Here is a 144,179-nt window from a genome sequence, read left to right as displayed (position 1 = left end):
GTATGGATTACATTCATTTAAAAGCCTTATTAATATTGTGGCAGTCGTATAAATTGTCATTTTTATGTGTAACTGTAACATATAGTTCTAGACATGTTATGTTATGTTATGTTAGGGTTTTTTTGTAAAGCGCACGTACGCCCCTGGGCTTCATGGCGCTGTTGAAGTAGGAACCTAACACAACAACTTACTGAAAATAAGCCTGTCTGAACAGCCAAGTTTTATAAGAACGTCTAAAAGTTAGAAAGTCTGGGCTGAGCCGAAGGGAAAGTGGTAGGGAGTTCCATAGGACAGCAGCTAAGTAATGGAAACAGCTGCCGCCCTGACGCTTTCTCCTGTAAGAGGGAACAACCAGCAAGTCTTTATTGATGGATCTAAGATTGCGAGTGGGCTTGTATTTGGAGACCAACTGATTGATGAACTGAGGCCCTATGTTTTGTAATGTAATGTAATGATTTTAATTCATCGAACATTAAAAAAAATACTGATTACTGATTGCCAGGTTGAAATTCATTGGGCACAACCGATAATTTAAGCATCGCAATTGCAAGCAAAACATTTACTTTAATGATAGGTGTAAAGCCAATTTAAAAAATCTTCAAAGTGTAACCCTGAGACTGTATCAGAGGGAACCAGTTTTATCAATTTTTGACCAGGCTTTTAGCATTATCTTTTCAAGTGCCGAAAACAAGGGAAAGGAATAGGAGTCAGTAGGTTGATACTGGTCAAACAGTTTCTCTTCTCAAACTGGATCTGTGTTCTGAAATTCCAAATGTGTGTTTAATATATTTCCTCATGAGCTCCCTTTCTGCAGCCTCTATGTATACTTTGGGAATATCTTTCATTTTTAGGTTGAGCCTAGCGTTGCAGCTCATGCGCTGCTCGCTTTGCGAGGCATGCAGTATTCAATAGAGCATGGAAACTTTGTGGGAGCTCCGCCCACTCTCCGCCCACTCTCCGCCCACTCTCCGCCCATCTTTTTCATTGGCTTGGGTCCTAAATGCTGCCTTCCAATTGGTTTTACGCTTGTTAGTCTCTCCTTATGACGAGCATGTAGTCATTTGTATCCTTCCATGGCTACCGGCCCCTTTACTTTCAACACTATTTTCTTCCTGTGCCTCCCCCTCCCCTTCCACAGTCCGTAACTTCTGAGCCCCGGCCCTGTCCTCTCAATCGTGCCTTTTTGCCCACATGCAGTCCGGTTACCAATGCTTGTTTTATCTTTGGCAGCGCGGCACGCTTAAACTATAGCGCCTGTGCGCCTTTGTTTTCATCGGAGTACCAGGCAATGTCACTGTAAGCGGAGTGATACTTCTGCGGACATACATTCAGTGTTAGCCGTTGGGTCTGTTGTGCAGACGTTTGTATGCTATGCGACGGCATGCTGTGTGTTGGTCCCACTATTGCAATCCCCCTGGACCCTTGTGAGTGCTGCACACCACTGGAAGAAAAGTGAACGTGTCTGCGGACTCCTGGACATCAGCCGATCCGAGCGTTTGAAAGTGAAAAAGCAGCGCTGTTTCTATGCGAAGCCCCTCTAGAAAAGTCATACTCACGCCCTGTGCTCTTCATTCAGGCTTTGCATTTTAGTTTTGAATTAATGCATTTGCGGCTGAGTGCGTGCCTCTTTGCCATGTTACAACCTCACATGCTTGTCCTGGCTACATTGGATCACTGCATCTCCCGGCGCTTCTAATTACTTTGGTTTTGCTCAACCCAATCGTGAGCAAGTTTTAACACCACACTGTCCGGTTATGATTTGTTTTCTATTATAGAAATGCCATTTGAAAAAATGGCAATACTGTTAAAAGTTATTTTGGTGTTTGCATGGCATCATTTACAGGCTTGCGCGATAAGGCCCAACGGTGGCAGGGTGAGTGTTGGCTCGGTGTTTCAGACCATCCTGAGGGCAGAGGAACCCTATAGATCGAACATAGCACTGGAGCAGACTTTATACATAAAGCTACAGCTGTGCTTGCAGCTTGAGCAAAACTGCACGCGGAAAGTCATAGACATTCAAGCATGTGACGCCCTGTGTCTTGGGTTTCAATATTCCTACCACATTGTATTGTTTTCTAATTGTATTTGTATAATGCTTACTACACCGAACAAGATGTTGAAGCGATTTGAGGCAGGTTGCACCCTACCCTACTACCCCTGGTTAGTGGGCTTAGTCCTGCTCTGAGGATGCTGTTCTGTACATTTAGGGGCAGATTTATGTCGTACTTGCGCCACGTTTACGCCGCCGTTGCGTCACGCAACGGCGCGGAAACGTGGCGCATCCCTGCGACCTATTTACAACATGACGCATCTAGGCAGATGCGTCACGTTGTAAAGCCCTGCGCCACATGAAACCTGCGTCAGGTTTCATGTGGGCGTTCTGTCGCAGGGTGGGCGTTCCCTCGTAGGAAAGCCCCGTAAAACTGACGCAGTGAAATCTACAAGATTTCACTGAGTCAGTTTTACGACGCTGCTGGGTCAAATCCTTACGCCTGCTTGAAGCAGGCGTAAGGAGTGAAGCACCACGTTATGTATGGGTGGCCTCTGTACATTGCAGGAGTTGCGTCGCACTTGCGACGCTACTCCTGCAATGCGCCGCCCGTACACCACAAGATGCGTCACGCATCTGCCCTTCCTTGCACCATGGTGCGCTGCATTGTAAATGCGGCGCATCTGTGGTGCCGCAAGGAGGGATTTGCGTGACGCCTCATTTCTGGCGCATCCCTGCTGATTTGTTGAGATGCGCCAGAACTCATCAATCTGCCCCTCAATGTCCTCCATTTTCTTTGTGGTAGCTTCGGTTGATAGGAGTTCGGTGTGATTATTGGTGAAATGGTTTGATCAGCATATAGCCGAGATGGGGTAGATACTGTTAGGTTGCAAGGAATGGGTACTTCAAGGATAGTTCATGATGAAGAGAGGTATGGCCCATTTGCAGGAATATAGCGGAAAGTACGTCAGACAACAAATGAGCAGAATAGACTTCATTCAAGGACAGTATGGCCTGCACAGGATGGAGGATAAGAAGTCATTTGAAAGGAAGGAGTGAACAATTAGCTGATTTAATTCAAAAGCAGTTCTCATGCAGGATTTTAGGAATATTGTGGGAAGAGACGGTTTCAGAAAGTATGCAATCCGAGGTTATAGAAAGTAGAAAAATAGAATACTCACTTTGTACTTGTAGTTCTTGCTTACGAGAAGCAAGGCTGGCAGTAAAAGAGGCGCAGTTACCACAGCCTTGCTTATCGTAAGCAACAACTACAAGTACAACATGCGTATTCACACACTGCTTTCAGGTTTTCAAAACACATTAATAAAATGCATTGTCATTTACAATGCTAATAGCTCAGTCACGCAAATGCGAGACCTATTGCATTGCAAATGCTTGTTTAGACTCCACTGCATGTTCAACAGCCTTGTCAATACATTTCTGCTTGTCTTCATCACCAGGTGTATCTCTTACAAGAGACCTTTTGGCACTTCTATGTTCAACACTTGCGGGGCGCCATTGTAAACCACAAAAAAACATGCATTAGAAATGCAATAGGTCTTAAATTTTTTTAAAGTTAGAGCTATTGGCGTTGTATATGCCAATGTCTTTTACTGTTGTGTGAACACTACACTGCAATCAAAAACACATAAGTAAACTAAGCACTAGCCATGAAAGTCCACTGAAACAGTAGAGGGAAACTTGCAGGCTGAAAAACCCAAAAAAACACGTCCTGGTTAAAAAGCAGCAGGAAACGAGCAGCCCTGGACGCACCTGTTCCCTGTTTACAAACGGTTAAAAGATTAAACAAAAAATCTTGTTTACCAGCTTTTGTGTTTAATGTAGAAGTAACAAGCTGAATCACAGTGTAAGATTCTTAGGTGAGGGGATGAAGGGAGAGTTGTGGAGTGAGGAGAAATAGTACCTCAAGCACCTCGGGAGCAGCGGACGGGCACTGATTCTGTTTGAATTATCTGTGCTTGGTCCGCGCTCCACGGAGGCAAGCGTAACTGACGTTTGAGCTGCACTGGCCAGTTAGGGGGCAGCAGAGAAGAGTGAAGCAGGAACCAGCAAATGGTAGTCAAGTACGGGATTCAAGTCCTGTGCTGAACACAACAGTGTTGCAAACGAGCGCATGCGCTCGCAGGCTTTAATAGTATAGAAGGCTAATATACATTACTTTGAAAAAAGGGTAGTCCTCAAGGTTATGTTTTAAAAGTAGTGTCCTATTCTGGATTCCCGATACATGTTGATCCAGCGGGCTATAGAAAATATATCATAAACAACGCTACCCAACTTCATAACCTATAAACAAAATTCTAAACTAAATATGGACCCATTTATAAACCTGATATATTTTGGGCCTACTGAATCAGGTGGTCAGAATAAATCTATATACACATTATCTACAAACTATATACATATTTATACATTTGCAGAAAGAATATTGTCATTAGAATGAAACCCAACCATTTAAACGACCACCATAGGCGACGTGATCTAGCTAATAGTAACCTACACTTCTGAATAACCAAGACCAGCTTGTTTGTCAAAAGTAAGATTTTATTTACTAAATTATGGTATATAAGTTGAAAGTTTTATGAATGAAATTTATTAGCAATAATGCAAGCATGATTATAATGAAATATGAGAAAATCACTATTTAAGCAAATGAAACAATTTTTAAAGGAAATATATAAAGTTTAGCATTTCTAAAACCTAATTCCCTAACTGAGCTAAATAGATAGAAATTAAAGTAAAGTTCTTTGAGGATTCTTACGTGCTCCACGCAAAGTCCAGCAGCACATCACCCTCATCGGAAAGTCAGAAAGCAGCAGCCAGCCCATCCCTAAGGGCATGACTTTTTATACCTTTCTACGCTAACTGAACTAAGCAAAGGAAAGTTTTCAGAAATCTTCGACGTCCCATTGGCTGAGAGTGACAAGTGACATGTCACCCAGTTATCAAAAAGTTCCACTAAATCATATTTCATAGAGACCATTGTTCCTTCCACGTGAAGCCAGAAGCTTCCTCATGTTGCAACAAATGTATTAAGTCATTCTCGCAGCGTCCATTGACTTTCATTATACTTCCGCGGATGCCAAGTTAAGGACTGACAAAATGTTCACTTTCGACCTTGGCCATGTCCGACAGAATGATGTCAGCTCATCAGTTTTTGCTTTGTGAATGCAGCTTCAATAAACGTTTTAATTCAGAATGGGCGTCTCGTGACTTTCTGCAGAATTATATGTCAGCTCTTTTTCTGCGGTTCAAATGACTAGGCCCAAAAGCAGGCAACTTATGTTTTCTAGTATAAAACAAACACAAGAAAAGTATTAATGTAAGAAATAAAGTAGATTCTGTATCCACCCCATGGTTTACTAATTAATTAACCCACCCGATTAATCAAAATGTTACCTAGCCATTGCAAACAAATAAAGCAGCGTTTATATTTACCAGTCTCCGTTTTTCCATGAGACCCATATGCACCTAGAATAGTAGAAATGACATCACACAGACAAGGAAAAGCAAAACAAGCACATGCTTCTTTTAAGTTTGCAGCAATTAGTAATGACAAAAAACGAAAACAATAAATTATTTTATTATTTTGCACGAACAAAAAGATGCAACATTTATGCACGTTTATGAGCACACATGTTAGTCCCCCCACGTGTAAAGTTTAATCTAAGTTGTATTAGCACGACATATCACAAATCATTAATAATTTTATTCATGTTATGGAAATGTGACTTTGCGAGTTTAAACAAAATTTTGTTTTCTATCTCGCTCCATCAACTCCCTCATCTGGTGATTAACAAATCACCACACCAGCACTCAAAATTTTGGTAAATTAAATTTTTAAGAAATCGATTCAAATTCATTTGTATCAGTAAACCTAAAAGTCTGTTTCTGCATAATCTTTGCAATTAACATGACGCTCTCTATGTAACTCCTGTAATTCGATCTCCCTTTCTTCTTCTTTTCTGAGTTTATAGATTCTTTTCTTTTCTTTCAACTGTTTCTTTCTTTTATGTAACAAACAACCTAATTTGGTCAAAATAAAAATGAATACTATTATAATCAAAGGTGCCAGAATCTTGCCAAGAATTGAACTTCCGATATTATGAAACCAGTTTTTAATTGCTTGAAACCTTTTTGAAAGTTTCCCTGTAAAATCTTCTTCTTCTAAAGGAATTATCTCTGAATGCATTTGTGTAATATTCTTAATATACATTTCAATATTCTTACTTTCATCAGGTATATATGTACAGCAATGTTGGACATGTAAAATGCCACAGACTCCTCCCTCTTTTGCTAGGAGTATGTCTAAAGCAAGACGATCTTGAATTACCATAGATCTAATTGCAATAACTTCAACATTCACTAATTGAAACCCATCAGCAGTGTCAGTTGATAATCTATCAACTATAGTGGACAATTTTCTGATTCTCCCTGCATTTAGGGTTATACCAACAAAAGGTATTACAGCTTGAAAAATATCTCCCATAACTTCAGTAAAAGTTTCTCTTTTAGCTCTATTTACATAATCATGAATTTTAAACAATCCTTCTGAATCTCTGTCAACATGAAACACTTTAGGAAAAACAATTCCCACATAACAAGTTCCATACCAATGGTCTGGAAGGTTGTAGTAGGCTTTGTCACCACAAACAAAATAAATCCCAGGAAAGATAGGATCTTTTCCACCTTTAAATCCCCAACCTCCCATAATCTGATAAGTATCTTCACAATTACTTGCACCTACAAAATAATTATCAAAAAGTGTATTATCTCTTCTAATGCAAAGTTTTCCACTAACTGGTTTATCTATGTGAATTGCAATATTTTCAAGCATTTTGCCATTTAACTTCTCATCCTCTTTTTGCCAGAAGGCTGACTTAGTCTGCTTGACTAATTCATTTCTCTTATAAATTGCTCTTCTCTCCTCAACCATATTTAAGAATTTCTTTCCTTCAGCACTTAATTTACATGTTAGATTATTCTTGTAAGCATACTCATATGTGAGTTCGTTAGTAACAAGGAAATATTCTCTCATTTGTTTTGCTTTCTTATGCTTATTTAAAGCATTATCAATCTTAACATTAGCAAAAATTTCGTCATAATTTGAATAGTAATATTCTAAACGTCCAGTTTGATAAAATAAACTAGTTAGTACACTACATGTTACAGCATAAGTGAGAGGAAGCATATTATATGTTACTCCCTCAGAAACAGAAGCAGGTAACTTAACACAGACATAGCAGTCTTTTGCATCCATTACCTTTATATATTCACTCAATAGCTTTGTGAATGTATTACTTGAAAAATCACCTATTGATTTATCTTGATGAATGTTAGGCTGATGATCAATAACTTTTGCAGATGCACTATGTTTAGTTTGGCTAACCAGAGCTTTGCTTGTTATGTTAACTTTGTGTAATTCTCTATTCATTTCTAAAGGGATAATCACAGCTAGTACCAACCAGAGCAGAACTAAAATGAGCAGACACACCAGAGTCATCTTACAGCATCTTTTAAAAACAGAACACTTTGAAGTGCTCTCCTTAACATAAGGCATTTTAGGTTAGTTTTAGCCTCAAAAATAAAAATAAATTTTAAAATGTATATACACCCCCCTTTTAAAATATATTTTTCTTTTATAACCCTAAACAAGATTTCTTCGACCTTATGTCATACATAAATTTTCTTCAACTAAACAGTTTTTCTTCGACCTTGTGTCAACTAACAAATTTTCTTCAGCCTTTTGCCAATTTAATAATTCTGTACTTCAATCATTGTCACTAATTTCTTGGATTTCGTTTTCTTCTTCACTACTATCATATATGTCAATAACAGGTGGAATTACTAAGTAAGTCCACTCAGGAGACTTGTATTTCTGGTTTGGTCTTATTATTCTCTTCCCTTTTCTCGATATCACTTCAATTTTTCTTCCAACTCCAACTTCTTTTCCTGGACTCTTTTGACTACTTATTTCCTCTACTTGTTCTATTGGCTTTTTGATCAATCTGACTCTCAATCTTCCACCTGGCCAGTAGTCTGCTTTTCTCACGTACTTCTTCTTTGGTTCAGAATTATTTGATTCTGACTTCCAAGTCCTTTTCTTTCTGTTTTCACTTCCACCTTCCACGTCACTTACTTCAGTTTCGTAGTCTGAAATTTCAATTGACTCAGGAACTTCTCTATTCGGCAATTTCACTCCTTCAGGAACTTCACTTTGTCTTCCATCACTGGTACTCGGTAATTCCTTCTCCTCCTCTTCCTCAATTACCTCTAACTTCCCAGATTTCGGATTTTTGTTCCTTACTTTAGAGTTTGTTCTCTGCCTTTCGATACTCTCCTGGTCTGAAACTTCTTTTGGTTCAGCTTCTTTGTCTTCAATAGAGACAACCGAATCCTCAGTTATCTTTCCTTTTAGCAGATTCTCTTCACCTTCAGAATCTATTTCAATTATTTCTAAGTCTTTTCTCGTCAGATTTCCATTCACTGGCACAGTTTCCAGATGTCGACTTTCTTGTCGATCTTCAGAATCTGGAATTACTTCACCTTCTGTTTCGCCTTCTGCTTCAGAATCAGAATCATCTGTGGTATCACTTTCAACATCAGAACTCTCAGGAGTTGGTACTGGAATAGTATGACTAGGATGAATCCAACGTTTCAACCCTCTGCACTTTACAGCATTAGTAGTGATCAAGATTATCTGCCTAGGTTTCTGCCATCTAGGAGCTAGACAATTCCTTCTCCGATGTACTTTCGTTCTGACCCAATCGCCAGGTCTCAGATCATGAGTCAAAACCTTTTCATTTGATTGAGCTTCAGTTCCCACCTGATTAGACACAGAAGTTACCATATCAGATAACCTTTTACAGTAATCCAAAATTGCACTGTCATTTATGCTCAACAATTTACCTACAGGTACAAAAGCTTGCCTCATAACTCTTCCCATTAAAATTTCATGAGGACTCAAACCTGTCTTTTTATCTGGTGTACTTCTTAATGACATCAAAACAAGTGGAAGAGCATCTGTCCACTTAATACCTGTCTCAAGACACATTTTTCCAATTCTGTTTTTGATTGTTCCATTTATTTGTTCAACTACACCTGATGCCTCTGGTCTGTATGCACAGTGTATTTTCTGCTCAATGCTCAAAGCTTCACAAATTAACTTCATCAGTTTGTTATCAAAATGGCTTCCTCCATCACTCTCAATAGTGACTGGAAAACCGTACCTTGGAATGATTTCTCTGAGCAATAGTTTTGCTACTGTAATTGAATCACAATGTCGTGTAGGGAAAGCCTCTACCCATCTTGAGAATAAGCATACAATTACAAGCACATATTTCAAACAGTTGTGTAAAGGCATTTCAATGAAGTCCATGTGTAACCTGGTAAAGGGACCACCCTCTCGACCAATTATTCCTGTCCCCACCACTGATTTTCTGTTTGGATTCATTTGTTGGCATGACAAACACCTTTGACAAAAAGATTCAGCAATGGTTCTAAATTTGGTATTGAACCATGTTTCTCTAAAAAGTCTGACCATAGAATCTCTTCCTAGATGTGCTGGACCATGATATAATCTGGCCATGTCAGCAATCAAACAATTTGGTAAGACTACTCTGCCATCTTTGTAAACCCACACTCCATCTTCTTCACGTGGTCTACAATCTGATCTTAACCATAGGTCTTTTTCTTCATCATCTGCTTCGTTTTGTAAATCTCTAATCTCATGCCATGTTTCTACAACAGTTGTTAGCATTAATGAATTTGAATCAGTTTCTTTACTCCTCTCCCGATTGTATGAATAATTTTTCCTTGCGCAGTACTTTGCCGTTTCGTCTGCGAAGGCATTTCCCTTGGAAATATAATCAGTTCCTCTAGTGTGCGCTGCACATTTCACAATGGCAATTTCTTTTGGCAATTGTATTGCTTCAATTAATCTTCTAATGAAAACTGCATTTTTAATTGGTGATCCTGTTGATGTCATGTATCCTCTCTGTGACCAGAGTTGTCCATAATCATGCACAACTCCGTACCCATACTGACTATCAGTAATGATGGTAACTCTTATATCCTTTGATATTTCACATGCACGAATTAAAGCAATCAATTCAGCCACTTGTGCTGAACGAACTCCTTCAAGACATGATGCTTCTTCAACATCTACAACTGTACAAACTGAGTATGAAGCTTTCAAGACACCTCCTTCGGATCTTAAGCATGAGCCATCTACAAAGTAGACAAAATCCGATTCAGACAAAGGTCTGTCTTTGATGTCTTTTCTTGGTTTAGTGCAGAATTCCATGACATCTAAACATTCATGTTCTGTCTCAATGTCATCAACAATTTCAGAATCAGGCAGTAATGTAGAAGGATTCAGATTCAAACATCTTGAAATCGAAACATTATCTGCTCCCAGTATGATTTTCTCATACTTTGTCAATCTGCTACTTGTTAAATGTTGAGTCTTACCTCTTGTCAGTAATATTTCAACTGAATGAGGCACAAAAACTTTCACAGGAAATCCCATAATGATTCCTTCACTTTGTTCGAGGCTGATACTTGTAGCTGCAACTGCTTTCAAACAACCTGGTAATGCTTTTGCAATTGGATCAAGAACTGCAGAGAAGTATGCAATAGGTTTCTTTAAATTTCCATGTCTCTGTATTAATACAGATAATGCACATCCTTCTCTTTCACTGCAATACAGTTCAAAATCTTTCTCATAATTTGGCATACCTAGTGCAGGAGCTTGACATAGGCTCTTTTTCAGGTTCTCAAAAGATTCCATCTCAGCATCATTGAGAATAATTGGATCTTTTACATCTGATTTGGTCAGTCTTTGTAGTGGTTTTGCAATTACTGAAAATCCACTTATCCATTGTCGACAGTAACCTACCATTCCCAAGAACATTCTGACCTGTCTTTGTGTTCTTGGCGGTAACATTGCTTGAATCATTTTTATTCTCTCTATTGTTACTTGTCTTTTTCCTTTTGCAATTCTGTGACCAAGATATTTTACTTCTTGTTTGCAAAACTGTAGTTTTGCTGGGGACACTTTATGTCCTTCTTCTGCAAGGCGATTTAACAGAATTATTGTGTCTGTTACACAATTTTCTCTTGTCTTTGCAGCTATTAACAAATCATCAATATACTGCACCAACGTAGACCTACCTGGTAAGTCTAAATCTTCTAATGATCTTTTTAACAATTCATTAAAGATTGAAGGACTTTCTGTATAGCCCTGAAGGATTCTTGTCCATCCAAGGGTCTTACCTTGGAATCTGAAGGCAAAGATTTTATAACTGTCTGGATGTAAGGGAACAGTAAAGAATGCATTGCAAAGGTCAATGACTGTATACCATTCAGCATCATGTGGAATCTGAAATAGAATTACTGCTGGATTTGGAACCACAGGACAACATGGAATGACAATTTGATTAACCTTTCTCAAATCTTGTACGATCCTAAATGTTCCGTTAGACTTTTTAACTCCCATAATTGGTGAATTACAAGAGCTACTCTTCATTTCTTTTAATACACCTTGCTTGATTAATTTTTCAATTATAGGTGTAATACCTTCAATTGTTTCTGTTTTCATTTTATATTGTGGCGTGTTTGGAAATTCTATTCCTTGTTTCAATGCAATTTTTACAGGATCTACGTTTTTCATCAGACCCATCTCATTTCCAGTAAAATCCCATATTTCAGATTTCACTGTTTCCTTTAGCTCTTCAGGTAAATCCTTTTCTTCGAATGCAGGAAACAATTTTGTTTCTTCTGCTTCCATCATCATCATTGTCATCCTGTATAAACCATCTTCCTCCATTGTTTGTAATTCAACTCCATCAGGAGAACAATATATTCTGCAATTCATTTTACATAGGATGTCTCTGCCTAATAGATTTACTGGACTACTATTACAAACCACAAATCTGTGTTTATCTCTGTAGTTTCCAATTTCAACTGGTACTGGATCAGTTAAGTCTGTTTTAATTTGCTGATTACTTACTCCGACAACTTGGATGGTATCCCCAGAGAGAGGTAGGTTTTCAATTTCCACTGATCTAACAGTAGAACGGGTAGCACCAGTGTCCACTAGAAAAGTGATGTCTACATCATTAACTTTCCCGTTTACATAAGGACCAGACTGGTCAACCTCAAGAGTGGCTCCAACAACACACTCTTCCTCCTCTCTCGGGCACCGTCAGCAATAATCATCAGAATCACTGTCTTGACTTTCTGTTAATAAAAATTGTTGTGAAGCATTTTGCATTTGAACCCTTTGCTGCTTTTGCTGTTTTTGTGGTTTTATTACCTGTTCACTTCCCTGAAATCCCACGTTTGGATTATATTTTTGAACTCCCCCACAATTCGGAAAAGGTGGTTGTGGCAATTGGTCTTGACGATTATTCACCTGTTGTTGTTGCTGTTGCTGTAACTGTCGCTGAATATTAAATTCGTTTAACCCCTGTTGCATCTGTAGCTGTTGCTGTAGGTTAACACCATTCTGCATCTGTGGATTCAATAAGGGATTCTTTAAGTTTTTAGGAGGATGAGGACACTCGTCCCTCCAATGTCCAATTTCGCCACAATTAAAACAAGGTAATCTTTGTTTCAGCTCTTCTACTTTTGGACTAAATTTCTTTGGGAAATTATTACCTTTAAACTTTCCTTGTATCTGGTTTGTATTTCCAGTTTGAACAAAATTAGTGTTCTTATTTCCCATGCTGGCAATCTGTTGCTCAGCCACCTTTACCTGAGCCCACATGGCTTTCTCCTTCAGCTTCTTCTGTTTTACTTCTATTTCATCGCTACAATATTTTGCTTTTCTTAGAATATCATCTACAGATAGTGATTGCCATCCGACAATACTAGTTCTGATCATTTCTCCAATTTCAGGTTTTAGTCCATAAACAAATCTATAGATAAAATGACTCATGTCTTTTTCATCTAATTTTTCATAACCACTGTATTGTTTAAAGATTAACAATAGTCTTTCATAAAAAGAATGAACTGATTCTTTTGTTTCCTGTTCTGTTCTTTCTATTTTAACCCAATCAACTTCCTTGGGTGGAATTTTGTTTTTCATCCAAACAATTACTTTCTCATAAAAATCCATTACAAGTGGATTTGGGGCACCTGTTTCTTTAATTCGCTCAGGTTCTGTTTTTGGCCAACTAATAGATATTTTACATTCTGTCCAAAGATCAGATGGAACTACAATGTCAAAAAATCCATCTAAATCAATCCACAGAACTTTTGACACTTTGATAAATCTATCAACTTGCCTGTACCACTCGACTGGTTTTTCCCTCAATTTTGGAAAGTCATTTGTAAATAACAGAATGTCCTGTCTCGACCAAGGGACATGAACATATCCTCCACCTGCAACTTCTCTCATTGGAAATTGTTTTGACAATTTATCCAATCTTTCATCTTCCTTCTTTTTCGTCCATTTTACTCTCCATTTATTCAGTTCTCCTAGCTTTTTGATATAGACAATCAAATCTTTAATGTGAACTATTCTTCCCATTGAGTTCAAACTCTCAATGTCGCTTTCTGAAAAGTCTAATCTGTAATGCTTTGCAAAATTCTTTTGTTTACTCACATCGATTTCAAGTTCTGCAGCTAGATCCTCTAATTGATCATATTTATTTTTCGTTTTCCACTGAATGCTTTTGCAAATGAATAGTAGTTCATCATCCCGATAGTAATTTAAACTATCTGGGCCAATTGTTCCAATTATTAATTCTTCGATATTCGCTTTTAATTTGGCCACATCAAGTTTTGGTGTGGTTACCCTGACTTCAGGACTCCCTATATCTGACATAGCACCCATTGGTGTTTTTGGAGATAAATCCTCATTAAAAGTTAAATCAGGCATTCTTGATTTAGAAGTGTTTAATTCCGTTAAATCTGAATAAAATTTTTCAGCAGCCTTTTGAATTTCTGTATTTAAAGGAATAGTTAATCCATTTTTGTTTGTATTCTTTTGATCAAATACAGGCTGAACAGGACCAATTGTTACTGGAACTGTGACAGCTTCCATGCCTTTTGTCATTCTTTTAATTAATTCTTCTTTAGATCTTAAATATTCATTATAATCAACGTCTTCAACATTTCTTGTCTCTCTTGCATAATCTTTTGGAGGTTCCCTTGCTCTTGGAGTCATTGAAAAATGTCTACCTTCATTTCGAGCATTCTCGAATTCTGGTCTTCTAGGAGTTTCATTGATTTCACAATTATTTGGATAAAGTTTAGGAGCTTCACTAATTGGAGGTGCACTCGGTGAAGTTTCAGTAGAAACCACCGGAGTAGACCATGATCTAGGAGGTCTCAAAGGCTGATTAGGCTGATTCTTTCTAGTAGTTGTATATATTTCTTCCATAACTGCATCCTCAGATTCACTTTCCATAGATTTCCCTGTAGGAGAACCCATTACCATTTCATGAATTAAATACAATCCTTCACTCATGTTTCCCTGTCTCCACATTCGCAATCTATCTTCATGAGTTTCTCTTTTCCAAGATGGATTTTTAGAAGGTCTTTTAATTCCACTAGCTTCTCTTTGTAACTGATACATCTCGTCTTCCCACTCAACTAAAGCTTCAAATTGAGTTGGTCTCGGTTTTGGAACAAGAGCATTCATTTTCTCTCGTAAATTTCTTAAAACTCTTACATTAAATGAACCATCATCAGGCCAAGCTAAAACACCGTCGTTTTTAGTATAGCGTTTCCAACTGTCGAACCATAAGACAGTATGATATCCGTATTCACCTTCCATATACGCTGCAGGTGTTTTATACTTATGAAGTAGTTTACCACCTCGCGTTTCGATTTTCTTGTCAGGTGAAAATAAATTTTTAAATTTCTGAAATAATGTTGTCTTTTTCTCAACATGTTTAAAATGATAACTCATTTTTAAAAGTTAAATTTAATTCTCAAATTCGTTCGTAAAATATTTCCGGGATGTTCCGCAAAACAACCAATCCGTGCGCGAAACACACCAACAAACCAATGACAGTTGAGCTACGTCACTTTTCTGCTCAACCAATAAATTTGGAGATTTTCTGAAGGACCAATCAGCTCACAGGCCGTCAGAGACTTAAGAGCCAATCAGAATATAGCTTGTGACGTAGGTCACCCAATCCCAGCGCGGCTCTGTGACGTACACAGCAGCTGCGGTTTCTCGCTTCTCACTCCTGGCGCTTACCCCTCCTTCACAAAATCTTTTCACAGCGCCATTTTAAGGACACTTTTCAGTGTAAATTAATTCTTAACAATGACTATAAAGACAACATCTGTTCGTTTCACTATTTAGGATAGTTTACATACATTCAAGTATCCACACTTCGGAATAGACGGCGCTATTCACACTAAGGATAATATTCAATTGTCAGTAGAGTAACCTTACCCCACCCTTCTAACACGTATAATTATGAACTCGCTTTGCTCTGAACCCACCGCGAAGTGAAAGTTCTAAGAGTTCCACTTGAACATAAAATACAATTCAAACTCACACTTTTACACGGAAATTCCCTAATTTCAAACACACATGAAATCCGTACAGGACTCTCACCTGTTTATAGATATCATGCACCGTTAGCAAAATAACGACGTTATCCGTACAGGGCTCTCACCTGTTTATAGATATGAAACATGTACCCGTACAGGACTCTAACCTGTTTATAGATAATCATGCACCGACGTTAAATTTACCCTTCACTCAAGCTCGGATATAACTAATACTCTCATCACAGTGAGTTTTATGGAAGGCGCTTTGTCCCTATTCTCATGCTGCTTTGATTTCTTAGAAAACCCTCACTATACAAGATTCAGACCTAGCCCTAAAACTGTGCTGCTCGGCGACAACACTATGGTACACGGCGATACCTCTTGTGATACTCGGCGATATCACTACAAACAGAACAGATGGCTTGCGTGACTAATTTCTCGCCACACAATCTATACCGGTATAGCTTACAGATAGCACGAAAAACGAACTCAACAAGTGTTAAAACATCGGTCCTATTTCCATACCATTACGCAACCCTTAGCAACCAACATATTACCTTGGTTACCCCTTAGCAACCATCAATTTCTGCTACCAGAGAATTGATCCAGCGGGCTATAGAAAATATATCATAAACAACGCTACCCAACTTCATAACCTATAAACAAAATTCTAAACTAAATATGGACCCATTTATAAACCTGATATATTTTGGGCCTACTGAATCAGGTGGTCAGAATAAATCTATATACACATTATCTACAAACTATATACATATTTATACATTTGCAGAAAGAATATTGTCATTAGAATAAAACCCAACCATTTAAACGACCACCATAGGCGACGTGATCTAGCTAATAGTAACCTACACTTCTGAATAACCAAGACCAGCTTGTTTGTCAAAAGTAAGATTTTATTTACTAAATTATGGTATATAAGTTGAAAGTTTTATGAATGAAATTTATTAGCAATAATGCAAGCATGATTATAATGAAATATGAGAAAATCACTATTTAAGCAAATGAAACAATTTTTAAAGGAAATATATAAAGTTTAGCATTTCTAAAACCTAATTCCCTAACTGAGCTAAATAGATAGAAATTAAAGTAAAGTTCTTTGAGGATTCTTACGTGCTCCACGCAAAGTCCAGCAGCACATCACCCTCATCGGAAAGTCAGAAAGCAGCAGCCAGCCCATCCCTAAGGGCATGACTTTTTATACCTTTCTACGCTAACTGAACTAAGCAAAGGAAAGTTTTCAGAAATCTTCGACGTCCCATTGGCTGAGAGTGACAAGTGACATGTCACCCAGTTATCAAAAAGTTCCACTAAATCATATTTCATAGAGACCATTGTTCCTTCCACGTGAAGCCAGAAGCTTCCTCATGTTGCAACAAATGTATTAAGTCATTCTCGCAGCGTCCATTGACTTTCATTATACTTCCGCGGATGCCAAGTTAAGGACTGACAAAATGTTCACTTTCGACCTTGGCCATGTCCGACAGAATGATGTCAGCTCATCAGTTTTTGCTTTGTGAATGCAGCTTCAATAAACGTTTTAATTCAGAATGGGCGTCTCGTGACTTTCTGCAGAATTATATGTCAGCTCTTTTTCTGCGGTTCAAATGACTAGGCCCAAAAGCAGGCAACTTATGTTTTCTAGTATAAAACAAACACAAGAAAAGTATTAATGTAAGAAATAAAGTAGATTCTGTATCCACCCCATGGTTTACTAATTAATTAACCCACCCGATTAATCAAAATGTTACCTAGCCATTGCAAACAAATAAAGCAGCGTTTATATTTACCAGTCTCCGTTTTTCCATGAGACCCATATGCACCTAGAATAGTAGAAATGACATCACACAGACAAGGAAAAGCAAAACAAGCACATGCTTCTTTTAAGTTTGCAGCAATTAGTAATGACAAAAAACGAAAACAATAAATTATTTTATTATTTTGCACGAACAAAAAGATGCAACATTTATGCACGTTTATGAGCACACATGTTAGTCCCCCCACGTGTAAAGTTTAATCTAAGTTGTATTAGCACGACATATCACAAATCATTAATAATTTTATTCATGTTATGGAAATGTGACTTTGCGAGTTTAAACAAAATTTTGTTTTCTATCTCGCTCCATCAATGTCCCTTTGGAAGTACCTGTTTTCATTAGGAATCATTCTTGCAGAACAGTCTTGTAAATTGTACATTTATTACGTATGTGTCTCTTTAAGAAGCACTGTAAGTCTGAATGAATCAGTCCTTACAAAGAGAAGAAGCATGCTTTCTAATTGTACTAAATGCTGAACGTCCTCTTAAAAAGACTGTTCTTTGAGAACAAAATGCACAAAAGAAATGTTGCCCTGGAAAAAGTCAACAAGTTGAACATCAATGTGGGCAGAAATTACAATTTTTGAAGAAACCTGACCAGAACAAACAGTAGCACAGAGGTGACGGGTACATTTTTGTAAAATACGCTGGTGCAGTGCTGTGTGTGACTTGTGTTTGAGCTAGAAACGTTTTGTTACTTGAATAATGCAGCAGATTGTGGATTATGTGGAAGATGGGCAAATTCTAATTTACGTGGAAAATTGCTGCATTTGCGTAACCCCTCTGTACCAGTGGGGGTGGAAACTTTACTGACTGGATGGATCTGACGGCCCATCTGTTTCCAGAGTCTCTTTGGATCTGTTAACTCTGGATGCACAGGAGAAGCCCAGGCCTCCTTGGAAGGTTGCAGCACCTCTGGCAAACCACCTCTAAATAGTGGCATTGCCTAGCGCTGAACATCACCTTGGGATGTGAGGCACAAACATAGACTAGCTAAAGATGGAGCTTGCAGAATGAGGTACCTTCTCGTACGTTCCATGCCCTTTGAAGATAGTTTCCGCTTTCAATCAGAGAAACCCACACTACAGACTGCAATTGTGTCAAAAATGATAAACAAGCTATGTTTGCTGTCTCATCTATACACATTTAGCATAATAATTCTTTTCTATCGCAATGCGTTGCGTCTGTTATACACACAGTTGAGGCCGACTGTCACTTGCGCTGCGGGCTCTCGGCTCAGGGCCTTGGTATCTCTGCAGCCCAGCTGAACCCTGCTGGGAGTACCGACTGCCCTTCCTGTGCCAGAAGTCCTGAGGGGTTTGCTGTTCCTAAAGATTCATTCTGCCAGGGTGTGGAAGCTACCACTGCCTCGTGCACAAGGGACAGATTTTTCCGTTCACCCTCCTATAGGAGGTGCATGCAAGAAGGGCTGTTTGGCACACCTCCGCCGGTTTGAAGGGGAAAGGGAACCCCAGCTAGTATTTGAAGTGGACCCTTCATACTCCCGGGCATCGGTGTAACTGCACCTGTTGCAGCTCTGTCCCCTGCCTTTTTGGTCCCTCGGGGGGCGTTAAGTTTCTAAGCGTGCCTGCCTGGAGTGCCATGTAAGGGGGTGCACATAAACAAAAGCCTTGTGTTTGAGCTGTCCTGCGTCACCAAGAGACATTCGTGTTTCTCCAAAGCACTATGCTTGAGACCCCTGAACGTCAGAAGGTATTACACATGTGGACATACAGATGTGGGACACAGTGCTTACCTGGAAGCTAGTTCTGTGCAGGAGGCCCGGTGCATAGAAACTTGGTTACAAATCCGGACAATAGCAGCAACATCATTGACTCACTCACAATATAAACAATAAACACATAGGACTCCTTAGATGGTATGTTACCAGTTAGATACAAAGCAATGTTCACCAGATCAGCTCTTAGCTGGAAAGCTTGTAGTGAAAGGAGCACGTATGTTCATATGCGGTGGTCATGCAAGCATGCTCAGCTCTTGGAAAGAAGGGCTGTTGCACATCAGAACAATCACCGAGTTCAAGCCATCGCTTTACCCAACATCTCTGCTCTTAAGAAACCAGGTAAGAATAATGAATACCCACTCATCTCCAATGGGACGGCTGACAAACCTACTCTTGGCAGTGACGACCACACTGCACATGCCCGGGGACTTGGCTGCCCCTTGCAAAAGAGACCAGATGAAGTGATGGGCCAGGGATGCCCACACTCTTGAGGACTTCAGGGATGTGGGATGCGCAGCAGGTGTTAATGGTGCATATGTGCCCGAGTCTGACACTGGCAGGGGGTTTCCACTGATCAAGGTCGGTAGCAGACATCCCTATTACATCAGACAGCATCAGATTAGTCCCAAACCCACCCGTCGTTTCCTCTTTCTGAACACTAGAAAATGAACACATGCTGCAACACTTACAACATATTCAATTAAACATTCCAGGACCAACACCGAGAGGCACAGTATTATTTTACTGTGTTTTGACATAAAAGCCTTTTTAGTAATTAACAAGAAGTGTCTGCTTCCTCGAAATGTCAAAAATATATAAAATTACAAGACAAGCATTTGCAATGCAATAGGAATCACATTTACGTGAGACCTATTGCATTGCATCACGGACAACGGGGGGAAGGGGCACTGACAATGAGAGTGCAGAAAGTAGTGCTCCCAGTCTAGATAATACATACCCGTACGGTGTAAAACTCGAAGTAAAAGGGCCAGTAGCCATAGGAGGATCCAAATGATGACATGGCCATAATAAGGAGGGACTAACAAGCCTCATAATCAATTAGTCGGCAGCATTTGCGAAAGACTATGACACAAGCCAATTAAAACATGGGTCGAGAGTGGGCGGATCTTGCACAGAACTTTCACGCCATACTCCATTACTGCATGCCTCGCAAAGCGAGCAACGCGTACGCGATGCCGCTATAGGCTCAACCTAAAAATTGAATATCAATTGTGGTGTATTTGTTCTTTTATTCTACTACCAACCCAAGGTTGCAAGCAACCATGCATATCAGCCTCTATGGGACACAATGGCACCAATGTGAAGGTTTATTATGGAGTATGAAGAAATCTCTTTTCTTGAGACTGCAAATAATTCAGAATCCAGTGGCAAAGATGGTGCCATCTGTCACTGTCATGCTTCTCCTATTCTACATACGTTACATTGACTATCTAGTTAGAATTGTGTGAGCTTCCATACTCTTTGTACAGTACTCCATTCGCTATGCGGGAAAGCTCCTTCTCCACCTTGTGAAGGCTTTCTAAATACACTCTATCCAGACATCTTCCTTCTGCTTCTTCAGTTGGTTCTCTTAACCATACCTTGCAGTGGTAGGAATTGCCCTGATGGTAAGGCATTTTTCATCCACGTCCCTCACATTTAGAAACTCCTACTAGGCAAAATTCAAACTATGACTAATTTGCTGCAGTTTAGGATAGTTCTAAGACATTGTTTTTTTCATATCCTTTTGGTTGTGTTTCTTTCACCATGGTCATAACATCATCCTAGTTGCTGTAGGATAGCACCAACTAACCCTTTGAATGAAAGCACACTCTATAAACACTCTTCTAAATCTAACTCGAAAACTAGAATGGCTTCTGGTGTGGTGGTGTCCATTGGAGGTAGTTAATGTCTTTCCAGGTATTGAAAGTATCTATAATAACTGGATACAATTGTGTTCTTCTCTTTATGCTTACCTGTACTTTGTGGAAATAAAAGATCTCATTATAACAGAGTATATCTGGTTGATATGTGTTTTAGTTCATATTAAACCAGGATAGCAATGCAAAGAAAATGGTAAGATGAGAATATGTGCACCGATGGTATAGCATTTATCCTTTGTAATTGTTGTAGTGTAGTTCCTATATTCCCAATAGGCTCTGCGCTTTGGAATAATATACACTATAGATTTGACATAGGACTGAAGTCAGTATGTCTCTATCGTGTATATTAAACCTAATTGTGTGTGTGCCAGCTAACTCGTAGGTCACTAGAAACTTTCTTGAATAAACAAGAAGGGATTAGTCTCTTACAATTGCATTAACACAACAACTTTGTTTCCTCTAGAACTGGAACAATATCTTCAGAGTCGTGGAAACAATAGATAACTATTTCACTCAGTCAATCGTGCATGCTTCGTTTCTACAGAGTTGCATAGAAATAGTGAGACAGGTGTTTTCAATGAAAGGGTTTATTGAACAGTCTTATTTCTCATGAAAGAATTATGAACTGCTACAATCATTAGACGGAATGCGAAATATAATGCGTACAGCGTAAACAATAATATAACATAATACTGTAATAGCATTGTCTGTTGCTATCACATATATAAAAATGCATACATAAATAACACGGGCTAAAATACTCGACTGGTGCTTCTAAATTACACCTACCCCAGTATACCTAACCGAGGGAAGTAATAGGTGGTGTTTTAGCTATAGTTTAGTTTTGCCTAGAATTGACAAAGGTTTCTCTAGGTTCTAATCAGCTACATACCTTAGAATTAGAGAGGTTGGTATCTCTTTCCCTGGACTCAATCTCCCAACACCCCGCAACGGCACTCAGAAACACTGAGCTGGATTCTCGGCAGGAGGATGACAGCATCTAGGCAGTGCATCAGCTGGAGAGTTAGCTTCCTCCGGGACTTGCTGTGGCGAGCTACATCGTGCAAGTAGGTAGTCGAACTGCACCGAAACACACCGTGCTTTGCCATAGCAAGTGAAGGTATATTTATACCTTAAAGGTGCCAGTATTGACGTAACGTCGGGCATATAAACGTCATGAAAGAACCCCAAAGGAATAGATGTTCATGGAAAATAGAAGAGTTCTTGGAGAAAAATCAATACCCAAGCAAGGGGAAGTCCCTAACGGCTTAAGAGTCTGGTTTTCCAAGAACTCGTTGTGACATAGATGAACGGATGGAAGTAGCCATGCCACTATTCGGGTAGCATGGACTATGCCTAAATAAGGACTGGAAGTCTGTGCCTGTATTAGGGCAATAGGAAATGTACCTATATAAGGGAATGAATTGGGAAACGCATACAGAATCTAAATCGATACACAACACCCACTCCACTTTCTTATGTACGAAATTACTAAATTCTAAACATGTTAAACATATCTAAATCATATCTGTACATGAAGTGCTAGAAGCATGTTTCAAATACATTGTAAATGATGTATGCAAACTAAAGCATTGGTGCTGGACACATTAAAGCAAGTATTCATTCTATGCACATGTTGACATTTTTAAATGCTCACTGAATGAATCATGAAAATATACATTTATGAAATGGCTTGTTAAATACAGAAGAAAAAGTGCCAAAACCAGTTCATGTCAGATTACATAAAACTGTTTGAATGTGGACAAGGTCATTTATTGTCTCCGGAAGTTTTTCAAAGAATTCTTGTTCGCTATTAATAGTTCTACTTTGAGCAGATAACTAGTGACAAAAAATGAAACAATCCAAATTTGGGAAAAAAACTTAATCATAGGAAAAAGAGTTCCAAGTTAGTACCTTGTTTGAAAAAATTAAGGTAAAATTCAAAGTTTCTCAGAACACTGTGTGCCAAAATAAAAAGTCAGTGTTAGGGCTTGGAGAAAACATGAAATCTTCTATGTCTTATGACAAAAAGTCAACCATTGTAGGTGAAAGTTGGATTACCTCGTTTAGAAGATTAACCACACATAGATGTGATGCATCGCCATCAGCATTGGACGCATTAGCAATGTTCGTATTGGATGGTACCTGCGCGCCTGTAGTTTCCTCTCATACCTCAGCAGTAGCGATTTGCGTCTGTGAGATCTCAATGAATGCGGTCATCAGAATTGGTAGCCCCCAGGGACAACACAGAGCATGGGCCGTTACCAGATTCAGCAAAGTATCAACATCCGTTGGCATGACTGATGGGAGTGTCAGACAGGTGTCTAGCATGTATTATTCTCCACATATCAGGCAGTGTAGTTCAGGTATCATGCAATTTTGCCAAATTAGTCTGAATGACAGAAACCATGTGGAATTTAATTCTTGTAGATGAGGTAGTCTCAAAATTTAGGCTATGCGCTCACGACACTTCAGCGCAGGGTAGAGTTGTCTCCATGGAGAACTGGATGTCGCTGGTGATTTGGCTTGCCATATCGCAGCAGTTGGAGCAAAAATAGTATCCCAGCAATGAGTACCAAAAGTAGGGGCAATCCGCCAAACACAGAGTGCACGAAGTTTGGAAATATTCCTAGGACTGCTTGAAAAGGTGCTAACAGTCCAGAAAATATGGTCTTAAATACATTTAAAATACAGCGCATATCAGACATGTTTAAGATACAACATAACATTTCTGAGAAATGTATGGGGCAGTTTGTATTCAAAAGGGCATGTATCGCGGCAGAAGTCGTTGCGACTTGTAGATCATAGGTTTTTTTGGCCAAGGTCAGTGGCACAGTTTTTTGCAAAAGAATAGCTTTCATTCTCCTTAGAGTGTCAATTCATATAGAAGAGATGTTCAGTGAAGGCCAAAGTGGCGACTCCCTGTCTAACTTGTTTTTTAGAAACAATACTTGCATACAGCAAGTGACCCTGGATGACACAGTTACTAGATATGGTATACCTGGCAACATGCCACAGCAGCTGTGATCATTCAAAATGAGGTAACTTCCATTTGAAAGTTGTCCAAAAATGGGATCAATCACTGTAGCTGGTGAACCTTGCAGGTGGCAGGATACATTTTTAGAGGAACCCTCACAGGCCTAGTGTAAATTTAATGCCTTACAAAGGAGAGAACCGCTAGTACGTTTTCACAGTTTGAACCGCTAAGAAACACTTAACGTCCCCCACTCCAACATCTGTGTGTGTATGGTAATTCCCAGGATGTCTTGATGTATTCTTTACCCAACCTTTCATATGTGCCTGCTGGTATGTGTTTTAGGCAATACTGAAAATGAAAAATTGTAACCGGCAGAGTGATTGTTCAATGTATAATCCATTCAGTAGCTGGTTTCTCTGCTATCTTAAATGGCAATCTTTCCAGTTTTTCAATGCTCAGCACTGTATAGTCTGCTCCCCTTTGTGCCAATTTAATATGTTTATCAGTGAGTTTGAATTCTGAAAACAGTGACGTAGTATTTATTAAACGCCAAGGCAAATAACCTGAATGAAGGTTTTGTATCGTCCAGCCTAATAGCATGATAGAACGTAATTGGGACTGACCATGTTGCAACATTACCAAGTCCTGTTCCATGTTCTCTATGGCAGAAGACACTATGCTGTCCAATGAATATAAGTGTTGCTTTACATCCCTAAGTGTAGATCTTTGTAGCTTCCCTACACTGTATGTTGTTACTATTCCAGCATGCTGTCTTGGAACATATCTTGGGTCTGGCCTATTGAATGTGAAACCCTGTGCTTTGTTCAGGACTCTATCTTGACAGTTGCTTGTGTCTGTGGGCCAGATCAACCATTTATTGTATTATTGGATCAAGGCTGAGGAGTGAGGCAGTTTGCTGTAAACCCCGAAGGGGGCGTGGCTTACATGCCGAGCTGAGATGGCGGATCGTCCGTGAGCTCCGCTAAGCCTCGGGACTTTCTCCTTTATATGGACCTCGCATATCTTCCTTGTGCTCCTCCTTTGGACTGATTCTGCTGGGGGAAAACGGACTGCAGCGAGCGGACGTGCTTTTCGCTGGTTTTCTGCTGTTTCCTTTCCGGTATGTCGAGCGGCTGATTCTCCTCAACTACGGACGCGGGCGGCCGACATTTTGTGCCGCCGAGCCCGTGTCCTTTTGCAACCTGCCTCATCACCTCTCAACGTTTGTGAAGTGGAAGCCTCCGTTGGCGCATGAGTGGCGCTGCCGACCCATTTGCAAATAACTGCAAGCATGGCTTAATATGCACTGTTCTCCTTCTATTAATGCTGTACCTCCTCCCAGCCCACGTTTTGGAGGAAAGTATGCAGCTTTATGGTTTATTTCTTTCTTTATTCATTTTTTTTTCCTTTGGGAGTGGGCAGCCGCTCTTATGCCGCTGAGCCTGTGGCCCAAATATTCTGAGTGCCTGCTGCTACTTCTACTTCTGCAAAGGTGATTTTTTTCTCAGCCAGTTAATACCATTACATGGCCTTATGCTTGTATGCTTGCTTCAACTCGCACAATGTGTCAAGCTTTTGTCAACACTCCCATTACCGTGCAGTTGGTCCACTGCCTACTTTTATAATTCTGCGGTACAGTTTTCTCATGTCTGGATGCAGGCGGCCGTGCTTTTTTAGTGTCGCTGAGCCCGTGTATTTACCCAGTTATCCATGACTCCTTTGCCGCATACTAATGGGATATCTCCTCAACCTCCAATTTTTCTCACGCTGCCTACTTCAAGCTCTACTCATGGTATGGCGTCAGCTGTGTCGTTAATGACCTGCTTACTGACCTGATCTGTGTCACTTGTTTTGATTTTTTACTCTCCTGTGTGATACCCGGTCAGCATCTTAGGAGGTTGAATGCAGAACACTTCCTTCATGTGCTTATTTTGTTGCCCATGCTACCTTTGTCTATGCCATAGTTGATGGATCCAAGCTTTTCAGCTACTATTCCTCATTACTTTTGAGGGGGGCGCTTCTACGTCTTCTATCCTGGTTCATCTCCGGAGAGGTTGCTTTTGCCCAATCTTCCATCATATACTGCAGTGGACTTTTTCATTTTTCCTCACATCATGGCGCATGATACAAATACCGCCAAGTCGTCTCACACTGGAACTAAACCTAAACGGCTAAAAAATGACCCCCTCTCCCCCATCAATACCTCGCCAAATCCTGTGCTGGACTCCATTTTAGAGGAAGTAAGGGGACTACAGCCTTTCATGAGTGCGACCAATGAAAAGCTTAAACAAATTGAGGAGAGATGGGTAGTTATGGAAGGCAAGGTGTTGAACTTAGAACAGCATGTTAGTGATATACAGGATGTTTCCTCTCAGGTACCTTTCTTGGAACAAGAAATTCAAAAACTAAAACTTCATACAGAGGACCTTGAAAATCGCAATCATAGGAACAACCTACGCATTTATGGCATTCCAGAAAATATTGAGGGGTCAGACATGGGGTCATTCATAAGTAAATTTCTACATGATCTTTTGGACCTCCAGACTGCTTCACATTCCCTTAACATACAAAGGGCTCACCGCCTGGGTCGTCTTAATTCCAATGCCTCCAAGCCACGTGGTATTATCCTGTTATTCCTGGAATTCACTGAGTTAATGACTGTTCTTAAGACTGCTAGACCTAAACGGCGTCTCCAGTGGTCTGGCCATAATATTTTTATCTCACAATATCTCTCCAGCGCAACCAATGCCCGGCGTAAGGAATTTCTTAACCTCCGTCCTCAGATGCGACAGTTGAACATCCAATATGGCATCCTGCATCCGTGTTTTTGTAAAATTACTCACAATGGTCGCACCCCCTCATTTGATGATCCACAGAAGCTTCACGCTTACCTGTAGAGTGTCTCCTCAGCTACCATGGACACTAATATTTGATATCTCTTTTGTTCTTGCATGATTCTGTTTTCCTCTCTGTGTCAATATGGCTCCTTTTCCACTCTTCTTTGTACTGCCTCTTATCTAGAGATTTTCTTCGTTTTTCCTTTCGTCTTTTTTTCTGTCTTCATTCTCTGCTCTTCTGGTGATGGTTGATGTGCGTGCCCCCTCCGTCGTCTCCTCGCTACTGTATTCTCTGATGGATCTGGCTCCGTCATGGCGCTGTTTTGTATCATCCTTCTTTTTGAGGTCCTACCTTTTCTTTCTTTTCTTTGCCCGACTTTGCTCTTCTGTTGCTCGCTGGGGTCCGCGCTCTCTTTGGCGCCTCCTCGCCCCATATGTTTTGGTTATCTCTTTTCTCTCAGACCTCGCGTTTTTGCCTTGCTCTGTCTTCTAATTCCTTTCCTGTTCCTCTCTTTTTTCTCTTCTCCCTTGCTTCTTTCCTCTTTTCTGTCTTCTTTTTCTCTCATGTGCACTCTCTTTTTTGAGTACTCTTTTCTTTTTCTTCTTTCTCTGTTTTCCTTTCTTTTCTCCTCTCTTCTGTTCTCTCTTTCTATGCCTTGTCTACCTAGTCATTTGTTTCTTCTGTTTCTATAGTCAGGAACGGTCTCTCTTTCTTTTTTTGTTCTGGGTGTTGTTATCCCTTTTGTTTTTAGTTGCATTGTACTTCAGTGTTGTGAGTATGTTGGGAATTTTATCCTCATGTTTAACGATTGTTTGCTGTTTCCCTTCTTTTAGTTACCTCCTTGCAGTGTGTCTACTCCATTTGTCGCCCATCCCACCCTTCCACCATCGTGTGTAACTTTGTATCGTGGAACCTACGAGGTCTCGGTCATCCTGTCAAGCGTGAAAAGGTATTGTCTCACCTGTCTAAACTTAATTCACAGGTTGTTTTTCTCCGGGAAACACACTGTTCTGATGTTTGTATGTATGTATGTATGTTTGGATTTATATAGCGCTTATAACCCAGGGGTCTCTAAGCGCTTTGCCTTGGGAACCCGTCCTGGCTTTTCCCTGTGAGATAGCCCCTACAGGGCATCACCAAGGTGAAAGCCAGGCATCCCGCCGCGGGGGGCCGTAGTGGAGATTAAGCAAGCTTAATGCCCAGAGTTGCAGAGTGTGAACCCATGATTAGGTCAGGCACCGAAGCGAGAATTATCGAGTCCGTGGACATTTGAGCTCGAGACCCTGCCGCGTCGGGAATTGAACCCTGGTCCCGGGTCTGACCTCTGCTTCAGGGTCTGCCTGCTCTAACCAGTGAGCCACACTTCTCCACTATGTTGAATCTTTTAAGTTGAAACGGCAATGGGTGGGACAAGTAGTATTCTCTCCTGCTGTTAGTAAAAAAGGGGGGGTTGCTATTTTATTTCACAAAGCGTTAAATGTTCAAATTATCTCCTCCCAAAATGATGATGAAGGGCGTTGGGCATTGACGAAGATTGTAATCCAAAATAAAACATTGGTTTTACTAAACATTTATGGCCCGGCTTGACCGGATCCTAAATTTTGGAAAGATATTAAAGTCCTCATATTGTCCATTGATTGTCCAGACTTTGTAATTGCGGGTGATTTTAACCAATGGCTCGACCCGTTTTCAGATCGATTATCCTCCAGTAAGTTTCAACCTGACAAATCCCATAAGAGTTTTCAATCTGCCTTTGCCTCTCGTCCTTTATTTGACTCATGGAAAATGTGTAATCCTGACTTACTTGTATATACTTTTTCTAATGTACACCATACCCGCTCCAGAATTGATTACATTAAGGTCAGTAAATCTCTACTTCCCTCTATTCAGAAATCTGTGATTGGTTCTATATTTATATCCGACCATGCTCCTGTTTATACTTCCTTAGACCTCTCCCTCATTTCGTCTAAATTTAGTCGCTGGAAGTTTAATTCATTTTTAATGAATTTTTTTAAATAAATGACCCTTCAGACACCTCTATTCCTAATAATTGGGATGCTTTTAAAGCTGCACTTAGAGCCTTTACTATGTCTTATGTATCTAAGAAAAAGAGGCGTAACAGGAGGAAATATGAGGACCAACTTCTGAAAATTAAAGAGCTGGAGCATTCTTACTTCACTTCCAAATCCCAGTCTGCACTTCAGGATTTAATCCACGCTAAAACGGACCTAAATAAAATTATCACTAACAAAGCCTGTAATACCCTTATTAAAATCAAGTCCAAATTCCATTGTGGTCAAAATAACGCGGGGAAAATGTTGGCAAATTACTTAAAAATTAAGTCAGAACGTAAAAGTATAGGCCCTATCTATAATGATTTGATCAATCAACTGGTTTCATCAGACGAAGACATCGCTGATGTGTTTCATCAATATTACCAATCTCTATATACCAATGATACACACCCTTCTGAGATTAACTTATCTTCCTTTTTTGACAACCTTCCCTCACCCCCTTCCCTTGCTGATGAATTTGCGCTACTTGAGAGGGAGATTACTATCCAGGAAGTTACTCGGGCCATCGTTTCACTTAAGAGATCAAAAGCGCCAGGTCCTGATGGACTGCCGTTTGAATTTTTCTCTGCCTTTCATGCCTTTTTTGCTCCGAAACTTCTGCAATTGTTTAATTCCTTTATTGCAGATGCTAAGGCTTCTGGCTCTTTTCTCGATGCCCTCATCATCATAATACCTAAACCTGATAAAGACCATTCACAGTGCAAAAATGTCCGCCCTATTTCCTTAATTAATTATGACTGCAAAATCTTTGCTAAAATTCTGGCTACACGCCTCGATTCCGTTATTCCCTGTCTAATCAAAACGGACCAGGTTGGGTTTGTTAGGGGTAGACTTGCTGCTGACAATGCCCGTATGTTTTCCAATGTCATTGCTCATAGTAAAAATCTTAAAACCCCAATGGCAGCTTTGTCCTTAGACGCGGAAAAAGTGTTTGTCTGCATTAATAGGCAATTCATGGTCCACACACTCAAATGGTTTGGTTTTGGTCCCTCTTTCATTTCCCTGGTCAAACTTCTATATTCATCTCCCCGGGCCAGCATTTTTGTTAATAATCAATTTTCTAAGTTCTTCTTTCTATCTAGGGGTACCCGGCAAGGCTGTCCTCTTTCCCCTTTATTATTTATTTTATGTCTGGAACCCTTTTTAGAACGTATTCACTCCAATCCCAATATTGTTGGCTTTAAACTACCTTCTATGGAGATTAAATGATCTGCGTATGCGGATTATGTGCTGGTGTATATGGCTGACCCTACTTCTTCCCTCCCACACTTTTTAGATGAAGTACGCTTGTATTCCTCCATATCGGGCTAGAAGCTAAATTTATCCAAAACGGAAGTCTTGCCTCTGAATGCAGCTTGCTATCAGTACATGTTTAGTGACACTGAATTTGCATGGTGTCCCTCCAAACCTTGGGATATGGTTCTCATCATCTTTAGTTGCCACACTTAAATTTACCTTTGATTCCCTTTAAAGAAACTCCAATCTCTCCTTCAAATTTGGTCCCCCTTATTCCTTTCTTGGTGGGGTAGGCTGGACACGATTAAAATGATGATTACTCCCCATGTTCTTTATACTCTCTCTATGCTACCTTTCAAAATCCCTCATTCATATTTTTCCCGCATTAACTTGATATGTACAAACTTTTTGTGGAATGACAAACACCCTCGTATTGCTTTACTCAAACTAACCCGCCCTAAAAATGAGGGTGGCGTTCGCTTCCCCAATTTTAAATCATATCATTCTGCCCTTTTGATTAAGCAGTCCTTTTCCTTAGCTTATGATTATGATTTCATGGATAATCCTGTGCTTAAATGGGTTCTTTTAGAGCGTTCCCTTTTAAAAGGTTTTTCGTTCCAGCATATTGTATTTATGACAAACTGCTCTTTTCTAACTAAATTCCCTATTTTGAAATACTCGCAAACACTGCTGTATAGTGCATTCTCTTGTAACCTCTCTCCTCTCCAAAGCTTTTTATCCTCCGTTGTGTGGTATAACAAATTCCTTAAATACAAAGGCAAATCGTTTTACTTTAAATATTAGAAAGAGAAGGATATTTTGTTTGTACATCAATTCTTTGATGGTAATGCTATTATTCCTTTACATATACTGCAAAATGTGTATCACCTTTCTTCTTTGTCTCTTAATGAACATTCTATTATAACATCTGCCATTCAATCACATTTAGCATCTCTTTCGCTTCCTGACACCTTTCCCATTTCAACACCCACCACTCAACTGTACCCGTTATTTTCAACTCAACAGCCTAAGGCTGCTCTTGTTTATACCATTTTGTTATCAAATGTTACGGAGCGCCTTAAATCAAAAGTAGAGACTGCTTGGGAACATGATCTTGCCATCTCCCTTCCTGTCTCGTTGTGGGATCGTTTATGGTCCAAATTGTTTAAAGAATCAATTTCTGCTCGTATTACCCAATCTTTGTTCTTCATTTATAACAGAGTTGTTATTACTCCTGTTAGTATTAATAAGTTCTCCCCTACTACCGCTCCGTTATGTTGGTCATGCTCTAAAGAGTTAGGTTCTCTTACACATCAGTTATATGAATGCCTCCCAGTTATGTCATTTTGAAACGATGTTTGGAATATTTGCATGCCAATGTTTCGCTGTTCCGCCTCATTATCACTATTGAATGTTTTTCTAGGGTCATTATCAGATGATGTTGATATTGTATCTTCTTCTGCTAGACTATTGGACCTGTTTATTGCTATTGCATTTAAAGTTATTTTGTCGTGTTGGAAGGATAACTCCAAATTATCTGTACATACATGGTGGAATTTCATTTGTGATGAACATAGGATCTCTATTGCTTCCTCCTCTTCTATTCCCCTAAAAATCAAATCTGATCTTCTCTGGCTCCCCTTTACTACGTATCTTTCTTCCACCTCTCCTATATGATTGATCCACTTTTTAATCCCACATTTGTTTTATTCCTACGGCTTCTCACTTTTCCTTTTCTTCCTTCTTTTCTTCTTTCTTCTGCCCTTTTCTTTCTTCTTTTCCCATTCTGTCTTTTCTCTTTCCTCTTTCTCCTTTTCCGTACTTACTTCTCTATTATACAAATGTCTTAGACTCCATGTTCTTTTGTATTTTATGCCATTCTGTATGACATATGTATAATTTTCTCTTTAAAACTTACCAATAAAAATTTCTTAAACAAAAAAAAAGGAGTTGTTCTGAATCTTGGACCACGCCCCCTGTGGTAATGGTGGTGAATCCTGACACACCTGGCGTGAGTGCGAGCTGACAACCGCATTTCTGAACATCGCGGCTCTCGGGGGAAAGGTGCTCCGAAATACTGAATGGTGAATGCGGAGGGACGAGAGGGCGTCTGTCTGTGCGGGCCCGTCTGCAGAGCGGCATCCAACTGTTTCTCATCTTCGTTCGAAAGGAGGAGGAGTGGTTCCGGGGTTGTTTGGGGGCCTAGGCACTGCCGAGGTGGTCCGGGATACCTAAGCTTGGAGTGGAGAACGCTCTGAAGCGTTCGGAGATGGGAGAGAGAGGCGAGGAGGTGAGGAGGGACAGGAGTTGTGGAGAGGCGAAGTGTGTTTTTAAAAATATAAAGCGCAGATAAAGGAAATATAACGTATTGTGCAGCACCTGCAGGACACTTTTTTTTTGGGTGGGCGGAGGAAAGTCTGGTTTGGAGTAGTATTACTACTCGCATACTTTTACTCCTATCCTTATAGTGATATTCTTTGGCAGCTGCGGGCATTGTTGTTCTTCCCTACTTGGACCTTCGGCGGAGCAGTCTTTGAGTCTCCCTGACGCTCTGGTGCACTCCCGGACACTCTGGTGCCTTGTTCTCTTTGCTGGTGGTGGAGCGGGCGGAGACGCACTGGTCACTTGCGAGGCCCCGGACTTCAACTCCCAAGGGGCCTCGCGGCACGCACAGCAGTGACACGGTATCAGGGCGACTGAGGCCCTTAAGACGCGGTATCAGGGCGACTGAGGCCCTTAAGACCCGCCATACACTCCCGCAGCACGGGATGCGCGTGGGCGAAGCCCAGGCCAAGGGTGGGCCCGTCCGCACCCGCCGTAGCCAGGAGAAGGCTGGGCTGGGCCACCCCCCGAACATTGCCAAATCAGTAAGGAGCTACACGCTATTAGTTCTCATTTTTGGTGAATGCTGCCCTGAGACTGACTGAGAAACCTATTTTGGGAGGTGCAAGAGTATCTGTATTTGTTTAATTATGACGCGATCTGGAAGGGGGAAGAGGGTGGGGGTGGGGGGATCTGTAAGTGGGACATTGGACCAATTTATTGTTAGGGCAGCCTCTGTACTTGAATGTGAAATTGCTCTTACAGAGCGCCGCCTTTCTGTAGAACCAATGTACACTAGGCGTTCCTCACCAAGGGCCCGATGTAGGTAAATGTCATTTACCCACTCTAGAATACCGAATTTTACCGATTCGGTATTCTAGATTCGGTAAATGAGATTTAGGAAATAATTCTGTAATTTTTACCGAATCGGTATGATTCGGTAATTACCGAATCGGTATTTACTGATTCGGTAATTGCCATTGATTCCTATGGAATCAATGGCAATTACCAAATCGGTAAATACCGATTGGGTAAAATTACCGAATTGTCAGGGGGGACAGGGTGTCACTTTGACACCCTGTTGCACCCCTGATTCTGGATTGTGTGCCAATTGACACACATACATGCCCTTAGCGCATGTATGTGTGCCACATGGCACAGGTGTACATGCACAGATGTGCATGTACACAGGAATTCGTAATTTACCACCTTATAGTTTTTTGTGGTAAATAACGAATTCTTAAGGGCCTGTGGCACTGTTTTCAGTGCCTCCTACATCTAGATTTATCGATTTGGTAAATTTACAGATTCGGTATTTTACGGAATCGGTAAATTTACCGAATATGTAAATTTACCGAATCTGTACATTTTAGGCCCCCTACATCTCAAAAACCAAATACCGGTCGGTAAAGGCAGAAATCGCCCGTTACCGACCGGTATTTGGTGTCCCACATCGGGCCCTAGGACCCCTAATGTTCGTCCCTTCCCCAAATCAATCAGGGGGGCACTCTGCCAGAAATCGACTTGCAAAGGCGGGAGAAAGCCTAGAAAATGTGGAGGGAAGTGTAGATGAGATATCCGAGTCAAATAGGACCTCCCCCCCTGTTACACCGAGCACCCCAAAGAGTGTGGACACATATAACATTGCTACCTCGTGTTTCCCAATAAGGGCAAAGGGAAAAAACAAAGTAATACTGCCAAGAGGAAACGGGGAGGGGGCGCTCACAAGGGAAGATGTCCAAAAATAATAAAAACTTCAAAGGTACCGCATAATGATATAGATGAAGTGGTGACTATTGAACCTATTGTACCACCGCCAACAGTGTCGTCATTCACTTCCCATTCAACGCTTCCTAAAAACAGGGCGGCTGACCTAACTATTCCCTTGACCCTTTTACCTGAAGGTTTTATCAATCAGATAGGACAACTAGTAAAGGCATTAATTTTAATTCTTTTAGAGAGGACAAGGTTAATTGGTGAAAGGTTAGAGAGATTTGAACAGTCCACTTTAGAAAATTTTGGAGCCCTAAAAACACAGGTTGAGTATACAATGAGAGATAATATGGCCGCAGTTAACAGTAACAATTCCCCTATTGGCTTCTTCAATGAGAGACACCTCCACCCCTGTGGCCCTTAATGATATTAACAAGGAGATTATTGCTCCAACCAATGGTATGGCCAACTCAGTCGCAAGTCAGTGTAGGTCAGGAAAGGAGATTCAGATAAACTCAAAAAGTATAGAAAGCCAACCTAAGACAATTCCATGCACAGATAAAGTGACCACTAGTAAAGTGCATGAAAAATCTTCTTTAAAACGTATTGACTTGCCCTCAGACTCCTTCCCGTATGTAGCTGTGCTTACTGGGATCCCTGAGTTAACAAATGGAAAAACAGAAATCTACCATGAGTTGAAAAATAAAGTTACATTCCAGTTAAACATGAATAGACCCCTCCCATACCATTTTAATCGGGAGGTTCTGTACGTTAGAAGAGTAAGCCGGGTGGGGCATAAACCCACGGATATAACTGGGGATACCATCATTGTTAACTTTAGGGACAGGCGAGTAGTGGGATTCATTACTGACCAATATTTCCCGAGGGATTGGAGAGGCATTAACGCCTCTGATTTGAGTTATTTCTACCGCCCATTCCACGCGGTACCATCAACTTACAATACTCTAGCAATGCAAGGAGCGGGGGACCTGGAAAGGTTTAAAGCCAATTTTTCTGTCCCCACTTAAATATTATTTTTTTTAAAAAGTTTTTATTGGGTATAAAACAGTTATCAGAAAGACAATTGGCATGTGTTAATTGCAAGGTTACAATGAGTAAAACATTATAAAGACATTGAATCTCATCTTCCCCCGTCCCCTGTCCCCACTTTAATCGTTTTGCAGAACTATATGGGATGGAGGGAGTCGACTGACTCAGCGGCCAGGATATAGGGCCACTGGTAATGAGGAATGGTTTCCCTGTTGAAATAGGGAAATGGTTATGGAAAAACATCGCATGAAGCAATTAGGCCCAAAACGATGTGAAATGAAAGATAGGCTGCCAAGCAAATGTGTGGGAGAGGTTACAGATCTAAATAATACCATAATTAATGAGCCCTTGGATTGTGAACGGTTTAATATTAATATGGGTTGTGGGAACATTCAAATGATTCTAACCCTAGAAGAAGGTACCCAAAATTCTGACCTGGATGGTCCACTGCAGGAGAATATAATTGTAAATACCACCCTAGATAAGCCTGAACAAAATACTAAAACTGATCCTAAACGGCAACCAAGACTAGTTGAGGATATAGGCATGGGTTGCAACAAAATAAGTATAAATGCCATACCTAGTATCGTATTAAGGTCCTGGAATATTGCCGGTATTAAAAAAAACCTGAGTGATCCCACCTGGCAGGATTATATGGATAGTGGTGACATTAGTTTGCTTCAAGAAACCTGGGCTGTTGAAAACCATTTTAAAATTGGCTATAGATCGTTTAGTGTATCTGCAACCAACAAAAATAAAGGGAGACCCTTGGGAGGGTTGGTAATCTGGGTAAAGACTACATTGGGAATTAATTTCAAACAAATAGAGTCTAATAGCCCAGACATCTTAGGAGTGAGGTTTAAAGGACCCAATAAAAGAGAAGTCTGCATTTTTAATGTTTACAGCAGACCGATGGCGGCAAATAAAGAATCAGAGGTTATTGAATATCTAGATATTATTATCTCAATGCTTGACCAGAAAACCATGATAATTATTGGAGGGGATTTCAATCGGAAATTTGAACCAATAATAGGTCTGGAAAAAATCTTTGAGTCTGAGAACAATGCTAATAACATCCCAGGAATCGAAACCAGCAAAGCAGTACCATGTACTGTAAGTGCAGCACAGTTATTACGACTCACGGCTGCGCATGGTATGCATGCTTGTAATGGGCGACTCCCCTCAGATAGCCCCAGCCAGCCAACCTTTAGGCGAGGCAGCTGTAATAGTCATTTGGACTATGTAATGGTTTCAATACCACTCTGGCCAATGGTAATAGATCTTGTAGTGGAGAATCGTTTTGAGAGCGACCATTTTCCACTCAATTTGACTGTTACCTCAGCTCTATTTAACCTGTGCCCCTCGGGACATACTCCTCGTGATCATATGAACACCGACCCATTGCTCACTAATAACCGCAGATCAGTAAAATGGCCAACGGTATTGAGGAATGATAGTATCATTAGGAAAATGTATGAGCTATTCAGTAAATTTAATGTCACCCTTGCAAAATATTCCAACACAGGATGTTCCTATCACACGCATCCATGAAAGTATGATATCAGGCCTAGGCGAAATATTAACAAAAGCCGTAAAATCACCAAAACCTGGCCAGCAAAACCAGGCCAAAGGGGAAAAATGGTATGACAAAACATGCCGCGATGCTAAAAAGGAACTAATTGCGGCTGCAAAACGTAATGATGTTCTATCATTGAGGGAAAAGAGGAGACTGTATAAGGCGACAATTGCAAAAGCAAAGAAATGCTGGGATGAGAACATCTGGTCTGAATTATTGGAGACCTGTAAGGGAAAAGACCAGGCATCTAATTGCTAGGGGCACAAGGGATGGAGCTCCTAGCGGAGATATGTTTTTAGATGCCAATGTTTGGGTTTCGCATTTTTCTAGCTTATACTCCAACTTTGAAAATGAGCCTACCATCGATTATGATGAGTTAGGAATAAATACTAGTACGATTTCTCTGACCTTTAGTAGGGCTGAAACTATTGCAGCCATTAAGGCAACTAAGCCCGGGAAGGCACCTGGACCAGATAGGATACCGGGTGATTTATGGAAGCATGAAAACATGCTATGGGCCCCATACATCAATTGCTTTTGTAATGATATCGCCAATAATGCCGCAATTCCTGACACATGGCGGGGTGCCGAAATCGTCACCATTTTTAAAAAGAGGGACCGAATGAATCCAGCCCACTATAGACCTATTAGTTTAATGGATGTCCTTCAAAAGGTATATGCGAGTCAAGTATTGAGTAAACTGAGTACTTGGATGGGTGACTCTCGAATTTTAACCAAGTACCAGGCAGGCTTTAGAGAAAAAATAAGCACTACCGATCAGGTTTTTAGGTTTTTATGTATCATTTGGAAATACATTAAAATAAGGAAGGCCCATCTGTATGTGGCTTTTGTTGGCCTCAGAGCAGCCTTCGACCTTGTCCCCAGGGGCGCCCTGTGGTTGAGAATGCGGGATCAGGGTGTCCCTGGGGAAATTTTGAAACAGATTGTCAGGCTACATGAGGTCAATTATGCAAGGGTAAGATGGGGCCCAAACGGTGAATTGACAGACCGCATTGGCATAGGGAGAGGGATCAAGCAAGGTTGCGTGCTGGCACCGACATTGTTCTCCTTATATGTCAATGATATACCAACCACCCTCTTGGGCTGCGAGCATGATTCTCCCAAGTTGGGTGGTGAAAATGTGCCTGCATTGTTATTTGAAGATGATACTATTTTAATTTCACAGACACCGAGAGGGTTACAAAACTTACTTAATAACTTCCGGTCTTACTGTGATAACAAAGGATTGGAGATTAACTCGTCAAAAACTAAGTATATGGCGGTTAATCCCCATAAAAGTTTTAGAAAGACATTAACTATTAATAATGAATTGATCGAATATGTGCACAGTTTTAACTATTTGGGAATTACTTTAGACACCAAAGTGAATTGGAAATCTCAAATTGAAAAAAGTAAAACGATTTTAATTCAAAATTTAGCCCCAATAGCCAAGAGACACAAGACTAGTTACTCTAGAGTAATCTCCCAAGTGCTAGAGCTATACAAATGCAAAGCCCAATCTGCATCATTGTATGGGGCAGAATTTGGGGTCATGCTGCTAAATGTGCTTTTATGGTACAGGAGAATATCTTCTTTAGGAACATTTTAGCACTCCCAGGGCGGACACCCATGCTCCCACTTGCTATGGATCTGAATGTAGGCCGCACTGATGATCATGCAGTCCTACGCCCGCTGTTATATTGGGTCCATCTGTGGTCAACAGATGAATTAGTAGACTACAGAGAAGCCCTAAAAGAAATTATGAAAATAAAAAATACGACGCGGTTGACATGGTTGAACCATATAGAAGACTGTCTTACGAAAGTTGGGCTTTACCATTATTGGACAGATCCTGAGTGCCTTACTATGAAATGTAAAAAGCTGCTAAAAGAAAGATACTGGGAGTTCCTTCGTATCTCTACCTTGCATAACCCAGAGTTAGGTGTTTTAAGCCATAAGTATCTTAACATGAAATCAGATAGCAGATTTGAAAGCTTCATGGATGAAATCGTACCATCAGTAGCAAAGTCATTGTATCTAAAATGCCGTTATGGCATATTGCAGATTAACGCAAATACTGCGAAATGGGTGCACCGTGAGGCCAATGAGGGTGATGAAGCTCTGGAAAAATGTGATTTATGCACCTTAGGTACAAGGGAGGACGAGACGCATGTTTTATTCATTTGTTCCGCAAATATATATCAAAGGAAAAAATGGATAAAACCTATCTGCTGACTCCTGGGGTTTAGATATCTCAGTAAAGCTGAGAGAGTTTTAAGAAGTGAAACACGATCTATTGTTTTCAGTGTGAGCAGATATCTATTCTCTGTGGGGATAGTACGAAGGAAACGTGATCTCAGACTCTAATGCTATGGGGATGCATTTTCGATTATTCGTTGTAACTTATCAGGTGGAGTAAGGGGTGGGAGTTCAAAAATTTGGTGTCAGTACCGTCTACAATCTGTATAACTAAATTAGTCTTTGCGCTATGATACGGAAGTCATACCATTTATATTAAATATGTTTTAAATTTAAGATACATGAACATATTATCTTTTTTCTTCTTAGAAGAGTTACGAATGTATTTATGATTTTAACACCGCAAATACCTTTGACTGACCTCTAAAATATTCTAATGAATTATGGAAAATCAATGGGCAAAAAATCGGTCCCATCAAGTTTTGTTATTTAAAATGTATTCAAATTATGTGTATATCTTTTATGGTTTGTTTGTAACCGAAAGAAAGAAAGAAAGAAAGTAATCTGGATCTGTTCTTTTGTGATGCAAAATAGTATGCACGTCGACCTCCCCCTCTGAAGTGTTATCACTATCAGGTGTAGGTGTAGGTGTGGACGGATTGTTCATGTCATCTTGGATAACCCAAGGCAAGACACATGCTAGACAGTGTCATTCAAAAACATAATATGCTCAGGGATGATACAGGCTCTAAACATAGCTTCTACACCAGGTACCTGCCAATCTTTTGTGCCCCAGACAGTTTGTGTCTCAATGTTGTCTTGCCAAAAGTCGAAACCTAGTTTAGACAGTTGGGCATAAAGCCTGCAGAATAAATCTGTTTTGTATGGTCAACATACTTTTCATTCCTGTTAAGGTAAAATGATTCAGCATTGGATACATTGAACCCTGAGAAGTATGGAAATGTCATAGCAAATGTTTTTGAGCTATCCGTTGGTGGCGTAGGACAATGTTCCCATTGATACACATTAATACATTTCTAGGATTTCCAGATTGGTGTAAGAAATGATGACCATAATGATTATAAGAATACTTTTGTTCATAGTCTGATGAACCTTCCAAATATTCATGATTTGTGAATACTGCAGACATTTCCAGATCTGACATCATATTATTAACAGTCTCGAAGTCCCAATCATCAGAAAAGGTACTAGATGAAACAAAGCCACTTAATGAAATGTTGAATGAATGTGGAATCTTCAACAGCTCTGAAGGGCCAAAAATGTCATAGTCTGTTTTGTCCAAAGCTATGCCATCAGGTATAGGAACGGCTGTGATGTTCACTGATGACAAGTCTCTTTGTTCACAATGGGATGATTTGTGTGGCTTGATGATTATCTTCCATTTATCAGCATACCCAGAGTTATTACCAGAGTGAACCAAAGTAGAAGAAAATGTATTCCCAACACAATCCATAGCTCAATCCATGGTAAAATCAGATAAGTCTTTTCCAGGTGATGAAAAAGATCAGTTGCTTGTACTTTGAAAGTTCTTTTCGCTGGCGTCGTTTCAGGTTCACTGGGATCCTCAGAAAATGTATTATCAAAGTTAATGAGATAGCCAGAGGCAGTTCTGTCAATTGTTGGGATTGCATCAGGATTTGTTGAAATCGCTGGAACCACTTGATCACTTGTTACTTCAATGTAGACAGGTGCTACTTCGTTGTAGACAGGTGTTTCATGACAAACTGTTATTTGGGTCTCAAGCGGTACAAGTTCCAAAGCTTTGTTGCATAGTCCTTCTATTCACACTGCAGATTCCTCAAAGGTGATGAGTCTCTCAGTTTGAACCTCTTGGATTGTAAGTATAGGTGTGCGTCTACTACATTGGCGGAGTATCGGCCACATAGTGTGGTTTTATCAGGTTGATGGACATGAACCTGTTCTCCTTTTTTACCATCAAGGGGCTGCAGTAATACGGTTCTTGATCCATGGATTGCTAGGACAGGAACTGGTTGTCTGTAAGAAGGCCCAAATTCCTCCTTGTCTGCTATCTTTTCTCTGACTAGATCACCAAGCTCTGGAATCCAAGCAGGCCTTGCTGGGACGGTTGGATTTTCCCAAGTGGTGATTGGCTGCAGGAACACGTTGCTTTGTTTTGTTTTATTTAAGTCCTGTAAAACAGCCAAACGATCACCAGTGATGTCTGACAATCATGGTCCAGTACCAACATTCTTGTCCCAAAAAGGACTTCATATGGAGTGATAACCCTTAGAGAACGTCCTGGCAAGTTATTAAGACCCGTCACCCGAACGTAATACCCTAGCTGTTATAGATTGCTACATGTCCCGTTTTTTTCTCTCCACAACCAAATTTCCCTCATGATGGAATGGATTAGAATACCGCAATGCAACGCCCAAACTGGCCATGACTTCTTTGTAAGCTCAAGAGCTAAATGCAGGACCCTGGTCAGAATGTAGCGTACTGTTGGACTTGGGCCTTGTGGCAGGTTCACCCCTGAACTTTTTGCCTTGAAATTATAGTGATTTCTGGTCTTTGCGCACTTTGACACTGTGGCGCAGTGTAAAGTGCGTGCTCTCCCTGAGTGCGTGTGTGAGATTGGCCTGCCCTCCCATAGGAATGCATGGGGAATGTCTGTGTCCCTGGTAGTTCCTGATGCGTGAGGTGTGCATGGTCAAGTTTGGTATGTGTGAACTCGTGGGAGTGAATGCTGCGCAACGGTATGTGTGGCTTGTATGTGTCTAGTGGGGAAGGGCCACTTCTAGACATGGCTGTACGTGTGCTGTGAGGGTGCTGGCGTGTGATTGGCTGGAGCTGGCTGGGATGCCAGGCTCCAGGAAGTCTGTGTGGGTCTGCCCCGGTGGTGAGTGGGAGATTAGCATGAGTGATGTGTGGGAGGAGTGTACCTGTGTCCTGGATGGGCTGGGTTTTCCCCACACAATGCTGGCTCCGTCCCCCTGTGGTGTGACTGATGACCCTAGCCCTGCCTGTGAATAGAATGGGTGGTTGGGCCATCAACAGTACTCCCAGACCAGCTGCGACTGGTTCTGCCCCCACCCTGCACCTAAAGACAAAGAGAAAGGTGTATAAAAGAGGGGCTGTGACCCCATGAAAATGTTCTTGTTTGCTGCTTGAATCTTGCCAGGGGCGTGCTGCTGCTTGGGCTCAGGGATGGCTTGCCTCTCTGAGCCCTGCCCAGCCCCTGGACTTCTGATGACCACCTCCTGAAGGACTTTGTGGCTTTTTGTGCCTTCATAGCGCTGGGAGCGCTATATTTTCCTTCCTAGCGCTTGGGAGCGCTTTCCATTGACCCCTGGTGCATGAGAGCGGTATTCTGTGTGCCTAGCGCTGGGGGAGCGCTTTATTTGCCTTTTAGCGCTTGGAAGCGCTTGATGTCCTGCTAGCGCTTGGGAGCGCTATTGATCTCAGCCGGTGCCCACCCGGCGTTATTTGCCCCTGTTTATTACTTAAAACGAGCGAGTGCCCACCTCGCTGTTTATTTTAATCTCGAGGGTGCCACCCCTCTGAAATGCCCCTGAGATTCACCGCCGTGGCCCGAGCGCCGCAAAACAGGAAGTGAGGCACTGCAGTGCCTGATGCGGGGCGGGACTTCCGGTTTGCCGGAGGAAGTCCCGCCCGCCGCCGCGCTGTGATTGGCCAGCGCTGCCCCGAAGGAGAGAAGAAAAGTCTACCTGCGGCCCGGGTCTCCCATGAGCTGAGGGGAGCCCCGGGGCCGCCAACCAAGAGCAGCGCGAACCATTGACGGCCCGGTCCCGAGATGGGGGACCGGGGAAACAGGTAGCGGGCCGGGCGCATTGTGAAGGCGGGGCTCTCATGTGCTGAGAGAGCCCCGCAAAGCGCTACCACCGCCAAGAGGGAGACGCCGCGTCTGGAGACCCGGTGAGTGTGTTACCGGGGAGGAGGGGCGTCGGGGCACATTGCCGGTGCCCGCCCTGCCCCCCCCCAGAGCGAGGCTCCTTGTGCTCAGAGGCCCGTGGGGCCTCATCTAATGCCGAGTCCCTCGAGAGGGACTCCGCCCGTTGTTCCGAGCCCGAGAGGCTCTTGGGCCCCTAATTTCCTTCGAGTCCCCCGAGAGGGACTCCACCCACTCCGTCTGTTGTTTCGAGCCCCGAGAGGCTCGTCGCCCAGTTGGCCAGATCGAGTCCCCAGAGGGGGGACTCCAGCAAATGCCCCCACCTTATTCACGAGCCCGGAGAGGCTCCAGCCTGCCATTTGCTTTGAGAGCCCAGAGAGGCTCAGGGCGCCAGTTCTTGCTCCAAGCCCAGGAGAGGCTCCCCCGCCCGGTGAGGCGACCTTCCTTCGTTCTGCGAGCCCGGAGAGGCTCTGAGGGGTGCCATATGTATTCAGAGCCCAGAGGGGCTGCATTGCTTCGTTTTGAGCCCTGAGAGGCTCAGGGGCATAATTGATATTCAGAGCCTAGCGAGGCTCTTGAGAGACAGTCAGTTGGGCAGAGCCTGCGAGGCTCCAGCGTTGGCCCATTATTGATGATTCAGCTGCCCAGCACTTTGTGGGCAGCTGCCACGTTTAGGCCCTGACTTTGGGACACACGGCGTCCTAGCCCTAGAGAGGCCAGTTGTCCTAGGGACAGTCACAGGTGGTGACTAATGTCAGTTTGGCGCAATTGTTCATTTTGTTTACACCTCTGAATGTAATGTGATGCCTCATGTGTTTTCCCTCCTTACACCTCTGAATGAATGTTATGCATTGCATCATGTGTTAGGTGCTTCCACCCCCACAGGTATTGTGATGTGTAGGTGGTTGTTTTCTCCCTAGTACAGGTGGTGCTAGTGAGGTCCTGGTTACCAATAATTACTGGTTGTGTGCTATTTTGTGCAAAAGTATTATTTCTGAAAGTGTTACTTCTGATTCCTGACAGTGGTCCAGGTGGCCCTGTCTTGTACATATCCCCTGTAAATTCTGCCCGTGCCTCTGGCACATTGTAAAGTGTGTTTTATCTAATGTGTTTTGGTGTAATACAAAGGCTATTTTTATATAACCTTGTGTGGAGTTTCCTTTGTGGTGGGCCTTTGGGTGTTGTTGCTGGGGTGCGTGCGCAAATACTTAGCCTACATCGCCTCCAAGTTTAGCCATGCTGCTCGCGCCACGTTACCTAGAGGGTGAGTAGGGGTTATCTTGGCGTGTAACTCCCTTGCCCTGACTTGGGAGTGGTGGTCTCTGACTGACTTTGGCGAAAGCCCTGGCCAGCCGGGGATCCCATTTCCAACATTGGCGGCAAGCGGTGAGGATAAGGATTTGTGTTTGCGTTGTACCTTAGTAGCAGCTGGCTACACCACAAAACTCTGCATTTTAGATAAAAACATTTTGGGGATTATTGTATGGAGTTTGCTAAAAATGTCATTTCTGTGGAAATGTGTTTCTTGTGCACTTTGAGTTAGGTGTCCCTAGCTCGGGAGGGTAGATCATCCCCCTAAGTGCAGTGTGTTTTCTGGATTCACCAGAAGGGTGGGATCCAGTGGTGGCAGCATAAGTGTGTCCAGTGCATGTGTCCCCCGTCCCTGCCCTGGAGTAATGGTACCTGTGTCAAGTGTGGTCAGGTTGAGAAGTCAGGGGTGGTAGAAACTGCCTTACCAGTCTGGGGAGGGGTGTGTGTGGATGAATGGTGTGTGGCACTGGACGTGTTTGTAAGTTCTCTGGATGGGGAGCTTGCTGAATGCTAGTTTGGTTCAGATACCTAAGTCCTGTGTGTTGAACTTTTCCCAAGAACGTCCGCAGATAGTGGAGCCTGCTTTTTGATTTCTGTGGTCTGTTGAGAGACAGAATTTTGGAGTTGGTAATGTTCTGGGAGGAGAGAGGCATAGGGGATGGAGTGATTCCAAAAGGAGTGTCTGAGGTGTCTTCCAGCCCAGCGTGGTGGAAGAGGTTCAGTGTAGCCCAGCTAGGTCTCGGTGTAGGGGCTCACGTCCTGTCTCAAGAGGAGAAGGAGTGGGTGGGACTGCATGTCTCCAGGTGCCCGAAACCCAGTGTCAGGGCCTGGAGTGTTTCTGAAGGGAACATCAGGTCGGGGGCCTAGGCTGTACCAATAGGTCATTTGAGGAGGATCTTCCAGAGTGTCTGGAGAACGTGGAACCTCTGTAACCAGGGTTCCAGTAGTTCTGGTGTCTGGCAGTACCGCTCCAGTTGGGAGGGTGCAGAAGTCCAGATGGAGGGGTGCGAGGGGGATAGGTTCCCCAGTGGAAGAACCAGTGGGTCAGGGGCCAACCAGAAGGGTTGTGTCGCCAGTGAGTGACCATGGTGATGCCACTTCTGTCCTGAGTGTCAGGCAGACTTGTACACGACACATTAGTTGTGTCACCCTCAAGGAAGTCCTGGTGCGCCAGGCATCTGACCAAAGAGGTACGTCCCTTGGTTGGGGAGCCAGTAGCCGGTGTTTCCGGATCTGGACGTAAGGGCAACTGTATGTAGTGTCCTGAAGTTACAAGAGGGAACTCCTGCCTGATGAGAAGGAACCGGGTAAGCTGTATGGGGTATTGACCTGCAGTGGTTGCCTTGCTGCTGAAGGAGGAGAGAAAGTCTTAGATTTTTGTTTCCAACTTGTAGAAGTCCTGGTGCGCCAGGCATCTAACCAAAGGGTAGCGTCCCTAGGTTGGGGAGCCAGGGTCAGGTGTTGCCTGTCCTGGACGGCAGGGCGACTGTAGCCAGTGTCCTGGCCGGTTTGTCTTCTAGGGGTACCCCTGTGAACACAGGTGGGGCTCATCTTAAGTGAAGAGACCCTGTGTTTCCCAGAAGGAGTGGTACAGGCCTAGCAGGGATCTTTAGGGTTCTTGGCTGAGTGTTGTGGTACTACCCTGAGAGCAGGTGGGGCCTACCTTAAGTGGAGGGACCCTGTTCTACAGTGGGAGGGTGCGGAACTCTGGAAGGGGGTCAGATGGAGTCTGACCCCTGTGCATCCGGTGAATTTGAATCCCAGGTGGTAGACCAGTTAAGGGAGCGGTGACCTATCTGTCATGACCAGCCTGGTGTCCTGTAGGCACCGCACTAAGCCGCGTCTGCCTTCGGCCGCGCAGTCTATGCCGCTCGCCGTCCCCGTCTCGACGCGGTCCGCGAGCCGCCGCCTGTGCCGCATCTGGCAACCCGCAAAGTGCAACGCCTTACTACACCGATCTTGTGCTGGTCTGACTGTGGTCACTGCTGCTGAGGAAGTCAGGTCCTAAACTGGTGGGAGAGTTGTGTTCTGGAGGGTGCTTCAGAAATAGAGGTAGGGTGGGGCATTCTTGCCCGTGACCTCTGGTCAGCCTGAGGGTGCGGACCCTGGGTTGAAGGATCAGTGGTAGTTAGGAACTACGCTGAGAAAGGGAGTGGAGAATGGCTATTGTAGGCCAGGGGTTACTACCCCCCACTCTGTGTATTGGCATGGACCAGTGGTATCTGGGTGGCCTAGGGCCTGGTCCTGGCCGTGGACAACTAAGGAGTACCAGTGGGGTAGCCTAGTTGGGCCTGTTTTTTTTAAGTATGTGCTTGTCTTATGGTTCAATGTGGCATAGAACCGGAGGGTGTCCCTGCAGTGCGGGCCCGCGTCCGTGTTCTATCGCCCCAAGCAGGGAAGTCCATCACGGTGGTGATTGGTCTCCCCTGCGTTTTGGCTGGAAGGGGGTTGTGTTGGACTTGGGCCTTGTGGCAGGTTCACCCCTGAACTTTTTGCCTTGAAATTATAGTGATTTCTGGTCTTTGCGCACTTTGACACTGTGGCGCAGTGTAAAGTGCGTGCTCTCCCTGAGTGCGTGTGTGAGATTGGCCTGCCCTCCCATAGGAATGCATGGGGAATGTCTGTGTCCCTGGTAGTTCCTGATGCGTGAGGTGTGCATGGTCAAGTTTGGTATGTGTGAACTCGTGGGAGTGAATGCTGCGCAACGGTATGTGTGGCTTGTATGTGTCTAGTGGGGAAGGGCCACTTCTAGACATGGCTGTACGTGTGCTGTGAGGGTGCTGGCGTGTGATTGGCTGGAGCTGGCTGGGATGCCAGGCTCCAGGAAGTCTGTGTGGGTCTGCCCCGGTGGTGAGTGGGAGATTAGCATGAGTGATGTGTGGGAGGAGTGTACCTGTGTCCTGGATGGGCTGGGTTTTCCCCACACAATGCTGGCTCCGTCCCCCTGTGGTGTGACTGATGACCCTAACCCTGCCTGTGAATAGAATGGGTGGTTGGGCCATCAACAGTACTCCCAGACCAGCTGCGACTGGTTCTGCCCCCACCCTGCACCTAAAGACAAAGAGAAAGGTGTATAAAAGAGGGGCTGTGACCCCATGAAAATGTTCTTGTTTGCTGCTTGAATCTTGCCAGGGGCGTGCTGCTGCTTGGGCTCAGGGATGGCTTGCCTCCCTGAGCCCTGCCCAGCCCCTGGACTTCTGATGACCACCTCCTGAAGGACTTTGTGGCTTTTTGTGCCTTCATAGCGCTGGGAGCGCTATATTTTCCTTCCTAGCGCTTTGGAGCGCTTTCCATTGACCCCTGGTGCATGAGAGCGGTATTCTGTGTGCCTAGCGCTGGGGGAGCGCTTTATTTGCCTTTTAGCGCTTGGAAGCGCTTGATGTCCTGCTAGCGCTTGGGAGCGCTATTGATCTCAGCCGGTGCCCACCCGGCGTTATTTGCCCCTGTTTATTACTTAAAACGAGCGAGTGCCCACCTCGCTGTTTATTTTAATCTCGAGGGTGCCACCCCTCTGAAATGCCCCTGAGATTCACCGCCGTGGCCCGAGCGCCGCAAAACAGGAAGTCAGGCACTGCAGTGCCTGATGCGGGGCGGGACTTCCGGTTTGCCGGAGGAAGTCCCGCCCGCCGCCGCGCTGTGATTGGCCAGCGCTGCCCCGAAGGAGAGAAGAAAAGTCTACCTGCGGCCCGGGTCTCCCATGAGCTGAGGGGAGCCCCGGGGCCGCCAACCAAGAGCAGCGCGAACCATTGACGGCCCGGTCCCGAGATGGGGGACCGGGGAAACAGGTAGCGGGCCGGGCGCATTGTGAAGGCGGGGCTCTCATGTGCTGAGAGAGCCCCGCAAAGCGCTACCACCGCCAAGAGGGAGACGCCGCATCTGGAGACCCGGTGAGTGTGTTACCGGGGAGGAGGGGCGTCGGGGCACATTGCCGGTGCCCGCCCTGCCCCCCCCCAGAGCGAGGCTCCTTGTGCTCAGAGGCCCGTGGGGCCTCATCTAATGCCGAGTCCCCCGAGAGGGACTCCGCCCGTTGTTCCGAGCCCGAGAGGCTCTTGGGCCCCTAATTTCCTTCGAGTCCCCCGAGAGGGACTCCACCCACTCCGTCTGTTGTTTCGAGCCCCGAGAGGCTCGTCGCCCAGTTGGCCAGATCGAGTCCCCAGAGGGGGGACTCCAGCAAATGCCCCCACCTTATTCACGAGCCCGGAGAGGCTCCAGCCTGCCATTTGCTTTGAGAGCCCAGAGAGGCTCAGGGCGCCAGTTCTTGCTCCAAGCCCAGGAGAGGCTCCCCCGCCCGGTGAGGCGACCTTCCTTCGTTCTGCGAGCCCGGAGAGGCTCTGAGGGGTGCCATATGTATTCAGAGCCCAGAGGGGCTGCATTGCTTCGTTTTGAGCCCTGAGAGGCTCAGGGGCATAATTGATATTCAGAGCCTAGCGAGGCTCTTGAGAGACAGTCAGTTGGGCAGAGCCTGCGAGGCTCCAGCGTTGGCCCATTATTGATGATTCAGCTGCCCAGCACTTTGTGGGCAGCTGCCACGTTTAGGCCCTGACTTTGGGACACACGGCGTCCTAGCCCTAGAGAGGCCAGTTGTCCTAGGGACAGTCACAGGTGGTGACTAATGTCAGTTTGGCGCAATTGTTCATTTTGTTTACACCTCTGAATGTAATGTGATGCCTCATGTGTTTTCCCTCCTTACACCTCTGAATGAATGTTATGCATTGCATCATGTGTTAGGTGCTTCCACCCCCACAGGTATTGTGATGTGTAGGTGGTTGTTTTCTCCCTAGTACAGGTGGTGCTAGTGAGGTCCTGGTTACCAATAATTACTGGTTGTGTGCTATTTTGTGCAAAAGTATTATTTCTGAAAGTGTTACTTCTGATTCCTGACAGTGGTCCAGGTGGCCCTGTCTTGTACATATCCCCTGTAAATTCTGCCCGTGCCTCTGGCACATTGTAAAGTGTGTTTTATCTAATGTGTTTTGGTGTAATACAAAGGCTATTTTTATATAACCTTGTGTGGAGTTTCCTTTGTGGTGGGCCTTTGGGTGTTGTTGCTGGGGTGCGTGCGCAAATACTTAGCCTACATCGCCTCCAAGTTTAGCCATGCTGCTCGCGCCACGTTACCTAGAGGGTGAGTAGGGGTTATCTTGGCGTGTAACTCCCTTGCCCTGACTTGGGAGTGGTGGTCTCTGACTGACTTTGGCGAAAGCCCTGGCCAGCCGGGGATCCCATTTCCAACACGTACCAATTGCTTATGTGCCGTTAAAGACTTGCAAATCTTTTATAACAGTTCGAGTGTCAGCTGAGCATTGAGGCCACATCCAAAGGAACCTTGTCTTAATATTTTTGGGACCTCATTTGTCCACAGGGACGTCTGCGTGTAGAAAGTCTAATGCTGTCTAACAATGGCATCTGTACTGGGCTGGCTATAATATAGTCAGGTATCTGGTGGCATTCTGTGCTGCGAACTCTATTGCAGTCTATGCAGTCAATGACAAACATGTGAATGTGAGTATTCATTCCTGGCCACCAGTACATGTCTTTTACAGTTAGTATCGTTTTAGAGATGCCTTGATGTATCAGTCCCTCTCCCAAATGTGCTTTGTATATCAAAGCCACTGTACGTTCCCTGTTTGTAATTACTTTATCCCCCACTCCAGGGATTCGAGCAAAAGGAACGCTGTTTGCATCAATTATATATGAGTATTTGAGTGGAAACTTATTAGGTAACACTGCACCATTGCCTTTGCGTGTTGCATTGACAGCCAGCATTATTTCACTGTCTATTTTTGTTTTTGACGAGTGATTGCAGCTACGGAAGCTATTTGCACAGCGTTTTATGCTTGATTGTGCCACCTTTTGCATCTTTGAAACCGTTTTGAAGCCAATTCTGTAAATATTAATTGTAGGATTGGACACAATAGAAAAAATCTTACACTATGAGTATGGAGAATTTGCGATCCGTATTTTCATGTGCCATTTTGAATGCTTGTAATTCAGCTTGCTGAGCTGTACGATCTCCTAGAGATTGCGTTTTTGTGACCATAGGTCGGAATTTGCCATTGCGCATACGACCTTTAACGATCGCGCATGCAGAACTTTAAGCTTGTTTACCCCCCGTAGCGGGTTGTGCTGATCAGTAAGTATAAATTATACATTTATACTCGTCTAGAGGCAGAATTTCATTAGGCAGAGGACATTCTTGTTCGTATTGTAAAAATGCTTGTGTTTTCAAATAAGGATCAAAAACGTTTTCATCATCAGTTGCTGCAAGAGAATTAACCTATTGTATCCATCTCGGATGTAAAGCTTTAGCATTCGGAATGCTCGCTTTTGCCACTGCCTCTAAGGCAGGTACAGGTGTTACGACCATAATGCCTTTTCCCTGTGCGAGGGCTCTTTCCTTTGCTACAGCAGTTTGAACAACTGTCAGAATTTTTTCTGTAGAAGTGAATTTCATTTCTGCTTGTGTGTACAAATGTGATTAGTATGCAATTAGTACTTTTTCACCTTCGCTAAAAGTCAAGTAGGTGAATCCCCACTGACCCGGAGTTTATTCGGTTCACTAAGTTGCGTACATTTACGCGTGTTTGCAAATGGTTAGTTGCTAAAATGTCTGTTTGGATTGAACACAAACATTATGTGTGTTTTTGTGTCGAATTTACTGTTTTAAAATCAGGTTTGATTAATTCATAGAGAGGTTTTACCCTTTCTGCGTAATTTAGAATGTAAGTTCTTCCGAAATTCAGGAATCCTAGAATTGACTGTAAGTTTTTCAGTGTTTTTGGAGGTTGGAGCAGTGCACACTTTTCTAAAAAGTTGGCTGCCAGGCTTTTACCTTCACTTGATAACTCACACCCTAGGAAAAGGACGTTGAGGTGGGCAATTCTTGATTTCTTAAAATTGAATTTGTACCCTTCAGAGGCGAAGGCCAGTATAATGGTGTTCACCCTGTTCAAGTGCCTATCCAAGTCATTGTCTGTCAGATAGATGTTATCGACATATGACAATGCCTCGTCATCATAAGTTTGTATTAACCCAGGACTATTCCTGAATATTTGAGGGAGACGACAGAAGTGAAGCTGTGTCCCTATTATTGAGAAAGCGGTCAAATACCTACTTTCTGGTGCAATGTTTTGACAAAAAAAAAACAATGGACATATCTAATGTGTTTTTATATTATTTTACGCACATTGTTATTCCTTAAGGCTGTGCTATATGCATTTTGCACTGCAAATATTTTGCAACAAGAGTTGATTTATCTATAATTCAATACTAGACGATATGTATTGTCTGGTTTGGAGACAGGAAACAAAGGATTGTTCATTGATGAGGTGCATGTTTCAATCACCCCTTGGTATTCAAGTTGACATAAGATCTACTTGACTTGTTTTTTTAGCTTCTTGCTTAACTGGTTACTGCCTTTGTTCAGTTGGTTGATTTTTTAATTGGATTTTATGGTGAGGTGAGTCCGCATCCCATCCTACATGATTTTTGTGTAGTGCTGGGGCTTGGGAGACTACCCATTTCCTGGCATAGGTATATTTTAAAAGAATTGGAATATGATTAGGGAAGGCTGGCATAATGATGCCTTTGCCATGTGGGCCCTCCCTGACAAATTCTGGTGGCCAGTCTTGTTCACCAAAAAGAATGTCATAACCTTTCGGAAGTCGCTCCCAAAAAAAGTTCTTTCACTTTTCTTTGTGTGTCTCCCTCCATCCAGAGTGTTATTTCATATAACCTAAGTGGAGAACAAACCCTGGCATCTGCAGTTTCAACTTGAATGTCTTCATTCAACCCACTGTCTCCAAAAGACCCTTCAAGTTCTGGCGCGCTAATGTGACTTCTGCTGAGCTGTCCAACATTGTCTGAGCCCATTCTCCGTTCTTGAGTTGTGTCCTCAAGATTCTCTGTATGTCTGATTTTTAGACCTGCTATCTTCTTTTTGGTAAATTGAGATTTCTTGTTTTTCTGAACATGTTGATCATCTTTGGACTTCACAGGTTCTTCCTTGTTTTCTGACTGTCCTCTTCTTTCAGATTTCAGTGATAAAGTCTGAAAGGTACGAGAGGAACGTGTATCAGTATCTTGATATCTATCAGGTTTTCTCAAATTATCTCTATTCCTGAGGTTTCAGAGGGCTCCTTCTGAGGAGACCTACCTCTAGAATGAGAACGCTTTTCTTTAGAAGTTTGTTTGCTATTTTCCCACTTCTTTTTAGAAGGAGTAGGAGTGTTTTTAAGAAAGATTTTTAACTGTATAATTCTATTAAATTTTGTATGTTACTCGTCCGACATTACTTCAATGTCAGGGTCAGGTGTTTAGCCGGATAGAGCCAACCATGTTGCTCCTGGTCTACCCAGTGGACCAAGCCTGGTAATGTGATTTAAATGTTTTAGGGCGCCGTTAAACCAGAGCTCGTGCTCCTGGTAAGTGAGTGGAATTTCAATATCCTTGAAAGGAATATATTCCTCTGGTGGATCATCATCATGTTTGTAGAAGTGAAACATACGTGTTACTGGATTTGCTCCTGGAAAGACTATCCATGAATATATTACCTCTGTCTGATGATATTCATGTGCCTCTATCACAAAAACTGCCCTACCACCTCTTGATGATAGGCCATGTTTTATAAGTTTTATAGTGATGGCTTTCCTTAAATTTTGAGGAATTATTACAGCATTCGGTTTCTTGGTAACCTGTATAGTTAAAATCTGCATCAGCTGGATCAGCCGCAGCTCCACTGGCCCCGGGATTATCTTTGTCGACCGTTTTGTTGACTGAAAGTTTGCAGAGCAAGTTTCAAGGGAACAAAGATAAGGTGCACAATATTTTGGAACATTGTATGCTTCAATATTGAACAAACCAAAAAGCTATAACATAGAATTTTTCGTCCTACTCAGCTATGGCGGATATTATCCTTTACCCACTCCAGACGTCTATTGGAGTATTACGGGAAAAAGAGGTCTCTGAGAAAAGCACGACTGAGTTACTCCTTTATCTAGCATTAAATGAGTGCCTTACCAAACTGTTGGGCACCACATAGTGTAGTTCCTATATTACCAACAGGCTCTCCGCATTGGAATAATACACTATAGATTTGACATAGGACTTAAGTCAGTATATCTCTATCAAATATATTAAACTTAATTGTGTGTGTTCCAGCTAACTCAGAGGTCACTAGAAACTTTCTTGAATAAACAAGAAGGGATTAGTCTCTGACAACCGCATAAAACAGGAACAATATCTTCAGAGTTGTGGAAACAATAGATAACTATTTCACTCAGTCAGCTTTGTTTCTACAGAGTTGCATAGAAGTGAGATGGACTTTTTCAATTAAACGGTTCATTGAACAGTCTTATTTCTCATGCAAGAGATTTGAACTGCTACAATCGTTAGACAGAATGCTAAATATAATGCGTACAGCGAAAACAGTAAGATAAAATAATACTGTAATAGCATTGTCTGTTGCTATGACATGTATACAAATACGTACATAAATAACACAGTCTACACACCACCCACTGGTTAATGGAATCCCAGCCATTGCCCTGAGATATACCTGGCCCAGTCACATTATGGTGCATGACAGGTTGGTACGCTTAAACCGGTATATGCCAGGTGAGACTAGAAGAGTCGGGGCTATCCAAGGGTAGGTTATTGTTAGGACTGGTGCTTTTGTACCCCTAGAAATAGCTGGGTCCCTTAGATGGAGAAGGGTGGCAGTCAGTAGAGATATTCCCCCTTGGTTGTCTCCTTGGAAATGACCACCTAGAGGTTGGTCTGAGCTCAAAAGAGGTACTGGCCTAATGCCAGTCCTCTCCCGAGCATTCTGAAGGTGCTGAACCTGCAGCTAGTGCAAGTTTGCCCCAGAAGCAGAGAAAAGGAAGGCAGTGTAGAAAAGGTGGGCAACCTTTAGCCAAGTTCCAGTAAGCCAAGGAGCTCCTGCTCCAAAAGGGGGGACTGCCTTGGCGGCACTGGTGTAGCCCTACCTGCCCCACAAGAAGTCATGACAAGTCAGGCATCTGTGAGGCATGAGATGGTGGCTCCTCAGTTAACAGAAGAGAGAGTGGAAGGAGGGTGTTAGCTACAAGATGTAGTAACCCCCCACTCTTGAGCTTGACACAGACAATCTAAACCCAGAGAAGCCTGTAAGTTAGCCCCTTTGCCTGTCAGCAAAGAGCTAAGGGTGTAGCAGTGCGCACTGACACTTGTTAGTAGACACTTCTGGGTGTTAGCCGTTATAGCTGCACTGTCCTTGGCATGATGGTCTGACTGCCTGTCTAAAAAGCTAGGCCCCCTGACCCTGTGGGGGAGTTACTCAAGTTGTAGGTAACCTCTTTGGGTGAGCTAAGAGCTGCCTTAGCTAAGATATGGTTGGCAGAGGTGGACATTTCTGACCCCAAAGGAAAACAGAATGGGAAAAGAAACTAAAGAAGTGTATTTTAATGTGGGTCCTAACACAGTTGAGGTAGGTCTGCTTCCTAAGGAAAGTGACCTGGACAGGAGGATGCAAGGCAGAGTAGGCCCTGCAACAATCCAGCCTGTTCCCTTACCCTTCTTCTCCTGATAGACCCTTCCAGGTTGTGGCTGAAGTCTCCTGGCCTGTTAGCTGGGGGGGGGGACTTATGTAGGAAACCGGGTTTTTGTTGTAGAACCCACCCACATTGACTGAGAATGTGCTGAATTCCTGCTAACCAGGTCCCCAGTACCAGTTTTCTTTCCCCAAGCTGCACCATTGTTCTACAATTGGTACAGCGTTAGCCTCTATATAAGTCCCTAGTAAGTGGTAACCCTGGTACTCAGGGCTGCATCAAGAATTGTTCCACCCTAAGGGGCCCTTCTCCAAGATCATGCAAACTGCTATTGCAGACGGAATATCTTGGTATAGAGAAAACTAAAGAGTAGGCATGGCACAGAGCTCTGTGTACCATTCCAGTACACCTTTGCATGTGGTATAGGTAAATCCCTCCTACAGCAGGCCTTACAGCCCTAGGGTAGTTTGCACTATACCCCATGTCTGGGCATATCTGTGTGAGTGCATATGTCCATGTAGTATCTAAGATTAACCCTCAATATCCACAGTGCACAGGGAAGGCATAATGAGTACATGGGCTGGACACTTGTGATCATGAGTTCCCCAGCTCCATGATGACTCCACTGTACCCACAGATGCTTGGTACCAAACATCTGATCTTAATAAACCTACAATGATGCTAGTGTTGGATTTATTAATAAATGCACCCAGAGGGCACCTTAGAGGTGCCCCTTGAAAACCTACCAACTACTAGTGAGTTTACCGACTGGTCTCGACCAACCAACTACATTAGACAAGTTTCCGACCTCCTCAGATGAGAGCCTTCAATCTCAGAGGCCAGGAGCAAAGCCTGCTCTGGGCGGAGGTGTTTACACCCGCTCCCTGTACCATGTGGAAATCCAAAACAGTAAACTTCAAAGGTCCTTCTGTCTTTGTTATGCGACCCAGGCCTCTCCATATAGTTGAAGTGCCCACCCACCTGTCCGGACCCCACTTTTTGGCAGCAAAGCAGGTGGGAAAATTAGTAAGCTTAGGAGGTGTGCACACATTCAGCCAGCACCACCCCTAAGGGGACTAGATGATGTGCACCCCACTTTTCAGATTCCTCCATATTGTTTTGGGTGGAATTAGCTTTCTAGGATCAGGGTTATTCCCACGTCCCACAGGGAGTGGTCTAAAGGTAGGCAGCCAATTGGCTACCACTTGTCACTCCCCATAAACACCCATAAATTAAATATTTAGGTGGTACCCCTGAATCAAAGAACTCAGATTCGACAGATCAAAAGAAGATGGTTGAAGAAGATTCACTGTCTGGCAGGAGCTCGAGAAGACCTGTGATCTTTTGGCACAAAACCCAGGCTGCTCGCATCTCTCTTTACAATCGCGACAGAGTGACTCGTCCTGCAAACTGGAGAACTACTGAAGCCTTGGGTACCCTGCCACCATTACACCTACAATCTCCCTTGGAGTAGAGGAGCTACTCCCCAGCAGTTCGCAGGCATCGACAAGCAGTGTCCGTTCCACCACCGTTTAGCCCCCCCGGCCCAACCGAAGCCCCAAATGACCAGGCAAGGTACTCTTGCTCTGGAAGGTCAGATCTACCACCCAACCGAGTGTGAAGACATCAGAACCAACTGGAGCCACTCTGCACAAAACACAAACAGTGAGAATCCTGTCCGGATTCCCACTACACCAGGAAAGAGCAACCATCAAGGGACGTCAGCATCCCTGAGACTCCTTCTGGAGTGGCCCAGCTGTCCTGATTTTGCCCCTGCCAGCTGTTGTTCACTAACTGCTAAGATCACCTTTGCGCATCCAGCCCAATCGACCAAACCAATCTTCACCCGAACCACCCGGCCTTGGGACTGACAAACTGGCTGTTCCTCCTTGCTCCAAAAGCCCTTGTGACCTAAGCACCCATTTGGGAGCTCTCAGACTTGTTCCCAAGTCCCCCTATGCAGCCTGTTTTTAGATGGCCCCCCTTGTTTGCAGCACCCAGCTACCAACCTCACCAGCATTCTGCTCCCGGTGGAAACCAGGCAGTTCATGAAGAACTGCTTAAAGTGCTTTCGACCTTGGCCCCCTACAACTCAGAAGGTGAACCCCTGAAACCGACTGTACTTCTCTTTAATGCAAACATGACTTTTCTGTCCATAGGACTGCATTATGCGTAAATGCGCACAAGTTTGAACTGTTTTACCAATTGTGAAAATTGACATGGAAAAGAGTACTTACCTTTGAACGTAGTTCTTTGTTTTAAAACATATGTAAAAAGAAGTGTTATTTTTCTAGATTGGTCTCAGATTTATTCTTCGAGTGTGTGTCTCATTTATTGCCTTTATGAGTATAACAAATGCTTAGCACTACCCGCTGATGAGCATAACTGCTCGCCCACACTACAACAAAAAAGAACATTAGTATTATCTATTTTTGCCTCTGTCAGCCAATTGGGGACTCCCTGGACTCTCTGCACAGTGTACTTCTTTTTAGTACACTATAGAGAGAGCCAGATTCCTACAGGCTGAAATCATCACCATGTATAAAAAAGGTGACAGGACCCTCCCTAGTAACTATAGGCCAATCAGCTTGATTGACAACTTTCAGAAAGCTTTCTACCGTCAAGTGCTTGACCGCTTACAAGACTGCCGACAAATGCTAGACTGCTTACAAGAAGCGTTTCGTTCTAAAATAATCACAATTTACCAGGTCTTTCGCTTAAATGTGATAGTCTAGAAATACCTGGGGCTTTCTTAGGATCATCTTTATGCAATATTTGTTGATCTGAGGGCCGCCTTTGTCCTGGTTCCAAGAAACAAATTGTGGAAAACCCTGGTTCGGATATCCTTATCAGGCTTCATGAAAGAAGATATGCCCAAATAGGATGGAGGGCTGGGAGGAGCTTACTGATGGCATACCAGTCACTCGTGGGCTGTGACAGGGGTGCATTCTTGCCTCAACTCTTTTTTCCCTCTATATATATGATGTGGGTAACTAATTATCATTGTGTACCCATGACTGCCCTAAGTTGGGAGCATTGACTGTTCCCGCATCACTATTAGCAGATGATACCTGTTACTCTTGCATACTCTCCTAGGGTTGCAGAACCTTTTAAACAGCTTTACTGATTACTGCGACTACCATGAATTGGAAGTTAACTCCTATAAAACCAAAAGAATGATTCCAAAAGCACATACATCTTTTAAAGGGGGGTTTTGTACGTGAGGGTCCAAATTCCAATAGGTAGAGCACTTTGACTACCTATGAGTTAGGATAGATAAACCTGCTAAATGGAAAGCACAAATTCTACAATCAGAACTGTCTCTTCTCCGTAATGCTTCTGCAGTTGCTAAACGTTATAAAGCCACCACTCCTAAAAACAGTATCTCCGGCCATTGAGATCTACAAGGCTAAGGTGCAATCTACCCCCATGTATAGAGCAGATATATGGGGGATAGGAAACCCTTGTGGGCTGACGTCTAGAGAGAACAGTTTAATGAAATCTGTTTAGAATGTCAAAAAGGACACTAACCATCCCACTATTTTTTGACACGGGCCTCAAGAGGATTGATGATCTGGCCTGGTTGAAGCCACTACCATTCTGGATAAGGCTATGGTTCACCCAGGAACTGATCTTATACAACACAACATTAGCAGATGTCATTAGCCTAATGAATAGAAGGGGAATTCCGTGGCTCTATTACAATAAACAATTGGGTGCTCTAGGGCTGTTGTCTAAGAGAAATATTGAGCCATCACATACAATTAATTCCACAAAAATGCTAAGGCAGGAGGGCTGGTTGATGATTATTTTCCTTTTAACCCACTCCAAAACTTGAAACATACATGGATGTGTATGTACCTCCCTTACCACACACACTGCTTGTAAAGCTTTGAGTAGGCACATTGAGTGACCTTGGAGATATAGACAGATTAGTTTTAAGCATTAGTGGCCCACAGAAATTGGAAACCCTAAGATAGTTTCGGATCCCCATAATGGCTTGACGAATTGTTCACATGTAATTGATCAGGTAGATAGTTCTGATTATACCTTACCTGAAGTTTGCGAGAAACACAATGGGGAAACGCGTACTTTGTTATTAAAACATCCCGATGTTGATGCTGGTGGGGTAGAGGTAGATATTTCCACTCAAAATGTGCACATCCTAACAGTGGCCTCATGGAACATCGCAGGCATTAGAAAGAGAACTTCAGTTGAGGCTTGACTATCATATGTTAAGATGTTTGACATTATTTGCTTCCAAGAAACTTGAAACAGGCATGAGGTGGTCATTGATGGTTCCTGTTCATCTAATGCTCAGGCAATTCCATCAGCTGCAGGGAGGGCAAAGGGTGGTCTAGCGACCTTAATCTCTGTAAAATATGGGATGATAAAGATCGAGAATATTATGGACACCCCTTGGTTTAAGATTATCTTGATCTCAAACCTAATTGATGTCCCAATTTTACTAATCAATTGGTATTATAACATCTTCGACTATAATTAATGTGGTGTCATTATTAATTTAGAAGAGGAGATAAATAAGGCTGTAGTGAAATGTTTTCCTGTTTGTATAATCTGGTTGGAGGATTTTAATTGTGCCTTATGTCAGTATAGCTCGCATTTGGTCTGTGGGGTGTTAGACTCTGAAAATCAACCACTCCCACATTTTAAACATACTGTGCAGGGTGAAGTTTTAAATTACATCATCGTAACTAATGACTTATGTGTTGCTGATACTCAGGTCTGTACTCCACTTAAACAGTATTCTACATTCCAGGCTGGGGGTAGGGCAAGTACTATAGATTTTATATTGATTTCAAGTTTACCACCTGGTGAATAACTTTGCAGTGGAACCCAACCCCACCAGTGATTATAACCCCCTGGTCGTCAGTTTGCAAATAAAGGTATTAAATTGTAACAGTGATGATCTCCCCTTAAATTATAATTCTAACCAGGTGGAGAGATTAAAATGGAGTAAAACAAATCCTGTTGAATTTGAAGAGAATATCGTACAATCTAATTTTGATAGGGTCATGATATGTCTGTCTGACGTTCCCAGTCCGGAAAAGATCATACAGAGGTTTGAAGATATCTGTAAAGACATGGCTAGAAATTTGACCAGTTCTATGAAGAGAAAAAAAACACAGGATGTAAAGTGGTTTAATGCTGCGTGTTTTCTAAGGCCCAAAAAGACCTCAAAAAAGCTCTGCATATGGTCCCCCGTGCTGGGGATTTAATTAAGAAAGCAAGACAAACTTATAAACTAGTAATTGGGAAGAGAAAAGATGAGTTAAGAAGCCTTGCATGGGATGACCTGGAGACAGCTAGTGCCCTCAGGATTCTAGAGGATTCTGGGAAATTATAAATCGCTCCCTCTTTACAAATGAGGTTAGGAACATGGAATCGTTAATAACTGAAGATGCATGGGTAGTTCATTTTTCAAAAATATTGAATCCTAAAGGTGTATCATTGCAAGATCAAAAAGAAGACATAGCCGTTAATCTCGTAACTGCGAATCAACTGAGTTTGTCCATTACGATTGGTGAGGTTGACGATGCATTGCTGAAGGGATTTTCTGCAAAAGCCCCAGGGCCTTACTGTGTTCCATAAGATACGTTCAAAGGTAATCCCCTAATATGGGCACCGCTGTTGGCAAATGTTTTTAAATCAGGAAGAGTGGGCTGAGTCCCTGATTCATGGACAGAAGCTGTAATGGTCCCAATATACAAGAAGGACAGTAGGAATGATCCCATTTGCTATAGGCCTATCTCCCTAATTGACGCAACATTCAAAGTCTTGGGGAGGGTAATTCTTGCCCGTCTTGAGCTCTGGGTTAATGAATCTGGCCTGATATCCCACTCACAATACAGCTTCAGAATGGGTATGGGTACGAATGATCAATGCCTCAATTTGTCATTAGTCATGGGTAATTACATGAAGGTCAAGAGAGTATCAATCCACTTGGCCTTCATGGACTTATCCATTGCATTTGACACAGTTATTGGGGGAAGCTGTGGTTACTCATGAAAAAGATGGGCTTTGAGGAGGCTCTTATTACCCTTTTACGTAGGATGCATTCATTTACCTCTGTTTATATACGTTATGGACCAGGAGGAAAAAAATCTAGGTCCATCGCATCCACAGAGGGCGTACGACAGGGATGCATTTTGGCCCCCTCTTTATTCCTTTTATATACAAATGGGGTGGAGATAATCCTAATAGAGCAGCACTTAGACTATCCGGCTGTAGGAGGAAACTCGGTTCCTTTGTTATCATACGCGGATGACACCGTACTGCTGGCCCTAACAGCTAACAGTCTTCAAAAAGCCCTGAATGCTTTTACAGATTTTATGACGGATTTAAATCTTAAAGTCAATTTTAATAAGTCTTTTATTATGGTCTGTGGCACTAAAAATACAAAAACAAGAACATTTGTGGTAAACGGTAGAACCATTGAAAAGGTCCTTTCTTTTACATATTTAGGGAATGTTTTTAACAATAAATTGAACTGGGACAATTCGATTGCAACTAGGGCCCAACAGACCAGTAGAAATATAGAGGGCCTGTTTCGCTTTCAAGCAAATTAGGACATTAGCCAGTGGCAGAAGTTCTTACTTTATATAAATCAAAATGCCAGTCACTTACAACTTATGGGGCAGGTGTATGGGGATGTCAAAATATCAGCCCAACTACAAATTTTGGAAAACAAATTCATACAAAGATTGCTGATGGTTCCCATTTGCTTCCTACAAAATGTTGACATTCTGAGCTGGGATTGGATTTTGTTGAAGATAGAGTTAAAATCATACCCCTGATTTTATGGGGGAAAGTGTGGTCATCAGAAGAATTAGCATTTACAAGGGCAATTATAAAGTATTGTTTAAGTTTAGAGAAATTATCATCCATTCCCTGGCTTTGTTATGTCAAAAATGCCTTAAGTGAGATTGGCCTAGGAAATTATTTTGAAAATCCTGATGGCATAACAGCTAACATAAAAACAATGATTAAAAATGCCTATTATAATGAGTTAGTTACATCTAGCCTGGGTGATGAGACCCCATCCCATGGATCACTAACTCTTCAACAATTTTATTTATCCTTTAGCACTCATACACATTCCCGCTTCCTTCTAACGAGGTTTCGTCTCTGCACATTGCACTTTCTTGTGGCATTTCCCAATCAGGTGAGTTGGTGTGAGAGTGACTCCCTGTCCTTGTAACAACTTAGCTGAACAAAGCACAATGCACCTTATGCTGTTTTGCTCTTTATAAAAAGACTAGCAGCCCGCCCCGACCTTGTCCAGGAGCAATCAGGCTTCCCCGACCCCCGCCCGCCCCGACATAGCAGCCCGTCCCGAAATGAGTGTTCAGGGCCCCTGTCCGCCCTGGCCCCCGCCCACCCCCGCCATGAGTGTTCAGGGCCCCCGCCTGCCCCAGCCCTCACCCTCCCCGTCCACCGCCTGCCCCGACCCCCGCCTGCCTCGACTTTGTCCGTGGGTCCCCCGGAGCCTTACCTCAGCCGCCGCTCCTCCCCCGCGCTCCTCAGTTCACCGCTCCGCTGCTCCTCACCGCTCGTCACAGCTCCTCCCTGCCTGTCCGCCGCTCCTCACCGCCTGTCCGCCGCTCCTCACCGCTCCTCCCCGCTTGTCCGCCGCTCCTCACCGCTCCTCCCCGCTTGTCCGCCGCTCCTCCCCACGCCATGTCCGCCGCTTCTCCTCGCGCTCCTGGACACCGCTCCTACCCGCGCTCCATACGTCAGCACGCAGGTCACGGCCGGCGCTTCTTCCAAGGGACTACTTTTTTTTCATAATTTTTTTTAGAGAATGTATCTTTTTTAACTTTATATAGCCTATGTCCAACTGCACACCCTGACGATTACAACGATGTATCGGGAGTGTGGATTGGCGCTGTGGTTCCCGAGTTTACCCGCCTCAAAGGTTCAAAGTTCTTCCTTTATAATAGTAGTATAGATATAAGGGCTTGTTTTATTAGGTCCATCTTGATGGAAATCGCCCCTTGCTCATATCTGGAGGGTTTTAATCATGTATGTTCTTTGCCCAATGCTGTTACATGTTGTGCTGTGTTACATTCTATTAGAACAGTTTTGCGCATCAGGAAAATATATGAATTGTATTAGGGAAATTGGGAAATAGGGCCTCAAGCAATTTTAGGTATTTATTTATTCTTACACTCTTGATATAAAGAAAATGGTAGTTTATAGAAAACCCTGCTATGAAATGTTATATGTTGTTTGGTTATACTTAGTATGTGTAAAATGTAATATGGAATAATTTTTAAGCACTGTTTTATTATTGTAACCATGTACTTTTATGACACTATAGGTACACAGCTTCACCTGGATTTAGGATTCCAGCCTGCCCAAAACACGAAACGGCCCCTTATGCTTTTACAAGATTGAAGATGTTTGTCACTAATTTTTTGTTTTCCAGCCAACAATAGATGCAGGAGGTCTCGGATTAGACCCATCTGCATTACCTGGGGTGTAATTAACTGCAGAGAGGTATATTGCACTCTAAGGACAGGCTGCAGTATTAGCAGTGGTATAGGTTTTGGCGGGACTAAAACTTTAGTACAACAGTCACTTAGCACGTCCTACTTGTTGGCTTTTTCTATGTAATAATTTAATCTGTTAAGTTGATGTAAAGTTATCTTTATGATGCAACATATATGATGCCCTTTTGCATGATTTGATATATGTAGTGCTATTCATCATGACGCACTTGAAATACAGGGTACAGGTTACCTGCCACGTTTGTGACAGAGCATCCCGCCAGTCACAAACTAAATAATGCCCTAGAAGTTTGTCCCATATTCAAATAGTTGGGGTTATCTTTGCATGGTCATTGGTGTTTTCTCCTCATTCATTGACATGTTCTGACATCCAATGACTGGAGTGAGATTTTAAGTTATCCGAAATCAGTTTCCAGAAATGCAAAATTTAACTCAAGTTGAATGTCTTACATTAGACCTACCTAGCATACAGTTGTTTAAATAGCATGGTCCAGGCAGTGGAGCAAGTGTGCCACAGGTACAGTATGAATAACAGTGATCGCATGCATTTGCAGTAGAGGCTGCTACCGGTCAGGGGTGGGGGGTGAAGGGGTTTAAAAGGAAAACAAAAGAAAAAAAAGACTTAACTGTTCCGGCCAGTTATTATGTAAGTGTCTTGTAAAGCGCACTGCTGCCCTGAGGTGTCCTGGCGCTGTAGACCGCTGGGGAACCCGTCCTGGCTATCCCTGTGAGATGGTCCCTACTGGGTATCTCCAAGGTGAAACCAGGCATCCCCGGCGAATGTGGGGGGCCGTTGTAGAGATGAGGCAAGCTAATGCCCAGAGTTGCCGAGTGTGATCCCTGGTTAGAGTAGGCACCGAGGCGAGAATTATCGAGTCCGCTGACCCTGGTCCACGACCCTGCCACGTCAGGAATTGAACCCTGGTCCCGGGCCGTTCTCTGCTTCCGGGTCTGCCGCCTCTAACCAGTGAGCCACACCACTCCACTCTCTCCTGCGTCCTCTTACTTCTTCCAGTCCCCAGTCCCGGCTCCTATCCCGGCTCCCAGGCATCCCTGAGCCAATCACAACTCTGCAATGCAGCATTGTAATTAGTCTGAGCGCCGTGGTTTGGCGCTCAGACAGGGCCTGGGAGGCTCTGCATGTTTCTCACCAGGCTGAGTAATGCATAATGCAGTCTGGTGGGGAAGATGCAAAGTGCGCAGGACTGTTTGGCCTGCCCAAGAGGCAACCCACTCCTCTCCCTGCTCTTGCCAGCCCGGCCTACCTCTGAATCCAATGGGAAAAATAAAAACATAATAAGGATAAGTTATCATTTTATTTTTCCTTTAAGCAGTAGGCGACGGTCCTCCACCTTAGCGTAAGAGCAACGACTGTGCGTATGTTTAGGGCATGCCTAGCCTCCAGAAAATATAGGTCAGAATTAGTGAAACACTTGAGGCAGATGACTGACCTTATAGTGGAGCAAGACCCCTGGGAAGAACCTTGGATAACATTCATTGTTTATATGTTGGGTGTTCCATGTATATGAGATATAAGGGGGGCACAAATCAAACACTTTTATATCAATGAACATATAGGCCAGAAGTATGTCTACTGGATGAACAGGTTTGTGCAAGCGGAGTATATTTTATGATTGGAAAATGAAAATGAAAGAAACATGGTCAATGGTAAATTTGTCATAGTGAACTCATAAAACAACAAGCATTGGCATAGCCGATAGGTCTCACCTTTTGGGCCTTATAAGTGTCTAGCCATGCCACGCTAAGTCCTGGCTTACTCTTGAAACTTGTGAGAAAGTCTGTAATACTGTAAGAGTAAGACCCGTCTGCATGTTTGGTAATCCTGCCCTTAGTGTTTGAATATATGACTGCATGCACACGTGTGTTTGCATGCAGCTCTTTGATGGCACTTCTTAGCTCACTGCGCTAGAATGCTATTGTAAATTTTAACTGCACAGTAACAAAAGGATCTCTGCGACAAAAGCAGTAACCCAAAGAGCTATGCACATAAAATACGCTGCTGTGGTCTGTGTTGAACACATTCTTTGCAGCAGTCATATTAACCTTTAAAATGGTTACAAAACAAAGACATAAAACAATTTTTTTATAAACTGAAGAAAACTAAAAGTGCTAAATAAGCACTTAAAATTCATAAGGGGAAAATACTAGGAAGGAAAACTAGAATTTGTGGCACTGCAGAGAAGTTTCCAATTCAATAGTCCCGTATTTTAACCTCTCGGGCAACATTTATTGACTGCCACCCTGGTGTCACTTTTGAGCCTCCGTAGCTAAGTTGAGTGTGCTCGTTGTTGGGCGTGCCATGTCTCCTCAATTATTTTGTGAGGCGAGAGGTATAGGATAGACACAGGAGTGTGGCAAATGCCTGTCAGAACCTAATTAAGTTTGTCACCTGCAAGTTTGCCAGTGTGTGTAGTTCTGCACCTGCTTAGCTCTTTAAAAAATAATATTTCCAATGGAGATGGCACTTTATTGCCGACAACCTACTAACTAAATAATTCCCATTTGCAATTAGGAGAAGGGAGGCATTGGGAGATAAACTGATTTAGGCAAGATCACACACTGCATCAAGGGGGTGAATCAACTCTGGAAATTGAAGTCATATCCTCAGTTTATTTAGTTAATGTGCTTTTAAAGGGTCTTTGGAGGCTGGAGGATGCATCAGTGACATTTTAAACGCTATAATGAGGCCTTCAAAGTCCTGCGAGGAACTGGAATGAACAGGGGGGAGAGACAATATTTGTTCAGGGCTTCCTTCTCTCCCTGTGTGGAGAGGAGAACGAAGCTTCTGCCTTCCCGGGGGCTGGCCCTTTGAGGCTGTTTGTCGCTTTGGCCCTGTAGGATACAAGGACACTTTGCTGGGAGAGGGGTAGCAAACACATGCATAGCAAGGAAATGTGGCGCTCTTAGGTGTTTGAGGAGCCCTGGGGTTGGCATTTGTGGTTTACCAGAGGATGTGCCAAGATGTTTGGCTCTCCGGCATGGTAAGCATGTAATGCACTTTTTGTATTTAAACTCCACCATAGACATTAACGTGTATTCTATAATTGATAACGTGTTATCTGCCGGACTTCAGGTAGAGACATGGGAGTGAATGCATATTCCACCTGGAGCCGAGCTTCACACTCAGGAGGTCACTAGTCGTTTAGTATGCATTGGTTGCTAAAGGATTTCAAACACAAGCTTCTTGTCTGAGTGCGTGTTAACTGATTTGACCGCTAGGGGGAGCTGAGAAGGTTAATATAAGATTTAATTGAAATACCGTTACCTAGTACACAAATTTCCGTGAAGAAAGCAGGTAATGTAATACCACTTATCCATGAGCAGCGCACAGAGACATCAGATGCCTGGGAAAGAAGGCTGTCCCTATCCGCCACCGCTTACGATAGGTAGTACAGAACGTAATGACACACTGTGGGTGAGTGACAGCCCAAGCTTGGAACTGCACAAGTGTACAGTAACACATGGCATGATGTAACACAATTACTAGAAGAGGGCAACCCAATACTCCCCAAGGAACTGGGTAATGTAAATTAATAGAAGAATTGCGCCTTGAGGTATTATTTTCTCTTATTAAATCTTTTTGTCACAAGTCATATACATGTACAGTAATTGAAAAGAACATCAGAAAATGTGGTATTTTCGTTTATGAACTTTATATCAAATCTGGAATCAATATATTTAATTCAACTGTTATATAAAACAGGCAACACAAAAGACACTACTACATTCAATATATTCTCAGTAGTGTGTTACACCGTTGGTACAATATGTATAAACCATATATATACATAGAATGCTACTGTAACCACAGTCAGCTTAGTCCATCATTTTCTTTTTAACAAATCCTGTTGTTGGTGATTCCTAACCCAAAACGGTGCCTGGGCGTCGACGTTTCGGTCTTTATTGTATAAATCACACCAAGACCATCATCAGGACTATTGTTGCACAAAATATCTACAAAAAATATATACAATATATACAATCAGTAACAATACAACCACATCCAAATGTCCAATATACTTAATCGTCTGCTGACATTAAACCATCACCACACCCAGTGTGACTGATTATATAGCAACCACCACCACACGGCATAATACTCACTGAGAAAATATATTTTCTCCAAATTTTCCAGATCTCACTCTGGCTTCTCCACAAATGTAAGTCAAGTTCAACTATCGTCCTGAAGTAGGTACAGGGACATAAAAAAGCCCATCAGTGTAACTGTAAACCATACCTATTCTGCCCTATGACATCGACATCAGTCCACTGCTTACCTCTATTTAAGTCTCCTGTACCGCTTTCACTTAACGGCTGTGTTTACCGATTTTGGGGTCTTATTCGCATGTGCACACTCCACGGGAATAGTGTTATTCAACCTCACGCGGTTGTTTGCAGACGCAAACTGAAAGTGACGAGGATAGGTCCCGTCGATGGCGGTGCATACGAGTAAGTACAAACGCTGTTTCTGAGGCTTTAGAAGACGTTAAGTGAAAGCGGTACAGGATTTTGATGGCGGACCCCCTTGCTTGTGTCTTCTAGATAATACGTTATGTACATGGAGTTAAACTGTGGACTCGCATTGTTTTTTGATACCCTCTCAGACTTAAATAGAGGTAAGCAGTGGACTGATGTCGATGTCATAGGGCAGAATAGGTATGGTTTACAGTTACACTGATGGGCTTTTTTATGTCCCTGTACCTACTTCAGGACGATAGTTGAACTTGACTTACATTTGTGGAGAAGCCAGAGTGAGATCTGGAAAATTTGGAGAAAATATATTTTCTCAGTGAGTATTATGCCGTGTGGTGGTGGTTGCTATATAATCAGTCACACTGGGTGTGGTGATGGTTTAATGTCAGCAGACGATTAAGTATATTGGACATTTGGATGTGGTTGTATTGTTACTGATTGTATATATTGTATATATTTTTTGTAGATATTTTGTGCAACAATAGTCCTGATGATGGTCTTGGTGTGATTTATACAATAAAGACCGAAACGTCGACGCCCAGGCACCGTTTTGGGTTAGGAATCACCAACAACAGGATTTGTTAAAAAGAAAATGATGGACTAAGCTGACTGTGGTTACAGTAGCATTCTATGTATATATATGGTTTATACATATTGTACCAACAGTGTAACACACTACTGAGAATATATTGAATGTAGTAGTGTCTTTTGTGTTGCCTGTTTTATATAACAGTTGAATTAAATATATTGATTCCAGATTTGATATAAAGTTCATAAACGAAAATACCACGTTTTCTGATGTTCTTTTCAATTACTGTACATGTATATGACTTGTGACAAAAAGATTTAATAAGAGAAAATAATACCTCAAGGCGCAATTCTTCTATTAATGATGTAACACAAGCTCAAAACCAAACACGTCTACTGTGTTAACACACGGTGAAGCTCACAACTGCACAGTGTCCTGCAACACACTGTAGAAAGATTGCACGTCTACAAGAAACCTGAATGGTAAATGTATCTTGCATTTTCTTTTTTAATGTGGCGTCTTTTACGATATATATTTATTGTGATTGGAAGCTTTATTTAGGGAGTGCTACCTTAGTTAATAGGGAGTAGTCTCCCCACATACTACATTAAGTACTGGAACCACTGCTGGGAGATGTAAAAATAAAGTTATGACAGTGACTCAAAATACGAGCGCTCGTTTCTGGCCAAAAACAATTGTTAAAAAGCACGCTGAGAGTAAGATACATGGGCTGAAGCGAAATGTTTAGTTACTTACTGCTAATGTTCATTACTCAGAGTCGTAGACCTCCTAGTCCCAGTCCTTAAAGCATGAGCAGTAGCTCCTCCCACAGAACTTCCAAGCAAAAACTCCCTTAGCCCATCCCTACCCTCCAGGCCACTCCCACATCCTGTGGCTCATTACCCCTGACCTACTGTGGCACATCCTGTACCACCAACCACAAGAAGCTGAACAGGGAGGGATGGATGGGAACCAGGACTGTGATGGGGAGGTCTACGACTCGAAGTAATGAATATTACTGGTAAGTAACCGGGCATTACCACCTCGGCAGACCTCCCTGTTACAGTCCACGAGCAGAAACTAAAGCAAGGATCGGCTTCGCCAAAAAGCAGGAACAGATTTTAACAGCACAAGCAGAAAGTCCCCCACCCTAACAGAAAGCAACACAGAGTCCCCAAAACCAGCAGACCCCACCATACCCACCACCAATGATAATGGGACAGATGGGGATGCAGAGAACTGCAAGGAGCGGCCCCATAGGTTTCAGACAGAGACGCCTCCTGAAAACAAGCCCAGGAGTCCCAGCAGCGACCCAGGCACCTGTACCCCACGAGCCACACACGTTGCCCCCAGCGCCCACCATAGCCACCGACTGAGAGTCGCACAAGGACACCCGAAAGATGAATAGGGCAGAACACATGCAGAACCAGAACTTCCAACAAGACTGGTGGGTCTGAGGGTCAAGACTGATTTGCATATGCTGAGTTCAAACTGTAATGACGAGCCAAAAATAGATGGATTTAGGACAGGATCTCTGTACTGGGGTGAATTTATGACATTGTTATACATTCTGTCCATCAACTGTTGTTTTTGCATTTGTCACCCCTAGTGTGACGGGTAAGCTCAGGCATGAGTCCTGTGCTCTCCATGCCACCGGAATCAAGCTATCTTGGCTGATGAGGGCTGAAAGCCGTAAACCCATCTCAGGATGCATGTTTCCTGTCCAGGGAGGACCTGGCTTGGCAATTCGGGCTGGACTGTTCCCATGGGGCACAGGTTCACAACTGATTTGTATATGGCTGAGTTCAAACTGGAATGGCGAACCAGAAAACAATGGATTTAGGCCCAGATCTCTATACTGGGGTGAATGTATGACAATGTTCTTCTTTCTGTCCATCAACTGTTATTTTTACGTTTGTCACCCCAAGTGGGACAGGTATGCTCAGACGTGAGTCCCGTGCTATCCATGCCACTGGAATCAAGATATCCTGGCTGATGAGGACTGAAAGCCCAAAACCGGTCCTAGGATTCTTGTTTCCAGTCCAGGGAGGACCTGGCTTGGCCGTTCAGGCTGGACTGTTCCCATGGGGCACAGGGTCAAGACTGATTTGCATATGCTGGGTTCAAACTGTAATGAAGAGCCAAAATAGATGGATATAGGCCGGTATCTCTGTACTTGGGTGAATGTATGACATTGTTCTGCATTCCGTCCATCAGCTGTTGTTTTTGCATTTGTCACCCTGAGTGGGACAGGTATGCTCAGACGTGAGTCCCGTGCTATCCATGCCACTGGAATCAAGATATCTTGGCTGATGAGGGCTGAAAGCCCAAAACCGGTCCTCGGATTCTTGTTTCCAGTCCAGGGAGGACCTGGCTTGGCAGTTCGGGCTGGACTGTTCCCATGGGCCACAGGGTCAAGATTGATTTGCATCTGGCTGGGTTCAAACTGGAATGGCGGGCAAAAAAAATGGATTTAGGCCCAGATCTCTTTACTTGGGTGAATGTATGACATTGTTCTGCATTCTGTCCATCTACTGTTGTTTTTGCATTTGTCACCTCGAGTGGGACGGGTATGCTCTGAAGTGAGTCCTGTGCGCTCCACACCACTGGAGTCAAGCTATCCTGGCTGATGAGGGCTGAAAACCCATAACCGGTCCTAGGATACTTGTCTTCAGTCCAGTGAGAACCAGGGTTGGCAGTTCAGGCTGGACTCTTCCCATGGGGCCCAGGGTCAAGACTGATTTGCATATAGCTGGATTCAAACTGGAATGTCATGGTGAGCAAAAAAACGATGGATTTAGGCCCAGATCTCTTCACTTGGGTGAATGTATGACATTGTTCGGCATTCTGTCCATCAACTGTTGTTTTTGCATTTGTCACCCCGAGTGGGACAGGTACGCTCAGACGTGAGTCCCATGCTATCCATGCCACTGGAATCAAGCTATCCTGGCTGATGAGGGCTGAAAGCCCGAAACCGGTCCTAGGATGCTTGTTTCCAGTCCAGGGAGGACCTGATTTGGCAGTTCAGGCTGGACTCTTCCCATGGGTCACCGGGTCAAGACTGATTTGCATATGGCTGGGTTCAAACTGGAATGGCATGGTGAACAAATAAATGATGGATTTAGGCCCAGATCTCTTCACTTGGGTGAATGTATGCCATTGTTCTGCATTCTGTACATCAACTGTTGTTTTTGCATTTGTCACCCCTAGTGGGACGGGTTTGCTCAGATGTGAGTCCTGTGCTCTCCATGCCACTGGAATCAAGCTATCCTGACTGATGTGGGCTGAAAGCCCGAAACTGGTCCTAGCATTCTTGTTTCCAGTCCAGGAAGGACCTGGCTTGGCAGTTCGGGCTGGACTGTTCCCATGGGCCACAGGGTCAAGATTGAATTGCATCTGGCTGGGTTCAAACCGGAATGGCGGGCAAAAAAAACAATGGATTTAGGCCCAGATCTCTTTACTTGGGTGAATGTATGACATTGTTCTGCATTGTGTCCATCAACTGTTGTTTTTGCATTTGTCACCTCGAGTGGGACGGGAATGCTCAGATGTGAGCCAGGTGCTCTCCATGCCAATGGAATCAAACAATCCAGGCCGATGATGGCTGAAAGCCCGAAACCGGTCTTAGGATGCTTGTTTCCAGTGCAGGGAGGACCTGGCATGGCAGTTTGCGCTGGATTGTTCCAAAGTTGCATAGGGTCAAGACTGATTTGCATATGGCTGGGTTCATACTTGAATGGCATGGTGAGCAGATAAACAATGGATTTAGGCCCAGATCTCTGTACTGATGTGAATGTATGACATTGTACTGCATTCTGTCCATCAACTGTTGTTTTTTCTATTTGTCACCCCTAGTGGGACGGGTATGCTCATATGTGAGTCCTGGCTCCGCATGCCACTGGAATCAAGCTATCCTGGTTGATGAGGGCTGAAAGCCCTAAATCGGTCGTAGGATGATTATTTCCAGTCCAGGGAGGACCTGACTTGGCAGTTCGGGTTGGACAGTTTACATGGGGCACAGGGTCAAGACTGTTTTGCATATGGCTGTGTTCAAACTGGAATGGCATGGTGAGCAAACAAAATATGGACTTAGGCCCAAATGTCTGTCCTGGGGTGAATGTATGACATTGTTCGGCATTCTGTCCATCAACTGTTGTTTTTGCATTTGTCACCCCGAGTGGGACGGGTACGCTCAGACGTGAGTCCCATGCTATCCATGCCACTGGAATCAAGCTATCCTGGCTGATGAGGGCTGAAAGCCCGAAACCGGTCCTAGGATGCTTGTTTCCAGTCCAGGGAGGACCTGATTTGGCAGTTCAGGCTGGACTCTTCCCATGGGTCACCGGGTCAAGACTGATTTGCATATGTCTGGGTTCAAACTGGAATGGCATGGTGAACAAATAAATGATGGATTTAGGCCCAGATCTCTTCACTCGGGTGAATGTATGCCATTGTTCTGCATTCTGTACATCAACTGTTGTTTTTGCATTTGTCACCCCTAGTGGGACGGGTATTCTCAGACGTGAGTCCCGTTCCCTCCATGCCACTGGAATCAAGGTATCCTGGCTGATGATTGCTGAAAGCCCAACACCCATCCCAGGAGGTTTGTTTTCAGACCCAGGAGGACCTGGCTTGGCAGTTCGGGCTGGACTCTTCCCATGGGGCACAGGGTCAAGACTGATATGCATATTGCGTGGTTCAAACTGGAATGGCGAGCAAAAAAACAATGGATTTAGGCCCAGATCTCTGTACTGGGATGAATGTATGATATTGTTCTGCATTCTGTCCACCAACTGTTGTTTTAGCATTTGTCACCCTGAGTGGCACAGATATGCTCAGACGTGAGTCCTGTGCTAATCAATGCCACTTTAATCAAGCTATCCTGGCTGATGAGGGCTGAAAGCCCGAAACCGGTCATAGGATGCTTGTTTCCAGTCCAGGGAGGACCTGGCTTGGCAGTTCAGGCTGGACTGTTCCCATGGGGCACAGGGTCAAGACTGATTTGCATATGCTGGGTTCAAACTGTAATGAAGAGCCAAAAATAGATGGATATAGGCCGGTATCTCTGTACTTGGGTGAATGTATGACATTGTTCTGCATTCCGTCCATCAGCTGTTGTTTTTGCATTTGTCACCCTGAGTGGGACGGGTTTGCTCAGACGTGAGTCCCTTGCTCTCCATGCCACTGGAATCAAGCTATCCTGGCTGATGAGGGCTGAAAGCCTAAAAGCGGTCCTAGAATGCTTGTTTCCAGTCCAGGGTGGACCAGGCTTGGAAGTTCGGGCTGGGCCGTTCCCATGGGGCACAGGGTCGAGACTGATTTGCATATGGCTGGGTTCAAACGGGAATGGCATGGTGACCAAAAAAACGATGGATTTAGGCCCAGATCTCTGTACTGGGGTGAATGTATGACATTGCTCTACATTCTGTCCATCAACTGTTGTTTTTGCATTTGTCACCCCGAGTGGGACGGGTAAGCTCAGGCGTGAGTCCTGTGCTCTCCATGCCACCAGCATCAAGCTATCCTGGCTGAAGAGGGCTGAAAGCCTCAAACCCATCCTAGGATGCTTGTTTCCAGTCCAGGGAGGACCTGGCTTCGCAGTTCAGGCTGGGCTGTTCCCCTGGGGCACAGGGTCAAGACTGATTGGCTGGGTTCAAACTGGAATGGCATGGTGAGCAGAAAAACAATGGATTTAGGCCCAGATCTCTGTACTGGGGTGAATGTATGACATTGTTCCAAAATTCTGTCCATCAACTGTTGTTTTTGCATTTGTCACCCCGATGGGGACGGGTATGCTCTGACGTGAGTCCTGTGCTCTCCATGCCACTGGAATGAAGCTATCCTGGCTGATGAGGGCTGAAAGCTTCAAACCGGTCCTAGGATGCATGTTTCCTGTCCAGGGAGGACCTGGCTAGGCAATTCAGACTGGACTATTCCCATGGGGCACAGGTTCAAGACTGATTTGTATATGGCTGAGTTCAAACTGGAATGGCAAGCCAGAAAACGATGGATTTAGGCCCAGATCTCTGTACTGCGGTGAATGTATGACATTTTTCTACATTCTGTCCATCAACTGGTGTTTTTGCATTTGCCACCCCGAGTGGGACTGGTATGCTCAGATGTGAGTCCTGTGGTCTCCATGCCACTGGAATCAAGCTATCCTCACTGATGAGGGCTGAAAGCCCGAAACCAGTCCTAGGATGCTTGTTTGCAGTCTAGGGAGGACCTGACTTGGCAGTTCGGGTTGGGCAGTTTACATGGGGCACAGGGTCAAGACTGATTTGCATATGGCTGTGTTCAAACTGGAATAGCATGGTAAGCAAACAAAAGATGGACTTAGGCCCAGATCTCTGTACTGTTGTGAATATATGACATTGTTCTGCATTCTGTCCATCAACTGTTGTTTTTTCTATTTGTCATCCCTAGTGGGACGGGTATGCTAAGATGTGAGTCCCGGCTCTGCATGCCACTGGAATCAAGCTATCCTGGTTGATGAGGGCTGAAAGCCCTAAATCGGTCCTAGGATGCTTGTTTCCAGTCCAGGGAGGACCTGACTTGGCAGTTCGGGTCGGACAGTTTACATGGGGCACAGGGTCAAGACTGATTTGCATATGGCTGTGTACACACTGGAATGGCGTAGTGAACAAACAAAAGATGGACTTAGTCCCAGATCTCTGTACTAGGGTGAATGTATGACATTGTTCTGCATTCTGTCCATCAACTATTGTTTTTGCATTTGTCACCCCTAGTGGGACGGGTATGCGCAGACGTGAGTCCTGTGGTCTCCATGCCACTGGAATCAAGCTATCCTGGTTGATGAGGGCTGAAAGTCCTAAACCCATCCCATGATGTCTGTTTTCAGACCACGGAGGACCTGGCTTGGCAGTTCGGGCTGGACTTTTCCCATGGGGCACAGGGTCAAGACTGATTTGCATATGGCTGGGTTCAAACTGGAATGGCATGGTGAGCAATCAAAAGATGGACTTAGGCCCAGATCTCTGTTCTGGGGTGAATGTATGATATTGTTCTGCATTCTGTCCACCAACTGTTGTTTTAGCATTTGTCACCCCGAGTGGCACGGGTATGCTCAGACGTGAGTCCCATGCTCTCTATGCCACTGGCATCAGGCTATCCTGGCTGATTAGGGCTGAAAGTCTGAAACCAGTCCTAGGATGCTTGTTTCCAGTCCAGGGAGGACCCTGACTTGGCAGCTCGGGCTGGACTGTTCCCATGGAGGACAGGGTCAAGACTGATTTGCATATAGCTGGGTTCTAACTGGAATGGCATGGTGAGCAAATAAATGATGAATTTAGGCCCAGATCTCTGTACTCGGGTGAATGTATGACATTGTTCTGTATCCTGTCCATCAACTGTTGTTTTTGCATTTGTCACCCCGAGTGGGGCAGGTCTGGTCAGACGTGAGTCCCGTGCTCACCACGACACTGGAATCAAGCTATCCTGGCTGATAAGGGCTGAAAGCCCAACACTGGCCTTAGGATGCTTGTTTCCAGTCCAGGGAGGACCTGGCTTGGCAGTTCGGGCTGGACTTTTCCCATGGGGCACAGGGTCAAGATTGATTTGCATATGGCAGGATTCAAACTAGAATGGCATGATGAGCAAAAAAAAGATGGATTTAGGCCCAGATCTCTGTACTGGGGTGAATGTAGGACATTGTTCTTCATTCTGTCCATCAACTGTTGTTTTTACATTTGTCACCCCGAGTGGAACAGGCATGCTCAGACGTGAGTCCCGTGCTGTCCATGCCACTGGAATCAAGCTATACTGGCTGATGAGGGCTGAAAGCCGCAAACCAGTCCTAGGATGCTTGTTTCCATTCCAGGGAGGACCTGGCCTGGCAGTTCGGGCTGGACTGTTCCCATGGGGCACAGGGTCAAGACTGATTTGCATATGCTGGGTTGAAACTGTAATGACGAGTCAAAAATAGATGGATTTAGGCCTGGATCTCTGTACTGGGGTGAATGTACGACATTGTTCTAAATTCTGTCCATCAACTGTTGTTTTTGCATTTGTCACCCTGAGTGGGACGGGTATGCTCAGACGTGAGTCCCTTGCTCTCCATTCCACTGGAATCAAGATATCATGGCAGATGAGGGCTAAAAAGCCTGAAACCGGTCCTATGATGCTTGTTTCCAGTCCAGGGAGGACCATGCTTGGAAGTTCGGGCTGGTCTGTTCCCATGGGGCACAGAGTCAAGACTGATTTGTATATGGCTGGGTTCAAACTGGAATGGCATGGTGAGCAAAAAAACAATGGATTTAACCCAGATCTCTGTACTGGGGTGAATGTATGACATTGTTCTGCATTCTGTCCATCAACTGTTGTTTTTGCATTTGTCACCCCGAGTGGGACGGGTAAGCTCAGACGTGAGTCCTGTGCTCTCCATGCCACCGGAATCAAGCTATCCTGGCTGATGAGGGCTGAAAGCCTCAAACCCATCCTAGGATGCATGTTTACTGTCCAGGGAGGACCTGGCTTGGCAATTCGGGCTGGACTGTTCCCATGGGGCACAGGTTCACGACTGATTTGTATATGGCTGAGTTCAAACTGGAATGGCGAGCCAGAAAACGATGGATTTAGGCCCAGATCTCTATACTGGGGTGAATGTATGACATTCTTCTTCATTCTGTCCATCAACTGTTATTTTTGCATTTGTCACCCCGAGTAGGACAGGTATGCTCAGACGTGAGTCCCGTGCTATCCATGCCACTGGAGTCAAGCTATCCTGGCTGATGAGGGCTGAAAGCCCGAAACCGGTCCTAGGATGCTTGTTTCCAGTCCAGGGAGGACCTGGCTTGGCAGTTTGGGCTGGACTGTTCCCATGGGGCACAGGGTCAAGACTGATTTGCATATGCTGGGTTCAAACTGTAATGACGAGCCAACAATAGATGGATTGAGGCCAGGATCTCTGTACTGGGGTGAATGTATGACATTGTTCTGCATTCTGTTCATCAGCTGTTGTTTTTGCATTTGTCACCCTGAGTGGGACGGGTATGCTCAAACATGAGTCCCTTGCTCTCCATGCCACTGGAATCAAGCTATTCTGGCTGATGAGGGCTGAAAGCCTGAAAGTGCTCCTAGGATGCTTGTTTCCAGTCCAGGGAGGACCAGGCTTGGAAGTTCGGGCTGGGCTGTTCCCATGGGGCACAGGGTCAAGTCTGTTTTGCATATGGGTGGGTTCACACTGGAATGGCATGGTGAGCAAAAAAAAATAGATGGATTTAGGCATAGATCCCTATACTGGGGTGAATGTATGACATTGTTCTGCATTCTGTCCATCAACTGTTGTTTTTGCATTTGTCACAGCGATTGGGAAGTGTATGCTAAGACGTGAGTCCCGTGTTCTCCATTCGACTGGAATCAAGCTATCCTTGCTGATGAGGGCTGAAAGACCGAAACAGGTCCTTGGATGCTTGTTTCCAATCTAGGGAGGACCTGGCTTGTCAGTTCGGGCTGGACTGCTCCCATAGAGCACAGGGTCAAGATTTATTTGCATATGGCTGGGTTCAAACTGAAATGGCATGGTGAGCAAAAAAACTATTGATTTAGTCCCAGATCTCTGTACTGCATTGAATGTATGACATTTTTCTGCATTCTGTCCATCAACTTGTTTTTGCATATGTCACCACAAGTAGGACTGGTATGCTCAGACATGAGTCCTGTGCTCTCCATGCCTCTGGAATCAAGCTATCCTGGCTGATGAGTTCTGAATGCCCGAAACCGTACCTAGGATGCTTGTTTCCAGTCCAGAGAGGACCTGGCCTGGCAGTTCGGGCTGGACTGTTCCCATGGGGCACAGGGTCAAGACTGATTTGCATATGGCTGACTTCAAACTAGAACGGAATGGTGGGCAAAAAAATGATGGATTTAGGACCAGATCTCTGTCCTGGGGTGAATGTATGACATTGATCTGCATTCTTTACATTAACTGTTGTTTTTTCATTTGTCTCCCCGAGTGGGACAGGTATGCTCAGACGTGAGTCCTGTGCTCTCCATGCCACCGGAATCAGGCTATCCTGACTGATGAGGGCTGAAAGCCTGAGACCGGTCCTAGGGTGCTTGTTTCGAGCCCAGGGAGGACCTGGCTTGGCAGTTCGGGCTCGACTGTTGCCATGGGGCACAGGGTCAAGACTGATTTGCATACGGCTGGGTTCAAACTGGAATGTTGAGCAAGAAAACGATGGATTTAGACCCAGATCTCTTTACTGGGGAGAATGTATGACATTGTTCTGCATTCTGTCCATCATCTGTTGTTTTTGCATTTGTCACAGCGATTGGGAAGTGTATGCTCAGACTTGAGTTCCGTGTTCTCCATTCCACTGGAATCAAGCTATCCTGGCTGATAAAGACTGAAGGCCCGAAACAGGTCCTAGGGTGCTTGTTTCCAATCCAGGGAGGACCTGGCTTGTTAGTTCTGGCCGGACTGTTCCCATGGGACACAGGGTCAAGATTGATTTGCATATTGCTGGGTTCAAACTGAAATGGCATGGTGATCAAAAAAACAATGGTTTTAGGACCAGATCTCTGTACTGGGTTGAATGTATGACAGTGTTCTGCATTCTGTCCATCAACTTGTTTTTGCATTTGTCACCCCAAATGGGAGAGGTATGCTCATATGTGAGTCCTGTGCTCTCCATGCCACTGGAATCTAGCTATCCTGGCTGATGAGGGCTGAAAGCCCAAAACTGGTCCTAGGATGCTTGTTTCCAGTCCAGGGATGGCCTGGCTTGGCAGTTCGGGCTGGACTGTTCCCATGGGGCACCGGATAAAGACTGATTTGCATATGGCTGCGTTCAAACTGGAATGGCATGATGAGCATAAAAACGATGGATTTAGGCCCATATCTCTGTACTGGGGTGAATGTATGACATTGTTTTGCATTCTGTCCATCAACTGTTGTTTTTGCATTTGTCACCCCGAGTGGCACGGGTATGATCAGAAGTTAGTCCTGTGCTCTACATGCAACTGGAATCAAGCTATCCTGGCTGATGAGGGCTGAAAGTCTGAAACCGGTCCTAAGATGCTTGCTTCCAGTCCAGTGAGGACCAAGCTTGGAAGTTCAGGCTGGACTGTTCCCATGGGGCTTAGGGTCAAGACTGATTTGCATATGGCTGGGTTCAAACTGGAATGGTGAGCAAGAAAATGATGGATTTAGACCCATATCTCTTTACTGGGGTGAATGTAGGACATTGTTCTGCATTCTGTCCACCAACTGTTGTTTTTGTATTCGTCACCGCGATTGGGACGGGTATGCTCAGACGTGAGTCCAGTGTGCTCCATGCCACTGGAAGCAAACTATCCTTGCTGATTTTGGCTGAAAGACCGAAAATGTCCTAGGATACTTGTTTCCAATCCAGGGAGGACCTGGCTTGTTTTTTCTGGCCGGACTGTTCCCATGGGACACAGGGTCAAGATTGATTTGCATATTGCTGGGTTCAAACTGAAATGGCATGGTGATCAAAAAAACAATGGTTTTAGGACCAGATCTCTGTACTGGGTTGAATGTATGACAGTGTTCTGCATTCTGTCCATCAACTTGTTTTTGCATTTGTCACCCCAAATGGGACGGGTATGCTCACATGTGAGTCCTGTGCTCTCCATGCCACTGGAATCAAACTATACAGGCTGATGAGGGCTGAAAGCCCAAAACTGGTCCTAGGATGCTTGTTTCCAGTCCAGGGACGGCCTGGCTTGGCAGTTCGGGCTGGACTGTTCCCATGGGGCACAGGGTCAAGAGTGATTTGCATATGGCTGGGTTCAAACTACAATAGAATGGTGAGCAAAAAAATGATGGATTTGGGACCAGATCTCTGCCCTGGACTGAATGTAATACATTGTTCTGCATTCTTTACATCAACTGTTGTTTTTTCATTTGTCTCCCCGAGTGGGACGGGTATGCTCAGACGTGAGTCCTGTGCTCTCCATGCCCCCGGGATCAAGCTATCCTGACTGATGAGAGCTGAAAGCCTGAAACCGGTCCTAGGGTGCTTGTTTCCAGTCCAGGGAGGACCTGGCTTGGCAGTTCGGGCTGGACTGTTGCCATGGGGCACAGGGTCAAGACTGATTTGCATACGGCTGGGTTCAAACTGGAATGACGAGCCAACAATAGATGGATTGAGGCCAGGATCTCTTTACTGGAGTGAATGTATGACATTGTTCTGCATTCTGTCCATCAACTGTTGTTTTTGCATTTGTCACAGCGTTTGGGAAGTGTATGCTCAGACATGAGTCCCGTGTTCTCCATTCCACTGGAATCAAGCTTTCCTGGCTGATGAGGGCTGAAAGTCGGAAACAGGTCCTAGGATGCTTGTTTCCAATCCAGGGAGGACCTGACTTGTCAGTTCGGGCTGGACTGTTCCCATGGGGCACAGGGTCAAGATTGATTTGCATAGGGCTGGGTTCAAACTGAAATGACATGGTGAACAAAAAACAATGGATTTATTCCCAGATCTCTGTACTGCATTGAATGTATGACATTTTTCTGCATTCTGTCCATCAACTTGTTTTTCCATTTGTCACCCCAAGTGTGACGGGTATGCTCAGATGTGAGTCCTGTGCGCTCCATGCCACTGGAATCAAGCTATCCTGGCTGATCAGGGCTGAAAGCCCGAAACTTGTCCTAGGATGCTTGTTTCCAGTCCAGGGAGGACCTGGCTTGGCAGTTCGGGCAGGACAGTACGCATGGGACTTAGGGTCAAGACTGATTTTGATATGGCTGGGTTCAAACTAGAATGGCATGTGAGCAAAAAACGATGGATTTAGGCCCAGATCTCTGTACTGGATTGACTGTATGACATCGTTCTGCATTCTGTCCATCAACTTGTTTTTGCATTTGTCACCCCAAGTGTGACGGGTATGCTCAGATGTGAGTCCTGTGATCTCCATGCCACCGGAATCAAGCTATCCTGACTGATGTGGGCTGAAAGGCAGAAACCGGTCCAAGGATGCTTGTTTCCAGTCCAGGGAGGACCTGGCTTGGCAGTTCGGGCTGGACTGTTCCCATGGGGCACCTGGTCAAGACTGATTTGCACATGGTTGGGTTCAAACTGGAATGACATGGTTACCAAAAAAACGATGGATTTAGGATCAGATCTCTGTACTGGGGTGCTTGTATGACATTGTTCTGCATTCTGTCCATCAACTGTTGTTTTTGCATTTGTCACCGCGATTGGGAAGTATATGCTCAGACGTGAGTTCCGTGTTCTCCATGCCACTGGAATAAAGCTATCCTGGCTGATGAGGCCTGAAAGACCAAAACCGGTCCTAGTATGCTTGTTTTCAGTCCAGGGAGGACCTGGCTTGTCAGTTTGGGCTGGACTGTTCCCATGTGGCACAGGGTCAAGATTGATTTGCAAATGGCTGGGTTCAAACTGAAATGGCATGGTGAGCAAAAAAACTATGGATTAAGGCCCATATCTCTGTACTGGGTTGAATGTATTACATTGTTCTGCATTCTGTCCCTCAACTTGTTTTTGCATTTGACACCCCAAGTGGGACGGGTATGCTCATGTGTGAGTCCTGTGCTCTCCATGCCACTGGAATCAAGCTATCCTGGCTGATGAGGGCTGAAAGCCCGAAACTGGTCCTAGGATGCTTGTTTCCAGTCCAGGGACGACCTGGCTTGGCAGTTGGGGCTGGACTGTTCCCATGGGGCACAGGATCAAGACTGATTTGCATATGGCTGCGTTCAAACTGGAATGGCATGATGTGCAAAAAAACAATGGATTTAGGCCCAGATCTCTGTACTGGGGTGAATGTCTGACATTGTTTTGCATTCTGTCCATCAACTGCTGTTTTTGCATTTGTCACCCTGAGTGGCAGGGGTATGCTCAGACGTTAGTCTTGTGCTCTACATGCAACTGGAATCAAGCTATCCTGGCTGATGAGGGCTGAAAGCCTTAAACCGGTTCTAGGATGCTTGCTTTCAGTCCAGGGAGGACCAGGCTTGGAAGTTCAGGCTGGACTGTTCCCATGGGGCTTAGGGTCAAGACTGATTTGCATTAGGCTGGGTTCAAACTGGAATGGTGAGCAAGAAAATGATGGATTTAGACCCAGATCTCTTTACTGGGGTGAATGTATGACATTGTTCGGCATTCTGTCCATCAACTGTTGTTTTTGTATTTGTCACCGCGATAGGGATGGGTATGCTCAGAAATGAGTCCAGTGCTCCCCATACCACTGGAAGCAGAATATCTGGGCTGATGAGGGCTGAAAGACTGAAACCAGTCCAAGGATGCTTGTTTCCAGTACAGGGAGCACCTGGCTTGGCAGTTCGGGCTGGACTGTTGCCATGGGGCGCAGGGTCAAGACTGATTTGCATACGGCTGGGTTCAAACTGGAATGTTGAGCATGAAAACAATGGATTTAGACCCGGATCTCTTTACTGTGGTGAATGTATGACATTTTTCTGCATTCTGTCCATCAACTGTTGTTTTTGCATTTGGAACAGCGATTGGGAAGTTTATGCTCAGACGTGAGTCCTGTGTTCTCCATTCCACTGGAATCAAGCTATCCTGGCTGATCAGGGCTGAAAGCCTGAAACTTGTCCTAGGATGCTTTTTTCCAGTCCAGGGAGGACCTGGCTTGGCAGTTCGGGCTGGACAGTACGCATGGGGCATAGGGTAAAGACTGATTTTGATATGGCTGGGTTCAAACTAGAATGGCATGTGAGCAAAAAACGATGGATTTAGGCTCAGATCTCTGTACTGGATTGACTGTATGACATCGTTCTGCATTCTGTCGATCAACTGTTGTTTTTGCATTTGTCACCCCTAGTGGGACGGGTAGGCTCAGATGTGAGTCCTGTGCTCTCCATGCCACCGGAATCAAGCTATCCTGACTGATGTGCGCTGAAAGGCTGAAACCGGTCCAAGGATGCTTGTTTCCAGTCCAGGGAGGACCTGGCTTGGCAGTTCGGGCTGGACTGTTCCCATGGGGCACCTGGTCAAGACTGATTTGCACATGGTTGGGTTTAAACTGGAATGACATGGTTACCAAAAAACGATGGATTTAGGATCAGATCTCTGTACTGGGGTGCTTGTATGACATTGTTCTGCATTCTGTCCATCAACTGTTTTTTTTGCATTTGTCACCACGATTGGGAAGTGTATGCTCAGACGTGAGTCCCGTGTTCTCCATGCCACTGGAATCAAGCTATCCTGGCTGATGAGGCCTGAAAGACCAAAACCGGTCCTAGTATGCCTTTTTCCAGTCCAGGGAGGACCTGGCTTGTCAGTTTGGGCTGGACTGTTCCCATGGGGCACAGGGTCAAGATTGATTTGCAAATGGCTGGGTTAACACTGAAATGGCATGGTGAGCAACAAAACTATGGATTAAGGCCTAGATCTCTGTACTGGGTTGAATGTATGACATTGTTCTGCATTCTATCCATCAACTTGTTTTTGCATTTGTCACCCCAAGTGGGACGGGTATGCTCATATGTGAGTCCTGTGCTCTCCATGCCACTAGAATCAAGCTATCCTGGCTGATGAGGGCTGAACGCCCGAAACTGGTCCTAGGATGCTTGTTTCCAGTCCAGGGACGACCTGGCTTGGCAGTTCGGGCTGGACTGTTCCCATGGAGCACAGGATCAAGACTGATTTGCATATGGCTGCGTTTTAACTGGAATGGCATGATGAGCAAAAAAAAGAATTGATTTAGGCCCAGATCTCTGTACTGGGGTGAATGTATGACATTGTTTTGCATTCTGTCCATCAACTGTTGTTTTTGCATTTGTCACCCCGAGTGGGACGGGTATGCTCAGACGTTAGTTAGTCCTGTGCTCTACATGCAACTGGAATCAAGCTATCCTGGCTGATGAGGGCTGAAAGCCTGAAACCGGTCCTAGGATGCTTGCTTCCAGTCCAGGAAGGACCAGGCTCGGAAGTTCAGGCTGGACTGTTCCCATGGGGCTTAGGGGCAAGACTGATTTGCAAACGGCTGGGTTCAAACTGGAATGGTGAGCAAGAAAATGATGGATTTAGACCCAGATCGCTTTACTGCGGTGAATGTATGACATTGTTCGGCATTCTGTCCATCAACTGTTGTTTTTGTTTTTGACACAGCGATTGGGACGGGTATGCTCAGAAATGAGTCCAGTGCTCTCCATGCCACTGGAAGCAAACTATCCTGGCTGATGAAGGCTGAAAGACTGAAACCAGTCCAAGGATGCTTGTTTCCAGTCCAGGGAGCACCTGGTTTGGCAGTTCAGGCTGGACTGTTGCCATGGGGCACAGGGTCAAGACTGATTTTCATGTGGCTGGGTTCAAACTCGAAAGGCATGGTCAGCTAAAACGCAATGGATTTAGGCCCAGATCTCTGTACTGGGGGGAATGTATGACATTGTTTTGCATTCTGTCCATCAACTGTTGTTTTTTGCATTTGTCACCCCGAGTGGCACGGGTATGCTCAGATGTGAGTCTCATACTCTCCACACCACTGGAATCAGGCTATCCTGGCAGATGAGGTCTGAAAGCCCGAAACTGGTCCTAGGATGCTTGTCTCCAGTCCAGGGAGGACATGGCTTGGCAGTTCGGGCTGGACTGTTCCCATGGGGCACACGGTCAAGACTGATTTGCAAACTGGAATGGCCTGGTGAGCAACAAAGCGATGTATTTAAGCCCAGATCTCTGCACTGGGGTGAATGCATTCTGACCATCAACTGTTGTTTTTGCAGAATGTCATTTCAGCATATCTTGCCCGTGTCCGCCATACCTGTATGTTCTTCAACGTGACTTATTCATAATAAACATACTTAGGATTGCAGACATCAACATCAACAATGGACTACCCTTTACTTAAAGTGAAAGGCTATCGGACATATTAATCTGGGCACGGTAATGGTAGAAAAAAAGGGGTGTTAATATACACACACTATTAATAAATAAATTCTAGCGATTATAGTTCATTCCAATCACAGCTCATTTGAGATGTCATGAGTGATGTAACCTACCATGTCATGAATGATGTAATGTCTGAGGTCATTTGCAGTACATTGCGGGGGTGTAAGTTATAGTTAGCTCAGGTAACTATAACTGCTGAATTTCACTGGTTGTGTATGAGTGAAATCTGAGCCTAAGTATACCGTCCCTGTAATCTTTGTTTTTTTCAGAAAATGTCCATTTCTTTTTTTTAACGTTAAGTAAGATGCATTTCACAATGGATGGTGGGGGGTTGGAAGCAGGGCCTGGCATTGTGCTGCCCCCACCCAAACTTGCTGCTCCTGACTGCTCTCATCCTTGCCATCCATTGTTCAAGTCCATGTCCCTGCTCTGCTATTAAAGCCCTGTGTGGCCGTTGTTCTACTACTGGCCTTCCCGCCTTCTCTGAACAGTTAGCTTGCTGATCCATCCACCTCCTCTCTATCCTCTGCTGTCTGAATCCATAGACTAGCCTCCTCCCTCCAGCCATGCATGGGCTGATGTGCTGCCATTGCCCTCCATTTAGCATGATGTACCAGTCCATTCCCCCTGCCCTCCATTGCCCAATTATATGCCCCATCATTGACCTCCTGCTTAGAATCTGTGCTTAGATTGCTGCCCCTATTCTCCTCCCCCCTGCCCTCTGATGTCTGTGTGCATGCCCCTGCTCCATCTTTTTTGCCCATCATGTTCCATGGACCTACCACTCCTATCTACTCTGAGTGTTCTGTCGAGCTGCCACTCCCCTCCCACCTGCCTAGCACTGTCAGATGACAGTAACCTGTCCCTGCCACCTCCACCCTGCCTGTCCACATTCCATGCCCCTATCCCCTTTCTCCTGTCCTCCATGGTCCATTTTACTGCCACACCCTTCTGCCCTCCCTGGTTTGTTGTGCTGCAACGGCAGCTCCTGCCTGCCCCTTGTGGTCTGTTGTGAGGCCCCTTCCCCTGAACTCTCTTGTCTGTGCCCAGGTCCTGACCCTCCCTTCTATCCTCTATGGTCCTTTGTGCATGCCCCTGCACCCTCCTTCCTGCCCATCATAGCCATTGCGCTGCCACTAACTCCCCCGCTTGCCATGCATGGTCTTCTGTGCTGCCACGGCCCCTCCCACCTTCCCTGTGTGGTCACCTTGCTGACCCTGACCCCCTCCCACCTCCCCTCCATGGTCTGTGTGTGTTGGAACTGGGGTCACCAGTCCCCTAGGGTAGCATGGAACGAGCGGGTAGGCATCCGAAAGCACACGTGTTAAGCGATCATGCAGCACACACTCACACTGAGACAGAAACCTGGGCACGCCATAAATGACTCCACTCCAGAGCTTGTATAAAAACAAGTGATTTGTATTAAGATAAATAATCAGATAGATAGAGCAGGATCAGGGAAATCATAAATTCATTTAAAATACATGTGTCTCAAGACTTGCAATCAATATTGGATGAATAAATATCCGTTCTGCAATAAATATTAAATATTGGATCAATAAATAGTTAAATACATTTTTAGTGGGACACAGGCCCGACCTACGCCTTGCTTCTTGGTCAGTACCTGAAAGGAATACATCTCAAAGTCATAAGAACAACACTGCATTAAGCATCAATATCCATTTCCTCAGGTAAACAAAGGGACAGTTCCATAACAGAAACATCTCCCCGCTCTAGGAATAAACAATTCGTTAAGTGTAGTTCAAACATTTCCTTAAATATGAAACATTTTATTTGCCACAAAAGTATGTGGACGTAACTCTCCTCCTGTAATAGGAATTAAACATTTCATTAAGAATAATTATTCCATATAACAAGGTTGGGCATCCCTTTGGGAGAACTTCTCGTTGGGCCCAGCTAACCATTGCATTAGCCAGCACTAACTAGGAGAAAACATTGCAATCTAGGTAACCATCCCCTCGTGCAGGTTTAACTGTATCAGGGCTACACCAACATTCCAAGAGGGAAGTAGAAATCCCTACATTGAGCAGGTGTAAGTAGATCTCTGTTATAGCAGGGGTATGGGACCCTTCCCTGGGCAGGAGTAAACATTGCCTCAAATGAGGTCAACACCTTTCATTAGGCATAAAGTATTTCTTTAGGCATCACACACCATCCTATTACCTGATGCCTGAACAGGCAGGGCCTTCCCCCTATTAATCAGGAGCTTACAGGTAAAACATTTCCTGCAATAGAGATAATCAGTTTAGCAGAAGTAAAACACTTCACTGAGGGTAAAACATTTCATTAACCATTTCCTTAGGCAGGAATGAAACTCCTATGGCAGGAATAAAAACACGCCACTGCGGATAAAACATCTAATTAGGCAGTGTAACTATATCCTTATAGCATTAACGTTCCCCTACTCAGCAATCAACAGTTAACAACTCTTCAAGGCAGAGATAACCATTTTTAACAGGCAAGCCTGAGCTTAGAAGACTTGGTTTATGCATGTAAAGCCTTTTAGTAAATGTAAACATTTCTTTAAAGCAAGGAGCACCTCGCTCCATAACTGTGGGCATGTGCTCCACCTTTCAACCAACATGAATAAATGTTTCATTAGTCAGCAGACACAGTTCATTATGCAGCTGTTGGCGTTTCCACCCCCAGGCCAGGATCAACATTCTAATTCCTACATTAAGCAGGCATAAACCTTTCAGCACCCAAGAGTAATCCTGTAAATAAGTAGAGGTTATAACACTGGGGCAGGGGTGTAATAAAACTTCTATAGTTCAGAATAATCCTGGTTCCAAGCAGGAATAACCACTTCAAAACTCTTCCCCAATCATAGGTAACATCCCCCTAATCAGGAGTAAACATTACAGGGAAGGAATCAGGCATAGGCATTTCATTAAGTAACTTATAAATAGAACATTACTCATTGCTAGAGAGCAACATCTCATTAAGCATGCACAGGCCTTGCTTTAGACTAGTAAAACATTTCTGTTAATTAAGGTGAACATTTCAATAAGCAATTCAGTAAAGCATTCTCAATGAGCATTTTACTATGCCTTGGACTCCCCTATGCAGGGCTAAGCCATCGCTGGTGAACTCAGTATGTCTTTAGGCCTACGCCGGAACCAGGGCCCAAAAAGTTAATGAATGGCAAGCCTGTCCTCAGGCATAAACAGTAACTTAATGGCCTCCACGTCACTAGAGGCACATAGGGGCCAACAGGTGGGCACTTAAGGTCAAAAATACAGCGTTTCTCTGGGGCCTACAAGAGAGCGCTTGGAGGCACAATTACAGCCCTTCTATGGGACATTCAAGAAAGCGCTTGGAGTGAAATTACAGCGCTTCCCTTGGCACTACCTCAGTTCCTCACATGACAGCGCTTGGCCACAGGCAATGCTGGGGACAGCGCTTCAGCAGGCAATCAGGTTTAGATAATAGCACCCTGCAGGTACAGCACTTCACAAGGCAGCAACCCCCTTCAGTACCTCAGCACTCTTCACAGGGACAGCAAAGGAGCGTTGGGGGAGCAGGGAGTCAGCGCTTCAGAAGGCAGCAACTTCTAGAGCCACAGAAGTTCTTGGTGACACAGCGCGTCAGGGGGATAGCGCTTTTCAGGATTCACAGCGCTACGATATAGCAGGCAATTCACAGCAGAGGTAGCGCTCGGCAGACAGTTCATTCCAGGTAGCGCTGCTGAAGGGCACCCCAGAATATAGCGCTTCAGGCAGGAATCACGCCCAGGATTCTAGCGCTTCATAGACAGCAGGGTGCAGGGCTATAGCGCTTTGGCCCACACGAGGTGGGGGCAAGACCAGCAGGTCTAATAACATTCAGTTCAGGGTGCTGCAGTTCAGGCAAATATAGCGCTTCAGAAGGCAGCAACCCCCTCCATTACTTCAGCGCTCTTCACAGGGTCAGCAAGGGCAGCGCTAGATATACAGGACAGGTGACACCCCAGTAGCAGGTTAGCAAGGGAGACCCCAGGTGACATCAGGAAACGCAGGGTCAGTACCGCGCCAATACCTGTTTGCTTCTTCAAAAGTCCTGTGATGATTTAATTTCTTCTTAGCGCTTTAGGTTTCTTGCGCCCTTGTAAATAGAGGCTTAGTTTCTTGTTGGCGTGATGTTTCTTGCGCCCTTGTAAATAGAAGCTTAGTTTCTTGTTGGCGTGATGTTTCTTGCGCCCTTTGGTTTCTTGTTTCCTTGAAGGGGGTTAAGTTGGTGGCTGGTGTTAGATCTCCTCAGCCAATCCCCTCAAGTGGTCCCTGGGGGTTCCCTGCCGCTGGGTTAGGTCAGTGGGGGGGTACAGGATGCCTCAATACTTGTAAAGCAGCACTCTAGGCCCTGTCATTTCCAGCATCATAAGACCCTGCCCTGACCCTCACTGCCTATCCTCCTGCATAGGTTCTTCCCCAGGTCTTCCCCTCAGTCACTCTGACGGGAAAGTTTTCCTTCCTTTCCTTATACAGTGCCAGTTGACAGTTGGCAGTGGCAGTTGGTGTCACCTCACCTGTTCCAGAAGGTTCCAGGGGGTTCTAGGAGGTTCCACCATTCTACCTGTGGGCAGGCTGGCAGGCTAAGTTGATACATTGTTTGGAGGGTTCCAGCCAGGCCCTAGCCACTAGAATGCGCCCACTAACCCCGCTGCAGCAGCAGTGGTCAGTGGCAGCCATGTTAGGGGTATAAGACACCTGCATCTTAACATCAGTTTCACAGTACACAGGGCTTTCCTCACTACACAAGGCCTATACATTGTTGTTACAATAGGGGCATTCTAAATTAAAAGGGGTAAAAAACGAAAAATTTCTATTGGTTGTGAAAAAAAAAACGAAAAATTTCTGGGGAAAGGGCCAAGTCCCACAGTGTGTATGCCATTATAGTCTCACTGTTGCTCTCCATGGTGTGTCTTGCTTCTAGAGCCCATCCTGCCTGACCTCCATGGTCATCTTGCTGCTCCTGCCCTGCCCCTTTGCCCCCAGCCCTCTGTTTCCATGTGCAGACCCCATTTCCCCCCCTCCTGGCTTGTCTATTCCAATGTAATGCATCTGATCTGTCCCCCCTGCCCTTCATGGTCTGTTATGCTGCAGCTTTCTCTCCTATCTGTCCCTTATGGTCAGCTAGCTACCATTGCCTCTTTCCCCTCTGTTCTCTGTTGTCCATGTGCATGGTCCCTATTGCTTTCTATGGATTGTTGTGCTGCACTCCCGTCCCGCATGCCCTGTGTGGTGTATTGTGCTGTTGCAAACCCCGATGCCTGCCCTGTAGGGTCAGTTTGGTGCATCTCTCCATGTCCCTCCTGTCCTCTGTTCTCCGAGTCCATCTCCCTACCCCAATTACTCCTGCCTTCCATGATCCAATGTACCATACTTGTTAACATTTTTAACTTGGTAAGAGGGAGAATTTGGAAAAAAATGGGGTATTGATTTTCCCCTTTGACTTACATTGAAAAGAGGAGATTGTAGACAGGAGACAGATCAAATAAAGCCCATTTGGGCTTAAAAACATTGGATGTTTCTAGCTGAATTGGGTCTGTTGGCATGTTTGGTTGTACAACCACTGCCTCTTCCTTCTGCTCACAATGGTCTATTATATTGCCACAGCCTCTCTTGCCAGTCCTGTATTGTTGGAATATTGCCCCTGCCCCTCTTTCCACTGCCCTCCATAGTCTGTGGTGCTGCCACTGCCCTTCCTGCCTGCCCAGTGTGGTCAAATTGTTGCCTCTGCATCCTCCTACCTGCCTTCAATTTTCAGAGGACGTGCCCCTGACCTCTGCCTCTCAACAGTATCCTAATGAACAACTAGATTGCTAGCATTCTATATTTATTAAAAAAGTGTGGAACGCCTGACGTCATCTTGATGTAATCAAAACTGTAATACCTAGAGCATGTACCTTTTTAAATTAAATGTTTTAGTGTTACCAGTTTATTCCAATCAAGATGGCTTTAGGTGTGCCATACTTTTGTCATAATTTAGACAGTAAGCTCTCTAGTTGTTCTTAAGAACACTCTGGAACTTTCTGTCATTGAGCTATATGTAGGCTACATCTGGATGATATTTGTGCTACATTTGGGCTCTTTTGACTCTGGTGGCCAACTTGGGAGATGTATCTGTTATGAAGTTTCCTAATTTCATCATTTACTACAGTGAAATACTTTCACTTTTTTACTTTGATTCCATCAAGAAGGCATTTGGATGTGTGACACATTTGCCATAAATTCAGAATGTTAGCACTCTAGTTGCTCATTAGATCACTGCAATAAAGCTACTGCTCACCAGGGAAGTCTGCTGCTGGGTCTGAAAGTCCATGTTTCAGTCTGCATGTCAGAATGTTTTTTAATGAAATAGAAGAGGGTTTGAGAAGTCACTCCAAATGTGCCCTAACTTTTCTTTCTGCAGCACTATTCATACTTTCTATGGCAAAATGAACCCCCTCATTTTGTTCCTTTTTAAATTAAATGTTTTAAGAGTAACTAATCAAGACGGCTTTTAGGTGTGCTAAACGTTTGTCATAAGTAAGGCTGTTAGCACTCTAGTTGTTCTTTAGAACACTCTGGGAAGCTGCAGTAGAACACAAAGGAAGCAACAGACAGTCTCTGTCCTTGTTGAATGTACATGTTTTACTGAAAATGTCAGACTTCAATTTCACATGACTGAGAAAGATAAAGTGAACTTACAGAAAATAAGCTCTCAATTTAGCTTATAGATTACCTTCCAAACCTCTTTGGGAAAAGCATGAGAAAATAGTTTTCTCTTAAACATGATTCATGATGTCCCAGCAGAACGCTTTTTTCACATGGTAAAATCACCTTAGAACACACCACAATTCCTAAAATGAGTATGGTACCATCAACAAATGATTTATAATGTAACTAAAGTCTTAAAACCTTCTATTAACTGCAATGCTTTAACATGATTCATGATATCCCAGCAGAAGGTTTTTTTCACGTGGTAAAATCACCTTAGAACACACCACAATTCCTAAAATGAATATGGTACCATCAATAAATGATTTATAATGTAACTAAAGTATTAAAACCTCCTATTAACTGCAATGCTTTTTAATGAGGTGCTATCATGTATATTGGTCCCAAGATGGCTGCCAACACTTCTTGGATGAAGTGCTGACACTCAGATCTCACGATGAGATGTGTGGTTGAGCTCCGCCAGATAAATATGTATATATTTTTCCTTTAATATCTACAAAACTACGGAACGGATTTACACCATTTAACCAAAAGGCACGACTCTGAACCAAGGGGCTAACTTTTTGCCAAATTTTGTGTAATTCCGTTGAGCAGTTCGGGCTGTAGCTGCGGCTAAAACTTCCTATGGGAAATTGAATGGGGAAAACAAGTTTTGGGACACCCCCTTTTTTTTCAGGCCCCGCTTGACGAATCACCCAGAGACTTTCAGGATAGGAGCGGACTGGCGCGCCCACCATTTTTGAAAATTTCGCGAAGATTCGTCAACCAGCGCCCAAGTTATTCCAAATAGAATGTTGCAGATTTCCTATGGAAAATAGGTCCTAACTATAACTACCTATAACTACCTTCTAGTGACCACCAGTAGGTTATATATATATATATATATATATTCACTGAAAAAACCATAGGTTATAGACCATATATAGTTAGGAATTAGCATTTAAAAAACCTTATTTTACTCACACAAAACCAATGAAATTCCATATATAGTTAGTTGTACTAACTATATATCACGCACCCGCAATCCACTGCTGATGATGTCACATATTACATCATTCATGACATGGTCAGTGACATCACTGATGACATCACTGATGACATCTCAAATGACATCACTGATGACATCACTGATGACATCTCAAATGACATCACTGATGACATCACTGATGACATCATCCAGTGACTGTATTTTTCTGTAAAGTTAAAATATGTCTTACATATTTAAGAATGAGTGGATGTATAAGTGTCTGGATGAATGATTTAGTAGGTGCATGACTGACTGTATGAGTGAGTGGTTAAATGTGTCTCACTGAGTGCATGGGTTAGTGACTAAACTGTCTTAATTTGTGCATCATTATGTCTGTTGTTCTGTAAACTGCTGCATGTGTTGATCAGTAGCTATATGAGTAACTATATGGGTTATTGATTGGTTGCCCAAGCATTTGTATGGGAGACTGAGTGTGTGTGTGGGTGGCTGGGAGGTGTATGACTCTGTGCATAGATGTATGGGTTCAAAAGTGCATGTGGAAACAGCTGTATGGGCGGTTGACTGTGTGCATGACTGTATTGGTGAGTGAATGGATATCTCAGTGCTACATGTCAAAGTAAGTACATATGTAAAATACAGTACATGTGAGAGTTGACATATATAAATAACTGTGCATAAGAGCCAGTGAATGTGTGAGTGGCTGTATGGATCATTGTGCTCTTGTATCCAGGATTGTATAAGTGAGTAAATATGTTTTAGTATATGTTTGAATAAGTAAGGTGTGTATAACTGTATAGTTGTGAAAATGGAGGTGTGATTGATTCTTTGCATGACTGACTTGGTGTGTAAGTAACTCCATGGATGAGTGACAGTCTGTGAGTGTCTGTTTACACTGAGTGTATCTAAGGTTATATTAGAGTCTGAAGAGGTTCATCGTATTATCACATGAATGATGTCATCAGTGATGTGATCAGTAATGTCAAATGAGATGTCATCAGTGATGTCATTTGAGATGTCATCAGTGATGTCATCAGTGATGTCATTTGAGATGTCATCAGTGATGTCATCAGTGATGTCATTTGAGATGTCATCAGTGATGTCACTGACCATGTCATGAATGATGTAATATGTGACATCATCAGCAGTGGATTGCGGGTGCGTGATATATAGTTAGTACAACTAACTATATATGGAATTTCATTGGTTTTGTGTGAGTAAAATAAGGTTTTTTAAATGCTAATTCCTAACTATATATGGTCTATAACCTATGGTTTTTTCAGTGAATTTTCAAGGTTTTGTAAATGCTAATTCCTAACTATATATGGTTTATAACCTATGGTTTTTTCAGTGAATTTCAATGGTTTTTTAATAGCAAATATCTATAGCTGTAAAATGTATTCTTATTTAAATCCAAAAATATATTTTATATGTTTATTAATAATTTTTTTAAAATATTTTTTTTGTTTCGCTCCCGGTCCGCGAACCGGGAAGCTTCCCGTTAGCTCAATTTGATGCCGCGACCCGGTCCGCGAACCGGTAAAAAATCAATCTAGTGACTGTATCGCGTTGCCGCGTAATGCGTCTTATGACGTACTGCGTTAGCGCACCCGGAAGTGCCCCGTGGCGCGGACCGAGGCGCGAAACTCAGCTTCCCGGAAGCGATCCGCGGCGCGTCGCGAAAGCGCGACGTATCGCGTTGCCGCGTAATGCGTCTTGTGACGTACCGCGTTAGCGCACCCGGAAGTGTCCCGGGGCGCGGACCGAGGCGCGAAGCTTAGCGACCCGGAAGCTAACCGGGGCGCGTTCCGCAGCGCGTAACATGAGCGTGAGAGGTCATGTGACTTGTTAATAAAACTTTTCATTGGTTCATTTCACTTTTGGTTTCATAATGATGTAAGGCTAGGTCAGGTGACCTAAAAATAACACTTTTCATTGGTTGAGAATTATTGTTTTTCCCAAATGATGAAAACCCCTCCTTCTTTCCTCACTCTGACTTTCATCATTGTGAGAGGAAGACCTATTTTGCTTGTTGGAAAATGGCTTCATTGGTAGCTTCAGCTGTTGGACCCCCACCACCACCACCACCTCCTCATGGGAAGAGAGGACCACCTCCCCAGGTCCTGACCAACACTGAGGAGGAAGAGGAAGAAATGGATGAGGAGGGAGAAGAACCACAGTTCTTAGAAGAGGTACCCCGTGTTTCCAGAAAGAAAGCCAGTTTCATCTGGCAGTTTTATTCGATCCCTCGTGGCCAAAAAAAAGTCAATGCGAGGTATGTCACCTGCCTCATATGCAAAGAACAATTGTCCAGAGGGACGGACAAGAAATATAGCTACGGAATTCACACAATGCACAGGCACATGACAAGGAAGCATCCGCTCAATTACAGCCGGGCGGAAATAAGGGATATGCAGGACAATCCAAGACCAACTCCTGTGGCCAGACCAAGATTACCAATTGCATTAACATCAGAAGAGGCACGGGAAACTGTGCCAAATATTCAAGAAAATTTTGGGCACATGATTCACTCTTGTATGCACTGTCGTGCATTGTTAGCTTGTGGCAACATGAGCATCAATGCTATAAACCTGGCGTATGAACACCATGATTGCCCTAACCGCCCCCAGTAATTTTTTTTTTGCTCCTGTTGAGCCCTTTTCAACGCCTGTTTTTTGTTGTTTCCCCCCCCCAAAAAAACCCCAAAAAAATATAAAATGGTTCAAAAAATACAAAAAAAACAAAAAATGTTCAAAAAATAAAAAAAAAATATAAAACAACAAAAATATTTAAAAAAAAGTTCTTTTCAGAACTACCTTCCCTTTCAAAAAAAATTGCTAGAATGTTTAGCACTCTGGCAAGCTCTATTTCTTTTGGTTCGCTCCCGGGTTAGCTTCCCGGTACGCGGACCGGGAGCTAACCCAAAAAAAAAAAAAAAAAAAAAAAAGAGTAAGTATAAGGAAAGTAAACAGAGAGTGATGTTAAAAGAAAGACAGCTATAGGGAGTAAAGAAGAGATACTGTTTAATAGATCTATTTACCGAAGAAAAGACGGAAGAGGGTGTAATTGTGAAAAACAAAATAGATAACGAAGTGAAAGAAAAAAAAAAGAGAGTATAACATTAACAAAGAAGAGTTTCTTGGAGAATGTGAGTGAATGTTCAAAATAAGATTAAAACATGAGGAATAACAGAGAGAAAAATAGAAAACAGAAAACAAAAAATAACAGAAAAAGATTAATTGAAACAGCAAAGAAATGTAAGTAACATAGAGCCATATCATCAACCTAGGCAATAAAAGTTTTGCAGCGTTTATTGGCAGAAATGTGTCGCTAAAGCTGCTTTTAGCGGCAGAAAACTGCTGCTAAAACCACTTTTGCACCAGTTTTCTGCCAATAAAAAGAGCAATAATTTTATTGGCTGTATTCATAATATGCCCCTTAGTGTGCTTCAACTACACATAGAAAGCATTATGAGCAAGTAGTGATAGAGTGATCAGTCAAAGACACTAAGAGTAATAGAGACGGAGTGAGTGAACAAGAGTGAGGAACTATGAGAAGAGAGGGACTGAGAAAAAGAGTGGAAGGAGTTGAGTAAGTAGGTAATAGAGAAAGGAATGAGGGAAGTAGCAAAGGCAGGAAACTGAGGGTTAAAGAAATGAAGCAGTGGAACTAATAGTAGGTGAATGTGATAGAAATGTAACGAAAAGAGTACAAAGCATTTACCTTATAATTGTCGTTAAATTACTCACTTTTTGTTTTTATACTTTCAATCTGTGAAAGAGAGAACAAACATTTCAAAAATATTAAAACATGTATTTAAAAATTACAAAAGACAAGGGAAAAGATTGAAGGACAAACAGTTTTTCAACAACTTTGACACTTACAGAAGCTTCTGCTTCTCCAGGCCCCCTACACAGTCCTAAAGATATACATTTTAAACTAACAGTATCTTGATGCAGATGAAGTGAGGCCTATCTTAAAACATGGTGCATCTTTTGCATTGCTGTTGTCTCAGAAAAGTGTCGCAAGACACTTAAATTTTAAATAATTGCTTCAGGATGCCAATAAGATGTGTCCTATCCAGAGGTTTGTTTGAGGTGAGGCCTACTCAGGGTTGCAGATGAAATTTCGAGTTGTTGAAGAGAATAGAGGACATAATACATGTAAAGGTCTACCAATGAAGTGAGTCATGTCCACTGCACTCTTGAACAAAGTCCAAACCTCCTATGTTTCCCTGGACAGACCTAAACTTGATCTGCACAATGTGATTCGTAATGATAGGAAACACAGGTGATGTAATTGAAATACGTGCAATTTATTTTGCTCATTTCACAATCACATCACTTGTGTTTCCTTTGCTTAGGTATCTCATTGTGCAGATGTAGTCTAGCATATGAAAGAATACGCAGAAGTGCAGCACTGCATGCAACAACTTTGACACTTACAGAAGCCTCACCTTCTCCATGCCTCCTACACAGTTCTACATATACATCATAAATGCAAACAGTACAGAATTTATTATACATGTTAAATGGTTTATTTTTGCTGTTCTCAGAATGTATCAAAATTCACTAAAAACAGTGACTTGAAGGTATTCATCATATAACAGCGGGGAAAAAAAAACCCATACAACATAAGAAATCAGAATTCAGAATTCCTTAAAGTTAACTTACTTTCCATGACGTCAAAGGATATCCTATGAACAGCTTACACTCTTTTGTGCTGTTATTACTTTCAGCCCGCCACTTTCTGAAAGAAAATCTCCATCGTTTTTAAAAACATGTTACATGCAATAAATGACTTCTTGCTCTCTACCACAAGTTTCCACAAGGCCAAATCTTGTCAGACCCATTTATAACTCTTGGATTTCTTGTAAGCCAATCCCGTCATTTGGCATTTCCGCAACTTTCAGAATTAAAATGTTGAAGATCATTTTCACAATCCTGGAATAGTAATATCTTCCCCTTCTTGCTCAGTCATGTTCTACATTTCCTATGACACTGATACTGCTTACTATGAAGCAGACTTACACTAACTCTATGACTACTACAATTATTTAATTCTCTACATCACTTTCAATCACAAAGCAATGTAAAACAGTAGACAGCGTTGCAGACTTACATTCCCTCTACTCTATGTTTTGATTGGCTGCTTCAATTAGCTTATAAAAAGAAATAGTTTTTCTGAACTCATTCAAAGTGCACTTATTTCTCCATGACGTCCAGTCTTATGGTTAGAAGTTATGTCTCTGAACTACACTTATCCTCAAGGCCAAATTGTGTAGGAGCCATTAGAACTTCTTGAAATTCCACAGAGCACATCCCAAGATTATTTCCCTAAAATTTTGGTTTTAAAAACACCAGGTAAGAGTTTTTAAGGTCATACGGCAATTTTTTTTTGAAAATTAAAACAGAATCGTTGCAGAATGACCAGCCATTTCTAGACTTTAAATAAGCTGTGTAATGTCCTGATGTTATTGAAGGGCCGTCATGATATATAATTGCTGCAGTTACAAAAGTCCTTCCTGATATTGACAACTGCGAAGCTACAAAATTTTTAATTAAAGTTGTCAATTTTGTTCCATCAGGCCTACATCGTTGGAACATTAAAATGACATACTGGCCATATGTTCGTATAAATAATGTGGACATCATTTCAGATTTACATTGGCTACACTCCATGTTGTGATCAGCTGCTTTTACTAGCTTATTAAAGGAGACTGATTTACTGTCTGGCAAAGTTAAATATATAAATCTTTCTGAGTCTACACTAGTAGTACTTGATACCATACAGTTCTCGCAGTCATGCTGCCATTGATAAGAAAGCCCAAACAGCTGATCTACATCTACACCTTCAGCATGCAATACATCAAGCATATACATTAAAAACTCCTGACAATCTTGCTGAATATTTTGAGAGAATTGTGTTTGGCCTGAACATCTGTCTAACAGATTTCGAATTTCAGACACACTTTCTATGTTTCTTCTATCAGTGCTACATTTCTCTAACACAGAATTTAACAAACTGCAAAATCTTTGATCAGAATTGACCACAATCTCTTCTTTTACATTTTCTAGAGAAAACAAAACATTAACCACTACATTAGCATAGCAGTTGACACCAGAACTGTTTTCAAATTGAAAACCAACAACATCTTCAACAGAATCCTTTTTGTTTCTGCTTGTAATTTTAGGTTCATCGACTTTTTGTCTTTTTGCTACAACCTCCCCAGTATTGGTCACATTTCTTCGTTTCCGGCCTACCACACGTTTCTCAAACAAAGGATACTGAGGCAAATGTGACGCATACTCTCTTCTTAACCTATTGTATTCCTTAACACAATCTAGATCCGCACAAATGTTTGTGACATCACACTCAATCAAGTACAATCCCGATAAAGTTCTAACTCGTGACAATGCCACGTATGCCATACCCTCCTTGAACACAGAACTGCCAATATTCACCAATGCACAGTCTACACTTAAACCTTGCGATTTATGGATTGTCACCGCATATGCCAAGCAAACAGGAAACTGCTTACGGCGAACACATAAGTCTTTTACAAGCAAAAATCTAGCAGAGCAACGACCAATTAGCTGTACTTCCTCAATGCCATCAAATTTAATTTTTAAAAATTCAATTCCATCTCTATTTCTGTATTTTACAAAATCAACAACATTACCCATTGATCCATTTACCAGACCTCTTCCAACATTTAAATTCCTTCTTAAAATTATACGGCAGTTCAAGCACACATTCAGAGTCTTTTCAAAACCTGCAGTTTTAGATATACTCTTCTCTAATGAATCCAATTTTGTTTTCAGATTCTCAGACAAAATAATTGTTGATCCCATATGCTCTACTCTGTCAATAGCTTCCAGTTTCACAATCTCTTGCTTTTCTAAATGCAACATTTTGTTGTTGAATTTGGCACATTCTGCAAGAGTTGGCATCAAACATATTCCAGATTTCTTATCAGTAATTTTTTGAAAAATATTCTCAGGCACAACATCTTGTTCTGGATATAAATTTGACAGTAATCGTGCATGTAAAGCTTCTTTCCCATGCTCGGTCACTTTTCCAATTCTAACATCTTGTAGAATAGTCTTGTAAACTTCATCCTTCGCCTGACGCATATTTTCATGCAGTTCAGCATAATTGAAGTTTAACCATATATTGACGTTGCCAATGCTGCCTAGGCACTTCCTGGTATCTTCATGCGTGAGCATTTTGAACACAGGTTGCCCTTTCACTGGTGTCAGCTGCAGAAGATCTCCGAAAACAATGATGTGTTTGCCACCAAATAACACATCATACTCTGTTTTGAGAACTTCTTGCATTCTCAAATGCACAAAGGCAAGCATGACATTGGAAACCATGCTTACTTCGTCAATGATAAGAAGTTTCATTTTCCTCAAGATTCTTGAAACTTCAAAACAAGCATCTCCAGATAGCTTGTGATATTGTAATTTGTTGTCATGCTCCACTGGCAGCATCAGTAAACGATGTAAAGTAATCCCTTTAATGTTATGTGCTGCCAGTCCAGTTGGAGCGGTGACAACACAAGACAGCGATGACTCTGTCCTTTCCTGCAAATAGCATGAAATTGCTTTAATGAGGAAACTTTTTCCAGTTCCCGCTTCTCCACTCACGTACAGTCGGACAGGCTTCAACGACGTACATGAGCACTCTTTCTTGTCATGACTTAATCCATGATCAATTTGCATGGTAACTTCGTCATATATTTTCCTCTGCTCAACGTTGAGTTGTCTTTCCAACTCTTCTAAGTTAACCGCATCCTCCTGAGCATGTGCCATGGCTCTTTCCACTTCATTCATGGCAGTGGCAGCTTCATTTTCGATAACAGGTCCTCCTAGTGGATCCTGACTCAATGAAGCAGAACTCTGACTGTCCTGAGAACTGTCTCTGGCAATCTCGGCTGCAATCGTTGCTTCCTGCTCAATTTCCGCATTCAACATTTCTACATATTTGGGAAAAGCAGGACATTCTATGGTCTCCTTGGCGGCATTGAAAGAGTCTTCGTAACAGAGGAAATCTCCAAGCAGTTCCTCTTCTGCACGCCAAGGCTTGAAAAGTTGCAAAAGTGCTAAATAGAAAAACTCCTTTTTTTCAGGAGATTCGCCACTCAATTTTCGATGGTTTACCAAGTGGCATTTTCTTTGCTTGACCAGACATCCCTCACTTCCTATTACAGCATACACTCCTTTCTCAGTATCTTCTTTGATGTTCCTCTTGAATATGTAATTTTGAAGAACCTCATACAGACAAACATTGTCGAGGTGACTGCTTCTATTTGGATAATATGTATCCAACATGTTGGTCTTCAAAATGTCGGTACTGTTTGGCTCCTTTTCCGCCAAATACTCAATTTCCCGCACAGGTTTCAGAACTCGATTACGCGTTGCAGCAAGACCAAGACTCGCCCAAACGATACTCCTGGACTTGGCATAGAGACTTGCTGAAGACAACCGGTCAGAACATTCGTAAGCTCCAATTTCTCGATGCGACAACATCTTCAGACTGAAACTGTACAACTTCTTGCTGAGGCTCTTTTCATGGGAAATGTCCTCCCACATATCCTTCAATTCTGTCTTCTCTTTTTTGGTGATGTAAGACGTCACATACCGAGCCACAGCCATACAGTTATCAGCCACAAACTGTATATCCATGTTAGCATTCCACATGGACAAAATCACCGGGTTGTAGTCGTTGATGTACTTGGACTCTTCGTTCCTCTTCAAATTGTATGTGTTTTTAGGTGATTTCTTCATGACATTATGTCGCAGCGAAGACATCAAACTGTTTACTCTTCCTTTAGAAATCACCGGTCGTGGAAAGCCGAAACGACATTTGGTGTAGAACTTGTCCTTGTTTCGGAATTTACGACGGCAGTACTTTCCACATCGATGGCTTTGGAAACGCAGAACTTTTTCTCTTAGGCTTTTCTTCTCCTTTGCGTTTGGAACAGCACACATAGAATACTGTTGGATGAAACTCATCACTGAGTCTTCTGGATCCGTTCCAAATTTAGGTGCATCCTTAATCCACAGCAACATATGTATATGAGGAGCACCTCTTGCTTGGTACTCCTTTCTCCAGAAGAAATCCAACACCTCTCCAAGAGGTGGATTCTTCTTATTCATGATGAAAGACATCATAGCTTCAAATCTATGATTGAAGTACCTACATACATTGACTGGATCCAAAGAGCACAGTTATCCGGGTGTCTTGAATTCGATGTTATCTACGTTAGCATTTGCCTCTCGTAGAAATTCAAGTAAGTCTTCCCAGCCATTCTCGGCACAGCTCAGAGTGAGGAACCATGTGGGAGTACCTAAGTTCCTCAGCATACATTTTAAATCACCATGACGACGGTACCAGTACTCATTAGTACCACGCTGACACGCCATGAGATTAATCAGGTGAGAATCCAAAATACTGTCTTGGACATTGACTTTATCCATAAAGTCACTTGCCGAGATGTTTTGCATGTGTATACCACTTTTCAAGATGTGGTTCACTGCATATGACAGTCCAGACAGATCGCTTTCAAACAGGAGATGAAACAAATAGGGAATGCATTGTCGAAACCTAGCATCTCCTGCATACAATCGCAAAGTCCGGTATTCAGAAGCAGGAATTTGATGAGGTCGCTCATCATATCTTCCTCCCTGACCTGTTGGAAAAAGCTGTGGGAAACACCGAGCTTCCAAACTTTCCTCCCAAACACTAATGGGACTCCCTTTGGCTTGTTTCATTTGAAACAACTCAATAGCATTCCCCATGACTTCCTTGGAATGCAAAGGATGAACACTATAATGTTCATATATTTCTTCACTAGTAGAGGGTTCTACTTTCTCAATTTGACCAGCACACAAATCGCTATCCTCTTCCTCACTTACTTCCTCTTCTGCAACATATACATTCTTATAGTATTTATTATTTTTTTTCAAATACAATGTTGCCTTTTTAACTTTCCTAACATCTACTAAATCTTGCCATATTTTCTTATTCTTTGTCGGAACCCCATTAACTAAGATAACCAGAGGTTCCTCTTCCACTTTTTCTACTCCAATTGTGTTAATGTTTTTCTTCAAATCTAGAGGCAAATAAACAACTCTTCCCTTTAATCCTCTCTGTAAATCTGATGGAGGCAATTTCCCTGTCTTTGGCTCCATTCTTACAATAGCCTGAAAGGGATGGATACTTTGAATCAAAATAGATTCATAAGTATTTAAATCCTTCAATTCAGAAGGAATCTCAACCAATTCCAGATTATTATGAACTGCTCTAGCAGGCATCTGGTTTTGATTTAATTTGCAACAACAATAAGTACACACACGTTGATCAAATCCCAAATCAAAACAATTTTCTACCATCAAGTATGTTGCAAAATCCTTCCATTCACTATTATTTTCCCTTTCACTTTTTGCATATAAATCCACTAACTTAGTCTGATTCTTATAATAAGTGCGTCGACAACACACACAAGTGAAATTAGGCCTCTCACTTGATTTCACCTCAAACGTGGCAATTTCCCTCTGGAAATTATCTGTACTGGAAACCTGTACACTATCTTCCACATTACCCTCTTCTTCTTGGTCAATTTCAACATTCTCCTCTTTACTTCCAAAGTAACAAAACTCAATTTCTTCACATATGTTCTTCACATCTATTTCAGAACCATGCAAAAGAGCAGCGCATAATTGTTTAAGCATAATTGCTGGACTCTTAGCATAATACAACATTCTAACTAATTTCCTCACTTTATTATGATGCACTGCTAGCATCCTGAAATGATGAAAAACACTCTGGCATACTCTCCTGGAAAGACAAGCCAGTGAATGACCATGCAAACCTGTCACTTCTCTCACTCTGCAAGGATCTAATTCTTGCAACAACTTCATTTTCTGCTTCAAACTTTTCTTATTAAATGACCGTACAAAATCACAAAGCAAATTGATGGAATCCTGTCGCACACTGCAAATACTACTACACTTCCAGGTGTACACAGGACCCTTAGCACGTCTTCCTAAAACCTCATTACCTAACACCTCTTCTGCCTCTGTTGTCACAAGTTTTTCTTTTTCAACTGGACAACCATCTTTCACTTCATAAGCACGACCACTGGTGTCAACTGCATGCACCAAATCATTATCCTGGAAATAACTCTCCTCATTAAAAAATGCCTCACAGCTTGAACTATGCATCCATTCTCCAGAAAAAACTTCACAAAAATTACTACGATTAACTATTCTCTTCCATCTACTATTTCTTTTGAAATCATAAATTGCCTTGTTTAGCTTCCTAATTCTATTGATTATCAAAATAAATAACTTACGTTTAATTTCAAATGCCTGATCAATAACTTTCTCAACTTTTTTTTTTCTCTTATAAAAAACCAGTTTCTGTTGACCTTTCTTAATATTTTTTAACAAATTGCCAATTATCCTGTTGCGGAACATTCGTTTACGAATGTCCCTAAACTGTTGTTTCCTTCTACTATCATGCACAGAGTTATCTCTTGCTCTAGCAGTAACATTTTTGATTGGCCTTTCCTTTCCATTTGATTTGCTTATCTTTTTATGGACTGAAACATTTTCTGTAGTAATATTTTTTTTACTACACATATTTCTTATGAAATATTTTGTGCTCTTACCCGGTGCTTTCTTCGTGACTTGACAAATCTTTTTGTTAGAGGACTGCTGCTTATTTTGTTTCACCTGCTGTCTTTGACGTTTTGCAGCCTTTCTCTGTCTTTCTATTGTTGGCATGGTGAAATCTTGAAATGATCTGCAGTTGAATCTGTGGTAAAATATAATAAAAAATGTTATTAACCATTATTACCAAACAGTAAATCAATAACAATGATCAAAAACTTAACACACTACTTGACATTTTAAATAGAAGATTTTTTAGTCCTTGGCAAATTTACAATACAGAAATAGCAGAAAAGAAATGACATTTATATTTATGTTACCTGTGCTATTTTATATGTGAATCTGATCTAATTTTATGAGCATATTTTAATATTTTATTGAAGACACTACACATAACCTGTTTTTGAAGGTGTCTTTATTTTTAAATTAAACGGTTTACATTTTTACTTTTTATTAATTATACATTTTAAAAATAAATGTTTATATTTCCATAGGCTCAAGCAGGTCAGCTTCCCACCCTATGTCATATAATTCGGACAAATCTGCATCCTCATCACGCTCTTCTTCATCCTCAGGATTTAAATCATCCAATGGATCAACATCCACTGATGTTTCAATTACAAGTTCAATGATGAGGTCAAAATCAACTGATTGCAGATTGTCACTCATGTTGATGTTGTCTTTATCTTTAAAGAAAGATAACAACAATGAGATGTTGCAGAGTAAGAGACAAATCTCAGAGATTATAATAGTAAAATTGTTTAACAAGAGTAATATTTTGCAGCTATTATTTAGCCATGTCCAGCAATGCTGATCAGGTGAAGACTATGTCTAATTTTTCAGTGAACAGGACTCATCTCTTCTTAACCTTGGATAAGCCTCACCGACTCTGTGTGTCCTGCACATACTTAAATGTAAAGGGTCAGATTTATGTTAAATGGCACATCCCCAGGCATGCACCAGTTAACGTGCACCGCTGCTCTGCCACCCATGGTGTGCCGTATTTACAATCAGATAGGAGAAAACTGCGTCAAAACCCTGCGCCTGCTTTAAGCAGGCATAGGTCTTGACGCAACATTGTGGAGATGGTGCACCCCTGAGCCTTGCTTGAGCTGCATCGCACTTGCGATACAACTCCAGCAATCACTACCTTTACATCACAGATACATCACGCATCTGTGCCATTTTTGCCCCATGATGCCCCGCATTGTAAATGCCGCACACCATGGGTGGCGGAACAGCGGCACAGGATGACTGACACATCCCTGGTGATGCACCAGTCATCATAAATCTATCCCTAATCTTCTTATCTTGTTACAGATGAACCGCCATATGTACCATCAAACTATTTTGCATTTCCTAAATAGCGAATTTTAAGGAATAAATAGCAATTCTTTACCATTCCTAATTTGCAATGAGCAAATTGCTAATTGCAAGTTACCCACTCATTTCATAGGAATGAAGGTTTAATTTGCGATTAGCAATTTGCTCATCACAAATTAGGAATTTTTCCAAGGGTGCAGGGGTGTCTCAAGAACACCCTGCTGCACCCCTGAAAAAGAAATTTGGGGGCATATGGCACACATACATGCCCTAAGGGCATGTGTTGGCGTCATATGGGACCTTTTGTTTTTCTGAAAAAAAGCTTTTTGAAAAGAATTCACAAATTACCACCAATTTACCACAATAGTTTCCAAATCCTTAATGTCATTTTTTACATATTTTTTGTTTGATACATTGCATTTAAGTAATCGCAAAATTTGCAAATCCTTCAGTGCAATCGCAAAATAAGGAATAGCAAATTGTGCTATTCCTTATTTTGCATCAAACTTGTTTGATACATACCATTTGTCTAATTAGCATTCGCAAAGGCCGAAATTCGCAGAATTTTGATCTTTGCGAATGCTAATTAGCTTGATACATATGGCCCCAAGTGAGGCCTGTCTTGCAACATGGTGCATCTTTTGCATCACTGCTGCATCGGTTTCATGTGGTACGTTTTTTTTACACCATGACATGTCTGCCTAAAAGCATCAATTTGTAATTTTGTCGCCTCATAGCAAATCTTTTGCACCGCCGCTGCATCATAAAAGTGACGCACAGTGGCGCAAAAGAGGCATACACCTATCATAAATCTGTCCCTAGCATTTTAAATGATTAATCCAGGATGACGATAAGGTGTGGCCTATCCAGAGGTTTGTTTAAGGTGAGGCCTACTCAGGATTGCAGATTAAAGTTACGCTTGATGAAGAATACAGAAGAGATAATACATGTAAAGGCCTACCAATGAAGTAAGTGATTTGCACTTTATTTCGCCAGTCATCATAAATGTATCCCTAAGCTTCTTATCTTGTTACAGATGAACCACTATATGTACCATCAAACTATTTTGCATTTCCTAAATAGCGAATTTTAAGGAATAAATAGCAATTCTTTACCATTCCTAATTTGCAATGAGCAATTTGCTAATTGCAAATTACCCATTCATTTCCATGGGCTAGGAGGCTCATAGGAATGAAGGTGCAATTTGCGATTAGCAATTAGCTCATCACAAAATAGGAATTTTTTCAAGGGTGCAGGGGTATCTCAAGAACACCCTGCTGCACCCCTGAAAAAGAAATTTGGGGGCATATGGCGCACATACATGCCCTAATGGCATGTATGGGCGTCATATGGCACCTTTTGTTTTTTGGAAAAAAATGCTTTTTGAAAAGAATTCGCAAATTACCACAAACTAGAAGTTGGTGGTAGTTTCCAAATCCTTAATGTCATTTTTTACATATTTTTTGTTTGATACATTGCATTTAAGGAATCGCAAAATTTGCAAATCCTTCAGTGCAATCGCAAAATAAGGAATAGCAAATTTTGAATTAAGGACATTTTAAGTCATTTCCACATGTGCAGTGTTTTCAAATTATGATTTGAAAATCGTTTTTGGGGAAAAATAATGGTTTGCAAATTTATGACAAGGACATAATGGTGTATGCTTCTCTATAAGGCATTTCAGTGTCTCTGATGTCATTTTTCCCATATTACATTATAAGACCTTTCCCCATGGAGCACATTCCTTGTAAATATGCTCCCACCTGTGCATGGTGAATTTAGATTTTGACTGTTTGAGTCACATAGCCATGTTAAAAGTGACCCAAAAAAATTGCAAACGCTTTAAAAAAACACATTCATGTGTCTTAAGGACATTTTAAGTCATTTCCCCATGGACAGTGTTTTGTAAGTGGCGCAAAAGAGGCATACACCTATCATAAATCTGTCCCTAGCATTTTAAATAATTAATTCAGGATGACGATAAGATGTGGCCTATCCAGAGGTTTGTTTAAGGTGAGGCCTACTCAGGATTGCAGATTAAAGTTACGCTTGATGAAGAATACAGAGGACATAATACATGTAAAGCTCTACCAATGAAGTAAGTGATGTCCACTTCATTGCGCCAGTCATCATAAATCTATCCCTAAGCTTCTTATCTTGTTAGACATCAACCACCATATGTATCATATAACTATTTTGCATTTCCAAAATAGCGAATTTTAAGGAATAAATAGCGATTCTTTACCATTCCAAATTTGCAATGAGCAAATTGCTAATTGCAAATTACCCATTCATTTCCATGCGCCAGGATGCCCATATGAAAGAAGGTGCAATTTGCAATTAACAATTAGCTCATCGCAAATTAGGAATTTTTCCAAAGGTGTAGGGGTGTCTCAATAACACCCTGCTGCACCCCTGAAAAAGAAATTTGGGGGCATATGGCGCACATAAATTTTAACAACATTCCTTTACCTCAAAAACGATTTTCAATTCATAATTTGAAAACACTGCCCACTGGGAAATTACTTAAAATGTCCTTAAGACACATGAAAGTGTTTTTTTATTGCCTTTCCAGCATGGTTGGGTCACTTTTAACATGGCTATGTAACACAAACATTTAAAATCTAAATTTGCCATGCACAGGTGGGAGCATATTTACAAGCAATTTGCGCCACAGAGAAAGGTCTTACATTAAAATGGGAAAAATAACATCAGGGACAGTCAATTGCCTTATAAAGAAGCATACACCATTATGTCCTTGTCATAAATTTAAAAACAATTCCTTTTCCCCAAAAACGATTTTCAAATCATAATTTCAAAACACTGCACATGGGAAAATTACTTAAAATGTCCTTAAGACACATAAAAGCGTTTTTTAATTGCCTTTGCAGCATGTTTGTATGACTTTTAACATGGCTATGTAACACAAACATTAAAAATCTAAATTTTCCTTGCACAGGTGGGAGCATATTTACAAGCAATTTGCGCCACATAATTCATAATTTTCTCCTTAAAGCACACTATTCTCTATCTAAATTAAAGAAATATTTTCTCACCTTAGCAAATACTTTGAGTTAGAAAACAGTCTCAGAAACACACCAATTTGTCTTCAGCAGAGCAAAAGGTATGCACTCCAGAGTCTGCAGCTATCAAAAGCACAGAAATGCTGTAATTCTTCACACATATCTCTCATGTCACCCAATCAAAACTCTTCCCTCACTTTTTTTCAAATGAAAACCCTTCCCCCCTCTGCCCTTTCTGCCTTTTCTGCATGGCAACCACCTCTTGGAAGACTTCTGGTGTTTGCAAGTTCACACAACAATGTTGCAATTAAACTCTGAACTCTCAGTGCACCTGCATATCCAGTGCATTCTTTCATTTAATGATTTTTTATTGACCATTCAAAATACATCTTTCAAATAACTCATCCGTGCACCCTAACTTTCTGTTTTCAGCAATCAAAATCCACCAATCACTGTTACTGCTTCATGAACACAGAAACTCCACAGTTTTTTTCATTTTAAACTCTCATTTTTTCAACTGCCATTTCATTGCCACACTTCATCTGACTGCAGGAGAACCTTCTCTCACCATGTTTTCTGTCTGGATTGTTGAACATAGTTATATTCACTGGGCTCAAAGGTACACTGAAAACAGGAATTTACCTAACCTCAATTTACAAGATGTGGAAATTAAGTGGTTTGGCCACAGAGGATTAAAATGTCACCAATTGATACCATTGGTGAAAACCTTTATGCATTTGCCCAAACCTGACCTGTTAATTGTGCACTGTGGAGGTAATGACTTGGGCACTTTGACTGGTGTAGGTCTGGAAATGCTTTTAAAGGACACCTTTGAGCAATTGATGGCACTTTTTCCTCAGACTGCCTTGGTATATTCAAATATATGCCAAAGACAGAAATGGAGGTGGTCAAACCAATTTTGTCCACAAATTGAGAAGTCGAGGAAGCATGTAAACAAATCTGTTTCAGCTTACATGAGAGACCATGGAATGGGCTCCCTGTACAACAATAACTTGCGTTACTACATGCAAGATATCTACAGAGGAGATGGAGTTCACTTCTCAGATGAGGGCAACAGAATTTTCACTCTGAATTTAAGAATGTGCATTGGTACCTACTTATAAGTACCTAAATGTACCATAAACCCAAAAGCTCTTCTCAGAGCTACCCTACATCTGATCACTCACAATTATTATTTTACTCTAACATTTTTCACTAATTTTCAACAAAGTACGCTCCCTGGGGCGCTACCCGGTACGCGAACCGGGAGCTAACCTCGCGAAATTTTTTAAAAAAATGGTTTTTTTCGCACATATGGGCCTCCTCAGCCACCCTCACAAAACCTAGGGGGTCAAGATAAGTCTACCGTGCCCCCTTCTACCCATTCTGAACATTATTTGCCCTCCATCTTGTATCTTAATTCGACCGAAACACAAAATGGTGGACTCCCGTTACGCTTAAGGTTCGTGAACCGGGGCGCTCAACGGTTCGCGTACCGGGTCGCTCCCTGGGAAGCGCACCATCAAAAAAGGTGGGAAAGTAGTTCACAGAAAAGCCACTGGAGACAATTTCACCAAATATAGACTAGCTCATACTACATACCAATCCCTACCATTTTCACAAATTTGATTGGAATTCCATTTAGCCATTTAGCCTGTAGACCTCTCTAAATACCGTGAGGTAAATTACTTCACAAAACACATCTGAAGTGTTGGAATTGACAACCAATTAAAATGTTACTTTCATTTTCTACTTTTTTTACCTGACATTTGATTGGTTATATACCTGAATATATATAAAGGAAGAGAAGAAAACACAGCCATTTTGACTACTACTTCTTGGTGTACATTTCAATAGGATTTTCACTAATTCCTTCAACTTCTATCTAAAGGTAAGTTTTTATTTTTAAAACTGAAGTATATTGTGCACTATAAGTTAATATGGTAAACTTTTTCTGATAGTTATATACTATCCCTCTGTAGTAGTTATAGATTTAGATAGACTTCTCTGTTATAGTTATGGATGGAGTTAGGCTTCTCTTGTATAATTATGAATTTACTTACGTTAAATCACATACACTTTTTTATATTCCTACTTCCACTCTGATACTATACACTGCCCAAAATTAATCTCAACAGTGCCCTATCTCTACTAATATATATTTTTTTAATCTAAATTTCAGGCAAAATGGAAGGCGAACAGAAAGTTGAATTTCAAATTGTCCTGCAAGAGAGCAGCCAAGAAATCAATGATGAAAATGATATTGAATTTTTCGATGAAACTTTAGACAAAGAACTACTGCAATGTGTACAAGCAGTAGATAACCTCCTTGAAAATGAGGACATTTTACACCCTCAGAGACTACAATGTATATTCAATGATAATTATGAAATTTCTGACAATGAAATGTTAGAAAGTTTAATAAATTATGAAACACAATCACAATAAAAAAAAATGCTTAAAAAATAAAGAAAATAAAAAATAATCAACAAAACCAACAATCAATTAACATACAGCATTTGAAAAGTCTATCATTCATTTTTCATTGCAGTACGCTGCCCAGAACGCTTCCCGGTTCGCGGACCGGGCGCTCCCCACGCAAAAAAAACAAAAAAAAAATTGTTTTTTTTGCCCCGCGGGGCCCTTTTAAAACCTCCACATTAAACCTAGGGGGTCAGGGAGGATCTAGTATGCCCCCTTATGGTTATTTCCCCCTTTGTTTTGGCCTCCTCTTGTCTCTCAATCCTACCGAGAGACAAGATGGCGGCCGCTCCGGACTGTTTAGAATGTTGACAGACACCGGAGAGCCAATCAGCTTAGCTACGCGAAGTTCCGGTACGCTTAAGGTCCGCGGACCGGAGCGCTGCCCAGAGCGCGCTTACAGATATATATCTTTTTTTAAACGTTAATTTCTCAAAATCCACTGGAGCACATATATTGAGACCTAGAAAAGGCACATCGGGCTACCAGTCCCTACAATTTTGCCAAGTTTCATGCAAATCCATTCAGCCGTTCGGGCTAAAAGTGAGGCCAACCGCCCTATGGAAAACTCAATGTTAAAAACACGTTTTGGGACCCCCCTTTTTTCTCGGCCCCCCCTTGACGAACCCCCCCCAAATTTCCAGGGGCTGCTCAGAAACAAAATGTTCCATTTTCCAGAAAATTTCAGCCAATTCCGTCCACAAACGCCAAAGTTATTAGACATAGAATTTTCAAAAATCCCATAGGGAAAAAATCCTAACTATATATACCTACTGGCGACCGCCAGTAGGTAATATATATATATATATATATATATATATTACCTACTGGCGGTCGCCAGTAGGTATATATAGTTAGGATTTTTTCTCTATGGGTTTTTTGAAAATTCTATGTCTAATAACTTTGGCGTTTGTGGACGGAATTGGCTGAAATTTTCAGGAAAATGGCACATTTTGTTTCTGAGCAGCCCTTGAAAATTTGGGGGGGGTTCGTCCAGTGGGGGCCGAGAAAAAAGGGGGGTCCCAAAACGTGTTTTTAACATTGAGTTTTCCATAGGGCGGTTGGCCTCACTTTTAGCCCGAACGGCTGAATGGATTTGCACGAAACTTGGCAAAATTGTAGGGACTGGTAGCCCGATGTGCCTTTTGTAGGTCTCAATATATGTGCTCCAGTGGATTTTGAGAAATTAACGTTTAAAAAAAGATATATATCTGTAACAGCGGACCGGTTAGCGCTCTGGTTCGCGGACTTTTCGCGCAACGGAGCTTTGTGAAGCGAAGCTGATTGGTTCTCCGGCGTCTGTCAACATTCCAAACAGTCCGTAGCGGCCGCCATCTTGTCTCTCGGTAGGATCGAGAGACAAGAGGAGGTCAAAACAAAGGGGGAAATAACTATAAGGGGGCATAGTAGATCCTCGCTGACCCCCTAGGTTTGATGTGGAGGTTTTAAAAGGGCCCCGCGGGGCAAAAAAAAATAATAAAAATAATAATTGAACGGCTGAATGGATTTGCACGAAACTTGGCAAAATATTAGGGACTGGTAGCCCGATGTGCCTTTGCTAGGTCTCAATATATGTGCTCCAGTGGATTTTGAGAAATTAACGTTCAAAAAAAGATATATATCTGTAACAGCGCTCCGCTTCGCGTAACGGAGGTTTGCGAAGCTGATTGGTCATTCTGTCACTGGGCTATAGTTGGGCTACATCTGGCTGATATTTGGGCTACATTTGTTTTTTTGTGTGTCTGGCGGCCATCTTTGGGCTACATTGGGCTACATTGGGCTTCATTGGGCTACATTCGGCTAATTAGCAAATAGCTCATCGCAAACTAGGAATGGTAAAGAATCGCTATTTATTCCTTAAAGTTCGCTATTTAGGAAATGCAAATAACTTTGATGATACATATGGCGGTTCATCTCTAACAAGATAAGAAGCATAGGGATAGATTTATGATGACTGGCGCATCACCAGGGATGTGTTAGTCATTCTGTGCCGCTGTTCCGTCACCTATGGTGTGCTGCATTTACAATGCGGCGCATCATGGGGCAAAAACAGCACAGATGCGTGATGTATCTGTGCCGTAAAGGTGGCGCATTGCTGGAGTTGTATCGCAAGTGTGATGAAGCTCCAGCAAGGGTCGGGGGTGCCCCTGTCGCAGGGTTTCTGTTCTCACACAGAACTGTGGACAGAGGATTGGAACCTCGGCGAATTAGGGTGTCCCAAAACTCACGTTAGTAATCAAAAACTATTTAGCAAGCTAGGTACAGTGTCACATTGGATATAACAAACTCTCAATGTTTAGACAATCCAGAATATGAACTTATAGTACCTCAGGATACGTGGAACTCATGAACAGTCGGTCGTTATATATTTCTTAGAAACCAGAACATGGAGTTAAGAAGAACACATGTGTATTTGAAATGTTTATTTACTAATGCCGTCTTCTCAGGCGTAGTACCTTAGATAATAAAAGTACACATATTATCAGTAGCAAAATTACCAGCATAGTTACTAGTACATAAAAAGTGAATGGTGATAGTATGTTAACATGCTGTAAATGAATAAGAGTTAGCAACACTTATAAGCAGCCGCGGGCCGTGGAGGGAGTTACGGTGAGGCAGGGAGGCGGGGAGGGGGACAAGCAGGGTGGAGAATACAAGTACACATATTATCAGTAGCAAAATTACCAGCATAGTTACTAGTACATAAAAAGCGAATGGTGACAGTATGTTAACATGCTGTAAATGAATAAGAGTTAGCAACACTTATAAGCAGCCGCGGGCCGTGGAGGGAGTTACGGTGGGGCAGGGAGGCGGGGAGGGGGAGGGGCAAGGTAGAGAGGGCTCCACCCTGCTTCTCCCCCTCCCCGCCTCCCTGCCCCATCGTAACTCCCTCCACGGCCCGCGGCTGCTTATATCTCACCCTCCCTAATACACATATTATATTATTTGCTAAGAAGGTCTCTTTGTGTTGGTTTAGGGCGTGCCCATACTTTAGTGTCTTAGATTTGAAGGAATCACATCAGCATACACCAGCTCTCTCTTCATGTGAACCGCATCAACTGTTGTGTATGTGTGTTCGGCAAAGCAATATAAAACCCGCCTCATGCCCAGAATTGGCAGAAGTTGCACTTATGTTATGAGTATGAAGTCGTGGAGATCAGACCTCATAACAATTCTGTATCGTGTTGTTCTTGAAACTTTAGCACTCGCTGTACAGATATAGTTTAACAAGTAAAGCAGATAGTAGACCAATAACATATTATTCTCATGTAAACCACGATGAACTACTAGGTGGAAAGCTAAAGCAACAACTAAGTGTCGTGTGCAGAAGTTGCAAAAAAGGAAAAATGGCGTTTAAACCGGTAATGAGCCCATGCTAACTTAACACGGTGTAAAGATATCCAGGACCTAGATGACACCTCCTCATGATCCGGAAACGAACTGAATAAGATAATAGAAGTGCCATCTCATGAGAGCAGATTGCAAGTTTATATGTGGACGGTCCGCAAGGTAAAGCATTAAAAACTAGGAAAATTCAATGCTAAAGAAAAATAAAACAGCCAAGTACTTTATCGAGTCTTAAGCCAATAGGCAAGGTAAATAATAAAAACTTGACAAATAAGTCAATGAATTGTCAATGAAATGCTAGTACTCAGCATATCAAACATGAAAAAGGTCTATGACATAACTGTGTATGCAAAATAAGCTGCAACAGCCTCCAATAGGAAGTCACCGTCTTCATCCGAAAACAGTTCAGCCATCCAATTTAAAAGCGGAAAAGAACATACGTGCTCTCCCAGCACCGGATCCTCTATCACCATCAGAGGACAGCTCGGTGGGTTTTCAAGAAAGCTGTGTTCCAAGAAAGACTGTGCTGCCGCCAGTAAATTCCAGGGACCAAGTAGTCCATGCATCAATGCCACAGCCATAATCCTTTCGCCAGGACAAATCAACTCGTGAGTAATGATAGGAGTCATCAGCTGATTAAAGTCGACGTCAGGAGAAACCGGTCCGCAGAGACACAAATCAATGGCCCAATCGAAATCACAGGTCAGGCAGTGAAATACAGGCTGGACACAGGTGAAGTAGGAGAACCGAAAAGATAATCCATATGCCGTGCTTAATATCGCCAACGGCATTGTGCCATAATATTCTAGCATGCGATTGCGGAACAGTGTCAGCAGCTGCAGGGTCGGAGGTTGCATAGGAGGGACATCCATATTTAAAAATGTAAAAAAGCACAAGAGCGTCCGCTGGTAATGCAAGTAAAAATGCAATCCACGAACCAGAGTGGAGAAAATGGAATGAAAGGGAGCAGGGATGACTCCAAAGATTTTCTCAAATGAAGTCACGAGACCACTGGTAACAACTTTAAAAAAGTGTGCCAGGGATTTTGTGGAGGATGCGTTAAAGATAGTCGGAAACATGTTGCTGAAATTGAAAGGCAAACCTGTGTACGGGTGTTCGCTATGTGAAGTAGGAAAGTTTCACGGGCCGAACTCAAGGCCACCTCTCTCTGAGACAAAAGAGCTCTTATTCTTGTCATGCCGTTGAAACGTGTCCCAAGGTTGGTATTTGTGGCCAGATTGAAAACTCCCTATGTTCATGTGTGGGAGGAAATAGAACATTTCTGCAGCAAATAACCCGTTCATTTACTGTTACGATAAAATGAATACTTTTAATTAACCCAGAACAATCTTCATTATTGAGCATCAAATAACTACCATTTTCCAAGAACTTGAACGTGGGGATGATAGCAGGAACTGGCGTGCCTTGCAACACGCAAGCCATATTTGGTCGGTGTTTGTTGCATGAACCGTGTAACTGTATGTGCCTACACATTAGTGAATGATCTGGCGTCTCAGTGCATTCCTCTCCATTCAGATAAAGGTCTTGATCATCTTTGAAAATCTGTATGTGTATGGAAGCGACCAGACCTCATGAAGAAAACCACTACCTAAAGGTTAATAACGACCTATTGGTATATATTTCATACAATTTGAAAACTTATATAAAGCAAAAGGCAGCGTTATTAAACCGTGGATAAGGCACGTTGCCAAAGCAGTGAACCTTTTGGATTTATACTGGAAATGTTAAAGGAAGAATTACGGAGTAGGGCCTGTAAATCTTTAATGGACAACGAGTAAAATTACTCCAACCATCATATTCCTCTAACTCCGGGATAGTAGGGGTGTTTAATTTTTTAGAAGTAGCCAATCCAAAGCATTTGGTCTGGGAAATTGTTTCATTCACAAACAACATATGATTTGGGATGAGACATGCACGGTGGAAAGCCTCAGTGCCTTGTACCTGCCAGGTTCGTGAACCCCAAACTGATGTAGATCCTGGATATTTTTACACTGTGTTACGTTAGCATGGGCTCATTACTGGTTTAAACGCCATTTTTCCTTTTTTGTAACTTCTGCACACGATACTTAGTTGTTGATTTAGCTTTCAGCCTACCTGCGTCAAGATCTATGCCTGCTTCAAGCAGGCGCAGGGTTTTGATGTAGCTTTGTCCTATCTGATTGTAAATGCGGCACACCGTGGGTGGCAGAGCAGCGGTGCACGTTAACTGGTGCATCCCTTGGGATGTGCTAGTTAATATAAATCTGCCCCTTTACATTTAATTATGTGCAGGGGACACAGAGTAGGTGAGGTTTATCCAAGGTTAAGAAGAGATGAGTCCTGTTCAGTGAAAAATTGGAGATAGGCTTCAGTATATTATATACTTAAGTAGTGTGTTAAGTTTTTGATGACTGTTATTAATTTACTGTTGGGTAATAGTGGTTAATAACATTTTTTATTATATTTTACCACAGATTCAACTGCAGATTATTTCAAGATTTTAGGATGCCTAGCAAAGAAAGAGTAAGAAAGGCTGCAAAACGTCAAAGACAGCAGGACCATGGAAGAATGCAGCAGTCCTCTAACAAAAAGATTTGTCAAGTCACCAAGAAAGCACCGGGTAAGAGTCGAAAAACAGTCATAAGAAATATGTGTAGTAAAAAAAATATTACTACAGAAAATGTTTCAGTCCAGAAAAGGAGACAGAATTCAAATGGTAAGGAAAGGCCAATGAGAAATGTTACTGCTAGAGTAAGAGATAACTCTATGCATGAAAGTAGAAGGAAACAAGAGTTTAGGGATATTCGTAAACGAATGTTCCGCAACAGGATAATTGGGAATTTGTTAAAAAATATTAAGAAAGGTCAGCAGAAAGTGGTTTTTTATAAGAGAAAAAAAATTGTTGAGAAAGTTATTGATCAGGCATTTGAAATTAAACGTAAGTTATTTATTTTGACAATCAATAGAATTCGCTAAACAAGGTAATTTATGATTTCAAAAGAAATAGTAGATGGAAGAGAATAGTTAATCGTAGTAATTTTTGTGAAGTTTTTTCTGGAGAATGGATGCATAGTTCAAGCTCTGAGGCATTTTTTAATGAGGAGAGTTATTTCCAGGATAATGATTTGGTGCATGCAGTTGACACCAGTGGTCGAGCTTATGAAGTGAAAGATGGTTGTCCAGTTGAAAAAGAAAAACTTGTGACAACAGAGATAGAAGAGGTGTTAGGTAATGAGGTTTTAGGGAGACGTCCTAAGGGTCCTGTGTACACCTGGAAGTGTAGTAGTATTTGCAGTGTACGACAGGATTCCATCAATTTGCTTTGTGATTTTATACGGTCATTTAGTAAGAACAGTTTGAAGCAGAAAATGAAGTTGTTGCAAGAATTAGATCCTTGCAGAGTGAGAGAAGTGATAGGTTTGCATGGTCATTCACTGGCTTGTCTTTCCAGGAGAGTATGCCAGAGTGTTTTTCATCATTTCAGGATGCTAGCAGTGCATCATAATAAAGTGAGGAAATTAGTTAGAATGTTGTATTATGCTAAGAGTCCAGCAATTATGCTTAAACAATTATGCGCTGCTCTTTTGCATGGTTCTGAAATAGATGTGAAGAATATATGTGAAGAAATTGAGTTTTGTTACTTTGGAAGTAAAGAGGAGAATGTTGAAATTGACCAAGAAGAAGAGAGTAATGTGGAAGATAGTGTACAGGTTTCCAGTACAGATAATTTCCAGAGGGAAATTGCGACGTTTGAGGTGAAATCAAGTGAGAGGCCAAATTTCACTTGTGTGTGTTGTCGACGCACTTATTATAAGAATCAGACTAAGTTAGTGGATTTATATGGAAAAAGTGAAAGGGAAAATAATAGTGAATGGAAGGATTTTACAACATACTTGATGGTAGAAAATTGTTTTGATTTGGGATTGGATCAACGTGTGTGTACTTATTGTTGTAACAAATTAAATCAAAATCAGATGCCTGCTAGAGCAGTTCATAATAATCTGGAATTGGTTGAGATTCCTTCTGAATTGAAGGATTTAAATACTTATGAATCTATTTTGATTCAAAGTATCCATCCCTTTCAGGCTATTGTAAGAATGGAGCCAAAGACAGGGAAATTGCCTCCATCAGATTTACAGAGAGGATTAAAGGGAAGAGTTGTTTATTTGCCTCTAGATTTGAAGAAAAACATTAACACAATTGGAGTAGAAAAAGTGGAAGAGGAACCTCTTGTTATCTTAGTTAATGGGGTTCCGACAAAGAATAAGAAAATATGGCAAGATTTAGTAGATGTTAGGAAAGTCAAAAGGGCAACATTGTATTTGAAAAAATATAATAAGTACTATAAAAATGTATATGTTGCAGAAGAGGAAGTAAGTGAGGAAGAGGATAACGATTTGTGTGCTGGTCAAATTGAGAAAGTAGAACCCTGTACTAGTGAAGAAATATATGAACATTATAGTGTTCATCCTTTGCATTCCAAGGAAGTCATGGGGAATGCTATTGAGTTGTTTCAAATGAAACAAGCGAAAGGGAGTCCCATTAGTGTTTGGGAGGAAAGTTTGGAAGCTCGGTGTTTCCCACAGCTTTTTCCAACAGGTCAGGGAGGAAGATATGATGAGCGACCTCATCAAATTCCTGCTTCTGAATACCGGACTTTGCGATTGTATGCAGGAGATCCTAGGTTTCGACAATGCATTCCTTATTTGTTTCATCTCCTGTTTGAAAGCGATCTGTCTGGACTGTCATATGCAGTGAACCACATCTTGAAAAGTGGTATACACATGCAAAACATCTCGGCAAGTGACTTTATGGATAAAGTCAATGTCCAAGACAGTATTTTGGATTCTCACCTGATTAATCTCATGGCGTGTCAGCGTGGTACTAATGAGTACTGGTACCGTCGTCATGGTGATTTAAAATGTATGCTAAGGAACTTAGGAACTCCCACATGGTTCCTCACTTTGAGCTGTGCTGAGTATGGCTGGGAAGATTTACTTGAATTTCTACGAGAGGCAAATGCTAACGTAGAAAACATCGAATTCAAGACACCCGGAGAACTGTGCTCTTTGGATCCAGTCAATGTATGTAGGTACTTAAATCATAGATTTGAAGGTATGATGTCTTTCATCATGAATAAGAAGAATCCACCTCTTGGAGAGGTGTTGGATTTCTTCTGGAGGAAGGAGTACCAAGCAAGAGGTGCTCCTCATATACATATGTTGCTGTGGATCAAGGATGCACCTAAATTTGGAACGGATGCAGAAGACTCAGTGATGAGTTTCATAGAACAGTATTCTACGTGTGCTGTTCCAAACGCAAAGGAGAAAAAAAGCCTACGAGAAAAAGTTCTACGTTTCCAAAGCCATCGATGTGGAAAGTACTGTCGTCGTAAATTCCGGAACAAAGACAAGTTCTACACCAAATGTCGTTTCGGCTTTCCACGACCGGTGATTTCTAAAGGAAGAGTGAACAGTTTGATGTCTTCGCTGCGACATAATGTGATGAAGAAATCACCTAAAAACACATACAATTTGAAGAGGAACGAAGAGTCTAAGTACATTAACGACTACAACCTGGTGATTTTGTCCATGTGGAATGCTAACATGGATATACAGTTTGTGGCTGATAACTGTATGGCTGTGGCTCGGTATGTGACATCTTACATCACCAAAAAAGAGAAGACAGAATTGAAGGATATGTGGGAGGACATTTCCCATGAAAAGAGCCTCAGCAAGAAGTTGTACAGTTTCAGTCTGAAGATGTTGTCGCATCGAGAAATCGGAGCTTACGAATGTTCTGACCGGTTGTCTTCAGCAAGTCTCTATGCCAAGTCCAGGAGTATCGTTTGGGCGAGTGTTGGTCTTGCTGCAACGCGTAATCGAGTTCTGAAACCTGTGCGGGAAATTGAGTATTTGGCGGAAAAGGAGCCAAACAGTACCGACATTTTGAAGAGCAACATGTTGGATACATATTATCCAAATCGAAGCAGTCACCTCGAGAATGTTTGTCTGTATGAGGTTCTGCAAAATTACATATTCAAGAGGAACATCAAAGAAGATACTGAGAAAGGAGTGTATGCTGTAATAGGAAGTGAGGGATGTCTGGTCAAGCAAAGAAAATGCCACTTGATAAACCATCGAAAATTGAGTGGCGAATCTCCTGAAAAAAAGGAGTTTTTCTATTTAGCACTTTTGCAACTTTTTAAGCCTTGGCGTGCAGAAGAGGAACTGCTTGGAGATTTCCTTTGTTACGAAGACTCATTCAATGCTGCCAAGGAGACCATAGAATGTCCTGCTTTTCCCAAATATGTAGAAATGTTGAATGTGGAAATTGAGCAGGAAGCAACGATTGCAGCCGAGATTGCCAGAGACAGTTCTCAGGACAGTCAGAGTTCTGCTTCATTGAGTCAGGATCCACTAGGAGGACCTCTTATCGAAAATGAAGCTGCCACTGCTATGAATGAAGTGGAAAGAGCCATGGCACATGCTCAGGAGGATGCGATTAACTTAGAAGAGTTGGAAAGACAACTCAACGTTGAGCAGAGGAAAATATATGACGAACTTACCATGCAAATTGATCATGGATTAAGTCATGACAAGAAAGAGTGCTCATGTACGTCGTTGAAGCCTGTCCGACTGTACGTGAGTGGAGAAGCGGGAACTGGAAAAAGTTTCCTTATTAAAGCAATTTCATGTTATTTGCAGGAAAGGACAGAGTCATCGCTGTCTTGTGTTGTCACCGCTCCAACTGGACTGGCAGCACATAACATTAAAGGGATTACTTTACATCGTTTACTGATGCTGCCAGTGGAGCATGACAACAAATTAGAATATCACAAGCTATCTGGAGATGCTTGTTTTGAAGTTTCAAGAGTCTTGAGGAAAATGAAACTTCTTATCATTGACGAAGTAAGCATGGTTTCCAATGTCATGCTTGCCTTTGTGCATTTGAGAATGCAAGAAGTTCTCAAAACAGAGTATGATGTGTTATTTGGTGGCAAACACATCATTGTTTTCGGAGATCTTCTGCAGCTGACACCAGTGAAAGGGCAACCTGTGTTCAAAATGCTCACGCATGAAGATACCAGGAAGTGCTTAGGGAGTATTGGCAACGTCAATATATGGTTAAACTTCAATTATGCTGAACTGCATGAAAATATGCGTCAGGCAAAGGATGAAGTTTACAAGACTATTCTACAAGATGTTAGAATTGGAAAAGTGACCGAGCATGGGAAAGAAGCTTTACATGCACGATTACTGACAAATTTATATCCAGACGAAGATGTTGTGCCTGAGAATATTTTTCAGAAAGTTACTGAGAAAAAATCTGGAATATGTTTGATGCCAACTCTTGCAGAATGTGCCAAATTCAACAACAAAATGTTGCATTTAGAAAAGCAAGAGATTGTGAAATTGGAAGCTATTGACAGAGTAGAGCATATGGGATCAACAATTATTTTGTCTGAGAATCTGAAAACAAAATTGGATTCATTAGAGAAGAGTATATCTAAAACTGCGGGTTTTGAAAAGACTCTGAATGTGTGCTTGAACTGCCGTATAATTTTAAGAAGGAATTTACATGTTGAAAGAGGTCTGGTAAATGGATCAATGGGTAATGTTGTTGATTTTGTGAAATACAGAAATAGAGATGGAATTGAATTTTTAAAAATTAAATTTGATGGCATTGAGGAAGTACAGCTAATTGCTCGTTGTTCTGCTAGATTTTTGCTTGTAAAAGACTTATATGTTCGTCGTAAGCAGTTTCCTGTTTGCTTGGCATATGCGGTGACAATCCATAAATCGCAAGGTTTAAGTGTAGACTGTGCATTGGTGAATATTGGCAGTTCTGTGTTCAAGGAGGGTATGGCATATGTGGCATTGTCACGAGTTAGGACTTTATCGGGATTGTACTTGATTGAGTGTGATGTCACAAACATTTGTGCGGATCTAGATTGTGTTAAGGAATACAATAGGTTGAGAAGAGAGTATGCGCCACATTTGCCTCAGTATCCTTTGTTTGAGAAACGTGTGGTAGGCCGGAAACGAAGAAATGTGACCAATACTGGGGAGGTTGTAGCAAAAAGACGAAAAGTCGATGAACCTGAAATTATAAGCAGAAACAAAAAGGATTCTGTTGAAGATGTTGTTGGTTTTCAATTTGAAAACAGTTCTGGTGTCAACTGCTATGCTAATGTAGTGATTAATGTTTTGTTTTCTCTACAAAATGTAAAAGAAGAGATTGTGGTCAATTCTGATCAAAGATTTTGCAGTTTGTTAAATTCTGTGTTAGAGAAATGTAGCACTGATAGAACAAACATAGAAAGTGTGTCTGAAATTCGAAATCTGTTAGACAGATGTTCAGGCCAAACACAATTCTCTCAAAATAGTCAGCAAGATTGTCAGGAGTTTTTAATGTATATGCTTGATGTATTGTATGCTGAAGGTGTAGATGTAGATCATCTGTTTGGGCTTTCTTATCAATGGCAGCATGACTGCGAGAACTGTAGGGTATCAAGTAGTACTAGTGTAGACTCAGAAAGATTTATATATTTAACTTTGCCAGACAGTAAATCAGTCTCTTTTAATAAGCTAGTAAAAGCAGCTGATCACAATATGGAGTGTAGGCAATGTAAATCTGAAATGATGTCCACATTATTTATACGAACATATGGCCAGTATGTCATTTTAATGTTCCAACGATGTAGGCCTGATGGAACAAAATTGACAACTTTAATTAAAAATTTTGTGGCTTCACAGTTGTCAATATCAGGAAGGACTTTTGTAACTGTAGCAATTATATATCATGATGGTTCTTCAATAACATCAGGACATTATACAGCTTATTTAAAGTGTAGAAATGGCTGGTCATTCTGCAATGATTCTGTTTTAATTTTCAAAAAAAAATTGCCATATGACCTTAAAATCTCTTACCTGGTGTTTTTAAAACCAAAATTTTAGGGAAAGAATCTCGGGATGTGCTCTGAGGAATTTCAAGAAGTTCTCATGGCTCCTACACTATTTGGCCTTGAAGATAAGTGTAGTACAGAGACATAACTTTTTACCATAACACTGGACGTTATTGAGAAATATGTGCACTTTGAATGAGTTCAGAAAAACTATTTCTTTTTATAAGCTAATTGAAGCAGCGAATCAAAACATGGAGTAGAGGGAATGTAAGTCTGCAATGCTGTCTACTGTTTTACATTGCTTTGTGATTAAAAGTGATGTAGAGAATTAAATAATTGTACTAGTCATAAAGGTAGTGTAAGTCTGCTTCATAGTAAGCAGTATCAGTGTGATAGGAAATGTAGAACATGATTGAGCAAGAAGGGGAAGATATTACTAGTCCAGGATTGTGTAAATGATCTTCAACATTTTAATTCTGAAAGTTGTGGAAATGCGAAAAGACGGGATTGGCTAACAAGAAATCCAAGAGTTATACATGGCTCTGACAAGATTTGGCCTTGTGGAATCTTGTGGTAGAGAGCAAGAAGTCATTTATTGTATGTAACATGTTTTTGAAAACGATGGAGGTTTTCTTTCAGAAAGTGGCGGGTTGAAAGTAATAACAGCACAACAGAGTGTAAGCTGTTCATAGGACATCCTTGGCCGTCATGGAAAGTAAGTTAACTTTAAGGAGTTCTGAATTCTGATTTCTAATGTTGTATGGGTTTTTTAAACACAATCATTTTGATTGTGTTTTTTTTTCCCCGCTGTTATATGATGAATACCTTCAAGTCACTGTTTTAGTGAAATTTGATACATTCTGAGAACAGCAAAAATAAACCATTTAACATGTATAATTAATTCTGTTCTGTTTGCATTTATGATGTACATGTAGAACTGTGTAGGAGGCATGGAGAAGGTGAGGCTTCTGTAAGTGTCAAAGTTGTTGCATACAGTGCTCATATTCTACGTAGTCTTTTATATTTCATTACTTTCACTGTTTCTGACTGATCTAAATTTTTTTTTTTAAAAAGAACAGTAAGTATAAGGGAAGGAAACAGACAGTTATGTTAAAAGAAACACAGCTATAGGGAATAAAATAGGGATACTGTTACCCGCAATCCTCTGCTGATGATGTCACTGAGCATGTCATGAATGATGTAATATGTGACATCATCAGCAGTGGATTACGGGTAATAGTATCTCTAGTTTACTCCCTTATAGCTGTCTTTCTTTTAACATAAGTGTCTGTTTCCTTCCCTTATACTTACTGTTCTTTTTTTAAAAAAAAAATTTCGGGTTCGCTTCCGGTTCGCGTACCGGGGAGCGAACTGGGAAGCGAACTAAGAGAAATAGAGGTTGGCACAGTTGCAAATATTGTACCAATTTTTTAATAACGGGGAGGTAGTTCTGAAAAGAACTTTTTTTAAATTGTTTTTGTTGTTTTATATTTTTTTTATTATTTTTCTGAACATTTTTTTACTTTTTTTGAATTTTTCTGAACAGTTTTATATTTTTTTTGTTTTTTTTTCGGAGGGGGCAACGAAAACGATTCATTGTGAAGGGCTCAACAGGAGCAAGAAAACAAAAAAAAAGAATTTATTGTTTGGGGAGTTTCGGACAAACATGAGCATGATTGTCAATAGCTCTGTTGATCAGAGTGATGCTACTTTCTGCGTAGCAAATGAATCCACTGCAATGTACGCAGACTTGTTTTACTTCACGAAATCTCGTTTGTATACTTGGCACCATCTCCCTGCCCTCTGGTCCCGTTACTTCCGGTACAACAGATCTTCTGGCCATAATAGGGAGATTATCTAGGTCGTCCTGTTCCTCTTCTTCCTCTTCTTGCTGAATTATAACTTTAGCAGGTGGTCCACTCTTCCTTGGATGTGGTGGAGGTGGTGGGGAAGCACCAGCTGAAGCTAGTAAAGAAGCAATTGCTCACTGGTAACAAAGGGTCTTTCTCTCACAATGATGAAAGTCAGAGTGAGGAAAGAAGGAGGGATTTTCACCATTTGGGAAAAAAAATAGTTCTCAACCAATGAAAAGTGTTCATTTTAGATCATATGACCTAGTCTTACATCATTAGGAAACCGAAAGTGAAATGAACCAATGAAAAGTGTTATTACCAAGTCACATGACCTGCTGTGTGTATGTTACGCGCTTTGCAGGGCCTCCCGGTTTGCTTCCAGAAACCTGTGCTTTGCGACTCGGTAAGCGTACGAGTTCGCTAACGTAGCACGTCATATGACGTATCACGCGACAACGCGAAACGTCATGCGGACGGGAGGCGTCACGATGTTGTTTTCTAACGCGGCAGTTGCGGTAAAGAAACGTTTACCGGCTCGCGGTCTATTTCGCGGCATCAAGGTCAGCTAACGGGAAGCTTCCCGATTCGCGAAGCGGGAACGAAGAAAAAAAAATATAAAAAAAAAAAGTTATTAATAAACATATAAAATATATTTTTGGATTTAAAGAAGAATACATTTTACAGCTACAGATATTAGCTGTTAAAAAACCAATGAAATTCACTGAAAAAACCATAGGTTATAGACCATATATAGTTAGGAATTAGCATTTACAAAACCTTGAAAATTCACTGAAAAAACCATAGGTTATAGACCATATATAGTTAGGAATTAGCATTTAAAAAACCTTATTTTACTCACACAAAACCATTGAAATTCCATATATAGTTAGTTGCACTAACTATATATCGCGCACCCGCAATCCACTGCTGATGATGTCACATATTACATCATTCATGACATGGTCAGTGACATCACTGATGACATCACTGATGACAACATCCAGTGATTATGTGTTTCTGTAAAGTTTAAATATGTTTTACATATTGAAGAATGAGTGGATGTATAAGTGTCTGAATGAAGGTTTTAGTAGGTGCGTGATTGACTGTATGAGTGAGTGATTAAATGCGTCTTACTGAATGCACGGGTTAGTGACTAAACTGTCTGAAAGTGTGCATCAGTATGTCTGTTGTTGTGCAAGCTGCTGCATGTGTTGATCAGTAGCTATATAAGTAGCTATATGGGTTATTGATTGGTTGCACAAGTATTTGTATGGGAGACTGAGTGTGTGTATGGCTGGCTGGGAGGTGTGTGACTCTGTGCAGATCAATGTGTACTTGTATCAGTGATTCTATAAGAGAGTAACTATGTGTTAGTATATGTTTCAAAAATGTAAGGTGTTCTGTGTTTAACTGTATAGATGAGAAAATGGAAGTGTGATTGATTCTTTTCAGGACTGACTAGGTGTGTGAATAACTCCATGGATGAGTGGCAGAGTGTGAGTGTCTGTATAGGTGTATGAGTGCATATGATAGTGTTGTAAAGATGAGTGATTGTATGTATGAATGATTGTATGAGTGAATGTGTGTATAGACATAGGAATCAGTGAGTGCGTATGTAGTAACTAGTATTGGTGTGTCAATGGTTTCAAAAATGATACTCTCTATTTAACACTGGGTGTAACGGAGGTTATATTACAGTGTGAGGAGATGCATTGTATTATCACATGAATGATATCATCAGTGATGTGATCATTGATGTCAAGTGAGATGTCATCAGTGATGTCATTTGAGATGTCATCAGTGATGTCATCAGTGATGCCATTTGAGATGTCATCAGTGATGTCACTGACCATGTCATGAATGATGTAATATGTGACATCATCAGCAGTGGATTGCGGGTGCGCGATATGTAGTTAGTGCAACTAACTATATATGGAATTTCAATGGTTTTGTGTGAGTAAAATAAGGTTTTTTAAATGCTAATTCCTAACTATATATGGTCTATAACCTATGGTTTTTTCAGTGAATTTTCAAGGTTTTGTAAATGCTAATTCCTAACTATATATGGTCTATAACCTATGGTTTTTTCAGTGAATATATATATACCATAGGTTATAGACCATATATAGTTAGGAATTAGCATTTACAAAACCTTGAAAATTCACTGAAAAAACCATAGGTTATAGACCATATATAGTTAGGAATTAGCATTTAAAAAACCTTATTTTACTCACACAAAACCATTGAAATTCCATATATAGTTAGTTGCACTAACTATATATCGCGCACCCGCAATCCACTGCTGATGATGTCACATATTACATCATTCATGACATGGTCAGTGACATCACTGATGACATCACTGATGACATCTCAAATGACATCACTGATGACATCACTGATGACAACATCCAGTGACTGTATGTTTCTGTAAAGTTAAAATATATCTTACATATTGAAGAATGAGTGGATGTATAAGTGTCTGGATGAAGGATTTAGTAGGTGCGTGACTGACTGTATGAGTGAGTGATTAAATGTGTCTCACTGAATGCATGGGTTAGTGACTAAACTGTCTTAATTTGTGCATCATTATGTCTGTTGTTCTGTAAACTGCTGCATGTGTTGATCATTAGCTATACGAGAGGCTATATGTGTTATTAATTGCTTGCCCAAGTATTTCTATGGGAGATTGAGTTTGTGTGGGGGTGGCTGAAAGGTGTGTGACTCTATGCATAGATGTGTGAACAGTTTATTCACTAGGTGTATGAGTTCAAGAGTGCATGTGGAAACAGCTACATGGGCAGTTGACTGTGTGCATGAGTGTATTGATGAGTAAATGGATATCTCAATGCTACATGTCATAGTAAGTACATATGTAAAACACAGTACATGTGAGAGTTGGCATATATAAATAACTGTGCATGAGAGCCACCGAATGAGTGAGTGGTTGTATCGATCATTGTGAACTTGTATCAGGGATTGTATAAGAGAGTAAATATGTGTTAGTATATGTTTCAATAAGTAAGGTGTGTTTAACTGTATAGTTGAAGAAATGGAGATGAGATTGTTTCTTTGCATGACTGACTGGGTGTGTGAGTAACTCCATGGATGAGTGGAAGTGTGTGAGTGTCTGTATACACTGAGTGTATCTAAGATTATATTAGAGTCTGAAGAGGTTTATCGTATTAGCACAAGAATGATGTCAAATGAGATGACATTAGTGATGTCATCAGTGATGTCATTTGAGATGTCATCAGTGATGTCATCAGTGATGTCACTGACCATGTCATGAATGATGTAATATGTGACATCATCAGCAGTGGATTGCAGGTGCGCGATATATAGTTAGTGCAACTAACTATATATGGAATTTCAATGGTTTTGTGTGAGTAAAATAAGGTTTTTTAAATGCTAATTCCTAACTATATATGGTCTATAACCTATGGTTTTTTCAGTGAATTTTCAAGGTTTTGTAAATGCTAATTCCTAACTATATATGGTCTATAACCTATGGTTTTTTCAGTGAATTTAAATGGTTTTTTAATAGCAAATATCATAAGCTGTCGAATGTCAAGTACGTGGTAAGTGAAAACATTTTCGTGTTTATGCACACTGATCTGCTTTGAATGGTGCCCCCCCCCCCCTCATTTCTATTAGGAGTACTCTCTCTTTGCAGATAGTGAAAGGTAGTTAACGCAGGTCTTTGCCCCCATTGTAATCCGTCGTGCCTGCTTCTCTCTCCATTTGATTCATTGTTATCCAAGTATTTACTGTTTTAGAATTAGTTCTCTTTGGTTCATTCTCTATTTACAAACAAACACAGAGTCGCAATACTCTGTTTAGTCTTTGCAGATAACGAAAAATCGTGTAAAAAAAAAGAAAAGGAATCGAGCAAAATCAGTAGGCCACTAATGGGATCTCTTTTTGACCTCGCTAAAATAGAAACATTAGGAACAACCCCTCATGACAAATACAAAACTAGTGAGATGAACTGAACTCCACACAATGATGGCTGCAAAACAGCTCGGCTCCGCCACCCACCCCGCCCAAAATAACGATAAAGAACGGCTGCCATGATTGGTTGCGAAATTACCACGACGGAGCTACGAAATGGTGCTGCTCTCATGCTAACCCCAGCTTCAGTCTGAAACATCCAGAAACACTGTAGACTACCAATTCGATCAGTTCCGGTAGCGCCCCAATGTAACCCGGTAGAGAAGAACTAGCCCTCCCCTCTTTGACTGATGGTTCTTGTTGCCTGTCCCTTCTGTTGTCATTTAACAGAACTATTTAGCCTGCTGAAAGGGGTTGTGTTCCGACCGCTGGTTGGTGGAGACATTTTGACTATATTCTGTACCTGCGTTGTCGCGTAATGCGTCATATGACGTGCCGCGTTAGCGCATCCGGAAGTCATCCGGGGCGCGCAGCGCGTAACGTAAGCATAACAAGTCATGTGACTTGTTAATAAAACTTTTCATTGGTTCATTTTACTTTTCTTATTGTAATGATGAAAGGCTTGGTCATATGACCTAAAAATTACGCTTTTCATTACTTCCGAACATTATTTTTTCTTAAATATATGTTATAATGTTCCAGGCTAATGTACTTTCCCGGAAATTTTACAACTGTCCTGCAAGTAAAATATATTCTTTTTTCGAGAAAAAGAGCGTTTCTTCGTCCCATGACGGAGCCGTTGAGCAAAAGAGGGTCGACCTGCTGTCTTAGTCGCCGATACGCCTGAATATGAGATTCTTATCGATCACTTTATGTTGCAGGAATAGAAAACACAACAGCCCTTGACCATTTATCTTTACTGCGTTCCTTCGTATTATACCTTTTACCCTTCATGTAATTGGTCTGCTTTATTTCACTTGCCTTTTAATGATTCTAAAACAGTGACTATTATTAAAAACTTTACCAATGTATATACTACTACCATGTTTTCTTTTAAAAACCTTTATTGTGAAAATTTCATTATACAAATACGAGCCTATAACCACGTGGGCCGGCCACGGAGCAAACTGTAATCGTATATGATGAATAGACATTTACACAAAGTAAAGTAAAGTACACTGTAGAGGAACGTAACGGGCGGGCCATTAGGTTGCAAGAACTAAGGTGTCTAACAGTTACGGAATCGGTGGACGTACATTTCATAATTAAAATACGACAGGGCCAGTTACAATAAAATTATCTAGATATACATTTGCGGGCAAGTACCATGGGTGACGTTAATTCGAACTTTCAACAGTACAGTAATCAATAACACATCAGAACTTAATATCAATAGGGATGTCGAAATATTCAATCAATTCTCGTCCCCGCCCGCCATGTGCTTCAAAACTGCATACGTATCTCGTGATTTCAAGGTTCTGCAACCAGTACACAACAAGGAGTTACGAGTCCCATTTATTCTGGCGCCATTTTGGGCGAGGACGGGCAGGTCCAGGATATAGTCAAAATGTCTCTACCAACCATCGACTATGATGATGTTCATATGCTGTATTTATTAGAGTAACACTCATCTGTCCACATGAAATTAATTTGCCACAATCTAAACATGTCATTTTAATCTTTCCAAAGTTCTTCTAAATATTTGGGACCGTTTCCCTTGCCTCTGAAGCTCTCAGTGCCACTTCTTTGATGAATGTACTAGCAGGTCAGGGGTTCTCCTCCAAATCTCTCTTTTATGCAGCACTATAATTAATTGGTGCCACCTCTCCATATGATGATGCATGGTATAGTTACCACAACTATATTTTTTTTCGGTTCCTCTGGAGAGTTCATCGTGGCAGATGAAGCGTGTAACGTACCGATGTACCGGGCATTTACCTTTTTTTGCATGTACAGGAAAGGAAAAAAAAATCGAGCGTCCAAGTTCTAAGGTGTCCCAGGGCCATTTTGGTGGACCAGGCCCAAATCCAAAGAACAGCTATCTCACAGGCTAATGGGGCGACCCACGCCGAGTTTCAGCATTGTAGGATGACCACACAAGTACAGCAACTTGCTAGACATCACCTCGGTGCCATCCGGATCTCGGCGCCCCACTGCAGATGAAGTGCCTCTCAACTATGAAACCACCACGGTGACATCCGGATCTTGGCGCGTTGTATTGCCTTCGGCCTATTCGCACATCGGTCCGCTACTGACGCCGACTCACGTGCCAACGTATTTTCTCCGCATTTTATACCCTATGCCGCATAACAGGTCATGTGACTTGTTTATAAAACTTTTCATTGGTTCATTTTACTTTTGGTTTCCTAATGATGGAAGGCTTGATCATATGACCTAAAAACAACACTTTTCATTGGATGAAAACTTTTTTTTCCCCCCAAACGATGAAAGCCCCACCTTGTTTCTGGATGTTTCAGACTGAAGCTGGCGTCAGCATGAAAGCACCACCATCTCGTAGCTCAGTCGTGGTCATTCCGTGAGCAATCATGGCAGCCGCTCCCCACCAGAAGCCTGCAGGAGTCGGAGCCCCCAAAACTTTTGATGAATTCTCAAGGCGGAGGGGACGCTTTCGAGAATGGGGTCCAAGACCTAGCAGACAAGCGTCCGATTTCCAAGGTGTCCCAGGGCCATTTCAGTGGACCAGGCCCAAAAAGGAAACAGCCTGCCGCCATTTTGAGAGTCCTGTGACAGCCGCCTATCGCTGCAACGCAAGAGTGGGCGCAACTCAGCTGAATGGCGGATTTTGACACAGTGGACCAAAAGCGGACGGAATGGCAACTGAAACGGTAAAGGGGCGCCCCACTAAAACAGATGAGACTCCACCTGGAGAGGCCCGTTCACGCCGCCTCCCCCGGGGCGCTCCACGCCGTTATTCGGAGCAGCATTGTAGGATACCAAAACCAGTGCGGCAACTTACTGGACATCACCTTGGTGCCATCGTTCTGCTGCCTTGGAACTATTCGCACAACAGTTTGCTACTGATGACCCACCCCCCGCGACGCCCCACGCCGTTATTTGCTGGGTGGCAACTTACTAGACATCACTTTCGTGTCATCTAGATTTCGGCGCGTTCTGCTGCCTTGGAACTATTCGCACAACAGTTTGCTACTGATGACCCACCCCCCGCGACGCCCCACGCCGGAAATCTGGACGTTGTGCTGCGTTGGGACTATTCGCACAGCCGACCGCTACTTCGTTGTTTTTCTCTAAAAATGTTTATATGTTATTACTATTTTTGTTTTCTTGTATATATTTATAAATTATTAAAGTTTTATAATCTTACTACTTTGTCGGAGTGCTATATATTTTTAATGTGACACATAATTGTAAAAACTTTGATGTACAAAGAGTCATCCCTGGAATCTTCCGCTTCACGCTCGGTCCCCTCCCCAATCACAATACAGGATGGTTTTCAGATAATAGCAACGCTTCTGCTGTGACGGATCTCATCGAGTGTGGGCCTTGATCTACTATAACTCCTTTGAAGACGGGTGATTCTTTACAGCTGTGGCCATAAACTACATCTGCAGGGCTAGCTGATAGCCTAGGACCGGCCTGGACAATCGGACACAGAGGAAAAGGAGTGTCAGAGGGTGCGGTAGTGAATAGGGCGAAAGGGAGGTGTCGGGCGGGCACAGGGTGTGATTCTCAGGGAAGAACAGCGCAGATGGGGGGAGGTTTATTACCCATGCATAAAACAGAGAGCGGGGGTGACCACTGCCTGGGGGAGATGCTTGCGAGGGTGGGGAGCCATGCTAAGGATCGACAGCGTGCACAGAGTGGATCTGGTCAAGGCATCTAAAATGGCTGCCGTGCACGACAAAAGTGTGGCATTTGAAAAAAGACAAGATGGCGCACACAATGTTTTTCAACAATTCCTGATTTCCTTCGAATCGAACGTTAACAGACGTTGGGGCATATTACCAAAGTTAAGCGATATTTATCCCTAACGATGCATTGCAAAGATTTTTTTACCGTCAGAAATTATCGCAGATAAACCTTGCTATTATCAAGGTTTATCGCAAATACGATAAAAAACGAGCGCAATGCATTAATATCGCTGAAAACTCCGCGATATTCATGCATTACCGAGCTAATGCTCTTAGCCATGTTATCCACCTCCCATTGGATAACATGGCTAAGAACTGCTCAGGGCAGCTGTTACTTTTTGGAGATATTCGCGCTTATCTCGAATATTTCCAAAAGTTGATAATAGGAGATAGCGATGTTAGCGACTGTTTCCAGTCGCTAACATCTTGGCATGCCCACTTTGCATGTCATTAGTGATAAATATCACTCACATGCAAAGTGGTACCCAAGATGGTCGCTATCTCCTACTAGCCGTCGCTAACTGGTGTTAGCAACAGCTAGGTAATACAGATATAATTTTATCTCCGCGAAGCGGAGCGCTGTTACAGATATATATATTGTTTTTGAACGTTAATTTCTCAAAATGCACTGAAGCACATATATTGAGACATAGCAAAGGCACATCGGGCTACCAGTCCCTAATATTTTACCAAGTTTCGTGCAAATCCATTCAGCCGTTCGATTATTATTATTATTTTTTTTTTTTGCCCCGCGGGGCCCTTTTAAAACCTCCACATCAAACCTAGGGGGTCAGCGAGGATCTACTATGCCCCCTTATGGTCATCAGCCGTTCGATTATTATTATTATTTTTTTTTTTTGCCCCGCGGGGCCCTTTTAAAACCTCCACATCAAACCTAGGGGGTCAGCGAGGATCTACTATGCCCCCTTATGGTCATTTGCCCCTTCGCTTTGGCCTCCTCTTGTCTCTCGATCCTACCGAGAGACAAGATGGCGGCCGCTACGTACTGTTTGGAATGTTTACAGACACCGGAGAGCCAATCAGCTTCGCTTCGCAAAGCTCCGTAACGCGAAAAGTACGCGAAGCGGTGCGCTGTTACAGATATATATCTTTTTTTGAACGTTAATTTCTCAAAATCCACTGAAGCACATATATTGAGACCTAGCAAAGGCACATCGGGCTACCAGTCCCTACAATTTTGCCAAGTTTCGTGCAAATCCATTCAGCCGTTCGATTATTATTATTATTATTTTTTTTTGCCCCGCGGGGCCCTTTTAAAACCTCCACATCAAACCTAGGGGGTCAGCGAGGATCTACTATGCCCCCTTATAGTTATTTCCCCCTTTGCTTTGGCCTCCTCTTGTCTCTCGATCCTACCGAGAGACAAGATGGCGGCCGCTACGGACTGTTTGGAATGTTGACAGACGCCGGAGAACCAATCAGCTTCGCTTCACAAAGCTCCGTTGCGCGAAAAGTCCGCGAACCAGAGCGCTAACCGGTCCGCTGTTACAGATATATATCTTTTTTTAAACGTTAATTTCTCAAAATCCACTGGAGCACATATATTGAGACCTACAAAAGGCACATCGGGCTACCAGTCCCTACAATTTTGCCAAGTTTCGTGCAAATCCATTCAGCCGTTCGGGCTAAAAGTGAGGCCAACCGCCCTATGGAAAACTCAATGTTAAAAACACGTTTTGGGACCCCCCTTTTTTCTCGGCCCCCACTGGACGAACCCCCCCCAAATTTTCAAGGGCTGCTCAGAAACAAAATGTGCCATTTTCCTGAAAATTTCAGCCGATTCCGTCCACAAACGCCAAAGTTATTAGACATAGAATTTTCAAAAAACCCATAGAGAAAAAATCCTAACTATATATACCTACTGGCGACCGCCAGTAGGTAATGTATTACCTACTGGCGGTCGCCAGTAGGTATATATAGTTAGGATTTTTTCTCTATGGGATTTTTGAAAATTCTATGTCTAATAACTTTGGCGTTTGTGGACGGAATTGGCTGAAATTTTCAGGAAAATGGAACATTTTGTTTCTGAGCAGCCACTGGGGGGGGTTCGTCAAGGGGGGGCCGAGAAAAAAGGGGAGTCCCAAAACGCGTTTTTCCCATGTTAATTTCCATAGGGCGGTTGGCCTCACTTTTAGCCCGAACGGCTGAATGGATTTGCACTAAACTTGGCAAAATTGTAGGGACTGTTAGCCCGATGTGCCTTTGCTAGGTCTCAATATATGTGCTCCAGTGGATTTTGAGAAATTAACGTTCAAAAAAAGATATATATCTGTAACAGCGCTCCGGGCAGCGCCCCGGTTCGCGTACTTGACGCGTAACGGAACTTCGCGAAGCGAAGCTGATTGGCTCTCCGGTGTCTGTCAACATTCTAAACAGTGCGGAGCGGCCTCCATCTTGTCTCTCGGTAGGATCGAGAGACAAGAGGAGGCCAAAACAAAGGGGGAAATGACCATAAGGGGGCATAGTAGATCCTCCCTGACCCCCTAGGTTTGATGTGGAGGTGTTAAAAGGGCCCCGCGGGGCAAAAAAAATAAATAATTTTTTTTTGTTTTTTTTGCGTGGGGAGCGCCCGGTTCGCGCACTGGGAAGCGGTCCGGGGAGCGTACTATAAGGAAAAAAGAATGATAGACTATGATATTTTGAAATATTGTATGTTTATTGATTGTTCTTTTTTTTTTTATTTTTTTATTTAAGTAGCAGTATTAATGATTATTAAATATAAATGTATTTTTGGAATTGTGCACAGTATACTATAAGTCTGACTTTACATTATAATTAATTTGGTACTAGTTTATGAATTACATATAAAAATGATTAAAGACTCAAACAATTTTTTAATATTAAATATAATTTTATTTTTCTGATTCTTTTTCAAAATTTAATAGAACGTCTAACATTTGACTGTCCGATATGTCCTCTTGTTGAGTGAACATAACTTCCCACATTTGACCGTCATCATAATGAAGTAAATAATCCACAGATTCTACACATTGTAGAAGTTCATGGTCTCGTGATTCATCCATGAATTCCAAGTCAATGGGTTAAATTATTTCCTCATTATTCATGTCTAGGACAATTTCAAAGGAAACGTTCTGTTCTCCTTGCATTTTTGTGCTGAAATTTGAATAAAAAATAAATATATCAGTAGAGATAGGGCACTGTTGGGTTTAAGTTCAGACAGGTACTTTTGAGGCATGAAGTAGTACTATTAAAAAGTGCCTGTGAGAAAGCCTATGTAAATTCATAATTATACCACAGAAACCTAAATCAATCCATAATTATAATAAACAAGCCTTTCTCAATGTCTAACTCTTACAGAGGGATAGTATATAACTATCTGAAAATGTTTTCAAATTTATAAAATAATATCTTACCTTTTAAAAACAAGTTTAAGTTGTGAGTGAAAATGATCTTGCAATGTAGTTCAGGAAGTAGTAGTCAAAATGGCTGTGTTTCTATCTTTTTTTTATATATATTCAGGTACATAACCAATCAAATGTCAGGTAAAAAAAGTAGAAAATGAAAGTAACATTTTAATTGGTTGTCAATTCCAACACTTCAGATGTGTTTTGTGAAGTAATTTACCTCAGGGTATTTAGAGAGGTCTACAGGCTAAATGGCTAAATGGAATTCCAACCAAATTTGTGAAAATGGTAGGGATTGGTATGTAGTATGAGCAAATCTATATTTGGTGAAAGTGTCTCCAGGGTTTCTTCTGTAAATTACTTTCCCACCTTTTTTAATGGAGCGCTTCCCGGTGAGCGCCCCGGTACGCGAACCTGCAGCGTTACGGGAGTCCACCATTTTGTGTTTCGGTCGAATTAAGATACAAGATGGAGGGTAAATAATGTTCAGAATGGGTAGAAGGGGACACGGTAGATGTATTTTGACCCCCCTAGGTTTTCTGAGGATGGCTGAGGAGGCCCATATGTGCGAAAAAAAACATTTTTTTTAAAAATTTCGCGCGGTTAGCTTCCGGTTTGCGTACCGGGTAGCGCTCCGGGGAGCGTACTTTGTTGAAAATTAGTGAAAAAAGTTAGAGTAAAATAATAATTGTGAGTGATCAGATGTAGGGTAGCTCTGAGAAGAGCTTTTGGGTTTATGGTACATTTAGGTACTTATAAGTAGGTACCAATGCACAGTCTTAAATTCAGAATGAAAACTCTGTTCCCTTCATCTGAGAAGTGAACTCCATCTCCTCTGTAGATATCTTGCATGTAGTAACGCAAGTTATTGTTGTACATGGAGCCCATTCCATGGTCTCTCATGTAAGCTGAAACAGATTTTTTTACATGCTTCCTCGATTTCTCAATTTGTGGACAAAATTGGTTCGACCACCTCCATTTCTGTCTTTGGCATATATTTGAATATACAAAGGCAGTTTGAGGAAAAAGTGCCATCAATTGCTCAAAGGTGTCCTTTAAAAGCATTTCCAGACCTACACCAGTCAAAGTGCCCAAGTCATTACCTCCACAGTGCAAAATTAACAGGTCAGGTTTAGGCAAATGCATAAAGGTTTTCACCAATGGTATCAATTGGTGACTTTTTAATCCTCTGTGGCCAAACCACTTAATTTCCACATCTTGTAAATTGAGGTTAGGTACATTTCTGTTCTCAGCATACCTTTGAGCCCAGTAGATGTAACTATGTCCAACAATCCAGACAGAAAACATGGTGAGAGAAGGTTCTGCTGCAGTCAGATGAAGTGTGGCAATGAAATGGCAGTTGGAAAAATAAGAGTTTAAAATGAAAAAAACTGTGGAGTTTCTGTGTTAAGGAAGCAGTAGCAGTGATTGGTGGATTTTGATTGCTGAAAACAGAAAGTTAGGGTGCATGGATGAGTTCTTTGAAAGATGTAATTTGAATGGTCAAGAAAAAATCATTTAATGAAAGATTGCACTGGATACGCAGGTGCACTGAGAGTTCAGAGTTCAATTGAAACATTGTTGTGTGAACTTGCAAACATCAGAGGTTTTTCAGGAGGTGGTTGCTATGCAAAAAAGGAAGAAAGGGCAGAGGGGGGAAGGGTGTTGATTTGAAAAAAGTGAGGGAAGAGTTTTGATTGGGTGACATGAGAGATATGTGTGATGAGTTACAGCATTTCTGTGCTTTTCATAGCTGCAGACTCTGGAGTGCATACCTTTTGCTCTGCTAAAGACAAATTGGTGTGTTTCTGAGACTGTTTTGAAACTCATAAAGTATTTGCTAAGGTGAGAAAAGATTCATTTAATTTAGATAGACAATAGTATGCTTTAGGGAGAAAATTATGAAGAAAGTTCTGTATTTAAAATGTTGCTTTGTGTCAAGTGTTTTACAAATAGATTTTGTTTCTTTGAGTTACATAGCCATGTTAAAAGTGCCCAAATCATTACCTCCACAGTGCACAATTAACAGGTCAGGTTTTGGCAAATGCATAAAGGTTTTCACCAATGGTATCAATTGGTGACATTTTAATCCTCTGTGGCCAAACCACTTAATTTCCACATCTTGTAAATTGAGGTTAGGTAAATTCCTGTTTTCAGCGTACCTTTGAGCCCAATAGATGTAGCTATGTCCAACAATCCAGACAGAAAACATGGCGAGAGAAGGTTCTCCTGCAGTCAGATGAAGTGTGGCACTGAAATGGCAGTTGAAAAAATGAGAGTGTAAAATGAAAAAAACTGAGGAGTTTCTGTGTTAATGAAGCAGTAAGAGTGATTGGTGGATTTTGATTGCTGAAAACAGAAAGTTAGTGTGCATGGATGAGTTCGTTGAAAGATGTATTTTGAGTGGCGAAGAAAAAATCATTAAATGAAAGAATGCTCTGGATATGCAGGTGCACTGAGAGTTCAGAGTTCAATTGCAACATTGTTGTGTGAGAGGTCTTGCAAGAGGTGGTTGCTATGCAGAAAAAGCAGAGAGGGGGCAGAGGGGGGAAGGGTTTTGCTTTGAAAAAAAGTGAGGGAAGAGTTTTGATTGGGTGACATGAGAGATCTGTGTGAGGAATTACAGCATTTCTGTGCTTTTGATAGCTGCAGACTCTGGAGTGCATACCTTTTGCTCTGCTGAAGACAAATTGGTGTGTTTCTGAGACTGTTTTGAAACTCAAAGTATTTGCTAAGGTGAGAAAAAATTTCTTTAATTTAGATAGAAAATAGTGTGCTTTAAGGAGAAAATTATGAAGAAAGTTGTGTTTTTCAAATGTTGCTTTGTCTCAAGTGTTTCACAAATAGATTTTGTTTCTTTGAGAAATTGTAATTGGAGAAAATGTGAAGTATTAGTACTGACAGGGCTTTTATGTGCATAGGAGCTGTGGAGTGTTTTCAAATTATGACTTGTAAATCGTTTTTGAGAAAAAGCAATGGTTTTAATATTGATGAGAAGGACATAATGGTGTCTGCTTCTTTATAAGGTAATTGAGAGTCTCTGATGTTATTTTTCCCATTTCAATGTAAGAAGTTTGTCTGTGGAGCAAATTGCTTGTAAATATGCTCCCACCTGTGCATGGCAAATTTAGATTTTGAATGTTTCCGTTACATAGGCATGTTAAAGGTGACTGAAACATGCTGCAAAGGCAATCAAAAAATGCTTTTATGTGTCTTAAGGACATTTTAAGTCATTTCCCCATGTGCAGTGTTTTCAAATTATGAGTTGAAAATCGTTTTTGAGGTAAAGGAATGTTTTCAAAATTTATGTGCGCCATATGACCCCAAATTTTTTTTTCAGGGGTGCAGCAGGGTGTTCTTGAGACACCCCTGCACCGTCGCAAAAATTCGTAATTTGCGATGAGGTAATTGCTAATCGCAAATTGCACCTTCATTCCTATGGGCCTCCTGCTGCATGGAAATGAATGGGTAATCTTGCTGAAATGCAAAGTCGAATCTGTATTTAAAAGGGTCTGCACCTCTGTACGGGTGTTCGCTATGTGAAGCACGAAAGTTTCACGGGCCAAACTCAAGGCCACCTCTCTCTGAGACAAAAGAGCTCTTATTCTTGCCATGCCGTTGAAATGTGCTCCCAAGGTTGGTATTTGTGGCCAGATTGAAAACTCCCTATGTTCATGTGTGGGAGGAAATAGAACATTTCTGCAGCAAATAACCCGTTCATTTACTGTTACGATAAAATGAATACTTTTAATTAACCCAGAACAATCTTCATTATTGAGCATCAAATAACTACCATTTTCCAAGAACTTGAACGTGGGGATGATAGCAGGAACTGGCGTGCCTTGCAACACGCAAGCCATATTTGGTCGGTGTTTGTTGCATGAACCGTGTAACTGTATGTGCCTACACATTAGTGAATGATCTGGCGTCTCAGTGCATTCCTCTCCATTCAGATAAAGGTCTTGATCATCTTTGAAAATCTGTATGTGTATGGAAGCGACCAGACCTCATGAAGAAAACCACTACCTAAAGGTTAATAACGACCTATTGGTATATATTTCATACAATTTGAAAACTTATATAAAGCAAAAGGCAGCGTTATTAAACCGTGGATAAGGCACGTTGCCAAAGCAGTGAACCTTTTGGATTTATACTGGAAATGTTGAAGGAAGAATTACGGAGTAGGGCCTGTAAATCTTTAATGGACAACGAGTAAAATTACTCCAACCATCATATTCCTCTAACTCCGGGATAGTAGGGGTGTTTAATTTTTTAGAAGTAGCCAATCCAAAGCATTTGGTCTGGGAAATTGTTTCATTCACAAACAACATATGATTTGGGATGAGACATGCACGGTGGAAAGCCTCAGTGCCTTGTACCTGCCAGGTTCGTGAACCCCAAACTGATGTAGATCCTGGATATTTTTACACTGTGTTACGTTAGCATGGGCTCATTACTGGTTTAAACGCCATTTTTCCTTTTTTGTAACTTCTGCACACGATACTTAGTTGTTGCTTTAGCTTTCAGCCTACCTGCGTCAAGATCTATGCCTGCTTCAAGCAGGCGCAGGGTTTTGATGTAGCTTTGTCCTATCTGATTGTAAATGCGGCACACCGTGGGTGGCAGAGCAGCGGTGCACGTTAACTGGTGCATCCCTGGGGATGTGCTAGTTAATATAAATCTGCCCCTTTACATTTAATTATGTGCAGGGGACACAGAGTAGGTGAGGTTTATCCAAGGTTAAGAAGAGATGAGTCCTGTTCAGTGAAAAATTGGAGATAGGCTTCAGTATATTATATACTTAAGTAGTGTGTTAAGTTTTTGATGACTGTTATTAATTTACTGTTGGGTAATAGTGGTTAATAACATTTTTTATTATATTTTACCACAGATTCAACTGCAGATTATTTCAAGATTTTAGGATGCCTAGCAAAGAAAGAGTAAGAAAGGCTGCAAAACGTCAAAGACAGCAGGACCATGGAAGAATGCAGCAGTCCTCTAACAAAAAGATTTGTCAAGTCACCAAGAAAGCACCGGGTAAGAGTCGAAAAACAGTCATAAGAAATATGTGTAGTAAAAAAAATATTACTACAGAAAATGTTTCAGTCCAGAAAAGGAGACAGAATTCAAATGGTAAGGAAAGGCCAATGAGAAATGTTACTGCTAGAGTAAGAGATAACTCTATGCATGAAAGTAGAAGGAAACAAGAGTTTAGGGATATTCGTAAACGAATGTTCCGCAACAGGATAATTGGGAATTTGTTAAAAAATATTAAGAAAGGTCAGCAGAAAGTAGTTTTTTATAAGAGAAAAAAAATTGTTGAGAAAGTTATTGATCAGGCATTTGAAATTAAACGTAAGTTATTTATTTTGACAATCAATAGAATTCGGAAGCTAAACAAGGTAATTTATGATTTCAAAAGAAATAGTAGATGGAAGAGAATAGTTAATCGTAGTAATTTTTGTGAAGTTTTTTCTGGAGAATGGATGCATAGTTCAAGCTCTGAGGCATTTTTTAATGAGGAGAGTTATTTCCAGGATAATGATTTGGTGCATGCAGTTGCCACCAGTGGTCGAGCTTATGAAGTGAAAGATGGTTGTCCAGTTGAAAAAGAAAAACTTGTGACAACAGAGATAGAAGAGGTGTTAGGTAATGAGGTTTTAGGGAGACGTCCTAAGGGTCCTGTGTACACCTGGAAGTGTAGTAGTATTTGCAGTGTACGACAGGATTCCATCAATTTGCTTTGTGATTTTATACGGTCATTTAGTAAGAACAGTTTGAAGCAGAAAATGAAGTTGTTGCAAGAATTAGATCCTTGCAGAGTGAGAGAAGTGATAGGTTTGCATGGTCATTCACTGGCTTGTCTTTCCAGGAGAGTATGCCAGAGTGTTTTTCATCATTTCAGGATGCTAGCAGTGCATCATAATAAAGTGAGGAAATTAGTTAGAATGTTGTATTATGCTAAGAGTCCAGCAATTATGCTTAAACAATTATGCGCTGCTCTTTTGCATGGTTCTGAAATAGATGTGAAGAATATATGTGAAGAAATTGAGTTTTGTTACTTTGGAAGTAAAGAGGAGAATGTTAAAATTGACCAAGACGAAGAGAGTAATGTGGAAGATAGTGTACAGGTTTCCAGTACAGATAATTTCCAGAGGGAAATTGCGACGTTTGAGGTGAAATCAAGTGAGAGGCCAAATTTCACTTGTGTGTGTTGTCGACGCACTTATTATAAGAATCAGACTAAGTTAGTGGATTTATATGGAAAAATTGAAAGGGAAAATAATAGTGAATGGAAGGATTTTACAACATACTTGATGGTAGAAACTTGTTTTGATTTGGGATTGGATCAACGTGTGTGTACTTATTGTTGTAACAAATTAAATCAAAACCAGATGCCTGCTAGAGCAGTTCATAATAATATGGAATTGGTTGAGATTCCTTCTGAATTGAAGGATTTAAATACTTATGAATCTATTTTGATTCAAAGTATCCATCCCTTTCAGGCTATTGTAAGAATGGACCCAAAGACAGGGAAATTGCCTCCATCAGATTTACAGAGAGGATTAAAGGGAAGAGTTGTTTATTTGCCTCTAGATTTGAAGAAAAACATTAACACAATTGGAGTAGAAAAAGTGGAAGAGGAACCTCTTGTTATCTTAGTTAATGGGGTTCCGACAAAGAATAAGAAAATATGGCAAGATTTAGTAGATGCTAGGAAAGTCAAAAGGGCAACATTGTATTTGAAAAAATATAATAAGTACTATAAAAATGTATATGTTGCAGAAGAGGAAGTAAGTGAGGAAGAGGATAACGATTTGTGTGCTGGTCAAATTGAGAAAGTAGAACCCTGTACTAGTGAAGAAATATATGAACATTATAGTGTTCATCCTTTGCATTCCAAGGAAGTCATGGGGAATGCTATTGAGTTGTTTCAAATGAAACAAGCGAAAGGGAGTCCCATTAGTGTTTGGGAGGAAAGTTTGGAAGCTCGGTGTTTCCCACAGCTTTTTCCAACAGGTCAGGGAGGAAGATATGATGAGCGACCTCATCAAATTCCTGCTTCTGAATACCGGACTTTGCGATTGTATGCAGGAGATCCTAGGTTTCGACAATGCATTCCTTATTTGTTTCATCTCCTGTTTGAAAGCGATCTGTCTGGACTGTCATATGCAGTGAACCACATCTTGAAAAGTGGTATACACATGCAAAACATCTCGGCAAGTGACTTTATGGATAAAGTCAATGTCCAAGACAGTATTTTGGATTCTCACCTGATTAATCTCATGGCGTGTCAGCGTGGTACTAATGAGTACTGGTACCGTCGTCATGGTGATTTAAAATGTATGCTAAGGAACTTAGGAACTCCCACATGGTTCCTCACTTTGAGCTGTGCTGAGTATGGCTGGGAAGACTTACTTGAATTTCTACGAGAGGCAAATGCTAACGTAGAAAACATCGAATTCAAGACACCCGGAGAACTGTGCTCTTTGGATCCAGTCAATGTATGTAGGTACTTCAATCATAGATTTGAAGGTATGATGTCTTTCATCATGAATAAGAAGAATCC

Source organism: Lissotriton helveticus, chromosome 6 (genome assembly GCF_964261635.1).
Source record: "Lissotriton helveticus chromosome 6, aLisHel1.1, whole genome shotgun sequence".
Classification (NCBI taxonomy): Eukaryota; Metazoa; Chordata; class Amphibia; order Caudata; family Salamandridae; genus Lissotriton; species Lissotriton helveticus.
The sequence above is the reverse complement of the archived record's forward strand: the minus strand, read 5'-3'. Positions refer to the sequence as shown.